We start from the raw sequence: 144,179 nt of genomic DNA on the forward strand, positions 1-144,179 counted from the left end.
ATTTCAAAATTTAATCTATGGATTCCTGTTGAAACTTTTTATTTCAAAAATTTCCAAGCAATAATTTCATAAATTGTTCCAGAAACATACTGGGTACACCGAAAGGGTTTTGCGTCTAAATTAAAATTTATTTTTGCTTGAACTAGAACTCGACCACAAACTTCACTCAAAATTATAATAGAATATTTTTATTTTTCAAGTAATTTCTTCCATAAATATCTTCTTTTAGTCCTTGTTGAATTCTTTCCATTTTTATCTTCGGTATGTCTCGAGATAAACTTCAAAATTTGCTCACGATATTCTCAGGAATTTCACCAAAATCATTTTGAAGCATTAAATCATCCCTTAGGTATAGGAATAATTTATGAGATTTATTCACAACTTCATGTTATGTAATTTATGAATACTTCTGCGCTAAAAACCCAGCAAAAAAAAATCCATGAAAACTAAAGAAAATTTCTTGGTTTTCATACAGTAAGAAATATTTTAACATACATTCCATTTCCAAACATTGAGTTTTAAAACAATGTTTAGGAAAAATTATGTGAAAACTCCGTATGAAAAATTCTTTGAACTATACTAAAATGAATTCCAAGATGAGCTTCGAGGCAATAATTTAAGCTTTTTCGAAGGAGTTTCTAAATCAAGAGGAATTTTAATATGAACCTCTTTAGGAATTTCTGTGTTCTGTGAGAAATTCTTAGATAATTCATCGATCATGTATAACTAGGAACTCAGGTTGATTCAATTTGTTTTACTGGACAAAGCAAAATTGCCGATCAAAGGGACCACAACGAATCGAATCTTTGGAATTTTTCCAATAGGTAAATCTGCAAGACTTTAAATAGACCCGTCACTCAACGCTGTAATAAGACGCGTTTAGGACTTTACTTAGCTTACTATGGAAAAATACGGTGGGTATCTTGTATAGTTTTATGTTTCATGCAAAAAGAGTGTAATGTATAATGATCGTTTTGTCGTGAAAAACATGAATGAAATGTTAAGAACCGATCTTCTCAACACCCCCCCCCCCCCTGATGAAAAAAACCTGGCTACGCCAATGGTCATCGACCCCTTAGGGACCGTTTAAATATTACGTAACGCAACAGGGAGGGGATCTTACATAGTGTTACGGTTCATACAAAAATTTAAAATTTTCTATACAAAAGTTGTTATGTGGAGGTGAAAGGGGGTCTAAAATAGACAAATTTTGTGAAACGTAATTTTTAAATGAACTCTTAAAAGTCCATGCAAGTACTTGACGCGGTTCACAAGCAATCATTAACACGTCGAAATTTGAAAAACAGGAACATAATAAATGATCCGATTTTATCAGGTTCCCCATTTTGTCAGCCCTAAATTCATCGAGGGGCTGACAAAATCGGGTCCTCACTGTATTATATTCCACAATGTTTTGAATTTTGTCTAAGTAAACAGGTTCGTAGAAAATGCCTTCTTCTTAATATTTGCTGAAGATACGAACATTCTAGGTGGTCAAGATCATGTGCTAGAGCCCGCGAAAATATAACCAAATCTACCTGCACATCTGAGAGAAAGGAGACAGATGGCTTAGATTACGAGCTCCCAAAAGACAAGGGAACCTGTCATAAACTGACACTGGAAAACCACACATTTGAAGAGCAAAGCGTAAAATATCGTCAAAATTTAAGTAAAGGTAATTAAACTTTCTAGGTGTTTTTCGATGACTGCACATTTTAAAAAGTTGAATACTTAAATATAGTCATGTGTTGGCAAACTGCTATTGATTTTTTTATTCATACCTTTTTCATAGTGAACAACAAGAATTGAATGATTTTGACCAAAATAAGATCATTAGACCGTTGTGCACAACCCAAAAACTAAAGAAAGAAGTCTAAGAAGGCAAGAAAACATGCCAACTGTCAGTGAGCTGTCTCCTCTTTCTGCTGTACACTAGCACCACATAGCGGCAAAATTGCTAACCAATCAGTGCTGCCTCACATTGCTTTTAAGCTTCTGAACAACTTAGCTGAAGACACGAACATTCCAAGTGGTCAGGTTCATGAGCTAGATCTCGCTAGAATATGATCAAATGACATGCACACTAGCGCCACGTAGCGGTAAAATTGCTAACCAATCAGTGCTGCCTCACATTGCTTTTAAGCTTCTGAACAACTTAGCTGAAGACACGAACATTCCAAGTGGTCAGGTTCATGTGCTAGATCTCGCTAGAATATGATCAAATGACATGCACACTAGCGCCACGTAGCGGTAAAATTGCTAACCAATCAGTGCTGCCTCAGATTTCTTTTAAGCTTCTGAACAACTTTGCTGAAGACACGAACATTCTAAGTAATCAGGTTCATCAGCTAGAGCCGTCTAAAATATGACCAAATTACATGCACACTAGCGCCACGTAGCGGCAAAATGGCGCATTAAAAATTTCAGCTGATGAACGCCGTAAGGCTTCTGAACAACTTTGCTGAAGACCGCAGCTTTCTAGAAAGTAAGGTTTCCAAGATATTGCGTTATTAGTGTTATAGTTTACGGGTGATGCTAAACTTTTCGGGGTGCTGCAATATTCAACTGGGGTGTTGCAATACTAAATTATGCGATTCCATACTTTTGGTGGGTAGTGTATATCGTTTGCAATACTTACGTGAGACATGAATCTTCGGTAGTGTCATACTTAACAATTAAAATCATCATTTCGAAAAGTTGACAAATTTACGAATAAGGTAAACGCAATTTTCGCAGAAATATTAGATTTTATTAGCTCATAAATATAAGAAAGAGAAACTCCAATCATGATTTGGAAATGTTTCATAAATAAATGATAATACAAACTTTTGATGACATGAGTCATTACGATCAATGTTACCCCGCTGATCAATGATACCCCGGATTACGGTACTAAAACTACCGAAAGCGATCTACTACTCTAAGTTCGCCGAAAAAGTACTGTGATGATTGTTGACCGGAACTATGGCCAGCCTACGACGACAGCCTTGGAGAATTTGTGCGATAACCATGGCGGACGAAGCGTGACATTCTTGCCACCGCAAGAATACCAAAGGAATGAGAGGTATGTACCGGTCTGTGAGATGATTGGTAACGGCGAAGCCTTCTGCTGATCAACGAGGGTATCAGTAGAAGCAAACCTCGTTTCCCTGGATAACAAGACGTGCGGTAAATACGGCATCTGCGTTCCGTGGTCAACAAGGTGACCATTCGAGAAAGTCCAACTAGTCAGTGAGCCAACTGACAGTGAGGAATCCCGGTCGATCTACGCCATGAACTACTACTCGCCAAGAGCTGTGACACCTCGCATGGATGAGATACAGAAACTTATCCATTTACGCGACCAGGTCACCCGCAAGGTTACGTACATCATCCGTAACCTGGAGGAGGCGAAGGAAGATATATCCAAGACAAGATCATCCCCGCTACGAGCGCACGAGAAGAAGCTGGATATGTACTATCAGAGTACACCAACATCCATCGGGAGATCCTGAAATGGGTTGCAATGACAAAGTTTGAAGAGCATGATGAGCAGCATCTAAGGTTCGACCAGCTTCACACCGAAGCGCTACTGAGGATCGAGCAGCTATCCGCGAGTTTGGCTGGTAAGTTGGTAATAGGTGAGAGTGACGCCTGGTTTTGGAAAGCTTCCAAAATAGGCAGCGGTCCAGCGTGAAAACGCCAAATCACGTTGCGACGACCAAAAATCAAATGGAGTCCAAGAACTCTCATCAATCCAGCAGGAAGCAACCGTACCGCACTGGAATTCCTAGCAAGCCACCAGCCGAATCGCGAGATAGACTGCTGTCAGAGTCCACTCAGGGAGAGGTTGCTGCGATCCTGTCGGAGTATAATCCACTAGCAACTCGTCAAGCCGTTCAGCACAGTGTTGTAAGCAATCACGGTAGTCGACACGTTTTCGCTGATATTCGGCAGCGCTTCCCTTTAACATGCCCATTAGACTGATGCAAATTTTGAAGTTTTTGCTCCCCTATGCTTAAACGATGTCAATTATGATGAAAATGATCCTCCCAAAATTTGAAGCGATTCGGAAGAAATTTGGTTGTGCACACGCTATTTGAAGTTTATATGGAAATTACTATGGGAAAGGCAAACCTTTTGAGTTCAGTCTTCTAACTGTTCGTCATAATAATCTCCACGGAGAAATATTTTTACCTAATTTTTGAGTTTACTTTACCCAAAATTAAGTATATCGATTATAGTTTAAATCTAAAATCTCTCGGTTTTCTCTTTCTCCCACACGAATTTTGTCAAAAATAGAGAAAGCTGCAACTAGCCAATGGGGGTACTTTGGCCCAATAAGCCAAATTTGGGTAAATGCAACTTTTCTTATGTTTGGGTCGAAAGAACTCAATTTTGCGTTAAATCAACCCAAAATTGAGTATATTTTTCTAATGGAATTAAAGCCAAACTACCTAGTGGGGACCTTGGAAATTTAGCCAAAATTGAGTTATTGGGCTCAACTACGGAATTGCGTTGAAACAACCCAAAATTGAGTTGAATTTCATCTCCGTGTATGGAAAAGTGAACACACTCATCTCATGTGAAAACTTCCCAGCTACAACTTTGCCGAAGACCACATTTCGATTAAACGTAAGGATAATTAGTTATTATTGATAACAAAGTCTAAATCATGCTGAGATGATCATTCAATTACATTCAGAGCAACACTGCTTTTTTGCGGTAGAACATAGTAGCCTGGATTACTTTGATCTATTCATCCCGCCAGGAGCACGGCATAAAAATTAACAAGGCAGGCTCTTCACTGATGTAAATATCAAGTTTGATTGTAAACATGTGACGTCACTCCTATCGTACCATATACCTTTCGGACCACTAGATTATTTTTTTCGCAAATTTGTTCGAGGTGGATAGGAATGACGTGGGACCCAGATATTAGCCGTAGCGGTAAACGCGCAGCTATTCAGCATGACCAAGCTGAGGGTCGTGGGTTCGAATCCCACCGGTCGAGGATCTTTTCGGGTTGGAAATTTTCTCGACTTCCCAGGGCATAGAGTATCTTCGTACCTGCCACACGATATACACATGCAAAAATGGTCATCGGCATAGTAAGCTCTCAGTGAATAACTGTGGAAGTGCTCATAAGAACACTAAGCTGAGAAGCAGGCTCTGTCCCAGTGGGGACGTAAACGCCAGAAAGAAGGAAGAAGGAAGAAGGAATGACGTCGTCAAGTAGCTGTCAAATTTCGGAATATATCACCTTCTTAATGTAGTACACCGTGGCCAGGAGTACCACTGTTGCCTGCTGAACAGTTGGTGAAGCATGCTACATGCAAACCAACTTTATGATGATGAATAACAATTTATCCTGACGTCCAATCAAAAACTGGTCTTCGGCAAACTTGTAGCTGGGAGGATTTCACATTAGAAGAATTTGTTCACTTTTCCATAAAATATTATGACGAAGAGATAGAGAGCCGAAAACAAAAGATTGGCGTTTTCCATAGTAATTTCCATATAAACTTCAAATGGCGTGTGCACAGTCAAATTTCTTCCGAATCACTTCAAACTTTGAGAGGATGCTATTTACCATAATTAAAATCGTTTAAGCATAGGGGAGCAAACATTTCAAAATTTGCATCACTCTAATGCCCATGCGCAACACGAGCGATCAAACGTATGTCAAAAAGAAAAATGCCAATTGAATGCCACTGACCACGATAGCATCGCTAGGAAACATCACGGTTTTATTTGTTTCTGTTATGCTTTCACTGTATGTATGTCACATTCGACATAACAGGCAAGATCAAACTATTCATGTTGTTTATGATCCGATGTCTCAATTCTATGCAAAACTTATGATTTATGCAAATGTCATCGTGTAAGACGACATTCAATTTATTCTTTTTTGTGTTTGTCGACTGACCATGGAAACGAACGTCGCGCAAAGTGTCGAATCTAAAACAAGCGAAGATCGATTTTCGGATAGGATCCGAAATTGTGACAAGGCGAACTCTGCTCGATAGTGCTCCAACACGTCTTGTGCAGATGTGCTGAGTGAAGCAGTGGCACCTGCTCGAGTAGTCAAGTCCCATCATCGTTCGCCAGTGCCCACCGAAGAAGAGGCCTCCGAGTCATGCAGGGCCGACTCACTCGAAAAAATCTCGACCGACATCTAACCGAAGAAAGCTCAAGAGGAGCAAGTATTCTCCGATTCACCCAGAGTAGAGTCACCGAAACGCACTGTGACGTCCAACATGCCAGCAATCAGGGTATATCAGAGAAGCGATCGCCTTGAACGCCATCCTGCAGGAGTCGACTCGAGAGGAGGCGTCCGAACAGCCAGATGTCGATTCATCGACCGGTGAAGTGACGTGCGGGAAAAAACGATCCACCAGACAGTTGCAGGTTCTACCGAACCACACTGGACGAAAGAATTGTAACAATTGAGTCCCTGAGGAAGGTCCCAAACGGACCGAAACGTTGGACAAAATAAAATAACAGTTTTTAATTTTGTCAAGACTGAAAAGCCAATATATCATCAACAAAGAACTACAGTCGAACTACCAACGGTAAAAAGCTTGCGCAAATTCTGACATAAACGACTGAAACGTAATGAAAGATGAATCCTACGAACTTTCAGCGATCCTTAGTACAGGTCGGACTCGATGACACAGCGTAACAAAAAATACATTTTTGCGTGTCTCAAGAATCAAATGATTTGTCTCTGGTAGATTTGGGTCTTCTGAATCTAATGACGTTCTCAGAAATGTTCCAGCACGTCACAATTTTTAGCTACAGGTCGCCAAAGTTGTATAAAACACTGGTTTCATTGATGTTTACATCAAATTTAAACAACGATTTATCAAAAAATATTATCATCCAATCTGCCAAATAGGACTTAAACTTTAATTTCAGATATAATTTGGTTGAAATTGCACGATTAAATTGAGGTTAAATAAATCGATTTTCTCAACATGCTTGCAGCTTCCATACGAAAATCTTCGTTTCTCTTATATGGCAAAAAACAATACATTTCTAAATCAACAAAAAATAAATTTTGAGCATCGGAATTATTAAAAACCTTGTTGATAAGTATTGTTATATACATAAAGTTTGAGTTCTGAAGCAAATTAAGCAAAGAAATTGCCATACAAGCTAGCAAACTTGCATGCAAGTTGGTTGGAATAGTCAAATTTAGCATTTTCAACAGCCAATACCTCAAAAACTAGACGTGCTATGATATTTCTGAAAATGGCAATGGATTCAGCAATCTTTAATTAAGTAAATAGGGGTATTTTGATGCTTGAGACAAAAACGTATTCCGCAGTGTTATCCGCAGACTCGATTATCCGGCGACTCGATTATCCGGGATTCGACTATCCGGAATTTTAGACTCGATAATCCGAAGTAAGTTTTTTGATATTCTTGTTTTTTAGTTTTTATGCATAAATTTGTGATAATTTAGTATTGCAAAATACAATACGAATGGTTTGGCAGTTTTGGGCATAGATAAGAAAAGGGGCTTCGAAAATGTTTTTTTTGTATGCTGATAATTGTTTTTTCATTTTCTCAAAGCCCCTAATGTTTCTAGGCATAATTTATGGCTACGCCACTGCATCATATGAAAATAAACAATGAAAAAAGAAAATATGTAGGGTCTTTTATTGCTGACTTCAATTTTTCTTTTAGTGATTCCATTATCTGGACGATTCGATTATCCGGAGTGAAAACAAAAATCGATACTCCGGATAATCGAGTCCGACCTGTATTCCTAAAATTCCATGGTTGAGGCCGTTAGAAAAATATTGAGCAATTAAGCAGCAGAAGAGGGATGGCTCTTTTTCAGTGGTAGTAAAAACAGGAATTTATCATAATTTGGTAATTAATGTACACTCAGTATTCCAATACAATTATATATTTTCCTCAATCTCTAAATTACTAGCCCAAGTGGCTTGATTTCCAAGGTAACTTTACTATAGTATTTACTAGATTTACGCACGTAGGCTCATCACAGAGACTATAGCATAATTTGCAAGTTATTTAAGCGTACATGGCTCTTCCAAACTGTCGTCAACATCTAAAAATTATAAAGCAAGGAACTTAGCCTTCCCAATTCATATAGCTAGTATTGGAAGTTGTCAGTTGACCGAAAATTAAGTTCATGTGCTTTTCTGAACACATTTGCTCCTTGTCCGCAAAGGCTAGTTCAATCTTATTGGGATAGGATTATTTTTTTCAAACAATATAGGGAGACAAAATTTACACGACAAAATTAACTAGTTAATCAATTCACTCATTACTTACATATCGGCTATCATTCAAGTTTAGAAATGGAAAAATTCTCAGCGAAATCATAAAAAAAAACATTGATAACATTGACTAAGAACGATTCCGTCAAAATTCAATCTCATAATTTATTTTGTGTCACTTTTTAAGTATTTTATACAGATGATTTATTTTTACACATCACTCACGAAGTAATGTGTTTTTAGTATATTTTCATAAGACTAAACTTCCCTATGCTTAGCGTTTCTGGCTTATTTTGTATCAGGGGCACCCGGTAAAAGATCTAAACCGAACCCCCCCGTAGTGCAAATCTGGCACTGCCTCTGCCCAACCGCAGCGTGCAATCCCCTATAGATCATGCTCACTTTGTGCTTTCAAAACAGTTGAACCGAGGGTTATTTTTAATAATCTGTTTATTTGTTGAAAATTCTTTCATTCTATTGGAATTGAATTAGATCCTTAAACATAAGGGTAAGGCTTATATTGATCGATTTTATTTTTATTGTGTAACATCTTTCATTGAAACAGTTTGTATCAGTGAATTGTGCTTCTCTCTTGACTTTGTTTGAAAGGTTTATAATTTCAAAGGGTGGTACAGTAAGGTCATCCAACGTCCCGCAAAAACGCTTCAAAAACCACGTCTAACGTGGTTATAATAACAACGTTAAAGCAATGCTTTATGTTTTTCATGACCGTACGAATTTTAATGTTCGAAATTTGTAATGTTTAATTTTCGAAATAACGCGTTTTTTATACGTGAAAAACTCGCAAAGCTAAATCACGTAAAAAAACTTCAGTGCATGAATGTATTATATTTTAAGATTAACCGATGAAATTCACCAATATGAAATATCCAATTGCAAAGTATATGTAATGTTTAGTTTTTCGGTAGTTGTCACAATTTTATGAGCTATCGCCAGATAGAATACTAATCACTTTTCTTATGTTCTCCAGCCTTTTGACAGCACTACTTCTCGCTGCTGCAGACGTCAGATTATCGAGTTTCATCTGCATAATGTCAGTTACACTACCTAGCTCTTTCACAAAGTTAAACTGAGAACAGACTTTTTTAATGTCGTTGCAACATGTTTTGATCTCTTCTTCTTTTGTGTTTAAAGCGTTATTAAGTAATGCGATGTCTTCATGCAGATCGCTGATTTTGCCTTCCACGTCGACATTTTGTTGCACATGGTGGTCATAAGCAGATTTTATCTCATCAAGGATTTTTTCAACAGTTTTCTTCTTTTTGATTGGCTTGATTGTATCGTCATTGCATGTCATAATGAATCGCGAACATTTACATTTGTCACATCTTTCTGCAGCAGCAAACCGCTGAAATGTGTATACAATAAGCTCAATAATTGAATTGAACGCTTTCCTATCTTCGTAGCAAACTTTTGAACAAGATGAGCAAATTGTGCTGTATAAATTAGATTTCACATATTCCGTATATTCAACTTCAACTGTTTGTTTATAATTGGAATATTTTTGAATGTCAGACGAAATGTTTTGTTGAGACAATTTTGCCTCTTCCAGTGCATTTTCAAACTTTTGAAGATTCTCTAGCTCTTGCAAAATTTTGTGGAGGTTTGACCTAATTTCATCCCGTTTCAGACGCATTTCTTTCAATACCGTTGTCGCCTTATGGCCAATATGTTTGATTCGATTGATCATTTGTGTGACAGTTTCCATTGATTCATTCCAATGGTCTTTAATATGCTTCTTAACTCTTTCGTCATTTTTCCATCATGTGTTTGGTTTACTAAAAGCAGAGTTATTCATATGAAACACGTTATCTTCGAGAACGTTCCATGGATTCAGTTGGGATAGATCGAAATTAGAAGTGCCCCGATTGCAGTTTGTGAGAACAACGACAATATTGTCCAGAAAGTGTGTTTCGTAGGGCCCAAGCAAGACGCTTTGTTTTCGGGACGCCGGGAGATTGTTTTTCGTTTCGCGAGTTTTGCTGGGCAGTGTTTCGGAGGGCCCAAGCAGGACGCTTTGTTTTCGGGACGCCGGGAGATTGTTTTTCGTTTCGCGAGTTTTGCTGGGCAGTGTTTCGTAGGGCCCAAGCAAGACGCTTTGTTTTCGGGACGCCGGGAGATTGTTTTTCGTTTCGCGAGTTTTGCTGGGCAGTGTTTCGGAGGGCCCAAGCAGGACGCTTTGTTTTCGGGACGCCGGGAGATTGTTTTTCGTTTCGCGAGTTTTGCTGGGCAGTGTTTCGGAGGGCCCAAGCAGGACGCTTTGTTTTCGGGACGCCGGGAGATTGTTTTTCGTTTCGCGAGTTTTGCTGGGCAGTGTTTCGTAGGGCCCAAGCAAGACGCTTTGTTTTCGGGACGCCGGGAGATTGTTTTTCGTTTCGCGAGTTTTGCTGGGCAGTGTTTCGTAGGGCCCAAGCAAGACGCTTTGTTTTCGGGACGCCGGGAGATTGTTTTTCGTTTCGCGAGTTTTGCTGGGCAGTGTTTCGGAGGGCCCAAGCAGGACGCTTTGTTTTCGGGACGCCGGGAGATTGTTTTTCGTTCCGCGAGTTTTGCTGGGCAGTGTTTCGGAGGGCCCAAGCAGGACGCTTTGTTTTCGGGACGCCGGGAGATTGTTTTTCGTTTCGCGAGTTTTGCTGGGCAGTGTTTCGTAGGGCCCAAGCAGGACGCTTTGTTTTCGGGACGCCGGGAGATTGTTTTTCGTTTCGCGAGTTTTGCTGGGCAGTGTTTCGTAGGGCCCAAGCAGAGTTCTGTTTGATCCTTCGACCTTGGGCAGTGCGTCAAGAAAGCCCGAACAGTTTTTTTTTTTTTTTATTCTTTTTGGGTCGCACGCTTATTTTTTTTTTCCTGAGTGCTTTTTTATAGCCGAGCAAACGAGTGAAGCCGAAAGTGGATTGTGGCTGCTCAGTCAAGGATAACGGATCAATTGGTGAGCTCGTTTCATGCTACTATTTCTAATCTATAAAATATGTATGACTGCACATTCAATCGTTACAATGGTGGGATGTAAATATGATTTTTCAACAAACTATGGATGGTTCGTCACTGTGAGTGTCGACACAAACTCTGATTCATGATTTATTTATGTTTAACATTTTTTTTCAGAACACCTCTTATATACCTTTATTTTTGTAATTAAAAAAAACTTTGAATGGTTCGACACTACAAGTGTAGACTTGCGAAAGGTTCACTTTATTCAACAACTTTGGATGGTTCGCCACTGTAAGTGTCGGCATAAGAATAAAAGTGTTCTATGATGTCCCAACCAATCGAGTTTTTTGTTTTTCTTTTCAAATGAGTAAAATATAATAACACATGCTTTCGTCCTGACAGCTGTAGGAATGTTACATTTAGGTATTTGTTCAACAAACTTTGAATGGTTCGTCACCTCAAGTGTCGGCATAATTTCCCTCTACATAGAAATTTTTCATATCAAATGAAAAGATTATATTTACGTATAAGCATGTATATATCTCACAAATCATTGTTTATCATGGTCTAATCACTTATCAAAGTGAATCCTATGACCCAACGATCCTCCCCATTAACAAACATCCCTCCCAGTAACCTTTGTGGAGATGCAGAGGCAAACACGGTCTCCAAAAAGCAAAGGTTACACACTAACATTCCTTCCCCCAATCCCACCTGACTGCAAGGACGTGGCCGGCGCCGTTATTGACCCTGTATAATTAGAGGCACTGAATTATGCACACTGAAGAAGATTATGGCCAATCCCAGCCGAACTTCTAGTTGATTCTTTGTGCATTTTCACTGACTTCGGTCAATCACGGAATAGCAACCATTGATATGTGTAGTCAGTCTAAGCTAAGAGAAGCTAAGACAACGACAATATTGTCCAGAAAACAATCTGGAACAAAATTCTTCATCTCAATCAATGTGTTACGCAGGTTTGATGTAGCTCTAGCTAGCGTTCCATTTATTACGATCAGTATTGCTGCCAAAGTTCCACTTTCTTCTGCTGCAGAAATAATTTTCAAGATGTTTTCTTCATCCTTGTGCGTGCCTTCAGTATCACTAAGTCCCGGGGTGTCAATGAAGCCAAACACAATTCCATCTTTGCTAAATTCGTATTCGTTGCATTTAGAGGTTTGGCTTTTTGATGAATCGGCTACATTTTTCTCAGAATGTTCAAAGCTCTCTGTCGCATTGTAGTGCTTCGAAGGAATAGCCAGTTTTGGGTGTTCCAGTTCGCCATAATGAAATCCATTCGTCAAATAATTAATTAACGTTGACTTTCCAGAACCTGTTTCTCCAATCATTAGAATATAATATTTGTTTCCATGAGTTTTTTCGTTTAAGCAGGACGCCGGCATGTTGGATAAGGAGGTTCCAATTTATCTGTAAATAAAAATAAGTCGCTAGAGTGATATTTCTTCTTCTTGGCATTAACGTCCTCACTGGGACATAACCTGCTTCTCGGCTAAATTTTCATTTGAGCACTATACTTGTGTTGACATTAAAAACGCCTTATTTGGCATCTTGTGCGATTCTGATTCTTGACGTACGAATATGTGATTTTGAATGCACATTCTGTTACGATACGTGGTTCACTGGGAAGTGACAAAAGAGTGATCAAAAAACAAACAAAAAAGTTGCGGTATCTATTGAAGCTATGGCTTAATCATACAATATATCATGATAACTCTATCATGAAAAATTCGGATATGGCCATCTGCAGTCCCATTGGTCATTCGCAGTTGTTTTATTACTATTATTGTTTAAATCATTGTTGAACATGCGCTTAGAGCTATAAATTTCATATGAGGCCGGGTCCATGTAATGAGTTAAATGTTTTTATATTCGGACTGAACACCCGACAATTCGGAAATCACTTGTGATATTTTAGCGATTTTCTCATTAGCATCATTTCGCGCTGGTATGGACCGGAGATTGTTGGCGTTTCTCTTCATAATTTCAATTATGCCGCCCAACTCTTTAACAAGATTAAACTGAGAGCAGACTTCTTTAAGTTCATTGCAACAGATTCCAACGGCAGCTTCTTTTTCGTGTAATTTATTTTTTATTGTTTCTATGTCGTCGCGAAATCCGCTTATTTTATTCTCCGCTTCAACTTTTCTCTGCATATGATGGTCGTGGGAGGCTTTTATCTCATCAACGATTTTTTCAATGGTTTTCATTTTTTTGACTGGTTTCATATTAGAATGATAATGCTCATGATCGGGACAATCACATTTGTGACAGTTGTTTTGTCCAAGTATTGAAAGATAACCTATTGCTATCCCTTTAACAAATATTAAGCAATCTTCCAATCTTTTAACTAATCTTCCACGCAGTGAAGATTGTGCTACCCAATCCTCGTAGCAAACTCGCGAGCATAATCTACAGATTTGGTTTAGAAATAGAGATTTCTCCACATCTGTGTATTCTACTTCATGCGATTGCTTGTAATTTGAATACTTTTTAATATCTTCCGAAATTTCCCGCTTATTAGATTCAGCATCACACAACACATTTTGTAATTTTTGAAGATTATCTAAATCACATAAGATTTGGCAAAGATTTGACCTGATTTGGTTCCTCTTATCGTGCAGTTTTTTGAACGCCGTTGTAGCTTGACAACCTAAATGTTTGAGCCTATAAATCATTTGTTGAATGGTTTTCATTGACTCATGCCAATCGTCTTCAATGTATTTTTTTAAACTTGAGTCATTTTTCCATGTTGCTTCTGGCTTGCTAAGAATAGAATTATTCATATGGAACAGGTTGTCTCCGAGTACTTTCCACGGTTTAAGCTGAGATACATCAAAATTTGCTGAAGCTCGATTGCAGTTTGTGAGAACAACAATGATGTTACCCAAACAACTATCTGGAATCATGTTCTTCATCTCATTTAACACATGACGTAGGATGGATGTTGCTCTCGATTGTGTTCCATTCATAACGATCACTATTGCCGCCAAAGTTCCGTGCTCTACTACAGCTTCCATTATTTTCAAAATGTTTTTCTCATCGTTAAGCGTCTCTTCAGTATCACAAAGTCCTGGGGTGTCAGTAAAGCCAAAATCAAATTCATCTTTGCGGAAAATGTATTGATTACATTGGCTAGTTTGGCTTTTTGAAGTATCTGCGACATTTTTTTCAGAATGATTCAAACCCTCCGTTGCTGGGTAATGCTTTGAAGGAATAGATAGTTTCAGTTGACCTGGGCTACCATCTTTGAAGAAGTTTGTCAAATAATTAATAAATGTTGACTTTCCAGCTCCTGTTTCACCAATTATTATAACATTGTACTCAGGTATATTCTTCGATGTTGAATCCATTTTGCATATAAAGTGGACTAGAATGGGATACAAACTGAAGAGATAAGAAAAAAAAAGTCATGTGGTCAATTTGAATTTTTCTTCATTACATCGAGCGAAAAGGCATAATGAACGTAATGTAACTTTTCAAAAAGATCTATCTAACATTGAGAGGCTGTCTTCGTCCACTTTCTCGTTAATCAATAACTGAGCCACTTAAACATCATATGTTGTGTCTAAATCTTTCGATCTACAGTGAAAACTTGCTCAAAACTTCACAATTCGAACGAAACGTGTAAATTTCTGATACACATGATGGACATAATTGGAGCAAGGAACATTATGGATATTTACATGATATGTCATATAAACTTCAATTATATGTCTTGTAATCCAGCGGGATCCAGTGTGATTACATGACATATAACACATTTTTACACAATTTCAGACTTAAATTTACATGATGTCATGTTTACATCGTATAAATGAAGTTCACATGACGTGTAATCATCATTATTTTTAACAGTGTTCAGTAATTGCACTTTTATAATCGAAAAAGCGCGTGAGAGGAAATAATCACTCATTGGTATGTAGGTCGTTTTTGAGTGGGGTGGGTGAGTGGGTTTCCGAATTCCGTGAAAATTTGCTATCTATTTTGTTCCTTATCCGAAATAAGGATACACATATTTTTGGATTTTTTGATTAGGGTGACCATTTCCGAAATAGAGTGACCAGAAAAATCGCTATTTTGCAAAATTTTTATTTTTGAAAAAATTATAACTTTTGAACCGTTCGACCGATTTTCAATCTTTTTGGACGAAATGAAGGATAAACATTTTGACTTTTCAGGAAAAATATAAAATTTTTTCTTGAAAATTCAGAAAATTTTACGTATACCGTCGTTGGGGGTGACAATGGGTCAAAAAAGGATATGTACGATATATTTATTAAATAACTATCGCAATTTAACTCCAATAAACTTCAAATTTGGTGTGTATGTATGTATTTGATGGTGCATTAACAACTGTTAAAAAAATTAAAGAAAAATATTTATTGACAGCGGCACCACGAGTGAATGAAAAATGACCCAATCTCACCCCATAGAGGGGGTGACATTGGGTCACTGTAATTAAAACAACTTGTTTTTGAGAGAATGATTGCAAAACCATTCACAGGTGAAAAATATTGATGAAATACGATGCAAACAAGACGGAAAGATATCTAAGATGATTCACAAGTATGATAAACCCACTTTAAAGAACGATTATACCGAAAAATTGAAGATCTATAAGGAAAAATATGTGAACCCAATACTTATCGTCAAGTTTACGTAAATTTTCTTGTGTTTTCCCTCAAACTATCCTCAAAGCCTCATCCCTATTGCCATAAAGCCTATTCAGTTTCCCCTACTGAAACAGTGATTATTTTGAACCTTCGCAAACAGTTAAATTTCGGTGCGACATTCCAAGATCAATACATTTCAGGCAGATGTTGACGTCATAATCTCGGCGATCCAACTCATTTGTACTTCCGTGAGATGTTTCTATAAAATGAAAACACTGATAAATAATTAAATTCAAAAAAAAAATCCATTCGATAAAATTTTACGATGTTGCTGCGCACAAAACGCAGTTGCTGGATTGAGAAGTTGTCAAAATACGTTGCATTGTTATTAATGTATGGAATACTCAAGTAGACTTGTTTGATATTTCAGAGATGCTGTATTTAGGAAGAATAAACACATCTTAATGCAAAAAGAGAACACCCGGCACCGTAAATCGTTAAAAAAGTGGACTTGCAATTTCATTTACTATCCTTCTTGCTTGACCCAATCTCACCCCCATTTTTGATGTTTTAGACACCGTGCAGAAAAAAATAAATTTTTTGGGGAAAAATTAAATAGATTCCAGAAAATACGTATGAAGTGTAATGGGAAGACTTTCAACCTTCTACTAATATAACGATAGAGGTTGAAGTACATGCGTGATACTTTGCATAGGAGAAATTTAATGTTGTTAATTTTATCTAGTTTCAACATACAAGTTTATCAATATAGTAAACAAAAACTACTATTTCTAAAAATGTATATTGTGATGAATTACGTGTAATTATATGTTCCATAGCATATGAATTATTAATTTTAGTAATATCAGCGTTATTGGCTGAAATATTTCATAAATCATATTTTTCCGTTTCCCCCCCTAGACCCATTGTCACCCCCATCGACGGTACTGTCAAATTTTCAGCGATGTATGTTTTTTAGTTTTTGAGATATATTTTTTTGAAAATAAAAAATCAGTCATTTTTTATCGGCACACACTGTAGGTCTCAGCGCATTAGATTTGTAATGTTTAAAAAAAATTATAACTTTTGAACAGCTTAACCGATTTCCAATTTTTTTGTATGGAATGAAAGCTGAAAGTTTCAACTATTCAGACAAAATTGAAAAATCTGATAAAAATATGTTTAAACGTGAAAAAATATAAAAATTTCTTTTATTTTTTTTTCATTTTTTCTGAAAAGTTGAGACCTCCTAAGAGGTTTTTTTTTCCCAAGACGGTGTCCAAGAAGGACTACCACCGCTAGCTTTCACTAACGGGTCCAACGAAAAGTCGAAGGCACGGGTCCAAACAAGGTTCGTAAAGGGATAATTAGTAGAAAAAATAGCACTGAAAAGTACCGTTTTTTATTTTAGCCCTGAAATAAAAGTTTAAGCAACAGGTTGCAGAATGACGATTTTTACAGCACGAGCCGTATATTTATGGATACGGATAATTACGATAAGTGCTGTAAAAATCGAGTTCTGCATCGAGTTGCGCACAACATGTTTTGCAATTTCGTAGAAGACCACTTGAGTGTATCAGAAGTCATATCGGAAAGCATTCACCATTCCATACAAATGGCAACACTGTTTTAGCATAACACGCAAGGGAGGAAAATGTACGGTTGGGCTAATGGATGAAAAGAAGAACAACTAAAAGAAGCCAGTTGTCCGATCTTATCTTAGGTGTAACGATTCATGACGCAACTCAAAACAGTTGCGTCATGGAAGAGCGTTTCGTAATGGATCATTACAGCGCTGGTTTCAGTTGCGTAATGACTATTACCGTACTGTATAATTCAGTGCAGGAAAGTAGGCCGTTTCGTGACAGATTGGTGGGATTAAAAACAGCCTATTACGATGAGAAATTGCAAAAAGTACTGTTTTTGTAGCACTGAGAAGTACTGTTTAATTGCTTTAGGTAGTTTAAAAAAAAACTTCCAAGAGCAAATAAAATTTGTGTACGAACAGCACGGAGATATGATGCGCAGTGAAATTTAATCGTTAATTCGAACCAAGCTATACCCTACATAAAAGGTGAAGTCCTTTTCTGCATGCTAGATAGATCAGATCAATATGAGTTTGTTTATTATATTAGTGCACTAAGCGTTCTTTTACTGATACTGAATGCATTGAACATGATGCAATAGTTCGATGAGAAAATGCAAGCTACTGAAATTGTACATACCTTGAGGTGAATCTTCTTGAAATATATATTGTATTTTAGAACTTTTTGTTACAATGGCCAAAATAAGACTGAAACATAAATGAGCAGCGATGTTTCAAATACGCGATTCGCTGTAACTTATCAACTCATTACTATCTGGCGGTTTCATAAAAATTTCACTTGGTCTAAGAGAAGAATTTTGCTATCTTAATTCATTGATAAGGATATATGATAAGGAGATCCCCCAGTACCGGACAGTACCAAATTTCGGATATCTATTAAAAATAAGAAATCATGGTCCAATCAAAAAGATTTATTGAAATAGAGAAAAGCTATCTCAGACAACATTTTAGTTGGTATAACTTTTGTAATACATCATTCTTTATGAGTCATTTCGTGCATTCTATACAAGTGAACTTAGAGAATGCACGAAATGGCTATATATGCGTACGTCAAAAATCAGAATCGCATAATATGCCAAATTAATTGTTATGATTGTCAACATAAGTTGTTAATTCATTAACGACAATCTGTCATGACAACAAAACTTGTCATAAATAGTGCAACATTGAATCGCGTCAAGTTGTATAAACCAGCATATCATAAACTTATCAAAACTTGCCACTTAAGCTCTGCTGTCCAAAAAAATAACAAAGCAAGTGTCGGATATTAGCAAATAATCACAACTGTGCCATGTAAATAGCTCATTTGTGGTAGGATTTTCAAAGGGGGTATTCCTCTTGAAAGTTGGAACCATAATAACAAGGAATGCATTACCCACAAAAATGCAGTTGTTTTTACTACCATGTTTACTGTGTATGAGTTGTACTTTCAGCGCCATTTTCAACTTGCATGGAAAATTGCGGTAGGTTTCATCTCTTGTGTTGTCTCGAAAAGCAATTATTGTGATAAATACCTAACAAAATTTCCCTAGGAAGCACAATTTTTTTAATATCAATGCAATAGTAATTAAAAGTTTTCAAATGTAAATCATAATAAGCAACGTTTATAAGTAAATACTTTGATCATCGCTTGCTCGTCTCAACGCTTTTCATAAAGTAAATTAATGAAATCTGTAAACTCTTCAAGGCCTCCCGTGTTTCCTTACCAAATGTGTGTGTGTTTTTTTTATTATTGAGCTCCGATAAGTTTATCAATGTTCGTAAAGTATTTCTAGGAAAAGCAGTTATGTAATCAAGGACGTGAAACGATATCACCCGATAAGATAATGGGTAGATTAGCAGGAAACTCTGTTCGCATAACCGTCGAAATAAGCCGAAGAGGAGAAATTTACTCGGAAGGCGTTGAAAATCCCCTATAACATGTCTATAACATTAGCAGTGGGCCTGTATTCGAAGTTTATCTCCTAGATAGCGTTATTTGATAGTACCTTATTGATAAGATACAAAGTCTCGTCTATTTATACTTCATTTGGCCGTTGTACCGGAAACTTCTAAAATACTGTATCTGGGATTAGTCAGTTGATCTCCAGCTGAAGCAGTAGAATCAAACACAACGCTGTGAACTTTGTTCAGTGCGCATCGTACCTTCGTGCTGTGCGTACACGAATTTTCTCTGCTCTTGGAAGTTTTCTTAAAAACTACCTAAAGCAATAAAACAGTACTTTTCAGTGCTACATAAACAGTACTGTTTGGTCCAAGGTGGAGCCCTACGTTGTGTGGAATGGTATGGAATGGAACGACGACGATGCAGAACAAACTCCTTTCGATACAACTAATCGAAACTTCATTGCCACCGAGAGGCAGCGTGCCTACTCGGTGGGGAACTAGAGAAACTATATTACATTGCATACAAATTACTGACGATGCGTTGAAGCTATTCATCATCGTCGGGAACCGAACAATTGGTAGTGCGTTAAATGGTTCAACTTCTACACACGATTGCAATGATGACGACTGCAGTGTGAGCGCAAACAAGTACTTTTCAGTGCTAAAATTAAAAACGGTACTTTTCAGTGCTACTAAAACAGTACTTTTCAGTACTATTTTTTCTACTATTGATCCCTTTACAATCCTTTTTTGGACCCGTGCCTTCGATTTTTCGTTGGACCCGTTGGCGAAAGCTAGCGGTGGTAATCCTTCTTGGACACCGTTTTGGAAAAAAAAAACCTCTCAAAGGTCACGTCTTCTTTCGTTTATTTTTTAAACATGGTATCAACAACAAACAAAAGGAAGGGTGAATCTCTGAATTCATTACTTCCTTCCAAAAAAGAGGGTTTTAAAACTGTCACTAAACGTGACAAGAATGGAAGAAAGGACGTTTCCCCGGAATGCGAACTTTCTTCCAAGGGTGAAATGAATAATTGTATCGAAATGAGCAATCAGTTCGATGCTCTAGACAAATTTTTCGAACACCAAATCGAAGCAGCCTCTAGCCCAGGCTCTTTTATTCAAGTGAGGAAGCAAAGAGTGCCGCCTATCATGGTCAGTTGTTCCGAATTTGCGGGATTTAGGCAGAAGATCTTGAACTCCATTAGGGGAATCAAGGTTTCCTCCCAAATCGCAAAGAAAGGAGACTGTCCCGTTTTGCCGGAAACTCTTAAAGATCGCGAACTTCTTCTCAAACATCTTGAAGAGAAGAAGCACAAATTTTTTACTTATGACGACAAAACTGAACGTCTGTTCAAAGTTGTCTTTAAAGGCCTCTTAAGTGACTATAAATCACCTGAAGAGATCAAAAATGGAATAAATGATTTACTTGGATTTTCCCCAGTCCAAGTAATCATTATGAAAAAGAGGAATTCTACTTGTTTCAAATCAAATGGAAAAAACCCTACCGCCACAGGTAACTCCGCTTCTTCGTCTACCGAAAATTCTAATGGGAATTCATCAGATAATGTACCCACTTCAAGTGATATGTATGCCTCTGATTTTAATTTTCTAACTGAACAATTGAATCTAATGATTGATGCAATGTTCAAAGCCACCAATATGACTGAAGCAGTCCAAGTAGGTGTAAAATTTTCAAATCAAATTGTTATTTGATTACGTTTTTCTAATGGATCCAAATAATAATTTAAATATTTAAAATTGGAATGCTCGTTCTCTAAATGGTAGAGAAGACGAGCTGTTTAATTTTCTTACGGCTAATAACGTGCATATAGCAGTTATTACCGAAACGTATTTAAAACCTGGATCAAAACTCAAAAGAGATCCTAACTTTTTTGTTTCGTCATTTGAAACTAAAGTTTTTGAAACTTTAGGTGTTTCTGTTGAAACACAGTTTGGTAAATATACTTTCATAGCTGCCTATTTGTCTTTTCAATGCTCTGGACAGCTAGTTAATTTGCTCCAAACTGACTTGCGAAAATTGATTCGCAATAAGTCAAATTTTTTTTGTCATGGATGACTTTAATGCCAAACATCGGTCATGGAATAATTCTCAAAGTAATTCCAACGGCAGAATTTTATTTGATGAGTGCTCTTCAGGATATTTCTCAATTCAATACCCTGATAGCCCTACATGTTTTTCCTCTTCTAGAAATCCATCCACGATTGACTTGGTCTTAACCGACTCTAGTCATCTTTGTAGCCAACTGATTACTCATGCTGATTTTGATTCTGATCATGTCCTTGTTACATTTCAAATATCCCATGAAGCGATTCTCAATCCTATCAGCTCCACTTTCAATTTTTTTCGAGCCGACTGGAATATATATGAAATGTATGTTGACTCTAATCTTAATATAACATTTCTTTAGAAACTAAAGAAATGTTGACAATGACAATGCAAAACTTTAACAAATTCCATTGTTGAAGCCAGGAGCATTGCAATTCCAAAATGCGAAGTAAAATTTGAATCCGTGATTATAGACGTTGATCTTAAACTTTTGATCCGTCTTAAAAACGTGAGGAGAAGGCAATTTCAACGTACTCGCGATCCTGCTATGAAAATTATATGGCAAGATTTGCAGAAAGAAACCGAGAAACGTTTTTCACAATTAAGAAATAAAAATTTTGAAAACAAGATTTCTAAATTGGATAAAAATAAAATCTCGAAAAAACCTCAGAAGCCAATACCGGCATTGAAAGAGGAAAACAAATTATTACTAACTAATTGCGAAAAATCTCAAAAACTTGCTATGCAGTTTGAAAGTGTGCACAATTTTAATTTAGTCCAATTGAAAATGAAGTTACTCAGAAGTTCGAAAATATTCTCAATCAAGAGAACGTTTTCGAAAATGCCTGGGAGACTGATTTGGAAGAAGTGAGAACTATTATTAAAAAATTCAAAAATATGAAAGCTCCTGGCGATGATGGAATTTTCTACATCCTCATCAAGAAACTTTCAGAAAGTAGCTTATCATTTTTAGTTGATATATTTAAAAAATGTTTTAAATTAGCATATTTTCCTGACAAATGGAAAAATGCTAAGGTTGTTCCAATTTTAAAACCAGACAAAAATCCTGCAGAAGCTTCTAGCTATCGTCCAATCAGTTTGCTTTCCTCCATCAGTAAACATTTTGAAAAGGTTATTTTGAACAGAATGATGGCCCACATCAACGAAAATTCAATTTTTGCCAATGAACAGTTCGGATTCCGCCATGGACATTCGACCACTCATCAACTTTTATGTGTAACAAATTTGATCCGTTCCAACAAATCTGAAGGCTTTTATTCTTCTAGACATAGAAAAAGCATTCGACAGTGTTTGGCATGAAGGTTTAATTGTAAAATTAAAAAACTTCAATTTTCCAACATACATTGTTAGAATAATTCAAAGTTATTCGTCAAATCGTACACTTCAGGTTAATTATCAGAACTCCAGGTCTGAAAGACTTCCTGTAAGAGCTGGTGTTCCTCAAGGCAGCATTTTGGGACCAATATTATACAATATTTTCACATCTGACTTACCTGAGTTACCTCAGGGATGTCAAAAATCCCTGTTTGCGGATGACACAGGCCTCTCCGCCAAAGGACGAAGCTTTCGTGTCATCTGTAGTCGATTGCAAAAAAGTTTGGATATTTTTTCTTCATACTTGCAAAAATGGAAGATTTCTCCTAATGCTTCCAAAACTCAATTAATAATATTCCCACATAAACCAAAAGCTCTTTGTTTGAAACCTTCAAGTAGACATGTTGTCACGATGAGAGGGGTTCCAATAAATTGGTCAGATGAAGTTAAGTATCTAGGGCTCATGCTAGATAAGAATTTAACTTTCAAAAATCACATTGAGGGCATTCAAGCCAAATGTAATAAATATGTAAAATGTCTCTATCCCCTTATTAATAGAAAATCAAAACTTTGTCTTAAGAACAAGCTTTCGATATTCAAACAAATTTTCAGGCCAGCCATGTTGTATGCTGTACCAATATGGACTAGCTGTTGTAATACCAGGAAGAAAGCTCTGCAGAGAATTCAAAATAAAATTTTGAAAATGATTCTGAAGCTTCCTCCCTGTTGAGTTACATAGAATATCCAATGTTGAAACATTGGAACAAATGTCAAATATAATAAATAATAATTTCAGGCAAAAATCGTCACAATCTTCTATTGCCACGATTAATGCGTTATATGTTTAGGTGAAGTTAGGTTAAGTATATTCAAAGCGTTTTTTTTTTCTCTTATAAGCAGGTGAAATCAACTCACCTGTAAAAAACCTGAACTGCTACGACAAATGAAATGTAATATGTTGTTAACAAAATGTTAATAAAATCTTAAATTTGTTTTACCAAATTAGGATGATAGTGCTGTCTAATAACACAGATCACTTTGATATAAGAAATGAATGTAATGTTTGGAATGATACTAATAAAAAAATTAAAAAAAAAGAAAAAAAAAAACTGTGAACTTTGTTGAACTGTATACGGTATCCAATATATTTTGGACCCCCTGGGCCATTTGCCTGCAATTTTTTCCAGTTTAGATCGAAAGACCAACTCAATTCGCATGCCATTTGGAAAGATAGAGCTGCTCCGCACTTGCATCAATCGTTTTTACATAGGATATGTGTTTATTTTATCTGACATTAATTTAATTCAATAGGTTCATCCATGCAACCGTTACACCACGTTACACACAGAAATTGAAGTCGTTAGAATTTTTTCAAATGTAAACAAAAACTTTTTCAAATTTCTGAACTAAAAGCGTAGAATTTCTTCGGTTTTCTATTGTCAATCGATTGATTAGACTATGGGCAAGCATATTATACAACCAGTGTCGTGGACAAAAGATAAAAAATGCCGGGTGTCCAAAATATATACTTTGGGGGTCCAAAATGTATAGGTGTGTACAAAATAATGAAAAACAGTGCATCACAATTCAATTATTTTCAACGTTTTTTTCGAAATTTGTATCTCCTAGAGGAAGTTTTTCTCTACATTTTGGCATGTTCTTTGACTGTGCAATTAATTAACAGGGACAAAAAACTAAAATCACTTCCTTAGGCGGTCCAAAATACGACCTTAACCCTAAGCGGTACGCACATTTTTGGTTGCCTGCATTAAATTATCGATTTATCAATACCAGTGAGGGAGACTTCAAAAAATTATCAATATACTAATAAAATCTTGGAGTCTTATGCAGAATTCAGTTCTAAAGTGTTTTCCATTATAGTTCTATTAAACGAAAAATTCATGAATACAACACAAGACATTCTCGATATGATCGAAGGTGTGGATGGATTCTGAACAGCTCAATCAACTGGATCATCAATCTAGAAGATGTTATGTGACAATTGACTAAATATCTACAATTCAATTCCAGAAACCAAATGTTCAGCTGTCACTTCAACAGACTGGGTATGAGTAAAATTTGAAAACATTTGTTAAATATATCAACTGAAATGATAAGCTACTTTCTGGAAGTTTCTTGATGAGGATGTAGAAAATTCCATCATCGCCAGGAGCTTTCATGTTTTTGATTTTTTTAATAATAGTTCTCACTTCTTCCAAATCAGTCTCCCAGGCATTTTCGAAAACGTTCTCTTGATTGAGAACCTTTTCGAAGTCCTGAGTAACTTGATTTTCAATTGGACTAGTAAGTCCTAAATTAAAATTGTGCGCACTTTCAAACTGCATAGCAAGTTTTTGAGCTTTTTCGCAATTAGTTAGTAATAATTTGTTTTCCTCTTTCAATGCCGGTATTGGCTTCTGAGGTTTTTTCAAGATTTTAGATAATTTCCAAAAGGGCTTAGAGCCAGAGTCCAATTGAGAAATTTTATTTTTTTTTTTTGTTTCTTAATTGAGCAAAACGTTTCTTGATTTCTTTCTGCAAATCCTGCCATATAATTTTCATAGCAGGATCGCGAGTGCGTTGAAATTGCCTTCTCCTCACGTTTTTAAGACGGATCAAGAGTTTTAGATCATCGTCTATAATCACGGATTCAAATTTGGAATTGCAATGCTCCTGGCTTCAACAACGGAATTTGTTAAAGTTTCAAGAGTATTGTCAATATCAAGTTTTGTTTGTAACGAAATGTTATCATCAAGATTAGAGTCAATATATGTTTCATATATATTCCAGTCGGCTCGTAAATAATTGAAAGTGGAGCTGATAGGATTGAGAATCGCTTCATGGGATATTTGAAATGTAACAGGGACATGATCAGAATCAAAATCAGCATGAGTAATCAGTTGGCTACAAAGATGACTAGAGTCAGTTAAGACCAAATCAATCGTAGATGGATTTCTAGAAGAGGAAAAACATGTGGGGCTATCAGGGTATTTAATTGAGAAATATCCTGAAGAGCACTCATCAAATAAAATTCTGCCGATGGAATTACTTTGAGAATTATTCCATGACCGATGTTTGGCATTAAAGTCACCAATGACAAAAAATTTTGACTTATTGCGAGTCAATTTACGCAAGTCAGTTTGGAGCAAATTAACTTGCTGTCCAGAGCATTGAAAAGGCAAATAGGCAGCTATGAAAGTATATTTACCAAACTGTGTTTCAACAGAAACACCTAAAGTTTCAAAAACTTTAGTTTCAAATGATGAAAACAGTTGATGTTTTATACGCCTATGAATGATGATTGCAACTCCCCCACATGCCCCATCAAGTCGATCATTACGATAAACCAAAAAATTAGGATCTCTTTTGAGTTTAGATCCAGGTTTCAAATACGTTTCGGTAATAACTGCTATATGCACGTTATTAACCGTAAGAAAATTAAACAGCTCGTCCTCTTTACCATTCAGAGAACAAGCATTCCAATTTTATAAAATTTAAATTATTATTTGGATCCATCAGAAAAACGTAATCCAATAACAATTTGATTTGTAAATTTTACACCTACTTGGACTGCTTCAGTCATAGTGGTGGCTTTGAACATTGCATCAATCATTAGATTCAATTGTTCAGTTAGAAAATTAAAATCAGAGGCAGACATGTCATGTGATTTCCCATTAGAATATCCGGTAGACGAAGATGCGGAGTTACCTGTGGCGGTAGGGTTTTTTCCATTTGATTTGAAACAAGTACAATGGGTACCCATGGATCAAGCAGGGGAGGAGTTCGAATTTCCTGCTACGATATCGGCAAAGGATTTAGCGTGGGTAGATACATTCGAAATTAAAAGATTCGAACGGCTACCCGACGGATTAAACTTAGTTTGTGAATGAGCATGATTATGATCTTCCTGATGGGTATGATTCATGATCAAGCGATCGTTAACTGAAAAATGAGCATTATTCGATAATCTACCAGGCAAATTCCGGAAACGATCGTTATCATAACGGATATTATCCTTCATCTGCCTGGCACGAGCCTCAATGACTCTCTTGCGTGAAGGGCATTCCCAAAAGTTAGCTTGATGGAGGCCCTAGCAATTGGCGCATTCAAACTTTATGGTATCTTCTTTCACAGGACAGACGTCCTTAGCGTGAAAATAACCTCCGCAAATCATGCATTTAGCATCCATGCGACAATTTTTTGTACCATGACCCCACTTTTGGCACCGACGGCACTGAGTGGGGTTTTGGTAATTTCCTCCAGGTTTCTGGAAATGTTCCCATGTCACACAGACATCAAACAAAAGTTTTGCATTTTCTAAAGCTTTAATATTATTTAGTTCTTTTTTGTTAAAGTGAACTAAATAAAATTCTTGAGAAAGCCCTTTCCGAACAATGCCAGATTGGGTTCTCTTTTTCATAATGATTACTTGAACAGGGAAAATCCAAGTAAATCATTTATTCCATTTTTGATCTCTTCAGGTGACTTATAGTCATTTGAGAGACCTTTCAAGACAACTTTGAACAAACGTTCAGTTTTGTCGTCATAAGTAAAAAAATTGTGCTTCTTCTCTTCAAGATGTTTGAGAAGAATTTCGCGATCTTTAAGAGTTTCTGGCAAAACGCGACAGTCTCCTTTCTTTGCGATTTGGGAGGAAACCTTGATTCCCTTAATGGAGTTCAAGATCTCCTGCCTAAATCCCGCAAATTCGGAACAACTGACCACGATAGGCGGCACTCTTTGCTTCCTCACTTGAATCAAAGAGCCTGGGCTAGAGGCTGCTTCGATTTGGTGTTCGGAAAATTTGTCTAGAGCATCGAACTGATTGCTCATTTCAATACAATTATTCATTTCACCCTTGGAAGAAAGTTCGCATTCCGGGGAAACGTCCTTTCTTCCATTCTTGCCACGTTTAGTGACAGTTTTAAATCCCACTTTTTTGGAAGGAAGTTGTGAATTCAGAGATTCACCCTTCCTTTTATTTGTTGTTGTTACCATGCTTAGTTAATAAACGGAAGAAGACGTGACCTTCGAGAGGTTTTTTCCCAAGACGGTGTCCAAGAAGGATTACCACCGCTAGCTTTCGCCAACGGGTCCAACGAAAAATCGAAGGCACGGGTCCAAACAAGGATCGTAAAGGGATCAATATTAGAAAAAAAAGTACTGAAAAGTACTGTTTTGAATTTTAGCACTGAAAAGTACTTTTTTTGTAGCACTGAAGAGTACTGTTTTATTGCTTTAGGTAGTTTTTAAGAAAACTTTCAAGAGCAGAGAGAATTCGTGTACGCACAGCACGAAGGTACGATGCGCACTGAATATTGAAAGACATTTAAATTGAATTGCAAATGACTATCATTTCCCGGTTATTTGGTGACATATTTCAACGAAACATTTCAATCAATCCGCCATACAAAAACCGAGTGTTCGGAATATGAGTCTGTTCGGAATTTGAGACAAAACGGTATTTTCTTTGGAATTTGGAATTACAATTGTGAATTCCTGTGCTATCGAGAAGCCTACAATGTTTAGGCCTCAACATAGTAAACAAAGTAAAACCAATTTCTACATTTTGGCATCTTTCGTCAAAAATCATGTACGCCTCTTTAAGAGACATCATCAATAGTCGCTCTTGAACTTGTTCTTTACTACCATTTCGGTACTCAGAAACGAAGTCATTGGCTTCTGACATAGGCCTACACAGAAAAAAATATTTAATTTTCAATGTGATGTAAACTGAAGTCTACTGTAAAAATAAATCAAATTCGTGTGTTATTACAGCATTATATAAATTTAAATGAATATCAATTTAATTTTCAACTAAAAATGATTGAGTATTACATGATCGTGTAAATTTAAAGTGAATTCGATTGAAAAATAATGGATTGGTCGTTGAAATTTAGGTTTATTTTGATGCTCCAAATATGTGCATGAAAATAAACTTAAATTTACAACATATTTTTAGCTGTGTACTAATATCATCACTATCAAAGAAATCAATAACAACCTGTTTATCTGTTTCACTAATTCCATGCCCACTTCGAGCTCTTGTGGTGCATAGAATGCCCTATTCATTCACAAGTTTTTTCACTAGTCTTACCATGTAAATTGGTGCCTCGAAAAAATTGCGTTGATCGACCACGACTTAGGAAGAACCGATAATATTTTCAACTGGTCATTTCTGGCAACACCACTGCCGTGAAACGCTAGGCAGTCCCATCTGTAAAAAGTAGGCTGAGAAGTTTTCAAACTCATTTTTCATACGAATATTCAAAAAATTCCAAAGGATTGTAACATGTTCCAATCTCAATGAAATTTTCACAACTTGCTTTTCACTACGATATCTTTCCGAGAAAAATATAAAGATGATCAAAACAAGTCACATTTTTGTGTTTCTCGGTGCGAAAGTCTATAGTGGGACTGATATGCGGTTACTTTTCATTATGGAACAATTTGACTTGCTGTTTTTTTATAATTTTTTCGAACAAATCATATTGTTTCATAGTGCAGCTGAAAGAGCATTGGAAGAGATGTTGAAAACTGAACTCAACTCAATTTTGACGAAAATGCAGATGTGACTGACTTGCGATTTACGGCAGACCAGGTGAGTTGAATTTTCCTTTCAATTGATTGATGATTTCCTCGAACACCTCCACCTTGACGACGTCCATTGCATCCATGCCAAGTATATTCTCAGAAAGCGAAGAAAATGATGCCCTTATTTCCCTGTTCTTCGTATGGCGTATGGCGAGTGCAATCAATGAAAACATCATTTTTGTACAACAAAGAAGCATGTTTTCAATCGGCAATGTTTTCTTCGAGTCGAGTGAAGAATAAGAGAATTAATAAAAGTGAATACATCAGGCGGCCATCTTGGATTTTAATTAGTATACACGGTAAAAAATCAGCACGTTCGATGGAATAGATTTATCACTTGACTCAATTCATAACACCAATCACCATGATTTGAAGAGTTTCAACTTTGGATTTGCTCTACTGGCTCTAGAACTAGACTCTGAAGTGAAAAGTCGTTGATTTTGAACATCATGTCTTTTGTATGAGAGCAATCATTGACAGCTCGTTGTAGAAAGTGATTGAGATCAATTCAATCCGTTTCAACAGATGCGAGTTAGTGTCGAGGTAAGACACTAGACTTGCACTCCGAAGGTTGGTGGTTCAAATCTGGGTCAGGCGGAAATGTTTATTTTAACTTTTTTTTTTATTTCAAATCAAAACATGCAACGTTGAATTCAAGTGATGTTACCTTGATTTTGTCAAGATTCAACAGTAGTGCAAATCCAAGTGCAGAACTATTGATAGCATGGTGCCTATTTTTTACCGTGTAGTATGAATTTTTCACCTTGTTAGCACTCAACATGTTGAATTTCGAGGCTACCAGTAAAACCGATTACGCATACTCTTATTCTTCTTATTCCTGGCGTTACGTCTCTACTGGAACCGATCCTGTTACTCAGCTTGATTAGCTATAAAAACAGGTTATTATATAGGAATTTTGTCCCACTGAGGCACTGCTGGAACCGATTTCGGGATTTTGGCATTATATATATGATGTTCAGGAGAAAAAAATATGAATTTTGAGTCGTCGCATGGTACTTTTCTTTAAGGTTCAGAAAATGTATTCTTTAGGTACATTTAGGAACCGGTGCCAGTTCACCGGGTACCAGAAATGATCAGAATCAATGAGAAACAATGTTATTCAAACTTCTGGCAGTTTTTACTTATAGAAAGTAGGTACACGATGAATAATTTTCTTACCGCTCTTTGAAAAATCTGCGTGAACCATCACTTCCGGAACGAGTATACCCAATTTAAATCCGGAATAACTCCGGAACCAAGTGGCCAATCTCATTTCTTCTGAAATTTAATAAATTTTGAAGAGTATGCGGTTTGTTTGAGACCAAAAAATTCAAAGCTATGATTTTTAAAGTTCATTTTTAATGGAAAGTCAGACGTTCGGGGGTTTGAGAGTTAATACAGTTTGATTCAATTAATATATTTGACAAAGCTGTGAATTTATTGCACCAAATTATTACAAATATGTTGAATTTATCTTATTTTCCGTTTTATTTTTTATTGTGATGGAGAGTGACAAAGGCTGTTTTAGATATGATTTGAGAATAAAACATATTGCGATAAATGATTAAATTAGAAACTCTATTATGATAAACTAAGAATTAATATCATACGGATAAAGCCATCTTCAGTCCAATTGGTCCTTCGTAGTTGTATTATTAAGATTGCTGATTAAGTCATTGTTGAATATGCGTTTGTAGATACATGTTTTATATGAGGCCGGGTCCATGTAATGAGTTAGATGGTTTTACGTTTGGACTGAACACTTGATAAGTCGTTAAACACTCGTGTTATGTTATTGATTCTATCATAAGCATCATTTCGTGCTGATGTATACCGGAGGCTGCTGGCTCTTTTCTTCAAAATCTCAATTATGCCGCTCAGCGCTTTTACAAAATTAAACTGAGAGCAGACTTCTTTTAGTTCTTCGCAACAGGTTAGGATGGCAGCTTCTTTAAGATGTAGAGCAATTTTTATTGCTGCCATATCATCATGCAATTCACTTATTTTATCATCCACTTCAACATTTCGCTGCATATAATGGTCATGCGAGGCTTTTATCTCATCAATGATATTTTCAATGGTTTTCATTTTTTTGACTGGTTTCATATGATCATGATAATGCTCATGATCAGGACAATGACATTTGTCACAGTAGTTTTCTCCAAGCACTGTGAGATAGCTCTTTGCTATTCCTTTAATATATTTTAACCAATCGTCCAATCTCTTAGTGAATCTTCCACGCAGTGAAGCTTTTGCTACCCAATCCTCGTAGCAAATTCGCGAGCATGATGCACAGATATGGCTTAGAAATTGCGATTCCTCTATTTCTGTATATGCTACTTCACGTGTTTGCTTGTAATTTGAATATTTTTTAATATCCTTCAAAATTCCCCGCTTACTTAATTCAGCATCGTCCAGCTCATTTTGTAGATTTTGTAAATTTCCTAAATGATTTAAGATATGATGGAGATTTGACATGATTTGATCCCTCTGCTGATGCATTTTTTCAAAAGCAGTCGTAGCTTGACAGCCTAAATGTTTGAGCCTATCAATCATTCGTCCAATGGTTTTCATTGATTCATTCCAATCCTCCTCTATATGTTTTTTCAAGTATGGGTCATTTATCCATGCTGACTCTGGCTTACTGAGAATGGAATTATTCATATGAAATTGGTTTTGTTGGATTACTTGCCAAGGTTTGAGCTGGGATATATCGAAATTTGCTGTAGCTCGATTGCAGTTTGTGAGTACAACAATGATGTTGCCCAAAAAACTATCTGGAATCATGTTTTTCATTTCATCTAACGCATGACGTAGGCAGGCTGTTGCTCTCGATTGTGTTCCATTCACCACGATCATTATTGCCACCAAAGTTCCTTTCTCTACTGCGGTTTGCATGATTTCCAGAATGTTTTTCTCATCGTTATTCGTCTCTTCAGTATCACAAAGTCCCGGGGTGTCAATGAAGCCAAACAATAGTTCATCTTTGTGAAAATTGTATTCAGTACATTTACTTGTTTGACTTTTTGAAGTATCGGCTACATTTTGTTCATAATGATTCAAACCTTCTGTTGCTTCGTAATGCTTTGAGGGAATAGAGAGTCTAAGTTGATTTAGGTTACCACCATGGAAAAAGTTTGTCAAATAATTGATCAACGTTGACTTTCCAGATCCTGTTTCACCTATTATTATAATATTGTACTCTTGTGTTTTTTCCTCCTGCCGTGAAAAATCCATTTTACATAAATAGTATATAAATATATTGGGATGCAAGCTGAAAATATAAGAAAAAAAAATGATAAAATAGTGATATCCTTTTGAAAATTTCATGTGGTAAATTTTAATTTGTCTTCATTACAACGAGCAAAAATGCATTTGGAGTGCGTCGGGGAAGTCAAAGCAGTCGTGTTTTTGTTTTGTCGTGGCGTCGATATTTTCTTTTCCGAATGCTCGCGTCCTGCTGGGTAGTGCGTCGTAGAAGCCAAAGCAATAGTGTTTTTGTCGTGGCATCGTGTGTGATTCATGTTGTGTGAGTGCGAGAAGATATACGTGTTCAGTCGAGGATAGATTACCAACTGGTGAGCTCGTTTCATGCTTATAAAAACGCATTATTTTTTTATCGTCACAACGTAACATTAGTGTAATTTTCAAACAAATTATTGACGGTTCGTCACTACAAGTGTCGGCATTAACTCTTATATTTGTTTTATATAGTTTTATTATACATAGCTTCTTTTCTCATTGATTACTAAAATAAACCTTTGAAGAGTTCGTGATGAATGTCGTATTTAAATGTATTTATTCAGACTTCTACTATTATATTTTCATCGCAAGACAAGACTGCAAAACTAGTTTTGAGTAAGAATCGTATTTTTCCTCCCTGTCCATGGACCGCATCACCGACCAAAGGTGACTCCCAGATCTTTTAGCTCTCTCACTAATAAACACCCTTCCCGTGGTGATTGTGGAGATGCAAAGGTATTCTCGGTCTCTAGAAGCAACAATCATTACACCCTAACATTCCTTCCCCATCCCAACTAACTGTAAGGACTTGGCCGGCGCCGTTATTGATCAATAATATAGGACCTGCTAAAATTGCGCTTCGAGAGTAAGCGGAAACTCCCATCCCTTATTCATTTGGATCCTAGTGCAATTCTTACCAGTTCCGATCAATCACGGAGTAGCAACCATTGACATGTACAGTCAGTCTATGCTATGCTATGCTATTACAACGAGCAAAAATGCATTTGGTACAAAATTTTGAACTTTCAGTACAGCAATTCCCCAAATTATTTTTATGATCCCTAATTTTCTGTTATATTGTTTCATCATGTTTCTTTTTCATATTTCATGATGTTACTCACAACTTTTAACTTATACAGAGAAGGTATTGACCGTGATTGTTTTTGTACAGCAAAAAAAAATCTTAAATGCACATGGCACGTAATGATTGTAATTAGTAATGATTGTCATGTAAAACGAATTATAACTGAACAGTGAATCAATTGTCAACCAACACGCAGCAACAAACAAAGACATTGTCCTCTCCTATTCTTGTTGCAGCAATTCCATTCCGCAATGACAGTTTATTACCTCTTGAACAGAGTATGTCAATGATCGGTCACCGCGGGCCTAGCAATTTTCTAAGCTTTGCATTGCAATTGTAGAGAACTTTCTCCGTGTTATCACATTATCAAACAGCATTTATAAAAAAAATCGAATTTATGTTTGAAACAACTGTGTAATCACGAGTTGAGAAGGTTGCAACAATGTTGCCTCCTTTAATTGTCATGGCAATTTTACTTATGATTGTATCATAATCCGTAAAAGTTGGGACAAACGGTTGCGAGCAAGCCTGCTTTGTTGTTCGTTTTTCGTCTGTTTTGATGACAATTTGATTCACTGTAACTAAATACTCTCGCGCATCGTACCTTCGTGCTGTTCTTCAACAAATTCTCTCTAAGTAGATGAAAAAACCGAATTTAGTACTATACCATTTAATTCCACTAGAGTTTGTATCCTTTGACAGATACGCGTATTTCGACCTCAACTGTAAGGCCATCTTCAGTGTCGTGTACTAGACTCGACAGACTCGAGTCGAGTCTAGTACACAACACTGAAGACGGCCTTACAGTTGAGGTCGAAATACGCGTATCTGTCAAAGGATACAAACTCTAGTGGAATTAAATGTTATAGTACTAAATTCGGGTTTTTCATCTACTTATAGGTATTCTACTAAACAGCTCGAAGATTTATTATCAAATTCTCTCTGCTCTTGGAAGTTTTTAAAAACTTAGAGACAGTTCTTGTCAACGCAAAAATAAAGAAACGGTACTCTTAAGTGCTAAAAAAATGTTTTCAGTACTATTTTTTCTACTATTGATCCCTTTACGATCCTTGTTTGGACCCATTCCTTCGATTTTTCTCGAAGGTCTCTTCTTCTTTCATATTTTGACTAAACATGGTTGCATCTACCAACGAAATGAAGAGTGAATCTCTGAAATTAAAACTTCCTTTAAAAAAGTAGGGTTCAAAACTGTCACTAAACGTGGCAAGAATGGAAGAAAGGACCTTTCTCCGGAATGCGAACTTTCTTCCAAAGGTGAAATGAATAATGTTGATAATTGCATCGAAATGAGCAATCAGTTCGATGCTCTAGACAAAATTCCCGACCACCTAATCGAAGCAGTCTCTCGCCTAGGCTCTTTGATTCAAGTGAGGAAGCAAAGAGTGCCGCCTATCGTGGTCAGTTGGTCCGAACTTGGGGTTTGAACTCCATTGGGGGAATAAAGGTTTCCTTCCAAATCGCAAAGAAAGGAGACTGTCGCGTATTACCAGAATTTCCGAAAGATCGCGAACTTCTTCTCAAACATCTTGAAGAGAAGAAGCACACAGTTTTTACTTATGACGACAAAACTGAACGTTTGTTCAAACTCTTGAAAGGTCTCTCAAAAGACTAAAAGTCACATGAAGAGATCAAAATGGAATTAAGGATTTACTTGGATTTTCCCCAGTACAAGTAATCTCTATGAAAAAGAAAACCCAATCTGGCATTCTTCGGAAAGAGATTTGTCAATAATATAACTAAGTTCACTTTAGCAAAAAAGGTGTAAATAATATTAAAGCTGTAGATAAAGCTAGACTTATGTTCGATGTCCGTGTGACATGGTAAAATTTCCAGAAACCTGGAGGAAATTACCAGAACCCACACTAAGTGCCGTCGGTGCCAAAAGTGAGGTCATGGTACAAAACATTGCCGCATGGATGCCAATTGCGGAGGTTCTTCTCACGCTAAGGACATCTGTCCTGGATGATATATTATACCACAATATTTGTGTGCGTGAATTGCGGGGGCCCTCATAAATCTAACTTTTGGGCTAGCCCTTCGCGTAGGCGAGTCGTCGAGGCTCATGCCAGACAGATGAACAGTAATATTCGTAACGATAACGGTCGTTTCCGGTATTTCGCTGGTAGACTATCGAACAATGCTCATTTTTCAGTTAACGATCGCTTGATTAGGGATCATACCCATCAGGAAGATAATAAACATGCTCATTCACAAACTAACTTTAATCCGTCGGGTAGCCGTTCGAATCTTTAAATTTTGAATAGATCTACCCAAGGAAAATCCTATGCCGGTATCCTAGCAGGTAATTTAAACTCCTCCCCTTTTCATACTACGTGTAACCGTTCTAATTGTTTCAAATCCAATGAAAAAAAATCCCTGCCGCCACAGGAAACTTCTATTCCGCCTCTTCGTCTACTGTCAATTATAACGGAAAATCATCAGATGATGTACCTACTTCAAGTAATATATCTCCCTCTAAATTTATTTTTCTATCTGAACAATTGAATCAAATCATTGATGCAATGTTCTAAACCACCACTATGACTGAAGCAGTCCAAGTTGGTGTGAAATTTACTATTCAAATTGTTATTGGATTACGTTTTTCTAATGGATCCAATAAATAATAATTTAAATATTTTAACTCGGAATGCTCGTTCTTTAAATGGTAAAGTACAGCTGTAAACATGTTGTAAATTTAAGTTAATTGTCATACACATTATTGGAGCATCAAAATAAACTTGAATTTCAACGATAAATGTCTTATTTTTCAATCGAATGCTCATTAAATTTACACGATCATGTAAAATTCAAGCATCTTTAGTTGAAAATTAAACATGATGCTGTAATAATAAATGAAATTTGTTTACTTTTGCCATATCCTCCAATTTACACTACAATGAAATATAAGTATTTTTATCCTTGAGGACGAGCTGTTTAATTTTCTATTGCAGTCATTACTGAAACTTATTTAAAACCTGGATCCAAACTAAAAAGTAAGAGGTTGATTCCGAGTACTACCGCCAAATTGACGTTGGATAACGTTAGCTTCTTTTATTTCTTGGTTTGAGACCGTCACGAACTTATGAAAGATTTGTACTGCTAAAAATGTAATCAATTTTCATACTATTTGTTGCATGTCAATTTTGACGTATCATAGAAGAGTGCATGGTGAAGTCACGATAAATTCTCCTTCTCTGTCCCTCTTCCATAACTGACTGTCCTGCTCTCTGCTGGAATTGTTAAGATTTTTCTATATGGAGTCGACATTCACTGCTGGAATTATTGACTTTTTTTATATAGAGTTTCAAGGTTAGGTCAGGCGTGCAACGATCTATGGACAGTATTGATAATACTCCTCAACATCATCAGAGCTCGGTGACATGCGCAGCAGAGACGCAACGAAAAATTGAGCGAGGAAGATGCAGCACAAAACACACCAGAGTAAAATTCCATCAAAAAAAGATTGCTATCGAAACTCCCCGAGGACTGTCTTGTTCGGGAGGGTCACTCAAGAGTTTTTTTGAAGCGTGAGTAAAGGTGAGCATCGCAACAAGAGAGAGAGAGAGTTCCAATTTAAATTCTGTATTGTAGATGCTACTGTAAACATCGAATTAATCAAAATCTTATCGTTAATTCGAATCGAAATATATCCTAAACAAAGATTCATGTCCTATTCTGCTTGCTAGATTGATAAGAACACTATAAAGACTTGTAAATCATAGTTCGAATTGCATGTAAGCATTAATAAAATCAACAAATTCAATGACTTGCATCTTAAAATTGAGACTTGCTGTAACATTACTGAAAGCGGTATCAGCTTCAAGAATTTACTACAAAACACAATTTTACTTTAAACTAGAAAACATAGAGCACATGATTTGATCCTTGAGACACGCAAACATTTTATTTTTGTTACGTTGTGTAGTTTATCATTATCTGCTGCACTAAAGGCTACCACATTGATACTGGTTGTATTGTAATGTAATAGTTGTATTGATGAGAATAAGTAAGTAATTTAAATTTTACATACCTACAGGTCAACAATATTTATAGTTAACTTCAACTTCTTCAAATGAACCTTTCTGGTTTATTCGAAATATTGTATTTTGGAAGTTTTCGGTACAACGGCCAGAATAAGACTGAGACATAAACAAGATGTTAGATGTATGCGATACGTTGCATCTTATCAACTAGCTACTATCAGCTTTAGATAGGGCAGCTGTTTTCATATCGTGCTCCGCGGATAGATATCGAGAGCGTATGATAAGTGCGAAATTTGATTTGGGTGTAGAGTGTTTTTTTTTTAAATTGTGTTACGGATTTGTCGTGCAATCAGTATACTTATGTGATACTCTATTGTGGTGGATGCAACACCATCCGAACACATTAATGAACGAGTGTTTTTTTATGTTACCGAACTTGAAAAAATGTGCAAAAATCGTACAATATTATGTCATCGTTTTTCCGTCGAACGGAGATGTTCTTCTAACCGGTAAGTCAATATGTTTATAAATATTATATTTCCAGTTTATGTGGCGGTCTCCCTTTGTATGATTTTACATCTACATTTGATGAACTCATATGAAATCTAACATCGATGATTATAATAGAGTCACTCCAAGTGAAGTAGATATCGTAATAGATCGTAGTAGATCGTAATAGCTGTTTGAAGTTACATATTTGGTCAGATTAAATTGGAATTCTATAAGAAGCAAATTCATTTCAGATAAAATTGATGTCTTCATTAACGATTTCAATCAATTGAATTTTCTAACGAAAATTTCACATTTATACAAATTGAAATAAACATCCTTATATGATCTCTGGTTTGCTGGGGAACCCAAACATTTGCACGGGAGTGTATATAGGGAAAGCAATTTATATCATCAGAATCATAAAACGAAAATGATTAGATAACGTATCGATTCGCAGAAAACTGTGTTCGCACAACTGCTGAATAAGAATGAACAGAAAAGATGTAGACTGTACGGGGATTCCCTATGATTTGAATTATTAGGGTACAAGAAAGCCCGTCTTAAAACTCAAATCATTTGAATCTCCGTAGGCGCATTCGGAAAATGAAGTATGATTTTGAAAAACTCGAATACTTATTGGAAAATTTTCTCATTGCCTGTAGAAACTGAATATTGTAGTATTATTTAGGACTCAAAAATCCGTCATTCAATAATCATCAATCATCATTATTTAAAAATCAGTTTTTTCGCTCACGAAATTTTATATCTGACGAGGAACCGAAGGCACGAAAAGGGCTTCCTTCTAATTCGTCGTATGCACTATTATTCGTCGTATCAAGCTTAAAATGTTCCACTGTGGCGGATATTCCAACTTACTTAATTTTGTGAAAGCTATTATGGTTCCTACACTTGTGCACCAAAAATGCAATACAACTATTGTATTTCGATAAATTACTTCAGTTCATTTTGCACATTTAGCAAGTTCATTTGCATATTTTTACCGAAATCGCATGGACGAACACGATTTCAAAGAAATGCTTAGCGATCGACATCAGTCACACCACTTTATGATACAAGTTTCTTTCCGCCCCACTGTGTGACTTCTTCACTGAAGCATTTAATTCCAACCGCACGCCGAAAAAGTTCTATAATTCTATAAATTTTATGAAATTTCCTCATCGACCGCGTAAATTTGAGAATATAAACAAAGTTCAATCCGCCGTAATGTGAAAAAAAAAGTTTGGCAAATCAATGTGAGCGCGATGCTCGGCGTAAAAAACGATTTTTTTGATTGTGTCGTTTTTCCTGCACTGGGAGCAAATATCATAATTGTTTGGTCAAAAGGAATTGGGTTCATATGTTTGGGCTGAATTTTGATGACGAGCAATGAATTTTAAAGGAAATTAATATATTTCATCATGCTGAAGGAATAGAGGGAGATACCCGTTGATCTATATATTCTAGTAAAACAGTTTAAAATAGCGCTTTTTTCTTGTACAATCACAACTGACCCTCAATTTTCTCCATTTTTTTAGAAGCCGCGAAAAGTAATTGTATCCAAGAAATTGTGTTCTGTCAACCATTTCAGGAACAGCAGGGCATTTTTTACAATTGCGGCAGAAATTGAAACTTTTTAAAGTAAATCATAATAAGCAACGTTTAAGTAGATACTTTGATCATCGCTTGCTCGTCTTAACGCTTTTCATAAAGCATATTTATGAAATCGGTGAACGCTTCAAGGCCTCCCGTGTTTCCTGAACCAAATGTGTTTTTTTTTATTGGGCTCCGATAAGTTTATCAATGTACGAAAAGTATTTCTAGGGAAAGCAGTTATGTTATCAAGGACGTGAAACGATAACAACCGATAAGATAATGGGTAGATTCGCAGAACACTCTGTCCGCATAACCGTCGAAATCAACCGAAAAGAAGAAAATTACTCAAAAGGCGCTGACAATCCCCTATAACATGCCTACTGAGCAGTGAACCTTATCTCCTAGATAGCGTTATTTGATAGTTCCTTGTTGGTAAGATACAAAGTCTCGTTTATTTATATTTCAGTCTTATTTTGGCCGTTGAACCGGAAACTTCAAAAATACTATATCTGGGATTAGTCAGCTGAAGCAGTAGAATCAAACACAACACTGTGAGCTTTTTTGAACTGTATAAGAGGTAGGTACAATTTTGATTGCTTGAATTTTATCATTGAAATATTATCAGTGCGCGTAGGGAAACTTTACTTTCAAAACATCAGTATCAGTGAAGAAGCATAGCAACATTATTATGATGATAAGTTCATCATTAGCAGGTTTCAGTGCTAAATTAGTATTTTCTATTATAATTCCATCAAACTCAATATAGATGAGTACATTTTTGATCAGAATAATGAATAAAAGGAAAGCAAGACGAAGTCGAGCTTTACTTTCTGGATAATTCCATACAATGTTTGTGTGCAAAGGCATTTTTGAATTTTCTTATAAATATTAGTTTGTCCAAGAGATTTTTTTTCGCAAGACGTTGTCCACGAAGTTTTATTTCCGCCAATGAGTCTAACCAGAAATCGAAAGCACGAATGTTAACAAGGTTCGAAAGTGGACCGAAAGGGATACATAAAAATAGTACTACAGCCAGGCTGTTAAATTTCATGAATATTACGTGACTTTGAAAATTAAATATTGCCAATATCATACTAATATATAATATGACATTTGAACGCACGAAGTTTGTTTTTGTTTTCCTCAACGAAACTTCCATTCCCTTTTCAGACTAATCAAAAATGCATATAAAAATATTACCCAATTTGAATTTTTTTACCCAGATTCTTGATGTTTTTGGAGACATAATTCATATTATTTTCCTCTGAGTATCACAAGTACATCTACACTAGGCCACCCGCGTCATTGAGCGTTATAACCACTATACATGGGGCTGTCATTTCCTTCGAAGAACTGTGTCAAAGTGCTTCAATATCAGTTTTTTTTTTAATTTTGAAACGTCTCGTGAAAAGGTCTATTGCATCAAATGAATTAGCAGTAATTTAGCAAAAATTGCGACACAAGCTTAGTATTTGCTGGCGATGGGTCTCCTTAAGTCCCCTGTTCGAGCCTGAGTGAAAACTTTTAGTATTTACATTAAACATCACAAATTTCTGATCCAGAAAGTCAGACTTTTTCTGACGGAGTGCGTCTACAAAGCAAAAAAAAAACATAGATTAATAGGTAACATAACTTAGCTTCAATCATGTACAGCCATTTCTAATATATTAAATAATGATAAAACTACAAACACTTCTATTGTATCCAACAATGCTAGCAAATTCCTTAATATTGAACGCGATTGTTCATTCAAAAACGATGCATATATATGGAACGGTGGCTCAAACATTACATTCTTTTCCTTATATCTAGGAGTTCTTATTAGACAACACTACCATCCTAATTTGGTAAAACAAATTTAAGATTGAATTAACATTTTGTTAACATCATATTACATTTCATTTACCGTAGCAGTTCAGATTTTTTACAGGTGAGTCGATTTCACCTGCTTATAAGAGAAAAAAACACGTTTTCTATTTACTTAACCTAACTTAACCTAAACATATAACGCATTAATCGTGGCAATAGAAGATTGCAACGATTTTTGCCTGAAGTTATTAATTATTTTATTTGACATTTGTTCCAATGTTTCAACATAGGATATTCTATGTAACTCATTGGTACTATACCAGGGAAGAAGCCTCAGAATCACTTTCAAAATTTTATTTTGAATTCATTGCGGAGCTTTCTACCTGGTATTACAACAGCTAGTCCATATTGGTACAGCATACAACATGGCTGGCCTGAAAATTTGTTTGAATATCAAAAGCTTGTTCTTAAGACAATGTTTTCATTTTCTATTAATAAGGGGATAGAGACATTTTACAAACTTGTTACATTTGGCTTGAATGCCCTCAATGTGATTTTTGAAAGTTAATTTCTTATCTAGCATGAGCAGGGTATATAGTCAATGACACTAGCCCTTCACAGCGCGACTGACAGTTTGTCAGTCGCGACCAGAGTTAAGAAGAAGAAGATCCAGCATGAGCCCTAGATACTCAACTTCATTTGACCAATTTATTGGAACCCCTCTCATCGTAACAACATGTCTACTTGAAGGTTTCAAATAAAGAGCTTTTGGTTTATGTGGGAATATTATTAGTTGAGTTTTGCAAACCTTAGGAGAAATCTTCTATTTAAGCAAGAATGAAGAAAAAATATCCAAACTTTTTTGCAATCGACTACAGATGACACGCAGGCTTCGTCCTTTGGCGGAGAGGCCTGTGTCATCCGCAAACAAGGATTTTTGACATCCCTGAGGTAGCTCAGGAAAGTCAGATGTGAAAATATTGTATAATATTGGTCGCAAAATGCTGCCTTGAGGAACACCAGCTCTTACAGGAAGTCTGTCAGACCTGGAGTTCTGATAATTAACCTGAAGTTTAAGATTGGACAGATAACTTTGAATTATTTTAACAATGTATGTTGGAAAATTAAAGTTTTTTCATTCCATACACTGTCGAATGCTTTTTCTATGTCTAGAAGAATAAAAGCCTTCAGATTTGTTGGAACGGATCAAATTTGTTACACATAAAAGTTGATGAGTGGTCGAATGTCCATGGCGGAATCCGAACTGTTCATTGGCAAAAATTGAATTTTCGTTGATGTGGGCCATCATTCTGTTCAAAATAACCTTTTCAAAAAGTTTACTGATGGAGGAAAGCAAACTGATTGGACGATAGCTAGAAGCTTCTGCAGGATTTTTGTCTGGTTTTAAAATTGGAACAACCTTAGCATTTTTCCATTTGTTAGGAAAATATGCTAATTGAAAACATTTGTTAAATATATCAACTAAACATGATAAGCTACTTTCTGGAAATTTTTTGATCAGGATGTAGAAAATTCCATCATTGCCAGGACCTTTCATATTTTTGAATTTCTTAATAATACTTCTCACTTCTTCCAAATCAGTCTCCCAGGCATTTTCGAAAACGTCCTCTTAGTTGAGAATATTTTCAATGTCCTGAGTAACTTGATTTTCAATTGGACTAGTAAGTCCTAAATTAAAATTGTGTGTGCTTTCAAACTGCACAGCAAATTTTTGAGCTTTATCGCAATTAGTTAGTAATAATTTGTTTTCCTCTTTCAATGCCGGTATTGGCTTCTGAGGGTTTTTTCAAAATTTTAGATAATTTCCAAAAGGGCTTAGAGCCAGGGTCCAATTGAGAAATCTTATGTTCAAAATTTTTGTTTCTGAAATATGCAAAACATTTCTTGATTTCTTTCTGCAAATCCTGCCATATAATTTTCATATCAGGATCGCGAGTGCGTCGAAATTGCCTTCTCCTTTAAGGCGGATCAAGAGTTTAAGATCATCGTCTATAATCACGGATTCAAAGTCGGCTCAAAAATAGTTGAAAGTGGAGCTGATAGGATTGAGAATCGCTTCATGGGATATTTGAAATGTAACAGGGACATGATCAGAATCAAAATCAGCATGAGTAATCCGTTGGCTACAAAGATGACTAGCGTCGGTTGAGACCAAATCAATCGTAGATGGATTTCTAGAAGAGGAAAAACATCTAGGGCTATGAGGGTATTGAAATGAAAAATATCCTGAAGAGTCAGTTTGGAGCAAATTAACTTGCTGTCCAGAGCATTGGAAAGGCAAATAGGCAGCTATGAAATTATATTAACCAAGCTGTGTTTTAACAGAATCACCTAAAGTTTCAAATGACGAAAACAGTTGATATTTTATACGCCTATGAATGATGATTGCAACTCCCCCACATGCCCCATCAAGTCGATCAGTACGATAAACAAAAAAAGTTATGATCATATTTTATTTTAGATCCAGGTTTTAAATATGCATCAATAATAACTGCTATATGCACTTTATTAGCTGCAAGAAAATGAAACAGCTTGTCCTCTTTACCATTCAAAGAACGAGCATTCCACACGCTCAAAAAAGAATTCTGAAAAACGTGAACTGTCAAAAATACACCGTGAACTACCACAAATGGTCACATAAACACGATCTAGTTCACGGTGTATTTTTGTTGTTGACGAGTTCACGTCTGCTGTTCACGGATACGAGAACGGATTTTTTTCTGTGCAATTTAAAATATTTTAATTATTATTTATTGGATCCATTAGAAAAACGTAATCATATTTTACACCGTCTTGGACTGCTTTAGCCATAGTGGTGGCTTTCACATTGCATCAATCATTAGATTCATTTGTTCAGTTAGAATATTAAAATTCGAGGCAGGCATATCACTTGATGTGGATACATTATCTGATGATTTCCCATTAGAATTTTCGGTAGACGAAGAGGCGGAGTAGAAGTTTCCTGCGGCGGCAAGGGTTTTTCCATTTGATTTGAAACAATTGGAATGGGTACTCATAGTATGAAAAAGGAGGAGTTCAAATTACCTGCTACGATATCGGCAAAGGATTTTCCTTGGGTAGATACATTCGTAATTAAAAGATTAGAACGGCTACCCAACGGATAAAAATTAGTTAGTGAATGGGCATGATCATAAACTTCCCGATGGGTATGATTCCTAATCAAGTGATCGTTAACTGAAAACTGAGAATTGTTCGAAAATCTACCAGGGAAATTCCGGAAACGACCTTTATCGTAACGAATATTATCTTTCATCTGCCTGGGACGAGCCTCGACGACTCGCCTACACGAAGGGCAAGCCCAAATATTTGACTTATGATTGCCCCCGCAATTCAAGCATATAAACTTGGTGGTATCTTCCTTCACTGGACAACTGTCCTTAGCGTGAAAAGAACCTCCGCAAATCATGCATTTAGCATCCATGCGGCATTGAAAACGTTTCAAAACATTTTTGTTAGAATTTTATGGGCACACAACATTGATCTTAAAAACTAAAAAACAATATTTAGTAAAATATGTGACTAACTTGGATGATAAGTGTTTCTAATTGGGATCATAATACAAACAAAAACTTTTGAAAATTCTATCTAGATTTTGATGTGTAATAATTTTTATGAAAAAGGCTCTTTTTGAAAATAAGTGGGGTGTTCAGGGATCGTATATTCCATTGTTACCATGTTACTAAATTTATCTGATGTGTGCCTGTTCCGTGAAGTAAAACTGCATTCTTAAGGTTAAAGGGTCTATTTTATTAGTCACAATATCAGCAAAAATTGCTTATCTCGTAATTTGGTAAAACTAATTGAAAAATCTTGTTTGGAAATAGGAATGATTGTTTTATTTGGAAATAGTGTTGAAACCATTAATCCTTTTAAGCACTAAATAGGTTAACATCAATAATATTATTATAAGGCTTACTGGTTAGGTGTTCAGTGTTGTCAGCAGTGAATAAATTGTCACCCAATCCGAAGCAACAAAGACATTGTCATCTCCTATTCTTGTTGCAACAATTTTATTCCACAACAAGAATTTATCACCACTTGAGCAGAATATGACAATCGAGATTTTCTACGTGCCCAGAGATTTTCTAGGCTTCGCATTTTCGTGTTGGTAAAAATTGGCACATTATGGAGCAGCATCTTTTTAACAAAATTGGTTTTGTGTTTAACATAACTGATTAATCGCGAGTTGAGAAGGTTGCAACAACAATGCGCTCTGTGATTGTCATGACAATTTTGTTTTTTATTGTATCCCAATCCGCACAAGTTAGGACAAACGGTTGTGATCGAGCTTGCTTTGTTGTTTGTTTTTCATTTGTTTTGATGTTAATTTGATTCACTGGTTGTCAGGCATCTAGCGAATTGTGCTATTCGTGATCAAACGTCAACATCCCACCGCAAAATCGCTAGTGTTTGGAGGTGATTTTAACCTCCAAATTGCGAAATGTGCGTTAGATTTCTGTGCCATACTAGAACACTTTTCGTTAAGATTTTTCCGACCATGTCACTGGGTGTTGCTGAGCATGCAATAAGTTGTTTAGTGTAGCACTTTATTTATAAGGCAAATTGGCTATTTCCCTTATTAAAACTTAAAGCTTGTTGAAGTTATCCTTACATATGACAGGTTATTCACAAGGTTGCTCTGCACACCTATTAAGATTCGTTAAATATATAGGTTATGATGTTTATACATATTAGTATAAAAATCATTGCGGAACAATTGTACAACGTATGATGGCTTCCAAATAAGATTAATAAGTATGAAAAATTTAGCAGGTAAAATAACACGGTTTGCGTTTGCAGCAGTATCAAATTGAATAATATTGATATGATATCAGCTTTAGATTACACAAAACCTATGGAATTGAATAAAAACATAAAAATTATTGACCAAAGAGATACATTTTTGTTGTTGGCAGAAAATGGTTTTATTTACCAAATTCAAATTCCGTATCACCCCATTCTGCATTTCCGTCAAAAATCACTCATTTCATGATTATCTAGGAAATCTATCATAGGATTCTCTTCATTACTATCGGCTTTTGATATACAGTCGAAGTTCGTTATAAAGATAACTTTTATTGCGACAAATCTCTCTATATCGACATTTCCAATAGTCTTTTCAAAATCCCATATTCAACTTTTATAGCGACATTTCTCTATTTCGACCGTTCTCTATTGCGACATTAGTGTTACATTCAATAGTCACTCAATATAACGACATTCGTTTAGCTGTTTTAGTACATATTATGATCGTTTTATTCCTCCATGCTCCATAACGACATCCAACCTCTTTATAACGACAATTTTATAGCGACATCTCCGTTTACCGACGGTCCATTGCGATGTCGCTATAACGAGCTTCGACTGTACATGACGGGAGAATTTTAGGGCTGTCTTTTGTTCATTCATTGGCATACTAGTAGTTGCTTGAAATTTGCGTTGATATTTGTTTCCATCCTTAACACCCCATTTTACGGTATTTAAATTTTGAGTTGCTCAATGTTTGCGTTTTATGAAGCTGGTCAAATGATAGGAGACCTGGGAGCAAAGTTTACCTCTTCAGTCATCGTTATCTGTTTTCGCGATGATGATGGTTGATGATCGTGCGCATTTCTAGCGTAGCTTTTACACAAGCGAAAACTTATATGGAGAATATTACGCGTTGCAAGAAAAATTTTGATTCCGGGAAAATCCACACTTGTTGATCGCTACTTATTTATGCTATTTTATTTATGTTGTTTCAGCTGTCAGAATAAATTTGATGGCTCGTTCATACATCATTTTCATGTGAGAATTGATTTTCACTGCGAAATAATTGAAAGTGTATCACTCTATACCCTAAAATCTCATAGGGTTGCCAACACAAATACACTCTATGAAAACCTCAGTTACCCATGATTTAGATGTCATGTCTTTGGACCCTACAGTCCATCGCCATCGGCTCAAAATAGAGTTGATGGAAAGGTTTGGGCCTGAAGATCAGAAGATTCATGGTTCAAGTACAAGGGATAATCTTTTTTTCTTTATTTTTACACCAAGCTAAGATTTGTAATTATTTGACCTGATTTGAAACATTTGCATGTTCAAATTTCACTCGCACGGGATGAAATCTTTTGTTCCTTAATACAGCACCATTCTTAAAAAGCACGTTACAGGAAGATCTACTTCTTAATATATAAAGGCAACTACAAGTGATGACTCAAGTTAAATCAGCGTAGCAACAGCCTTGAGAACTAGAGCTCTAATGAGTCTTCCAGTCTTTGAAGACTAAACCAACATCGTACTAAAAAACCTAAATAAAGCTAATAGTTATATTCTATCAAGCATCGCATCAATGATCGAATTGCACGGGCTTATTCACAAATTCCATGACGCTGAAAAGGGGGTCGTGGGTAACTTCTTGATATTACGGCTCATACAAAACTTGTAGAATATTCATACAAAAATCTTCACGATGGGAGGTGATGATAAGCTACGATTACTGTTGATTATGGAAAAAAGATTATTCCTTGCACTTGAACCGTGGATCTTCTGATCCTTAGACCCAAACCTTACCATCAACTCTATTTTGAGCCGATGGCGATAGACTGTAGGGTCCAAAGACATGACATCTAAATCATGGGTAACTGTGGTTTTCATAGAGTGTATTTGTGTTGACAACCCTATGGGATTTTAGGGTATAGAGTGATACACTTTCTGTTATTTCGAAGTGAAATTCAATTCTCACATGAAAATGATGTATGAACGATATGTTCGTACCACTTAGATCAAATAGATAGTCGAATTGGATACAAAATATAATAAGATTTTTTATCGGAATTTATATGGCAAACTGGAAAAATATATTGCTTTTCTCGAGATTTTTATACTAATTAAGTTAAAAGCATAATGAAGAAGCGGTCAAAACACCCTAGTGTCTTCGGCAAAGCGATAGACTATTGTGTTAGCAAAAGGCTAACGGTATTTTCGAATCATTTTCATTGATATTTCTGGGTTTCAGGAACGCATTTCGGAGAAAAAGTCCAAAAAACCACAAAATTGATTTGATACACCTCTAAAACTTTACCAAATCGGCTCATTTTTTGACAGATAACTTGTTTTGATAAATAAGTTCAGAATTTGATGTGGCAAGGGTACCTTAGAAAAAGTGAACAGGTCTAATGTATAATAAGGCGATTGCCAGTGAATCAAATTATCATCAAAGTAGACGAAAAACAAACAACAAAGCAAGCTTGCTCACAACCGTTTGTCACAACTGTTGCGGATAAGGACACAATTAAAAGCAGAATTGTCATGACAATCACAGAGCGCAATATTGTTGCAACCTTTTCAACTCGCGATTAATCAGTAATTTTAAACACAAAACCAAATTTGTTTTATGGATGCTGTTTGATAATGTGTCAATGTTTACCAACACGGAGAAAGTTCTCGAAAATTGCAAAGCGAAGCCCAGAAAATCGCCGCGCACGTGGTGATCGATCTTTGTCATATTCTGTTCAGGTGATGACAAACTCATGTTGCGGAATAAAATTGTTGCAACAAGAATAGGAGGTGACAATGTCTTTGTTGCTGCGTGTTGGGTGACAATTTATTCACTGGAGGTGACTGATACAATAACTGAGTAAAATGTTGCGAACATTTGTGGGTCTCTTTTTTGTCATATTCTCCATGTCCTCGTTTGGTAAGATGAGGCGTTGTTAAAAATCACGCTTGATTTTATCAAAACAAAATTTCAGGTCTCCTGTCAATTGACGCCGTTGTGACGATCAGCTGTTCCGAAACATCTCATAAAATGGCGTATTGCCTAGAACTTGACAATTATAATCAACAGTGCAAATTTTCGGGGAGATTTTGGGACATCCTAACCTTTCTGTACAAATCCTTGTCCTCTACTAAAACAATTTGAAATATTGGGATTCCAACATTCGATACAAAACGGATTGACTCATTGTATGTCGATTATCAAGTTTTTGAAATTATTTCGTAATAAATATGAAAAAGCCCTTTTATTGATTATTTTTACTTTTGCAGATCGAATATCATTCCAAACAACTTTCTACGCAACATGGATAAATCAATGTCAGCTGAAAATACCCCTGAGGGCAAATACAGCATTCTAGTAATTGGAGAAACCGGAACTGGAAAGTCAACTTTGATCAATTATTTGACCAATTTTTTCCATGGTGGAAAACCCGGTCAACTAAGACTCTCTATTCCTTCGAAGCATTACAATGCAACGGAGGGTTTAAACCATTCTGAAAAAAATGCAGCAGATACTTCGAAAAGCCAAACAAGTAAATGCATGGAATATGATTTCAAAAAGGATGGACTTGTGTTCAGCTTCATTGACACCCCGGGACTTTGTGATACTGAAGGCACACACAAGGATGAAGAGAACATCCTGAAAATTATGCAAGCTGCAGTAGACAAGGGGACTTTGGTGGCAATAATGATCGTAATAAATGGAACGCAACCGAGAGCTACAACGAACCTACAATACACTTTAAATCAGATGCACAATTTTGTACCAGATAGTTTTTTAGACAACATTGTAGTTGTTCTCACAAACTGCAATCGATTCAGTGCAAATTTCGATCTATCCCATCTGAAACCATGGAAAGTACTTGACAGTAACTCATTCTACATGGACAATTTTGCTCTCAGTAAGCCGGAGAAGGCATGGAAAAATGACAAAGAACATGAAAAATACGTTGAAAACGGTTGGAAAGATTCGATGGAAACTATCAGAAAAATGATTAATCAACTCAAAGAAATGGGTAGTCAAGCGACTAGGACGTTTAAAGAAATGTATAAGAAAAGGAACGATATCAATTCAAATATCAAAAATATCTTGATAGATCTAGAAAAACTTCAAAACTTACAAAATATACTTGAAGAAACCAAATCAAATCAGCAGGGGATTTCAGACGATATTGAAAAGTATTCCAATTACAAGCAAACACAGGAAGTAGAATGCAAGGAATATGTAAAATCTGATTTTATGAGTAGAATATGTGAGACTTGCTCCAATGTTTGCTATAAGGATTGGGTTCAATCCAGTTCAATACTTGGGATTTATACTAGTTCAATCTATAAAATTTATAAATGGACAACTGATCCTCTCCATAAAATTGTTGGCAGAGACTACTGTTACAAGTGTAATTGTTCGCTATCCGCACATTATGATACAGATGAGGTAGCAGTTATTAAAATGAAAACCGTTGAAAAAGTGCTGCATGAGATAAAAGCCTTACACGAGTACCATCTGCAAAGAAATGTCGATGTTGAAAACAAAATCAGCGGGTTGCATGATGACATCGCAACAGTGCAAGGTGCTTTAAGAGCGAAAGAACAGGCTATCCGCACGTGTTGCGAGGACCTCAAAAAGGTTTGCTCTCATTTCAATTTTGTGAATGAGTTGGGTAGTATCATTGATGTAATGCAGAAAACAGCCAGCAATTTGAGGTCAATTGAAGCGAAACGAAATGCTAATAAAATGATCGATGATTTGAGATATTTTGTCGACAAACTTACGGTTGGGCAAAAAACGGATGACTCTTGTTTTCTCGACTAACAAATAATATAAATTTACTAGGGTGGCTGCTCCAGTGACAGTGTGTGTCCAGTTAATGTTGGTGCATTTGAAGCATGGCACCTATAAAAATAAAATGTGTGTGTGAAAACATATTGATATTTGTTTGGAAAATAGTAGTAGACAATTAAAAACCTTCACTTTGTTAATCTTTTGCGCCAGTAATAATGGAGAACAGAAGTGAGCAAATACTACTATTACCAGAACATGGTCCAGTGAACCACGTATCGTATAAGAATGTGCATCCAAAATCACATATTCGTACATTAAGATCATAAATCAATCCGGAAAGCATCATGTGAAATCGCAATAACTTAGCGAAATTTGTCACCAAAACTTGGTATCTGCTGACCTGAGCAATATCATAACCAATATTATTTAATGTTAGTATCGTTTCCAATTAAAGACTGTTAGTCTCAATAGTAAAGGTTACGAATAAAGGACATACAAAACACCCAACAGACCAATGGAGAGTGCTCCAATTGACGAAAAGCTTCTTCTGAGTGGAAAGGGAAGGATGGTTTACTGCGTTACACTTACAATGCGTGTAAATAACTGCCGCCTCTGGCGCACGGTTATGAGGCCCACAGTAGAACACATTTTCCTATGGGAAGCGTGCGGGTGATCACCGGTTCTGTCTCCTAAACGGTAAAAGATACCACTTTGGCGTCCATGGACGAAAGTTAGAGTACGGATTGATGAAACAAAAAATATTTTTTTGAATACTTTTCATGATACAGACGATAGTTTTTCTGCTATTTTTCCGATAGCTTTCTCCACGACAAAACATTTTCCGGGAAATGTTTTTCTTTTTATATTTTAAATAGATTGCTGAGGAAATTTCCTTTCGATTTCTCTTAAAAACTTCTGCTCTACGATGCATAGTACAGGAGATATGAATTTTTAAAGTTTGAGGTATATAGGGAAATCGTGAAAATACAACTAGAGTTTTCCAGGAAAATAGGCCACTATAATTTGTTTGAATTTCAATTTTGGACATGTATCCACAAGCTCTACCTCTGGTGAAATTTCATACTAATCGGAGAAACTCCGGCCCAAATCTGTTCGATAATTTGAACAAATATCCAGTAGAGTAAAGTGGGGCAAAAGTTCGAGTGGGGTAGGAGTTTCTTTTTAAGATTTCTAGCTCAATTCAAAACAAATCTTATAAATGTCATGGTGGTTTGAATGCTATTCAAGTAAGAGACTTTCAATCCAAATATCATAAAAATCGATTGAGATTTGGAAAAGTTATGGCTATTTGTTGTTTTTCAACGTGAATATTGTAATTTTTGGTCAAACTTTCGTTGTATGGAACGAATTGAAGATAAAATCTTTTTCAATATTTTATGTAAGGGCGTTTCTAGGCCTATCATAAGGTTGCTTTGAAGTGTATGAGTTTTTGCATAAATGCTTGAAAACAATTTTTGGCTCATAGTGGGGCAAAAGTTCGAATCAGCGGGGCAAAAGTTCGACCCATGTATAAATTCACGGAAAAATTTGCAAATTGCCTTCAATCCCCATATTATCTTCAAATTTAGTTAAATTTGTTTGATCGTGTGAAAACTGTCACCAAAATTTTACATTTTCACTTTGTTTTGCGAAAAACTGCTATTTTTGAGTATATTACAATCAACCCGGTTTTGAGCAATTTTTTGATGAAAATTTAGTGTGTATTTTTCGTCAAACTTAAGTTTACGGCTGGTGTAAAGTATGTCTGTCATAAAAGGATCGATATTTTGTGTTTTAGTCAGTGAACTTTTGCCCCACACTAGATTCGAACTCTTGCCCCACCGGTGGGGCAAAAGTTCGAATAAGACAATCAATTTTGAAACTGTTATAACTAAAAATGGGTAAATATTTTGACACAAGTTTGTTCAGCAAAATTATAGCCAATATGTTGAAGGTTCACTGTATGGTATTTGTTTTGTTTTAACTGCTATTGTTTTCCTGGAAACTTTGATTATACCACTAAGGTCGAACTTTTGCCCCACCTTACTCTAAACGTAAAATTTTCTGAACTTTCAAGAAAAAATTAGAACAGCAATAGACTTTTTGTTCAAAACACGAAAATCCGGAAATTTTTGTTTTTGTTTTTCATGTTAAAAACAATTCTTGTGAAATTTCATATTTTTTCTGAAAAGTCAAAATCTTTTGCTTTCATTTCGTTCAAGAAAATTGAAAATCGGTCAAGCGGTTCCAAATTTAAGATTTTTTTAAAAATAAAAATTTTGTGAAGTCGCGATTTTTCTGGTCACCCTAGTTTGTAAATGGTCACCCTAATCAAAAAATCCAAAAACACGGGTATCCTTATTTCAGATAAGGAACAAACTAGTAACGCATTTTCACGGAATTCGGTGGTCCACTGGATCGGTCATATGTTATACGCTAATCCCTTTTCTAATTCCTTGCCCGCTTTTTTTTACCTCAGCAATATGTTCTTTGAATCTTATTTCTAGTGTTCGTTTTGTTTGTCCTATATAGATTTTATTACAATGTCAGCAGAGCAGTTTTTCCAAAGATGCTGATAAATCTAAACACAAGAGATTTACAATGTCTGCTATGTTTGCTGGTATGAAATTTCACTCAAAATGCCATTTATGCTTCGGTGTGATGCAAACGCAATAGTTTTTTGATGAGATGGTCATGTGAGAGCTTGAACGGCTTGCGCAAAATTGATGTACACATTGATTGGAATTAGAAAAAAACAACTCAGCAATCGCAGAAAAAGAAGTCCAGGGTTTTTCATGGAATGGCTCTATAATAATATTCTCAACCAAACCGACCGACTAGTGGTCTAAGATAAAGTTTCATTGTGGAAACATTTTGGAAAAAGTTGCGTGTTAATTAGTTCTAAGAATAAATATTGATCGGTTTGGAAAGTTTAGGATTTTTGCTAAAATAAATACGTTTCAATGGTAACGTTATAAAAATGCGTGTCTCAAGGATCATATTAAGTATCTTTAGTAAATTTGGGGTGGCTTTTTGTGACATGTTGAAACATTTTTGAGGTCGGCATTAAGACCTCAAAAATGTTTCAACATGTCACAATTTTGTGCAACTAGTCGTCAAAGTTGTATGAAACACTGTTTAATCAATGGTTATATGAAATTTAAACTATTTCAATAAATAGTTAACAGCCTCTCCATGAAAAACCAATCTAGTGGGTCACCGAATTTCGTGAAAATTTGCTATTCTATTCCTTATCCAAAATAAGGATACACGTGTTTTTGGACTTTTTGGATAGGGTGACCGTTTCCAAAATAGGGTGACCAGAAAAATCGCGGCTTTGCAAAATTTTTAATTTTTTGAAAATTATAACTTTTCGGTCAAGCGGTTGATTTTCAATTTCCTTGAATGGAATAAAAGCTTAAGATTTTGACTTTTCATAAAATATATAAAATTTTACAAAAAAATTCAATAATTTCCGTTTTTTTTGTATTTTGAAGACCAAAGAGGCTATTGCTGTTCTCATGTTTTCTTGGAAGTGCAGTAAATTTTACGTTTACAGTCAAATTTTCAGCGATGAATATGTTTTTTAGTTATTGAGATATATTTTTTTGAAAATAAAAAATCAGTCATTTTTCATCGGCACACACTGTAGGTCTCAGCGCATTAGATTTTTTTTTATTAAAAAAAAAGTCATAACTTTTGATAAGGTCAACCGATTTCCAATCTTTTTTATGAAATGAAAGCTTAAAATTTCAATTTTTAAGAAAAAAAAATGTAAAACTCTGAAATTTTTTAAAATATAAACGAAAAACCCTTGAAAAAATATAAAAATTTCCTTAAAAAAACAGTGCACCTTACACTGTTATTGAGATTCTCTTTATTAGCCGTTATAAGCATCCAAAGGTGCGGCGAATTTGCTTCCTGAAATGCTTCAGTGCTTCTTCTCTGGTCAGAAATGGATGTGAAATTGTGATTTAACTGATTCTTTCTGCTCCATGCCAACTTTGATGAACGCCGTTCGCATCGCAACCATTTCTTCTCTTAGCAACGCTAGTACTAAAAACCTTCGCTAGAAAAATAACTGCTTTCGATCTTTGCAAGCTTTGAATCTTTGAAAAAAAAAAAAAGTTCAGGCCGGCCAAGTTATGTGCCATATTGGTAGATGGACAAGCATTTTCTATACATTGGACTACAGATAATCGAAAATAGTATTAATACTTCTAAAATGTCATAGTAATTATGAGTTATACAGGATATCCATGGATCAACATCAACATTGCAATGTTGAAACACTGGAGCAAATATCTAAAAATTCTAGTTAGAAATCGTTGCAATCTTCTTTTGCCACAAAAGGTGTTCTATATATCTAGGTTAGGCTAGGGCTTACAATAATCATAATCAACGAGAGAATACGAACCGGGACAATCGGCCGAAGACCACAGCGACGTAAAGGGATTAGCGATTGGAAGCTCGGTACGTGGAACTGTAAATCTCTCAACTTCATCGAGAGCACACGCATACTCGCCGACGTGCTGAAGGACCGAGGATTCGGCATCGTAGCGTTGCAGGAAGTGTGTTGGAAGGGATCAATGGTGCGAACGTTTAGAGGTAACCATACCATCTACCAGAGCTCTGGCAATACACATGAGCTGGGAACAGCTTTTATAGTGATGGGTGATATGCAGAGGCGCGTGATCGGGTGGTGGCCGATCAACGAAAGAATGTGCAAGTTGAGGCTCAAAGGCCGGTTCTTCAACTTCAGCATAATAAGCCCTCACTCCGGAAGCACTGATGATGATAAAGACGCTTTTTACGCGCAGCTCGAACGCGAGTACGACAGCTGCCCATGCCACGACGTCAAAATCATCATAGGAGATCTAAACGCTCAGGTTGGCCAGGAGGAGGAATTCAGACCGACGATTGGAAAGTTCAGCGCCCACCGGCTGACGAACGAAAACGGCCTACGACTAATTGATTATGCCGCCTCCAAGAATATGGCCATTCGTAGCCCCTACTTCCAGCACAGCCTTCCGTACCGATACACCTGGAGATCACCACAGCAGACAGAATCGCAAATCGACCACGTTCTGATTGACGGTCAGCACTTGTCCAACATTATCGATGTCAGGACCAATCGTGGCGCTAACATCGACTCTGACCACTATCTGGTGATGGTCAAATTGCGCCCAAAACTCTCCGTCGTTAACAACGTACGGTACCGACGGCCGCCCCGGTATAACCTAGAGCGGCTTAAGCAACTGGATGTCGCAGCGGCATACGCACAGCACCTCGAGGCTGCATTACCGGAAGTGGGTGAGTTGGATGGAGCCCCTCTTGATGACTGCTGGAGAACAGTAAAAGCAGCCATCAACGATGTAGCTGAGAGCAACGTCGGGTACGTGGGTCGGAGTCTACGGAACGATTGGTTCGACGAGGAGTGCCAGGAGGTTTTGGAGAAGAACGCAGCGCGGGCGGTCATGCTGCAGCAAGGGACCCGGCAGAACGTGGAACGCTATAAACGGAAACGGCAACAGCAGACCCGCCTCTTTCGGGAGAAAAAACGCCGCCTGGAGGAGACGGAGTGCGAGGAGATGGAACAGCTGTGCCGGTTTCAAGAAACGCGTGAGTTCTATCAGAAGCTCAACGCATCCCGAAACGGCTTCATGCCGCGAGCCGAGATGTGCAGGGACCCAGTGAACCACGTATCGTATAAGGATGTGCATCAAAAATCACATATTCATGCATCCAAAATCAGAATCGCGCAAGATGCCAGACAAAGCGTTCTCAATGTTAATACAAGTTGTATATAAATCCCCAATACGATTAATAAACGACAATCTGTGTTGACAACAAAACATGTCGTAAATAGTGCAACATAGAATCGCGTTATGTTATATAAACTGACAGATCATATATCAATCCAGAAAGCATCGTATGAAATCGCAATAACTTAGCAAAAACTGCCACCCAAACTTTGTATCTGCTGACGATAGGCCTCAAAGAACAACAAAGTATGTGTCGCTGTTTCATGTACAGCGATTAATATTGGCAAATAATGACTTGTTCATCATGAAACCCTTGGTGGTACAGTGATAAGGTATTCGATTCCCAATGTAAAAGTCCCGCGTTCGAGGCTTGCTGGGAACTTTTTATTTATTTTCATCCAAATTTTGTGGCATCGTATATCTGATCGCAGAAAGTCTGAAAAAGTCGTGCCAAGTACGCATATAGCCTCCACTTTGGTAGGTATATAGCCTTTTCATGCATTCTATACGATTCAATTGGTTCATATAGCATGATGTATAACAAAAGTTATACCAACCAAAATGTTGACTGGGGATAAGCATGGGAGCATTCTGACGGACGAGCGTGAGGTGATCGAAAGGTGGAAGCAGCACATCGACGAGCACCTGAATGGCGCTGAGAGCACAGGCAATGAAGGACGGGACAACGGGGGAAATGCCTTCGTCAGTACTGCGGGCGATGGAAACCTACCAGCCCCCACTTTGAGGGAGGCTAAGGATGCCATTCACCAGCTCAAGAACAATAAAGCTGCTGGTAAGGATGGTATCGGAGCTAACAAGACAAATCTGTACTTTGAACCTGTAAATACATTTTATATTAGCATCTATGTATCTTCAAATGATCATATATTTCAATGACATTAACTAGTAATCACCCTTTGAGTCAATTTATACATTCTACTTTTATCAATTTAAAAAATTATGCTCATATTTCGAGCTTCAGTGCTCTACTGGTTTTGTTCTAAGCTCATTCTAATTATTCCAACTAATTGATAAGATTTCTTTATTTCAGACATCAAATACTGTTCCAATCGTCCATTTGCGCAAAATGGCGTCGTCGATGTCAGCTCAACACACACCCGAGGACAAGTATAACGTTCTGATGATTGGAGAAACCGGCGTTGGAAAGTCAACTTTGATCAATTATCTGACAAACTTTTTCCAAGGTGGAAAGCTTGGTCAACTAAGACTGTCTATTCCTTCGAAGCATTACAATGCAACAGAGGGCTTAGAACATTTTGAAACGAATGTATTGGATTTGTCAAAAAGTCAAACCAGTGAATGCATGGAGTACAATTTCAGCAAAGATGGACTTATTTTTGGTTTCATAGACACCCCAGGTCTTAACGATACTGAAGGGATGCTTGAGGACCAGAAACACATCTCGGAAATTATTTCTGCTACAGAAGAAAAGGGAACTTTGGCGGCAATAATGATCGTAGTAAATGGAACGCAATCGAGAGCTACAACGAACCTACGTTACACTTTAAATGAGATGAAAAATGTCATACCAGATCGCTTTATGGATAACATCATACTTGTTCTCACGAACTGCAATCGGGTTTCCGCAAATTTCGATACATCTCAACTAAAACCATGGAATATACTCGACGAGAACTTGTTTCATATGAACAATTCTGCTCTGAATAAACCCGAGAAAGCATGGAAGAACGAGGAAATATTGAAGAAATATGTTGAAAATGAATGGAATGAATCGATGGAAACCATCGCGAAAATGATTGATCGGCTAAAACAAATGGGTAGTCAGTCGACGATGGTATTTAAAGAAATGCGTCTGAAGAGAAACACAATCAAGTCGAACCTCTATCATATTATGCAAAACATAGATAACCTTCAAACCCTGCAAAACAAGCTAGAAGAGCTGACTTATCAGAAAATATCCGACGACCCTAAAAAGTATTCCGATTACAAGCAAACACAGGAAACAGAATATACGTTATATTTTAAATCTCAATTTTACAGCACAATCTGTTTATTATGCTCAAAGGTGTGCTATGAAGATAAGACAGCAGCTTCTTCAGTAGCTGGATATCCGGTGCCGAATTTTGTCTATAATGCTATAAACTTTGCCGTTAAGTGCGTCAAGGTAGCATTAGGCGGAAACAGCACCTGTGAAAAATGTAATTGCTCCCAATTTGCGCATTATGACGATACAATGAAGCCAATCAAAAAAATGGTAACTGTTGAAAAACTACTGAATGAGATTAAAAACTCTTACGATCATCGGAACGATCAGGTGGAGAATAAAATCAGCGGGTTGAAGGACGATATCGCAGCAATAAGTAATGCTCTAGACGCAAATGAATCGGCCATTCGAACGTGTTGCAAAGATCTTATGAAAATTTGTTCACAGCTTAATCTTGCAAGGGAGTTTGAGAGCTTTAGTGAGATAATTCAGAGGAAAGCTTGCGATCTACGTTCTAAATCATTGAAAAATAATGCTTATGACAGGATCGGCAGTATAACAGAAGTGATTGACGAGATATCGGGAGATCGCTCTTAGACATGGCATCGTTCTACACACCAGGAAATCATAGATTTATACGTAACATACTTTTAGCTTTCAGCATGTAAAGCCATTTCTAATGTACTATTCTATGATAAAATACAAACTAATGATACAAACATATCTATTATATCCATTAGGGTGCCAATGGAATGTATGGGAAAAATTTTGCCATCGAATTTCAAAAAATGGTAGTGCTCAAAAGTTTTGTCTCCTCGAAAAAAGTCCCCATGCAAAATTTGAGCTCAATCGGACTTCATTAAGTGGACCCCCAAAGCGGTCAAAGTTTGGCTTTTTTGACCCATGAAAAATTTCCGAAATCGAAATTTTTTTTTTTGATGCCAGATGTCTTAGAAATGCATGAAACGTCGAGATCTGGTGTTATTTAGAAAAATTTTTTTTTTGAAAAAATCGACCTTCTGGGACTTAGTAAATTTTTAAGTTGGGGGAGTGAATTGAATTTGAAATGAAAGATTTGAATTCAATTGCTGAGAAATTCAAGGCAATAGTATTGAAACATATCCTATATCATTGTTGGCCACTAAAAGCATATTATATGTGATATTTCATTAGGGTGGTTCATTTACTTTCCATTAGGGTGGTCCTTTTTGTTAAAAAAAAAAAATAGAATTTTAATTGAATATTGAAGACAATAGTATTGGAACATCTCTCACATTATCGTAAGCCATTTTCTACATTAAATATGTGGTATTTTATTAGGGTGGTTCACTTATTTTCCATTACGGTGGGCCTTTCCGTCGAAAAATCATAATTTGAATGGGATATTAAAAACAATAGTAAATTATCACCTCTTCCATCATCGTAGGCCATTTCCTTCATTAGATTCATGATATTTCATTGGGAAGGCTCACTTATATTCCATTACGGTGGTCCTTTAAAAAAAATGAGAATTTGAATGGAATAGAAAATATAAGAGTAATTAAACATCTCCTTTGTCATCGTAGGCCACTGTTAACATATAATATGTGATATTTCATTGGGGCTATTGTCCTCAGGTTTGCATAAGGGTGATCATTTAATTTGTAAATTAAAAAAAAAATATTCTCAACAGATCTAAAAAATCAACTTTGTTTGTATAGTTTTGAATCACGATTCTTCATTGGCATGCAACTCTTCGTTAAGATATTTTCATTAAGGTTTTCTTTTGAATAGTTAAAATAAAACGTTCCAATAACAATAATCAGTGAATTCAGTGATGCACAACTCTAACTGCCATAATCAAAATACAGATAAAAAAGGAATGAAATAATTTTTGACATATTCAAATTATGACAATAGCTTGATGGGCGACGATGAAGGGCAACAAAAGTGTTTAGTTTATATTTTCAAAAGAGATTCTCCGCCTTGGGCTCCTTCATTCCCGAAACAAAAGTACGTTGCCTTCTGCTTGCTATAGTACACGTGATTCGGTTGTGACAACGTAGGCAATTCCAGTTTTAGCAATCATTTCTCGTTTGTTCTTCAAAGATGTAACAAAGTTCCTTATAGAAATTTCGTTGGAATTTCATATGGATTTTTTCGTTGGAGTTTTTAACGGAATTTTCTTTGGAGTTTCCTTTGGAATTTTAATCGGAATTTCCTTCGAAATTCCTTTTAAAATTTTTTATTGGACTTTTCTACGAAATTTCCTTTGAAATTTTCTACGGAATTTTCATCAAAATTGGAAATTTATCCTGAATTTGCTTCGGAATATCCTGTGGAATTTTCTTCGGTATCTTTAGAAGTGCCCTTTTGAATTTTCTGTGGTATTTTCTTCGAAATTTCCTATGAAGTGTCCTTCGGAATTTCATTCTGAACTTTTCATTGGAATTTTATTCGGAGTTTCTTTTTGAGTTTCCATTGAAATTTGCTTTGGAATTTTCTTTGAAGTTTCCTTCCGAATTTCTTCTAGAGTTTGTTTCGGAATTTCCTGTGTAATTATCTTTGGAGCTTCCTTCAGAATTGTATTCGAAATATTATTTGGAATTTCTTTCGAAGCATTGGAATTTACTTTGGAATTTCCTTCGATATTTTCTTTGGAGCTTTCTTCGGAATTTCATTTGGGATTTCTTTTGGACCTTTGAAATTTTGTGCGGAATATTCTTAGAAATTTCCTTTAAAATTTTCTTTGGAAATCCTACAGAGTTTTCTTGAGAATTTCCTTACAAATTTGCTTTGGGTATTCCATAGAAAATTCCTTAGAAATTTTCTACGAAATTTCCTTTTAACTTCCTTTTTTCATTGCAATTTGCTTCGGGATTTGCTTTGGAATTTTGTTTGGAATTTCCTTAGAAATTCCCTTTTAGAATTGTCGTTGGAATGCCCTTTGGAATGTGCTTCAGAATTTCTTTTAGAATTTTATTCAGTTAGTTATTATTTTTATTTTTCGGGATTTTCCTTATATTTTGAAAGTTTCCATCGAAGTTTCCATTGGAATTTCTTTTGGAGCTGTGATTTTTTCTTCGAAATTTCCTTTTCGGAATTTGTTTTAAATTTTTTTATGAAATTTCCTATGGAGTTTTCGGAATTTCCTTTGGAATTTTCCACGGAATTTTCTTCGGAATTTCCATTGGATTTTTTTCGGAATTTTCTTTCGAATTTTCTACGCAATTTTCGTCAGAATTGCGAAATTTCTGAAATTTGCTTCGGAAATTTCGTTGGATTTTTTTTAGCTTCCTTCGGAATTAATTTTGGAATTTCCGTATCCTTTAAAATTCCTTTGCAGTTTTCTTTGAGGCTACTTATCAAATTTTCTTCAGAATTTCTTTTGGAATTCCTTCATTGCTTCCTTCAAAGTTCTCTTTGAAATTTCTTTTGAAGTTTACTTCCAAATTTGTTATAGAGTTTCCTCGGAATTTCCTTTGGAATAACCTTTGAAATTTCCTATGGAGATTTCGGAATTTTATTTAGAGGTTTTGATTGGAATTTTTTACGGAATTTTCCTTTGGACTGTTTTACGTAATTTTCATCGGAATTTCCGTTGAATTTTCTCGGAATTTACTTTGGAAATTCCTTCGAATCGCTTTTTCGGAATTTTCTTAGGAGTATCCTTTAAACTTCCTTTGTATTCTTCGGAACTTCATATCTCATTTACTTCAGAATTTCTTTCAGTAAGTTGCTTCAGGAAGTTATTTTGGATTTCTTTGGAATTACTTTCGGAATTTTCTTCTTCAGTTTTTCAAAATTTTCTTCGGCTTTTCCTTTGGAATTTCTTTTGCAATTTCTTCTGGAATTGCCTTCGGAATTTCCTTTGCAATTCGCTTCGGAAGTTCCTTTGAAATTTCTTATGGAATTTCCTTTGCAATTTCTTTTAGAGCTGGCTTCGGAATTATATTTGGAATTTTCTGCGCAATTTTCGTCCGAGTTTTCTTTGGAATTTGCTTCGGAACATCCTTCAAAATCCATTCGGATTTATTTTTATGGAATTTCCTTTTGAATTTGCTTTGGAATTTCTTTCGGGATTTGCTTTGGAATTTCTTTTGGAGCTACCTTCGGGATTGGATTTGGAACTTTCTACGTTATTTTCGTCGAAATTTACTTTGCTATTTGCTTCGGAATTCTTTCTGGAGTTTCCTTCGGAATTGCTTTTGGAGCTTCATGCTAAATTTGATTCGAAATTTCATTTGGAATTTCTTTTGAAGCTTTGAAATTATTTCGGAATTTTCTTCGGAAGTACCTCTATAATTTTTGTTTCCTCTGGAATTTCCTTCGGTATTTCCTTCGGAATTTTCTCTGGAATTTCCTTCGGAATTTTCTCTGGAATTTCCTTCGGAACTTCCTCTGGAATTTCATTCGGAATTTCCTTTGGAATTTCCTTCCGTATTTCCCCTAGAATTTTATTCGAAATTTCCTTTGGAATTTCCTCTGGAATTTCTTTCGGGATTTTCTCTGGAATCTCCTTCCGAATTTTCTCTGGAATTTCCTTCAGAATTTTCTCTAGAATTTCCTCTGGAATTTCCTTCGGAATTTCCTCTAGAATTTCCTGTGAAATTTCCTCTGGAATTTCCTGAGAAATTTCGTCTGGAATTTCCTTCGGAATTTTCTCTGGAATTTCTTTCGGAATTTCCACTGGAATTTCCACTGGAATTTCCTTCGTAATTCCCTCTGGAATTTCCTTTGGAATTTCCTTCGGTATTTCCTCTAGAATTTCCTTCAGAATTTTCTCTGCAATTTCCTTCGGAATTTGCAAAACTAAATTGGAAAGGTCACTGAGGCTCAATGCAAGATCTCTGAGATGAGTGCATCTGAAATCACGAAGTAGCAAGCGGATTTTGTATGAGACGAGGACTCCGAACTGGTTCAGCTTAGTGAAGTGAATTCCGAATGAAAATCACGCAAAACTTTTCAAAAGGACCTTTCTAACATTGAGAGGCTTTCTAGAAAACTCTTTTGTTGTTAACTAAGTTACCTTTACATTTTTCGTCGAACACCATAATCTTTCGGTCTGTAGATATTAAGGTTGAAATTTTTACAATGACACCATAATTAAGGAAAGTGGACGAGACTTTTGCGAGAAATCATGGTTTCAAACTATACAAAAAATGATGCACCCTCATGGAAAATGAGAGAAACTCCCTAATGAAATATGTTAACAGTGTTCAAATGGAACTAGAGGCGCATGAATTCGGAGGAATTTAAAGCCTCTCAAAACAAAAATGAAGACAATGGCCTACGATTATAAAAGAGGTGTTAAAATACTATTGTGCGAAAAATAAAGGATCAAATTCGAAATTTCTTGATTTTTTTTAATTTTCGGCAAACACCAATGAAAAATAAGTGAGCCACCCTAATAAAATAAATGTTATGAAGGAAATGCCCTACGATGATGAAAGAGGTGATAAAATACTATGATTTTGAATATCCCATTCAAATTATGATTTTTCGACAGAAAGGCCCACCGTAATGGAAAATAAGTGAACCACCCTAATAAAGTACCACATATTTAATGTAGAAAATGGCTAACGATAATGTGAGAGATGTTCCAATACTATTGTCTTCAATATTCAATTAAAATTCTATTTTTTATTTTTTAACAAAAAGGACCACCCTAATGGAAAGTAAATGAACCACCCTAATGAAATATCACATATAATATGCTTTCAGTGGCCAACAATGATATAGGATATGTTTCAATACTATTGCCTTGAATTTCTCAGCAATTGAATTCAAATCGTTCATTTCAAATTCAATTCACTCCCCCAACTCAAAAATCAAGTCCCAAAAGGTCGATTTTTTCAAAAAAAAAAAAAAATTCCAAATAACACCAGATCTCGACGTTTCATGCATTTCTAAGACATCTGGCATCAAAAAAAAAAAATTTCGATTTCGGAAATTTCATGTACACCCCCCCCCCCCACCATGGAGATTTTTCATGGGTCAAAAAAGCCAAACTTTGACCGCTTTGGGGGTCCACTTAATGAAGTCCGATTAAGCTCAAATTTTGCATGGGGACTTTTTTCGAGGAGACAAAACTTTTGAGCACTACCATTTTTTGAAATTCGAAAAATCGATTTTCATTGGCACCCTAATATCCATCATTGTTGGCATAATCATTAATATTCAACGTGAAACGTCTTCTCTCGAAGAATGTTGCAAGCAAAACGGTTCGGGATGCATGATTTTACTCTGAAAACTCAATCATAATTAATCCACATGAAATGACTGATACGTCAATTCCTTCATATGCATTATTTTTGACAAAATATGCAGCGTATAATCGTGTAAACCGAAGTAATTTCGCTTAAAAGATGCAAAAATGCATCCAATGTAGGATGCAAGATCGTGAAATGTTTCAGTTTCACTCAAGATAGCAAGCATTCCTGAATACAATTAGGCAGTTCACATTATTTACAAACTCCGAAAAAAACATGTGATTTTACGTCTCTTGGATGCACATGAAAAATGCTAGCCGTATGACGTGAATTTATGTCACATTTCAAATACCACAGCGTCTGATTCTCGGGAAATGCCGATCATAGTGACATCATTTTCGTGCCCTTAAACGTGTAAAATTACATTTTTTGTTCAATACATGTGCAAGGACACATTTTTGTGTCGTTTTATCATTTACATCATGTGTCATTCAGTCATACTATGAATTACGTCTACAGTAATTTCCATTATTTTTTAAAGTGTATTGTAGAATGTTTAGTTAAAACTTGTTTCACAAGAGAATCACAAAAGTTCATGTGCCATGTGAGTTTATGATTTTTTTGCTGTGTATAAATGGAAAACACTTTTTCTACCATACTGAAAAATTATGTAAAATTTAATCCAAAGAAGATTTCGACTCTTGTGTTCTGGATGTAATTTGTCTTGAGTGGATACTCAAACAAACAAAAAAGGGGAAAACAATAGTTCATTTATAACGCTAAGAGTTTTCTACATTTCCAAATCAATTGATGAGAAAAGAAATCCCACTTTGCTCTTCCATCATGTGTATCATTGATGGCCATAACCTATTGTGAAACGCAGGCAGAACAATAAATCAATGTCAATGGTGTCACACTTAAACCAAACATTGAAAAAAAAAAACTGTAAAAAAAAAATCCAAACCCAGTCCATCAAACCCGGAAGCCATAAAAGACAAACGCGAGTGCCACTTTCACACTTCGTTGCAGTTTGCTTCCCAGATCCGGAATGCAGGCTACGAGTACGTACGGTCGGTGTCACAAGCCATGCCTGCAGCAGGTATCGCACGGAAATCCCCATCCTCGACGACGGCCACTCGACGGAGAATCATCAACAATGATTGATATAACAAAATATTTAAATTTATATTTCACACCGAGTGAAATGCATATTTCACAGAATTTATTCTCCGCATTATGGGTTAGCTGAAGGCGGAGAGGGAGACACACTGTGCACACCTCGGCGAAAAAGTTGGACAACCAACTCGGCGATGCACAGTGGCACCGTTTTAATGCAAAGGTCGGACATAACCTCAAAAGTGATCTAACTCGATTACAAACGGTTTATTTGCTATATAATGTAAAGTGGCGTCAATCTCGGATCAACAGTTAAGTTAATAATAGAGTGATGTGCTAGTATCCATCGTATTAAGCTTTGATCAGAGAAAACCTAGTATTGCAGTGAATTATGCTGATACTAACCAATGCCAAACAATTCTTTCCCAAAACGGCCTTCGCATTGTGTGAAGGGATTTTGATAAATCATGAACGTTTATTGGAAATTATGCAATGAAATTATTATTTGCCGTTTTCTTTATTCGTCGAATTATTCTCATTCTGTCGCAATTAGTTTTCAGATTTGTCTCATAACAAACGACTCACAACATATCAATACTGTAATAAAATGTTTTACAATAATATCTCTCTCCATTCCTTCAGCATGATGGAATATATATTTTTTAAATTCATTGCTAACCATAAACATAGGGCGATATTCAATACTGAAAAGGTAATAGATGGCTCTATTTCAGTGGTAGTAAAAACGGAGTCCTGCAGCAAAGAAGGCACCAAGGAAAATGAACTAAACACAAAAAGCTATATTCACATTACGCTTCTAATCACTACTTTTTTTATCCCGTTCGTAATTGGAAGTAGTTCACGTTTTTCATTATTTTCCTTACGTTTTGGCAGTTCTCGACTACCATTCTTCCATGCGCTTGTGTTGGAAGTTTGAGATATTTGAGAATCCAGCGTAGCGCGATCAGTGAGTGGAATAGCAACATTAGTGTCGCAACTCGGAGGTCAGTGAGAGAAATGTTCGAAAGGTTGTTGCACAGAGGAAAATCCGTTCTCGTATCCGTGAACAGCAGTCATGAACTCGTGAACAAGCAAAAATACACCGTGAACTAGATCATGTTTATGTGAAGGCGTTGCCTAGTTCCGAGAACGTTCATGTGAACATGATGGTTGTTCACGGTGTATTTTTGACAGTTCACGTTTTCCAGAACTCTTTTTTGAGCGTGTGTGTACTTTTTTCCGCTGTTTCCAACTGTTAGCGTTTAAGGACGATGTGAACAGTCGTTACCCTATTCATAAACATATAAACACATTTTGAATTTGTTTACCGGCATATCGGTCTATTTTGCTCGAAGTAAGAGGGAGCATGGAGAAGAAACCAATGAATACTAGATGAATAGGTACCGTAAGGGAACGGCGAGAGAAATTGGATTAGATGTTGAAGAGGGGATGATGTTGTGATGAGGTGAGTGCCAAATGAGTGACCTTCAATGATCCATTCAATTCCATTTCCCCGAACACATGCGAATTTAAGGAACGGGCGGAGAGAAGGCAACCGTTATACGATGGTCTACAGGTTGAACTTTCTCGGGGATACGACAGTGATGATTATGTTTTAGATTATGGCCTTCAGTGTATAATGCTCAAAAACGGATTTTAAGTTTTCATCCGACGTTTCGGACACATTTATTGTGCCTTTTTCAAGGAATTAACTGTGTTTCGTTTTCTCGTTAACATGCCCACAGCATAGGCAGCATAAGTCAACATATAGAATTTTGCCCGTTCTGGTCTAAACCATTCGTGGATGAGACGTTGGACCGAACAGTCAAGTTTACCAATTGCTCTCGTTATTTTTTTGCTTTTCACGGCTTTGCCGTAGTAGTGTTAGTAATAGTTGTAGCGGAATCTATTGAACAATAAATAAAAATGGAATCGAGTGTACGAAAGAACACGCTGAAACTGTGCTTCGAATCGGGAGTTAAAGTGCCTTCCCACCTGGAAGTTCTCAGGTTTATCACTGGTAATCTGAAACTAAGCGCAGCAGACCTGCATTCAGTCTACAAAGATGAGAATGATGGACATTTCTACATCAAGTTCATGGACGAAGGTAGATTCAACGAGTTCTGCAACCACGTGGAAGAGGTTTATGCCTTCAAGTATGATGATGGATCAACGACACCAGTATGCCTGGACATGGCAAGCCGCATTTTTCGCTACGTGCGAATTTTCAACTTGCCCCCCGAAATCGAAGATAGGCTCATTGCGCAAGTGATGGGTCAGTTTGGAACCGTGAGACAACAGGTGAGAGAGCGCTACCCTGTTGAATACAACTTGAGTGTCTTCAGTGGCGTCCGTGGCGTTCATATGGAGATAGCCAAGGAAATCCCAGCAAACATTTTCATCGGACATTTCCGTGCTCGTATTTACTACGACGGTTTGAAAAACCGTTGTTTTTATTGTAAGGAGGAGGGTCACCAGAAAGCTAACTGTCCCAAGCTGGCTGCCGCATCAGCTTCAAACGGTGGAGGCGCGCGGTCGTACAGCACAGTGGCGGCCCATGGTAGACCAGTCATTGTGCCAAGCCTCACGGTTCCTGTAATGGCGCCCAACATGCAGATTCTGAGCAGAAAGAAGGACGAGAATTCAAACCAAGCAGAACCCAGCGAACAAGCAACAAGAGTCACGAAGGAGTCCAGCAAACCTGAACACAGCCGGCAAGAAACCAGCATAGATTCCGGCAGCGAATCGTTGGAATTAACTAACTTGAAGCGAGCGAAGACGGAAGAGAAAATGCAGCCTATGGATGCGGATTCGAAGCAAGGACAGAAACGCGTAGCAACATCCACACCATCATCGCAGCTGGTGGATTCATCACCATCGGAGGAAGGTGATGTGACCGATGCGGAAGGTTCCTTCCGTACCATGAAAAGTAAGCGAAACAAAGGACAGCAGAAGGTACAGTGGTCACACTTTTATGGGTCACCCACTATTATGGGTCATTTCCATTTGAATTGCATGCAAAACAGAGTGACTAATAATTGTGACAAGGTGACCCATAATACTGTGACCACTGTAATCGAAACAATAAGCAACCGTAAACAGTCGAAAAAGAATAAGTGATGAGTGAATGAGTGACTATATGTTTGTATGTATCAGTTTCAGAGAGTGAGTGATTCTGAGTATGGTTTTCTTGCGTACAGTATGCACTGTTAATATCAATGCTATCAACACACACGTGAAGAAATCTCTTCTGAGAGATTTCGTGTGGAATAACGACATAGATGTCGTTTTTCTCCAAGAAGTAGCATTTGAAGATTTTGGTTTTCTCTCTTCTCATGCTGCTATCGTCAATATTGGAACTGAGCATAAGAGCACAGCCATTCTAGTGAGAAAAACACTGAAATTCGATAACGTTATTATGAGTCCAAATGGACGTATAACATCGGTGTCAGTTGACCATATAAATTTTGTTACTATTTATGCAGCTTCAGGTTCAGGCCACAAAAATGAAAGAAACGTTATGTTTACCTCTGATATCGTTCCACATATATCAACTGTTCAACAAAATGTACTGGTAGGAGACTTCAATTGTGTGCTGCTGAAAACAGATTCAAACAGTAAAAGCACAAATGAGCAATTCTCGCTGAAACCAGGCCGCCATCGGCACCCATCGTTAAAATTCCAATTTTATGTCTCTCATCGCTAGCTTTCGATAAAACTTAAGGGTGGTCCTTTTTGTTTTCTCAAATTGGTGGACCCCTCGTACGCCAGCTAGCTAAACAGTTTGCAAAAAAGCCCATTTTTTGATAAATCTTGGGTATTTCTTCACGTGATATGTCTCATATTTCCCTTGGAACACATACCAAACTTAATGGCATCGTATAGAGAAAGGATATAGCTTTCATTTGAAGTTAAAAAAAATCCGGCGGCCATTTTGAATTTGGCCGCCATCTTGAATTTTGTTAGAAAAATCGTTTTTTCACCATTAGCGCACCGCTCGTTTTGAATTCTGAGATCACCATCAGAAAGCTGAGGAAAAATTGCGTAAGATAGGCTACAGAAACTAGGTGTGCAATGGTATTTACCCTATGAAATGAACGATTTTCTAAAACATGCTCCACGATTTTGACGTATATGGCGAGTGCAATCAATGCAAACATCATTTTTTGTGCAACAAAGATACAAGTTTTCAATAGTTGGTGTATTTTTCGAGTCAGATGAAGAATAGGAGTATTATTTTGAGTGAAAAATCTGGCGGCCATCTTGGATTTTGACGCCATCTTGGTTTTAAGTAGTAGAATGAGTTTTCACCTTGATAACACTCAACATGTTGAATTTTAATGCCACCGTTACACTTACTATTCTTCTTGTTCTTCTTTTTCCTGACGTTACGTCCCTACTGGAATAGAGCCAGCCCCTAAGCTTCAAAAATAAATTAACAAGTAGAATTTTTTAACGCTTATTTGCCACCTGAATGATTGTTCTGCATATCTGCGAGTTGAAAAATAGCATTAATTCTTTCATTTATTTGGTCTTAAACCATTGATAGAAATGAACAATCTGTTGAACAGCTAAAATAAGATAAGAAATAAAGAATCTGTTTGTTTTTTAACGGAGATCTTTAATTAATTAAACATGAAGAGCGCTGAGATGGTAAAAAATCATTCTACTGCTAAAAACTAAGATGGCGTCGAAATCCAAGATGGCCACCAGATTTTCCAAACTCAAAATGATTCACCTGAGTTTCGGCATTACGTCCACATTAGAACAAAGCCTGCTTCTCACCTTTCAATTTCGCTATTTTTCACATGCATGTTGGGTGTTAGTAAAAATAATACTTTATGATTCAGAAAATCAAGGATTTTTTTGCTTAAAAATTTAAGATTTCCATTCTAAATTAATGCACTTTTGGAAATGTTTTACGTTAAAACTACAGATATTACCACAAAACTTACTAATGTCCCAACGCACAATTTATAAACTTCATTCGATAACAAAAAAAGCATATGGTAAAAAAAAAATTTGTTTATTTCAATCAATGTTTTTGGACGGTTTTTATTCATTAAATTTATTTATTCATAATAACTGAATTCAAAGATATGTCGAAGAAATATTCTGTTATTAAAAATCGTATTATAAAAGAAAATTCCTATTTAATAACCTGTATTTATAACTAATAAAGCTGAGTATCAGGCTCGGTTCCACTAGGGACGTAAGGTCAGGAAAATGAAGCATTATAAGAAGAAGAGTATACGAAACCTTGTTTTTAATGGTAACCTCTAAATTCGACATGCTGAGTGCTATCAAGGTGAAAAATTCATTCTACTAGTCAAAATCAAGATGGCGTCAAAATCCAAGATGGCCGCCAGATTTTATCACTCTAAATAATACTCCTATTCTTCATCTGACTCGAAAAATACACCAACTATTGGAAACTTGTATCTTTGTTGTACAAAAAATGATGTTTGCATTGATTGCACTCGCCATATACGTCAAAATCGTGGAGCATGTTTTAGAAAATCGTTCATTTCATAGGGTAAATACCATTGCACACCTAGTTTCTGTAGCCTATCTTACGCAATTTTTCCTCAGCTTTCTGATGGTGATCTCAGAATTCAAAACGAGCGGTGCGCTAATGGTGAAAAAACGATTTTTCCAACAAAATTCAAGATGGCGGCCAAATTCAAAATGGCCGCCGGATTTTTTTTAACTTCAAATGAAAGCTATATCCTTTCTCTATACGATGCGATTAAGTTTGGTATGTGTTCCAAGGGAAATATGAGACATATCACGTGAAGAAATACCCAAGATTTATCAAAAAATGGGCTTTTTTGCAAACTGTTTAGCTAGCTGGCGTACGAGGGGTCCACCAATTTGAGAAAACAAAAGGGACCACCCTTAAGTTTTATCGAAAGCTAGCGATCAGTGACATAAAATTGGAATTCTAACGATGGGTGCCGATGGCGGCCTGGTTTCAGCGAGAATTGCTCAAATAATTGCGTTGGCCTGGAAACGTTGGTGAACACACTTCAGCTCTGTGATATAGAAAAGAAGAAAAATGTTCGAACGAATTTCACGTTCAGAGACGAACCAGCCTCGGGCTGAAAGTCTCTCTAATAAAGAAAAAAAAAAAATCACGTTTATTCGTGGCGACTCAAAATCACGTTTACATCGCTACTATGCATCATTGCACTATGGGCCAGGGATGCAATCTGGCGGGACATAATTAATAACTCGGTAACGAAACGTTTCCGGTATTTGGTGTCTTCGGCAAAGTTTTTTGTAACAATGAGGACCATCTACTGACATAAATGGATAGTTCGTAAATCGTCCGCATAGGTGGCGCTAACTTTTTACTGTGACGTTCTAGAGACTTGACATGTTCGGCAGAGTTCTTCATTTTAATAGAATAAACAACTCTCTCGAAGACGTCAAAATTCCACAGCCTACTGTTTTTGAGTTATTGGCAAAATTAGAGAAAATTAGTGAAAAAACGATTTTTTTCACAGAATTTGACATTTTTCCTAAGAATCATGTCATATAATATTTTTTGCTGATAAATATACAACAAACGCAATCTTTGGTGGAAAAATTTAAAAAATACGACGCATAAAACTTAGGAAATCATGGAAAAACTTGAAAAATAGAGCAATTTTTGAACCATCTCCAAAAGCGCAAAAAAACGCAAGCTCAAATTTTCAGGTAACATAGAGCAATACTTGATGAAACCGATGTCAAAATTCCAGAGAGGTATATTTTGGTGTTTTCGAGATTTTTGATTTTTTTTACGGTTTTCTTTTCATTATGCGATTAATATTTTTGTGGCAAATATTTAAGTGTAATTTAAAATTAGCGGAAAAATATGTTTTATTATTTCATGAAATTATGATATCTGCTCATAGTTCAAGCTGGCTTTGGATTTCATCTCGAATTCGTTGTTACAATTTTTCGGAAGCTCAAAATTTAAGCAAATGCGTTGATTAAACACATATTTAAGGTTAAACAACCTAACAGTTCTCAAAATCGAAGGAATCTCCAAATTAATACCTTTGATCTGTATTCTCTGTTTCGAAACATCCAAGGAACAACGCTCTTTCCGCTTTGAAACAAATATACAAGCTCCGGAAAAGAGATCGTGCGCTCTAAAATTTTAGTATTTAGAGATATCGACATGAATATGCTTTAAAATTTGATTTTCCGTGTTAAAAGTAACACATTCACAAAATAAATTACTCACCTCGAACCATGATGACAACAATTAACTGATACATGATCAAGTTTATCATGGCATACTATACCATTTGAATTATTGAAGAAGAAAAAATATGTACCCAGTTTTAATCTACACTTTCATCTACATTACTCGATATCAACTCAAGGAACTGCTCTTAAACTGAATTTCATGGCTACTATGATGGCTTGCTTTTTTAAACAGTTTTTCGAAAGTTTTTGTTCCACGACTCGTCTCTTCAGATTCCTCATGGAAACTAACTGTATTGGAGTAATATAATCATTGTAAAAAAACGAAATATCTCAAAAACACCAAAATATACCTCTCTGGAATTTTGACATCCGTTTCATCAAGTATTGCTCTATGTTGCCTGAAAATTTGAGCTTGCGATTTTTTGCGCTTTTGGAGATATTAATGTTAAAAAATTGCTCTATTTTTAAAGTTTTTTCATAGTTTCTAAATTTTTGTGCGTCGTATTATTAAAATTTTTCCACCAGAGCTTGCGTTTGTTATATATTCATCAGCAAAAAATATTATATGACATGTTTCTTAGGAAAAATGTCAAATTCGGTGAAAAAAATCGTTTTTTCACTAATTTTCTCTAATTTTTCCAATAACTCGAAAACAGTAGGCTGTGGAATTTTGACGTCTTCGAGAGAGTTGTTTATTTTATCAAAATGAACAACTTTGCCGAACATGCCAAGTCTCTAGAACGTCACAGTAAAAAGTTAGATTGTGGCGCCACCTATGCGGACGATTTACGAACTATCCATTTATGTCAGTAGATGGTCCTCGTTATTACAAAAAACTTTGCCGAAGACACCAAATACCGGAAACGCTTCGTTACCGAGTTATTAATTTTGTCCCGCCAGATTGCGTCCCTGGCCCATAGTGCATTGAAGTTCATTGGCACAGTTCAAACGATTACAACTAAAGCTGTTGCTTTTTCCGATCATCACGCTGTAGAGTTGAAATATCAAGTCCCTGAAAATGTGGTGAACCAAGTCCGCGGACGAGGTTATTGGAAAATCAATCCAAGTATCCTTTTGAATGAAAATGTTTGCGATTCATTGGTACAAACCTACCAAGATTGTAAAGCCAACATGATGTATCGTAATGACATCAATGTATGGTGGAATGATTTCGTTAAGAACAGAATCTCCAAGTTTTTCAAAAGGCAAAGTTTCCTTCTCAACCAGCAAAATCATCGAGAAAAAAATTTCTTTTATGCGTGTCTGAATGAAATAATTGAAAAACAAGCGAATGGTGAAAACATTTACAATGAAATGTGTTTCGTTAAGTCCAAACTAATGGAAATTGAACATAGTAGGTAATTTGATATTAGGAATGAAAATCCACTCAAACTCACTTTTACAAGATGAAAAACTTAGTTTATTTCAATTGTCCTCCAGAATCAAAAGACAAACAGAGAATTCAGGATTTAGTTTGAATATTGAAGGCGTGGCAACCACTGAGAATGCTAAACTGAAAAAAATCTTGTTTGACCATTTTAGTAAGGTTTTCAAAAAAGAATGCAATGAAAACAATTCTGGACCATCTTCATGCAAGACTTTCAGCTGAAGATGGAGTTTCTCTAATTAGACCTATCGAAAGAGAAGAACTGGAATCCGTTTTGAAAGAGGCAGCCAAAAAAAAAAGACCCCCGGTCCAGACGGTCTAACTTACGAGTTTTATTTACGTTTTTCCGATCTCTGTATCGATGATTTGCTCAAGCTTTTCAACAAATATCTGATTGACGGCGTGCGCCCGTCAAAAAATTTTGCAAAAGGAATTATATGCCTAATTCCTAAAAAGGGTGATCCACATGACATAGCCAACAAACGACCAATCAGTATGTTAAATGCAGATTATAAACTGTTTACCAAAGTTTTAGCAAACCGGTTGCATCCATTACTTGAAAAATTAATAGGAACTGGACAAACAGCGTGTAATATGAAATACTCCTGTGTTGATAATTTGAAGGCTTTGCGGAATATAACTATTCGCGCGAGACAAACGAAAAGACTAAAAGGACTTCTCCTGAGTTTAGACTTGGAAAAAGCCTTTGACAAGGTTGATCATTCATTTCTTTGGGCTGTGCTAGAAAAGTTTTCATTTCCAGCTCAGTTCATCAGCTGTTTGAAAAACATGTACCATGGTGCCAGTTCAAAAGTTATCTTCAATGGATTTCTCACGAATGATATTCCTATCCATTCTTCAGTACGTCAGGGATGTCCGATCAGCATGGCACTGTTTGTCCTGTACATAGAACCGCTCATACGAATGATTAGTGATAATATTCGGGGTTGTTTTATAGCTAACACTTTCATAAAGGTATTAGCCTATGCAGACGATCTCTATATTTTTATCCTCAATGATCATGAGTTCAACACGGTTCTGGAGATCATCAACTATTTTAGTATATATTCTAAAATAAAATTGAATTTCCATAAATCGCATTATAGGCGGTTTAACAACTGCAAATCCAGGCCGCAACAAATTCAAGAAAAGGAACATCTGAAAATATTGGGAGTTATCTTTAATGCAAAGTTCCAAGCAACAGTTTCAAAAAATTATGATGCAGTAATTCAAGCAATGAAGCACTGTCTAAAGACCCATTCTGATAGAAATTTGAATTTGGTGCAGAAAGTCTGGATTTTGAATACCTTTGTTTTATCAAAGATATGGTATTTGGCACAGGTGTTTCCACCTAATAAAAGCCACTTTGCACAAATAAATGCAAGTTGTTGGATGTTTTTATGGAACCGACAGATCTTTAAGGTTTCCCGTAATCAATTGTACCTGGATGAGAGTAAAGGAGGACTCTCTCTCATTGACCCTGTCCTCAAATGCAAAGCATTATTCGTAAAAAACGTTCTGTTTTCTGTCCGTGATGAGGATCCAATCGATCATTTCATGAAATCATCAGAATCACAACAATTCTTTAACGGCCAACGCAAGAGAATGGTTATCTTACGCATTAGAGATAACCTCAAATCCTTTATTGACTTCCACAAAGTCCATTTATAATGCTCTACTTGCAGAGCAAAGTTGCATTGTAAAGATAGAGAAGGAAATGCCTGACCTTCAATGGGATATAGTCTGGGAAAACTTTAGCAAATCGTTCCTATCATCTAACGCTAAAGAAGGACTTTTCATGTGTTTGAATGATATTGTTAGTACTAAAGTTAAGCAGTTTAGAAACCAGCTAAGAGGAATAAGTTCTGATAGTTTTGAGTTTTGTGGACAGCTAGACACAACAGAGCACCGTGTTAAACAATGCATAGGATCAGAAGAAATATGGAGTTGGATACATGAATTGATTGTGAAGAGACTAAAATTAAGTTTTGATGATCCTGAAGAAATTATTGGTGTTTCTATGAATACGACAGCCTGCCAAGAAAAAGCAGCACTCTGGTTTGTTTGTGAAGCAATTGCGTTCAACTTGAAAAATTTTGGAAGGAATAATAGAATGCATAAGTTTCAACAATATCTTCGACAACAATGTATGTATTTTAAAAGATGTGTTAAATAAATAGTGGTTGCGTGCCACAAAAAAAAACACGGGCGAAGAATCCGAAAAACGATTCGAACGAAACGAAAACAAACACCACTCTCATGGCGTAGTGGTAACGCGCCCTAACTAGAGATCAGGGAGTCGTGAGTTCGATTCTCACTGAGAAGACTTTTTAACTTTTTCGCAAAACTTGACATCAATTTGTCTATTTAATCCAATTGCAGAGTATATGTAATATTTAGCTTTCGGTAGTTGTTAAACTTCCACTCGGCTGGTTAGCCGTAAACCACGATTCACAATTAAAAACAAGTAACTCGCACTAAACCTGAGTGGATGTGTTGCCAGATTGGCTTATTATTTAATAAATAATTGGCGTTATCGAATACATTTAAAAATAACAAGAGCTCCTAATTTATTTCAGGCTAGTTCAACTATAATAGGTTATCTGGCAACACTGTTGTGTTTTTTAATTATTACTTTTATTGCTTCTTAATCAGCCCAAAACGCCTTAATTACCCGACTGTATATCAGCGTATGTTATTATGATATGAAGATTTTATCAAACATAGATTGTTACAATTTTTATGCAGGATGTTGTTAAAATAACTAAATTTATAACAAAAAGTTCTATGAATTGTAACATAAAAATAATAAAATGTGTTTTTAATCAATCAAAAACCTATCAAGTCCAGTTATAATGTTTGATACAAAGTATCAAAATTATAATACTATTCAATATACGAGGTAAATCATTAAGTTACGAGCTTTTTGATCAATTATGTGAAAATTCTAACAAAACATGATATTCCGTGCAAGAGACAGAATCATATATGGTTATAACCATACATTTTATAGTTTGAAATAAAATAAGGAATTTGAAGTCGCAAAAAATCACTTTTTAATTACTTGCAATAAGTCAATAATTAAATTAAGATCATAACATTTTGTTACCGTTTGGCAGGTTTTACAAACCTAAGAGACTTTTATTTCATTTTTCTCAAATAAAAAATAGATGTTTCACTTGAATCAAAAACTCAATTTGATTAAAATGCACAGATGAGTATTCAATTTTATTATAAAATTGTTAAAAATAAACAAAATGAAATAAATTCAAAATAAATACAACACAATATGATATATTTTTGTTTCAATATTTTCTGTAGATAACGGTGTGTAACAAAATTATATCATAATAAGATATGCATATCATATTCTGATAAAATTTTATTATATTTTTGTTATGTACCTCTAATCGGGTATGCATTGAGCAATTTATTTTGTGTCGAAATCGAAGATTGCTTGGAATTTATATGGAAAATTAAGACTTTTTAATTTACTGGCACAATTTCTCAAGATTGGCTCAAAACCAGGGAAGACAATCTTCACCAAGGATGGAAATCTAGTGATCATGACAAAATCCATGATGCATCGCGATTGTTCTTTATCCTGCGAACATAGCAACAACGATTAACCTTTTGTCGTCAAGTTATCATAACAAACTACGCTCCGCAAATAATGCATCATCCTGCATGTGTGCTAACGTTGTTCGCAATGTGTGTTAATGTGTGTTCGCAAGCCAAAGTCATAATTTTTTTTATGGATTTTTAAGCTTTTGCTCCGAGGTTCGGCTCCTGGTATACAATTCTTGATCCGGAAGTTTATCTGGCATGGTTTGGGCAAAAATTAATGCCGTGGATGTGTTTCGATTTAAATTAATCGCAACATGTTACATTATCCGACAATCGGTTTGTCCCGCGACAAACAGTGCATCAGATGTTCCATATATTTGAACAAAGCGCGCGTAATGAGGTGTTGCAATCATGCTTTTGCAAGAACAACGGCCCTCTTAGACCGTTCAAATACGGTGTTGATAGTTGCTAGAGACGATTTTTTTTCCATCCATGATCTTCACTGACAAACAGAAAAAGTCGACGATGAAACTGAAATGATAATCGTATTCGTCACTCAACCAGCGTCCGATGACTATTTGTTGCAGTGATCCGTCACATCGGCTTTCCTTCGTTATGGTCGAATCGGAGCTCTGAGTCCTCTAAAAATATTGATGACATATTATGAGCTTTTTTTTCAAACAAAACGGGTCCGGTATCGAACAAACGATCTCTCAATCGTCAGCTCCACGCGCTTTCTCAGAGAGCTATTATACAGTTAACTGTCCCTTACTCGATATTCCGTATCTCGATATCGAGTTAGAGAACCATAATAAAAGTTATTTTCATGGCTACCTCGATGGTCCCTTGGAACGCATTTGCACTGGTTTTGTGTTCTATAACTCGATACCTCTCTAACTCGATGGTCCCTTCAATATCGAGTAAGGGAGAGTTGACTGTATAACAATAAGGAGAGCGGCTTCAATTGCCAATTCAAGCAATTCTGTAATGGAATTCGTCGTTTTGTGCGTAGCAAGCGAATATGGACCAATGCAAGGGTTCATCCGTTGACGTTTGAACGGTGCCGTGTTATTTACGTGACCATGGAAACTAGTGAATTCAGCACCGCTCAAACGTCAAATTAGTGAACTCGTGCATTGGTTCATTCACGTAACCATGGCATCGAGTGAATTCGGCACCGCTCAAACGTCAAATTAGTGAACTCGTGCGTTGGTTCATTGGTGACAAAATGAACAGGGGTAATAAAATGAACACCGTGCCTTTTATCGAGAAAAAACAAATTTGATAGAATTTTTTTCACGCATGGGCGATTTAGAGCATAAATCAGAGTGTTCAGATTGATACGGAGGTGAATTGAAGTGAAAATGTCAACAAAAACTAAGAAACCACGTTTGAAAATTAGAACTGGCGTAACTTTTAGCTCGGGAGTATTGAGGTTTTTCAGTGAGGTCCATATCGTTATGATATGATGTCAAATCTGATACATTTAGATTTCTTTTTGAATGGGTTACAATCATCAATGGATATATTTTCAGGAATGCAATGAAATTTTCGAAAATATTTGTTTTGCTCAAGTTTTCTGCATGATGTTCATTTTACCCACATAGTGCAGGTAAAATGAACATTTTCATCGTTTTTTTCTAGCGATAAATATATGTAAAATTTTAACTATTTCAGTCTGAATTTGTGTCGCTGCTATAGATAACATCCCTATTTTTGATATTGTGCGATAGAACTATTTAATTTCCATGTTTTTCTATCAGAAACAGCATGATATCTTTAAAGGGTTAATTTTTCCACCCTTTCCCCTGGAACAAACGCCTTCTTCTCCAGAAAAGGGGAGCAAAGGGAAAGACGAAAAAAAGTCGTTGACTTTTTAGCAAAGTTGCTTGAAATTCAATGGTCTACAACTTTGCCAAAGCACGTATACTGTAATTTATACAAATAAAAAAATTGACTTCTTCATTTCTATGAAAATGTGGACCATCCTTATTTCGAATTCCACCAAACAGAAGACTTTACCAATATGAACAATTTTGTTGAAGATCGTCTTAAGTTTCACTCTTCCCGCATAAATCTGCTTTTTGGACCACTGTGAGACGGTTACTGGAATGGCGAACTAGGTGAGGCTAGGACGGGACAGGACCCAGCTGTTCTCCGATGCGAGCAACTTACACTAACTCGGTGAAAGCCGAAGAAAGCCAGGAAATGGCTGCAGCCAAAGTCTCCGGAAATATGGTTCCCTCAGTGTGCCACCGAACCCAAACTGGCAGAAAGTGAAACGCAAACTCTGTGGGCAGGAAAAGTGCAGCAGCGCCATTGGTCGGTTGGCGGTTGCGAAAAAAAAATGGAAAGTTGCACTAGCTACTATCCCGCAGTATGACGACAACGGTTCTGAACCAACCACCCACCAGAAAGGCACGATATGATTCTATATGACAGGACAACGCGGGAAAATAACTTCTAACTTTTCACATTGCTCAAGTGCTAAATTATTCATCAGCGAAAGTTTAATAACTCATCTGGTATGTTTGCTCAATTTATTATGCGCTGGGTTTTTCGAGCCACTCGTCAGCTTACTAGCTCGCGATGACTTTTCCGTGTTGCCCGGCTAGCTTATCACATTGTTAGGGGAGGATTTTTTTTGTTCGGATGTTGCACTGTGTTTCGACTGTAACTAATATTTATTCACTTTTTAAGATACTTATATACAATCATATATCGCACTTTCATCCTAACAATCTTTCCATTGGAACTCAATTATTGAGTATCAGAAGGCCGCCTGCTCTTTCTTTGAATGGTAAAGAAGACGAGTTGTTTAATTTTCTAACAGCTAATAACTATAATAGTAATAAACAGTTCGTACTAAAACTTATTTAAAACCTGGATAAAAACTCAAAAGAGATCCAAACTTTTTTGTTAATCGCATGTGGTGGAGTTGCTATCATCATTTATAGGCATATAAAACATCAACACTTTTCGTGTTTTGAGACCGAAGCTTTTGAAACTTTGGGTGTTTCCGTTGAAACACAGATTGGTAAATATACTATCATAGCTGCCTTTTTGCCTTTCCAATGCACTGGGCAGCAAGTAAATTTGCTTCATAGTGATTTGCGGAAATTAAATCGAAATAAGCCAATTTTTTGTCATTGGTGACTTTAATGCCAAGCATCGTACGTAGAACTATTTTCAAAGCAATTAAATTGGCAGGATTGTAAAAAAATGGTATCTGATCAATTGTGATAGTTTTCATAAAATATATATACAAGGAAATTAACGCATTTGGAGTACGTGTGCTTCTTATATATTTAAAAAATATGTTCTCTTAGGCTGGTGAAAATCGGTGCTTCTATCCTAATAAAGAAAAAGAAGATTGTAGAAGATTACAATATTTATTTATTTTCAAGAAAGCTTATCTAGAATAATATCTCGCACTTTCCTCCTAACAACCTTTCCATTGGACGTCATTGGGAGTTGTTCCACGAAAAAGACACCTCCTCGCAAATGCTTGGGATCACTTAAATTCTTCGCTACATGTTGCATCACTTCCTCTGCTGTTAACTGGTAACTCGAATCTTTCACAATAACTGCCGTCACCAAATCGGACGTTCCGGTTGTATTTGGAACTCCCGTCACGCAAACCAGTTGTACTCCCGCCATTTGTTGAATTACTGCTTCGACCTCAGATGGAGACACCTGGTTGCCCATGTACTTCAGAATGTCTTTCTTCCGATCAACCAAATAGAGATAACCTTCCTCGTCGAAGTATCCAATATCGCCAGTGCGGAACCACCCTTCCTTGTCTAGGGCTTCTCGGGACGCTTCTTCATTTTTGTAGTAACCCTACGAAAGATTCGTTCATTCACTCATGTCTTTGAACAACTTCACCCAACTCACCAAAAATGGAATACCAATCGACTTTATCACCAGTTCCCCGATCTCGCCCACCTGAAGCGGTTGCCCATCCTCGTCAACTATTCGCACCTGCATGTTGGTTGCCACTTGTCCGACAGCATTTGCTTTCCGTCTCATGAAATCGGCTGCCAGAAATCCACTCTCGGACGTCCCGTAGAAATTGTAGGATCGCCCACCCGACGGTTTCAACAGCTCATCCACCGCGTCGCGAATACTCTCGGAAACATTCGAAGCTCCCAGAGCCCAAACTTTAATACTGGAAAGATTCGACTGTTTGGCCCGTGGATCACTCGTTATGCCCAATGCGTACGAGGCCGGAGTGTAAAGGAATTTGATGGGATACTTTGCGATCAGTTCGTAGAATAAATCCACCGAAAACGGTCGTCGCGTTATGAGCCGGGTGGTGTTGTTCATGACCGACATGTTCAGCACGTAGACTCCGGTGCCCCAGTAGAGGGTGCTGAAGTTCAGGCATATTTCGTCGGAAAGGTTACTGCAATGAAATAGGCGATGACTACAGATTGCTGGGAATACGAATCGTAGTTCGAAAACTTACACAACTTTGCAAAAACAGGATATCGTTTGAGCATGAGAGTTGCAGACGCCCTTCGGAAGACCGGTTGTTCCCGATGAACACGTAATGTTAGCGATCAATTTGTACGAATCTCCAAGATATCGAGGGCTGGAATGAGATAATAAGAATAAACCGGGTAAAACCGTTGTGTTTCCCTAAGCTTTTCCCTAAGATTAGGAAATATATGTTGAAATGAAGACCAAACAATTAGTATGAAGTGTTTCAATACACAAAGTATTTGTGTTCACCTTACAATGGGAAAATGTTCCATGTACACCTAATGGGCCGCATAAAGTGTATAGATCATCGCGATAAATTTCAAGCAATAGTTAGAAATGTATTTTCTCTATATTCTACAGTTTTGTGAATAAACTATAGTTCCTTAAATGGCTAATAATCAAAAACTAAATGCTAATTGTTTGATTATATCCATACGAATATCATACTAGTAAAAAATCTATAGGTTATCGCAATAAACTTCAAGTTGTGTGCGTAAAATCGCTAAACTTCATTTATTAGGTTTTGTTCCGGTGTTTTCAGTACTACAAATCAAACAAAATATTCTAAAATAATTTCGAATATTTCACATGAATTTGGAAGTCTATTAATGCCTATTATATACATTTGTGTAGGTGCCAAAATTTTGTAAATCGGGTTTAGGGTAGCTGCGATATTGTGGGTTGAATTAACCGTTCCAACTGTTTTTGAGGCTCAGTCCTCGGTGTGTTAAAAAAACATTATGTATTAACGCCTAAACCAAAACATGTACATTAACGCCTTAACCGTCCTAGATCATTGTGGTCAGTTTTGGGCAGTTTCATATATGATAGGAATTATGGGCGATATTTTTCCCACGCACTTGAAGGGCGAATCACATCTTCTGCAGGAATCCTAGAAACAGTTCAGAAGGGATAGGGGCAATGGGGGCAATATGAACATACGGGGCAATATGAGTCACCCCGGTTTTGACCTTAAAAACAGTGTTTTAATGTCTAGTGTCATTATGATCTGCTAAAGGATGCCGCAAATAGCCACCACAATAAAAACCGTAAGAATATTCGTTTGAACACTCAAGATATTTACAAAAATGTACAAATTTGTCCTTCGTCATGAAAAGCTTATAATTTTGGCAGTTTTTAGTTAAGCCTATAAGACAATTATATTTATAATTCTGATAAATTTTACCAATCCATTGATACTTCTGATCATAATGAACAGTTCGTGAGCAAAATTAGATTTGTTCGTAAACAAAATTATTGAAAAACAATATATTATTTTTAAGATTTAGGGGCGGGGCAAAATGAGCCACCTAGATTTAAGAAAAACAAACGATGTTTTGAACATAAAAATGCATTACCTAAATATACCAGATTATTTTTTTACTGCATAGTCATCTTTATGCACCATTACAAGTGGAATACTTTGCTAGAAAATACGTTGAACCAAGTATAGCAATTTAGTACTAGTATAACATGGTCTATTTACTGTGTATTATGTATCCTTGAAAATAAGCCGCTATAATCAATTATTTCAAGCAAAGCTAATACAATTTCCTTTGCAATAATGTACTCTTTACCACTAACTCTTCTCTATACTGTTTTAAATAAAAACCATTCGATTGAATGAGGTGGCTCATACTGCCCCGTAGGGTGGCTCATAATGCCCCTAATGGTTGATGACCACGTAGAAAAACATTGTTTTCCAAAAAGTTCCTGAAATAATTTGCAAGTTGATGGTAATATTAATTATCGACGTAACATGGAAGATAACATTTTATAGTACAAGTCACTTGCATTTAAATCATAATTTTTGCTGTTTTTCCATGCATTCCATGCCGTTTTCCTTAGGCGGCCGATATTGTCCCGATCACCCCTACTAGAAAAACAGCTCCTAGAATAATTCAGAGTAAATTTCTTTAAAGTGATTTTCTAAAAGTTTCTTGGAATAAGTCCTGTAGAGTACTCAGAAGTATCTCCATAAGATTAACCCAAGTAACCAAAAGTTTAAATATAAGGGCATGTTTTGGCTTAGGCAGCTCACTTTTTAAGTGATAAACCGAACATCATTTCACATAAAGTTCATTTGAGTTGGTGATATAGAATAATGTCTATCATAGAAATGTTCGATACGAACTTGTTCTGAACTTTTTAGTCGTTTATAAGTATATGAGTTGGTTGGTAAATGGCTGGGCATGGCGTACCATTGGTACCTCGCGTACCTGAAGGAATAAAATAGACCCCTTTGTGCGGTCCTTAGCCTCTTGCCCAGCAACTCCTATCCCTACCTCCTCGCGGTACTGGCCGGGGTACGAGTAACCTTAGGGAAGATCGGGTAACCAACCCCCGGTGGGAACTTTGGTCGTATGCTGACAGGGAAGGGGGGGTTTGCTTTTGCTTCTGCAAACCTTGAGCGTCTGTACTCCATGTTAGGAGCGGCTCACAACAGCGTCTGTTCCCCATGTCAGGGGCGGCTGATCATCGTCCGAGTGCCAGAGAAGGACTCTAAGCTAAACTGCGCACTATGGTCCTCCGAACATTTAGGGGGAATGGTCCTCCGGAAATCTAGGGGGTTGGTGTCAGGCCCTGCAAGCCAGCCGTAAAAAAATCAAGCAACGAATAATCAACGAGAGAATACGAACCGGGACAATCGGCGAAGACCACAGCGACGTAAAGGGACTAGCGATTGGAAGCTCGGTACGTGGAACTGTAAATCTCTCAACTTCATCGGGAGCACACGCATACTCGCCGACGTGCTGAAAGACCGTGGATTCGGCATCGTAGCGTTGCAGGAAGTGTGTTGGAAGGGATCAATGGTGCGAACGTTTAGAGGTAACCATACCATCTACCAGAGCTGCGGCAATACACATGAGCTGGGAACAGCTTTTATAGTGATGGGTGATATGCAGAGGCGCGTGATCGGGTGGTGGCCGATCAATGAGAGAATGTGCAAGTTGAGGATCAAAGGCCGGTTCTTCAACTTCAGCATAATAAACGTGCACAGCCCTCACTCCGGAAGCACTGATGATGATAAAGACGCTTTTTACGCGCAGTTCGAACGCGAGTACGACAGCTGCCCAAGCGACGACGTCAAAATCATCATAGGAGATCTAAACGCTCAGGTTGGCCAGGAGGAGGAATTCAGACCGACGATTGGAAAGTTCAGCGCCCACCGGCTGACGAACGAAAACGGCCTACGACTAGTTGATTTTGCCGCCTCCAAAAATATGGCCATTCGTAGCACCTACTTCCAGCACAGCCTTCCGTACCGATACACCTGGAGATCACCACAGCAGACAGAATCGCAAATCGACCACGTTCTGATTGATGGTCGGCACTTCTCCGACATTATCGACGTCAGGACCTATCGTGGCGCTAACATCGACTCTGACCACTATCTGGTGATGGTCAAACTGCGCCCAAAACTCTCCGTCGTTAACAACGTACGGTACCGACGGCCGCCCCGGTATGACCTAGAGCGGCTCAAGCAACCGGATGTCGCAGCGGCATACGCGCAGCAACTCGAGGCTGCATTACCGGAAGAGGGTGAGCTGGACAAAGCCCCTCTTGAGGACTGCTGGAGAACAGTAAAAGCAGCCATCAACGATGCAGCTGAGAGCAACGTCGGGTACGTAGGACGGAGTCGACGGAACGATTGGTTCGACGAGGAGTGCCAGGAGGTTTTGAAGGAGAAGAATGCAGCGCGGGCGGTCATGCTGCAGCAAGGGACCCGGCAGAACGTGGAACGCTATAAACGGAAACGGCAACAGCAGACCCGCCTCTTTCGGGAGAAAAAACGCCGCCTGGAGGAGACGGAGTGCGAGGAGATGGAACAGCTGTTCCGGTCTCAGGAAACGCGTAGGTTCTATCAGAAGCTCAACGCATCCCGCAACGGCTTCGTGCCGCGAGCCGAGATGTGCAGGGATAAGGATGGGAGCATTCTGACGGACGAGCGTGAGGTGATCGAAAGGTGGAAGCAGCACTTCGACGAGCATCTGAATGGTGCTGAGAGCACAGGCAATGAAGGACGGGACAACGGAGGAAATGCCTTCGTCAGTACTGCGGAAGATGGAAACCAACCAGCCCCCACTTTGAGGGAGGTTAAGGATGCCATTCACCAGCTCAAGAACAATAAAGCTGCTGGTAAGGATGGTATCGGAGCTGAACTCATAAAGATGGGCCCGGAGAGGCTGGCCATTTGTTTGCACCGGATGATAGGCACAATTTGGGAAACAGAACAGCTACCGGAGGAGTGGAAGGAAGGGGTAATCTGCCCTATCTACAAGAAAGGCGACAAGTTAGATTGTGAGAACTTTCGAGCGATCACCATTCTAAATGCGGCCTACAAAGTATTATCCCAGATCATCTTCCGTCGTCTGTCACCTGTAGTAAACGAGTTCGTGGGAAGTTATCAAGCCGGCTTCGTTGACGGCCGATCGACAACGGACCAGATCTTTACTGTACGGCAAATCCTCCAAAAATGTCGTGAATACCAGGTCCCAACGCATCACCTTTTCATCGATTTCAAGGCGGCATACGACAGTATCGACCGCGTAGAGCTATGGAAAATCATGGACGAGAACAGCTTTTCCGGGAAGCTCACGAGACTGATAAGAGCGACGATGGAAGGTGTGCAAAATTATGTGAAGGTTTCAGGCGAACACTCTAGTTTGTTTGGATCCCACCGGGGACTACGGCAAGGTGATGGACTTTCGTGCCCGTTTTTCAATATTGCGCTAGAAGGTGTTATGCGGAGAGCCGGGCTTAACAGCCGGGGTACGATTTTTACGAGATCCAGTCAATTTGTTTGCTTCGCGGATGATATGGACATCGTCGGCCGAACATTTGAAAAGGTGGCAGACCTGTACACCCGCCTGAAACGCGAGGCAGCAAAAGTTGGACTGGTGGTGAATGCGGCCAAGACAAAGTACATGCTAGCTGGTGGGGCCGAGCGCGAAAGGGCTCGCCTAGGTAGCAGTGTTACGATAGACGGGGATACGTTCGAGGTGGTCGACGAGTTCGTCTACCTTGGATCCTTGCTGACGGCTGACAATAACGTTAGCCGTGAAATACGGAGGCGCATCATCAGTGGAAGTCGGGCCTACTATGGCCTCCAGAAGAAGCTGCGGTCAAAAAAGATTCACGCCCGCACCAAATGTACCATGTACAAAACGCTCATAAGGCCGATAGTCCTCTACGGGCATGAAACGTGGACGATGCTCGAGGAGGACCTGCAAGCACTTGGAGTCTTCGAACGTCGGGTGCTTAGGACGATCTTCGGCGGTGTGCAGGAGAACGGTGTGTGGCGGCGAAGGATGACCCGACTAAGGGTACATAACAAAATTATATCAGCATATGTTATTATGTTATAAGTTTTTTTCGAACATAGGTTGTTACAAACTTGATGCAGGATGTTGTAAAAAAAAAAATTATAACAAAAAGTGTATGAATAGTAACATAAATATAACAAAATATGTTTTAATTCTATCAAAAACATATCAAACCAAGTTATAATGTTTGATACAAAGTATCAAAATTATAATACTGTTCGATATACGATAATATTGTATATTATTGAAATGCATAACTATCTATTTATTTTGTTATAAAGTTGTTAAAAATGAATAAAAAAAATATCTTAAAGGGAAATAAAACACATTATGTTATATTTCTGTTTTATTATGTTCTATGGAGAACGGAGCCTAACAAAATTATATCATAATATGATATGCATATCATATTCTGATAAAATTTTATTATATTTTTGTTATAAGCCTCTAGTCGGGAATGGACTTATTAATAAAAATCCTTAGCTTAAGCACGGTGCCTTTGTAAAAACATTCACAAAAGGAATATGTAGATCATAGTTTCCCAAACTGTGGGTCGCTACACCCCCCGGGGGTTGTTAGCTGGCCTCTGGTTGGTCGTTAAAAAAAATTAGTTTTAAATTATTTTTAACGTTCAACGAAAGTCTACCATATCAAACTGTTCTTAGTTATTATTTTCATGAATTTATTCTGGTGAACAAGCCTTGGATCAGTCTTGGCTTTAATGATTGATACTTTTAAATTGTTAATTTTAAAGTTGCTTGAAATTATCTAAATCTAAAACATCCGAAAGAATATTATGAAAAATGGTCAATTATTGGACCAATAACTGCCAAAGACAATTGTTAGAAACTAATCACACTTATGAAATCCAAATTGAATTGCTATAATATGATCAATTATTTCACGTTGATGCTACTGCAGATGGAATATTAAAGTAAAAATAAATTCCTGTTTCAAATACCGCTAATTTTTACTGAAATTTTGGAGATTATTTCAATGATATTTTACAAAAAGCATTATGTTTAGTGGATTTTTACTAACTGACACTTTTTTGCTAAAATTTGAAACATGGCAAAATATAATTTATTGTTTTTGACGAAAAAATCTAACTGCGTTAATTTCTAACAAAAGTTGTGGTATGAAGAGATTTATTTTTATATTTAGAAACCTAGGCAGTTCGATTTTGTTTGTAGTATAAAAATATTTGCCTTAGGTTCAAATAGTTATGGTTTTTATCTAAAATCCATTTACCGTCATTTCAAAAATAGTTTATTCTGATTTCACCCTCAGAATGATTATTTTGACGTTTATAATATTCAGAAAAATAAAAACTAATGACTTTGAACTGTTAAAATTTTCGCGAATTTTGTCGTTTCAAACAAATTTGGGGCACGTGTTTCAAAATATCGGACAACATTCTCGTACAGTAACGAATTGCCACTAAAATTTTAATGAAAAATTCATAACTCACATTTTCCCTGGTAGGTCGCAAGGAATATTTCTGATCGCTAGGTGTATTGTGTATCCGAAAAAGTTTGGGAAACTATGATGTAGATTATGTCAACTGGTACCTAGTTAAAATAGTAGCATTTAACATAATTGTGAAATGGAACTCGGAACATAATTCAAAAGAAGTGGGCAGACTAATAATGCATAACTCATATCATATAAGAGTACTAGGCGTGTCCCGGACAGAGTTCAGCTCAGATTTGCAATCTTAACGAAATTTTTGATTCAAACCAGCGCGCAATTATCACAGAATCCGGACAAGGATTATCAGAAAATTTGTATAATATTGAAATTAAAGCAAGAGTGGGAAACAATGGAATATTTTTTGTAACAACAGAAAAATTGTTTTGTTTCTCCAAAACAATTATCTGAACTGACCGATAAAGTTTAAATCCGTACAGAACTTTTCGTAACATTGATTGTATTGACTGACAATATATGCTATTTAATTCTTTTTTTGTCGTTTATTTACCCGTAAAGGCCTGAGTTAAAGTCAAGCTTAAGCTAAGTATGCTATTTTGCCCAAGAAAAGCTAAACTTTTTTTGAAAGAAATGGTCAAGAAGTTTTCTACAAATGACATTTATTTTTAACTGCATATTGCAATAAAAGAAAATTAATTTTCTTGACCATTTCTTGCAAGCAATTTCCAACGCATCGAGATAGGCGATTACTTTTCTTTTCAGATATATACGTATTCTCCTTTATAGAGAAATGATGAAATCAACAATGTCTACAATTAACTTTACAGGAGTATGAATGTTACTGAATTTTCAACAAATGCACATTCTAGACCAGTAGTTTCTTCAAATTAGTCTCTGGCCATATAAGCAGTAAATTCATTTGTTTTTTTTTTTTATCTCCAAGGACCTCCGGCAATTCAGACAGTTTACATCTAAAAGAGTTTTGAAACATTTTGTATGGTAATTTGTAGCTAATGTTTTAGTATTACTTGTGCTTTATCATGGCACTTTTTTATTTTGAAGGATAATTCTTACAGAAATTCCTGAACTCTTGAAAATTTCATGACATTTCACGTAAACCTGAAAAACAAAAGCTTTGAATAAGGGGCGCTCAAAGGGCAGTTCGCCAAGGGCGCCAGGAGGCCACGCTACGGCTCTGCATGTCAGAAATTGCGCCATTTGGCAGCAGCTCTAAATGCAGGGGAATGAGGAATGTCGTATTTCCGATGATTTTATACAATTTATCTGTAATTCGGATACAAATATGATGTACTACAATAATGTTCAGAAATGACAAAGGAATAATACTACGGTTGAATTTTTATGATTAGGTATGAGGTTAAGAATCTCGTAGAACAAAAACTGTAGAGAAATGTATGTTTTACAGGTACTTTAATGAAAAGAAATCAATTTAATGAGGTCAAAACCATCTCTAATCGGCATACAGTGTTCTCAAAAGTTGTAAAGTAGTAATAATACGTTCAACTAGTTGTATTTATTTTGATTTTCGTTTTGACGTTGGATAACGTCTTACGGCAACATACTGGGGTACAATTTCGAAAAACGAAAAATCGCTCGCGTCACGAAAAGTGGTTAGATTTTGACTGTTAATAACTTACTAACGCCCGCATTAATTTTCAAGATTCTTGCACCAATAGATTGGAAATTTTTCTACGAATCTACTCAAATAATGAAAACTATTGATTTTCATGATTAAACTATTGAAAAATTGGTAAATATCGAGGCATGTCTTATTTTTCATATAAAAGCACATTTTTCTTGCTGTTATAAGGTTTTGACGTTTTGAAGTTTACATGTACCGTAAAACGGGGTAACTTTGATAGTTTTTTCGAAGAAAACTTGAATATTTATGCATGCTGTTTCAAAGAATTATAATTTATATTTTTAAAACAAGTACTGGCATCCTAGCTATCGATTGCAGTCGATAGATTGCCGAAAGATTTATTCTGAATGGATATATAATTTTTCATATAATCGAAAGTCGGTTTTCTGTTTTGGGGTAACTTTGATAATGGAGTATGAATCGAACAAAATTGAATGATTTACGAACATTTGTAGGGCATTGCATACATATAGGCGTTTAACGTTATATGGAAATTTCTGACTTAGATTACAAAAATGGTCCCAGTTTGTGAAAATGCTTTTCGCTAAGAGATTTGAGACCGTATTCAAGTTCTATGATAACTAGGCTGCCAAATATGAGTGGCCAACTATTCAAAACTACATCAAATAGTGATCGTAGAACAGATTGTTTGTAAGCCCTTCGAAAATGCGAAAATTGTGTCAATTTTTAATATTCGTATAAAAAGCTTCAAATGTTTTTGATTCAAATGAAAACCGCTCGTACATGAAGTGTCATACCAATATTCTTTAGTTTTGCATTCGTTTTGCTTAACTGATTAACAGAAATTATGATATTTCGTTTAGTATGTGGTGGGTTACGCACTATCAAAGTTACCCGCATTATCAAAGATACCCCGTTTTACGGTACCGTAATGTCGGGTGAAATTGATAATTTTTCATGTTTTTTCTTGTCTGTTTTCAACCATGTTGAAAATGCCAAACAACTGAATACAAGTACGACGGTCAGCCTCTTTGGCTCATGTGCCAAAATTTTATAACAAATGTGGCTTTAGTGCTAAAAATCATCCAGTAAACAGAAAATCGGGGAATCCCATTTCGGGGTGAAATCGATCACTTGTCAATGCGATTATTGTTATTTTTTTAAACAACTCTACATAATGAATATGAGCTCCCTGAATCCGAATATGCTGGCAAAATTCTTAATAATGCAATATGTAAAGAAATAATGAATAGTTAATTTCAAGAATTGTGATAAAAACGCCTAAATGTAGGCAATTTTTTAAGGAAATACCTGATATCTAACAGAAATTTAATTATTTCAACCGTATGAGCTAATTGGTACGAGTTTAGAAGATGAAATCGGGATCGGGGATATATTTTAAGCATCCTTTCAAACTTTCCTTACTTTGAATAATTCCGTTGTCGTCGTCGCTACCTACATGCAAATGCATGCTAGAGCGATCAGAGTATCAATTTGTCAAACAAAGAGCTAAAACTAATCAGCAACAGCTAACTAGAAAACTAATCAACCAAAACTATTATTGATAAACATTTTAATTTATCAATTATTAGCTATAGATGAAGTGTCTCTGGTTGTAACTCTTTTACATCGAATGCATAGTTGTGACCCGTTTTGTTTGAAATTGTGCTGCAATTCAATTTAAGCGCGTTCTCCACGGATACGACGAGTCAGTTGGATGTCCTTCGGTATGATGCTGACACGCTTGGCGTGGATCGCGCACAGGTTGGTATCCTTAAACAAACCGATCAGATATGCCACTCGCTTCCTGCAGGACCATGACGGCTGAGCTCTGGAATCGCAGATTTGCCTCTACATTTCCCCGGATACCACGACGAAGCAGATGAAGTTCTTCATGGTGTGGAACTTCTTCGAGTATCAAAAGGAGATCATGTCAATCATCGTGACTGGCAACTTTAACATCGATTTGAGCAAAAAGGAGAACATGGAGCTCGCGAACTTCATGGAGAAGTACCTCAACCTCAAACCGGATTCGGAACCTACTAAAGCAACCAATCTTAGTGGATCATGCGTGGACCTAACGTTCGACCGGAATATTTGTTTGGGAAGCAAGAGTTACCGCTTATGCTTCTTCTTCCATCTACCGAGTGTATCGGTTTTGAAGTGTTAACCGAACCAAACTTACACCACAGATTTTGTGTGCTAACACACAATGTCCATAATAGGTCATAATTGACATGCAACAAATAATATGAACATTGATTGGATTTTTATCAGTAGAAATATTTCATGAGTTTATGCCGGTCTCAAGCCAGGAAATAGATGAAGCTTACGTTATACAACGTCAACTTGGCGGTTGTATCTCGGAAAAAACATGTACCGTAAAACGGGGTAACTTTTTCAAAATTCTTGTAAGAATTTTTTGAATGTTAAAAATAGCCAATAAACACAAATTCGATTTGAGGCACCTCCAAATCTTCTCCAAATTGGATGAAAATTTGCCTGGTAGTTTGTTTTAGTATTGCAACTAGGACTAGGGGGTGACTGGTTGAATCCCAGACATTTTGATTTTTGTGAAACTGTCCAATGCAGAATGATTTATTTGATATGCTTTGATGAGTAATGCTTCACTGAGGCCTTAAGGCCTGTGTCCGTAAAATGAATCAAAACGGTAGTTCTGTTCTGTGTTGAAATCGTAATCTTGGAGAAGAATTTATAAGCCTTAATTCCAATTGCTATGAAAAATACTTTTCTCTTTTGAATGAATAGCCTACGATCAAAAGAAGCAAAAATCTTATGAAAATTTAGCAAATGTAATGCATATAATCATTAGTTTATCAGTACAACTACAAAGAACTGCCGATGATTTAAAGAAGGTAAAATTCCCATTTAAATATAAGCTAAAGTGTTGCCGATAATAATGAAACCAGTATAACTCGAAAAACTAGCTTATGTTTGAAAGAAGAAAAAAATTCTGATGAAATCACAATCGTTGGTAACCCAGAGACGAACCAATCATCAGATTAGAGACTTGACGCGATGTGTGGAGTTCACAAATTCGTCCTGAATTAACGGGTCTATTTTATCATTTTTTCATCATCAGCTCTTATATAGTGACAAACATTACGTACCGTCACATCATTAAAATCAACCAATTGATTAGCCGATCAACATTGGGCCACATTTATGAATCCTACACATTAGCGTTGTAGCTATTTTTTTTTTGTTCGTAGTTCGACTACATGGCATTCAGCCAAACGACCCGTTCGGCCAGATGGCATTCGGTCAAATGGCGTTCGGCCAAATGGCCGGACATCATCTTCTAAGTATGAATAAACTTGATTTTAATAGTCGTTAAAACGGGTTTAAGTACAATCAACTTTTTTATGTTTATTAACGAGATTTTTAGCTCAGGGCTAGTTCATCTCGGGACTAACGGCTTTATTTCCCTTTCGAAGGAAGTCTTCTCTATAACCTTTTTGTCATAAGTAACTATCTCGGGAATTGGATTGAATCCGAGGTCCTCGCCATGTGTTTTAACCGCTATACCAGGTCCATCCGCTTCTAACTTTTTCTTCAGGATTTTCTTCTAGCTTAGCTTAGCTTAGCTTAGACTGACTACACATATCAATGGTTGCTATTCCGTGATTGACCGAAGTCAGTGAAAATGCACAAAGAATCAACTAGAAGTTCGGCTGGGATTGGCCATAATCTTCTTCAGTGTGCATAATTCAGTGCCTCTATTTATACAGGGTCAATAACGGCGCCGGCCACGTCCTTGCAGTCAGGTGGGATTGGGGGAAGGAATGTTAGTGTGTAACCTTTGCTTTTTGGAGACCGTGTTTGCCTCTGCATCTCCACAAAGGTTACTGGGAGGGATGTTTGTTAATGGGGAGGATCGTTGGGTCATAGGATTCACTTTGATAAGCGATTAGACCATGATAAACAATGATTTGTGAGATATATACATGCTTATACGTAAATATAATATTTTCATTTGATATGAACAATTTCTATGTAAAGGAAAATTATGCCGACACTTGAGGTGACGAACCATTCAAAGTTTGTTGAACAAATACCTAAATGTAACATTCTCACAGCTGTCAGGACGAAAGCATTTATTATATTTTACTCATTTGAAAAGAAACAAAAAACTCGATTGGTTGGGACATCATAGAACACTCTTATGCCGACACTTACAGTGGCGAACCATCCAAAGTTTGTTGAATAAAGTGAACCTTTCGCAAGTCTACACTTGTAGTGTCGAACCATTCAAAGTTTTTTTAATTACAAAAATAAAGGTATATAAGAGGTGTTCTGAAAAAAAAAGTTAAACATAAATAAATCATGAATCAGAGTCTGTGTCGACACTCACAGTGACGAACCATCCATAGTTTATTGAAAAATCATATTTACATCCCACCAATGTAACGATTGAATGTGCAGTCATACATAGTTTATAGATTAGAAATAGTAGCATGAAACGAGCTCACCAATTGATCCGTTATCCTTGACTGAGCAGCCACAATCCACTTTCGGCTTCACTCGTTTGCTCGGCTATAAAAAAGCACTCAGGAAAAAAAAAAAATAAGCGCGCGACCCAAAAAGAATTAAAAAAAAACTGTTCAGGCTTTCTTGACGCACTGCCCAGGAGCAAGCGTCAAGGTCGAAGGATCAAACAGAACTAACCGATCGCGGCACTTTTTCACTTACTAGACCAACGCGCGACATGTTTGATCCTGCCCTCGTCGCTCGCCACGGCAAAAGCAAGTGTCAAGGTCGAAAGATCAAACAGAACTAACCGATCGCGGCACTTTTTCACTTTCTTCAACCGAACTCACCGATCACGCCACTTTTTCATTTACGAGACCGACGCGCGACATGTTTGATCCCGCCCTCGTTGCTCGCCCCGGCAAAAGCAAGTGTCAAGGTCGAAAGATCAAACAGAACTCTTTTTCTTCAGGATTTTCTTCTAAGTACTTACTCTGAGTTTCGTTCTCTGATAAACCTGTTCTGTGAATATATTCCTGGATTTTCTGAGAATCCACCCTGGGATTCAGTGAGATTGTGCTTGAAAAAAATATCTGTTACACAATAACTTTCGCTGATGCTCAATGATGTAAAACTATAATCCTCATAAGTTTATACAGTTTATATAAAACTTGTATAAGCATAACCAGTTTTACCAGCTATTGAAAATACAAGAAAGATTACTTACTTAAAGATTTAGTATGTAACTATACAAACTCTGAAGTTAAATTTTGAAATTAATCTATGGAAATCATCCAAAATATAAAATAATCTTAGGAATTGTTTTGATTATTACAATAAAGAATTTCTGTCGAAAATATTAAAAAGAGTAAGTGATCCAATTGTTGAAGGTGTTCCTAGGTGTTCACAATTTGACGTTTGAGCGGTGCCGTGTTATTTATGGAACCATGGCAACCAGTGAATTCGGCACCGCTCAAACGTCATATTAATGAACTCGTGCATTGGTCCATAGTTGCGGTAATGACTTTTATGCTGGTTTCATTGAATTTGATACAGAACCGGCGCTGCATGGGCACTGTCAATCGATATGTTAGCTTGTTGATACCTGAAACAGTTTGAAAATCTCGTTGATATTCCTTCGAAATTAATGAAATACCAGCAAAAGTGCTTACCCTTTTCTTCGCTTGTACCAATAGTTGCGGCAAAGTGTTCCTATAATGGAGGATCCCGTAAGAAAACAACGAATACCGCAACTATAGGAACACAAATTAAAAATATACCGCAACTAAAAGAACAGTGAACCAAAGATGGAGGCATCATTTTTCACCAAAATGCCTTTGTTTACTAAGATGAAATGATTTTTCTCGTTAAGCAAATGTCCTTTACTTCCCGTTACAACAAAAATATATGCATTCATTGAGCTTCTTGGGTTGTAAGCGGTTAAACGAAGTTGAATCGTGCTTAGTACCTCCACTATTGGAACATCTACCCTACGAGACGTCCTTATTTATTTATGTTTTTAAATTTACCAAATGCGAAATGCATTTTGGCGCCCTTGGCAAGTGCCAACATGGCCAACCGCACGCTACGGCTCTGGATATCATTACCAACTACAATGATTATGTTCCCATTTTTGAAAAGCAATATAGAGGAAATTTGTGCATTTTTACGATTTATTAACTCCATATACGACTGTTTCCATCCTGTTCTCGTATATACGAGTTCCGTTGATAGGTTTGATATATATACACCACTCTTAACTTTATATACGATTAGTTTGATTTCAATTGCAATAAAAATCATAATCAATCATATCATAATAGAACATCGAATAATAGAATAAAACTTTTTTTTCTTATGTTGAAGTAGTCCCCTGATGAAACCTTATTCTACCTATGATCCTACCGATATGATCAAGTGCGAGTTATGTTAACAGTACCATAGGTCTTGTACTTTTAACACAATCCGCACTTGATCATATCGTTGACCCTGTTGTTTTTCCTTGTTTGCTTTGGGCTCAGAATATATCACATTGAGGCCCAAGTAAAAATGGAACAAATTTCAAGAGTGAAAAAGCAGTTTTCGCCATTAAAATCGTCAAATCGAAGAAAAACACAGCTGTTTTATTTGTAAAATTAAAAGGCTGTATGTGTTTATTATTTTCGATTTGTCGATTTTGACGACGAAAACTGCTTTTGACATTTGCTCTATTTTTACTTGGGCCTTAACTCGAACACGAAAAGAAATGAAAAACGAACATTATAACTCCACCCGTCGCTACCTCAAACTCACTAGAACATGCGCTCCGTTCCCGTCGGTTGAAACAGCTGATCGACCGCCAGCGTAGCTTCCCGAGCGCCTTCCATCACGTAGATCCGATAATCGCCTTGGAGCGCCTTGCTGGCGGCGACCTTCACCGTGTCGTAATTATCGGCGTCACAAAACACCAATTTGCTCTGGGTTTGCCGCATCATGTGTGCCATTTCTTCTGCGTCGAAAGTCGGTGCCAGAGCGTTGAAACCCACGCCGATGACTTGCAGCGCTAGGACCAGGGGCGCCAAATTTTCACTGTTCACCGCCACTACCGAAGCAATATCCCCAACTCCGTAGCCTAACTTCTGTAGATGCTGGGCAGCCCGCACAACCCGTAGGCGCATCTCGGCCCGGGTCATCTCCCGACCCGTATCGGCATCGATCTGGATCACTTTATCGGACGATCGATCCAACAGATTCAACACTATCTGGCCAAAGTTACACTCCGGGTTGAAAATGCACGGTTGACGCGAACCGCTCCAAATACGTCGAACGGAATCGTATGAAGCCATCGTGAAGACTGACCGACCGACTGATAGCGAGAGCGATGCAAGACAACAACTTGAGCGACGACGACGACGACGACGACGACGAGGAAAGCGACGTCATCCACGCTCGTCAATCACTTAGCGGAATTTGGGGCAAGTGTGCCACCAAGCAACGAATTATTCGTTCACTAAATTTGTCCAAAGCTTATCACACCCATAAATTTAGTTATTTTGGAGAATTTGTTGAAAAATTTCCAAAAAAAATTATCATTTACTTTCCAGCAAATGGTGTTCAATAATTGCAATTTGATTCTTTGGTTCGACGTCAGTGAAACTAACTCCATCAAATCTCGCATAACTTATGATCTCGCCCTAAAAGCCATTGGTAACCATGTGTGTAGCTCATTGTTTCTGAGCATTTGAATGGATTTACACGTTGTTTAACAACTCTATGGTGAAGAAAAGATCATTATCTACCTACCAGTGATGTTGGTTTGGATGTTTATTCCTTCACTTGCTCAGAAACAACGAGCTACACACATGGTTACCAATGGCTTTTAGGGCGTTATCTCAGAGTATGCGAGAAATGTATTTACGGAATTATTCATTTGAATAATAATAATTCATGCTGCTTGGAATATGAATCAAGGTATTTGTAGATCCCACCAGAACCTGCATTTTGGTAGCATTTAAGGCGCATACACGGCTTGTTAGCATTCAATTACCTGCAGTAAAGGTGCATATATTGCTAAATAAATGCTTTTTTACATGCTTTCTAGTTACCTTACTCCAAACTCCACTATTCGTCGTTCGGAACAAGTTTGCGGCACAACAGTTCAGTTCGACGTGTCTGAGTTAGGTAGTATAGTAATTTATTTTGAATAGGTACACAAAAGCCGCGTGTGGACGACAGTTTCGAAGGCCTGCGGGTGGACGACATGCGGAATACAAATGACTGGCGAAAAAACGATCGCGCCGTCGTTCGTTGGTCGTGGAGAGACGCGCGCGCAGCTCAATGCGACGACGACGGAGATATGATGATTGTTTACTTTCGGTAATCGAACTTGCTGCGGTGCGGTAACAGAGCGAGAGAGGTTCCCAAACGCATTGAGGCTTTATGGTTAAGTCGGATTGAACACGCACACGATGTTTTTGACGTATTGTATAATTCAGACATTCATGAATCAGATTTGGAATGATTTTGATTTTTTCTTACGAATAAGAGTGCAAATCAGTTTGAGGGGAGTTCCATAAATTTCTTATGGTTTAAATTTAGGTGTTCCTATTTTCATCCATTTAAGTATTACACTCCCGTGCAAAAATTTGGGTTGATCCCCTAAAGGCATACAAAAGTGATTTGTCCTTATCGCTATGACTACAAGTCTAATAAACACTCTCAATGGCGCTTGTTTCGCAATAAGTTAATTTACTTTCATAGGTAACACTGAGGAACACGTTTTTGTCTCAAGCATCAAAATACCGCTATTTACTAAATTAAGGGCTGCGTAATCCATTGCCGTTTTCAAAATTATCATAGCACGTCCAGTTTTTGAGATATTGAATGTTGAAAATGCAAAATTTGACTATTTCAGCAAACTTGCATGCAAGGCTTGTATGGTAATTTGTTCGCTCAATTTGCCACAGAACCCAAACTTCATGTAAATGACAATTATTATCAGCAAAGTTCATAATACTTCCGATGCTTAAAAATTATTTTATGATGGTTTCGAAAACTTTTGTATTTTGCCATATAAGAGAAACGATGAATTTTGTATGGAGAATGCAAGCATGTTGGAAAAATCGATTTAATCTAAATCAAAGTCATATATTGCATGCTTGGTGGATTAGATCACAAAAAGTTTGATAAATCATTCTTAAAAGTGCATATAGTGCGACCTGTATAAAAATTATGACGTGCTGTAACATTTCGGAGAACGCCATCAGATACAGCAACCCCAAATTTTCTGGAGACACATAATTTGATTCTTGAGACACGCAAAAATGTCATTTTTGTAAAGCTGTATAATTTGACAAAAACATGTTTTCAGTTCTTCAGTTTTTACTACTTCGAAGAGCACTTACGAAATTTTTGGCGGGAAATCTAAAACCTCTTTAATTATAATAAAATAGTAGTTCAAGTCATCGTGCAAAAGTTTGGGGTCACTAGAACTCTGTAAAAAAAAAGCAAAGTCTGTAAAAATCATTTACGTCTTATTATTTACATTTCAATGTTCCATACACTATTGAAATTGGTCAAAACACGGCAGAGATAGTAGCAAAAATGATTTGCATGCGTCGTACGTGAACCCAAATTGATGCACGATAACTGGAATGACTGTTTTATAAATATTAACCCTCTAATACCCAATTTTTTTTTCGATTTAAGTATTATTTTTCGTTATCTAAAATCGTTCTAAACACGTTTTGGGCATTTATTTATTTTTATTCGCTAATTTTTAAATTTTGGTTTTTGATTTTATAATTTTTATTTCTGAACATTCCTAGCTTTTTTCATTTTTTCTTGAAGCCTTTTCTAGTTGTTGTTTTTTGGCAATAATAAAAATTCAAATTGTTACGGCATTTTTAAAAATATTAAATTTTAATTTTTTTTTTCGGAGCTTATTTCATTTTCCGTGTAATTAACGGAAAAACAGGTTTGAAATGATTTTAATACCACCAGGCTCTTCTTTTGTGATAGGTTAATCGTAGAAATATATAAAAGGTACGATTTTTTATATTACACGTTAAATGAAGCCCAGGCATTTGTAGGTTATATAAGAATGCAATTTTTCAAACAATTTCTAAAAATACAAAAAAGTTTCAAAAGTCATAAAAAACTTCTCTTATATGCGTGTTATGAGTCAAGGTATAAGCCAAAAATAAAATCATTTTGATTTCCGAGCTACGAAAAAATACACAAAATTCCAAAGTGTACCCCGTCTAAAGGCGGGGTTGGGTATCAGGGGTTAAAAAATAATTTTCAGATTTTTCTGCCAAAACTATGCATATGTTCCAACGGTTCTAATGACGCAATAATTTTAAATTTTGATCGATCCAATGCAGAAAAAAATAGCCAGGTTTTAAAGAAATGTCACAACTCACAACAATTAAAAAAAATGTTCATGTCAAAATACCTACGCATAATTAACTTAAATTAACCTAAAAATAATTAAAAAAATAATTAACTAATTGTCTTACGCCATAGAGAGTTTCAATTAAAAATGCAATCACAGAACCCAAAATTTGTATCGGATTACTATATCTGATATACGTAAACATTTCAGATATACAGTCATCTCTCCCTTACTCGATATTGAAGGGACCATCGAGTTAGGGAGGTATCGAGATACAGAACACAATTTTTTCAATTTATGAAATTTTGATTATTTCGACAAAGTACATTCAAAATAGTAAATTCAATGTGAAAAATAGTAAATTTTAACTACATTTAGCAACGTGACACTTTTAGCATAGTCTTCAAAAAATCAATTTTTGATCACCCTGAAATGACATGCCAACCTTCATTTTACTGTCACTATTACCATAATTATCAAATTTATGAAATTTATTAACATTTGGAGAATGTTTGGGAGTGTTCCAAGCTACTGCAGCAGTTGTCCTATCGTAATAAGGTTAATCTATATTGGGTTCCTGGCCATTGCGGAATAGAAGGAAATGAAAAAGCTGATCAGTTAGCAAAACAAGGTTCTTCCATGCAATTTATAGGGCCTCAACCGTTCTTCGGAATGGCCTCTTGTGCTCTGAAAATGCAATTAAAGAGCTGGATGAAGGCAAAAATTAAACTAAACTGGAAGAACGCAATGGACTCTCGTCAGTCCAAACGATTCATTGAACCAGATGCCTATCAAACACAGAGGTTGTTAAACCTCAATAAACACGATCTAAGTACTTATACTGGCTTATTAACAGGCCACTGCCCCAGCAAACGTTACCTTAAAATTATAGGTAAATTACCAGAAGATATGTGTCGTTTCTGTAAATTAGAAAGCGAAAGCACTGAACATTTGTTGTGCAAGTGTGTTGCACTATACCACAAGCGTTGTAGATATTTAGATAAAGGCTTGCTAGAGCCTAATGAAATTCAGTTCTATCATCCAAAACAGGTACTACATTTTATCCGAAACGTAGTACCTGATTGGGATGCACGCCAATAGCTGTGGAGATAGTTACTTCATATAGAAACATATTTCTACAGTACGGCAAAAACAAAGAGGATAACACTACAATAGATCAACTTAATGGTCGCAGTGGTATCATGTCCCCACAGAGGAAAAAAAAAAAAAAACATTTGGAGAATATTTGAAAATTTTCTTGGAAATATCGAGTTAGAGAGGTAAACTTGTATAGGAAACTGAAACAGATCGCATCGAGTTAGGGAACATCGAGTTAGAGAGGTATTGACTTACAAAGGAATCAAAGTATGCTATATTGCGCATTCCATCGAGTTAGGGGAAATATCGAGATACAGAATATCGAGTAAGGGAGAGTTAACTGTATTGATTTTCGGTAAAAAAAAACAAACGGATTTTTCGAGCATTTTGAAAAAAGTTAGTTAAACATGATTTTCCAAAATGTAATCAACAAAATAATGTTGCTCTCTTACAAAATTGGTCCCTTTGACATCGAGTTATGGAGAGTCGACTGTAATCAACTTGAAACCCTGTCGGAAAATAGTACTGGGTGAATCCTCCAAATAAAGCCGACTTTTTGCTTAATGATAGCGGACTTTGGGGCAAGTGTGCCATAGGGGCAAGTATGCCACCCCTGCATTTTATAAAAACTACAATATATTTTTTTTCTTTGAGTTTAACAATATGTTCCTTCATAGTTCACAATATAATAATCAATATATGATGAACATTGCTCTATTTTACACGTATTTACATCGATTTTTGCAAAGACAACCAAATTTGAGTGGATTTTTATAAGATTTCGTTGTTTCCAAATAGCATGGTAAAAGGTAAATTATTAACAGATTTTTCTAACGTACTGTACATCGTGAAACTATTCAAATGTTTAAGTTATTGTGGCATTTGAACGAAAAAAGTATTTAGTTTTATATACAAAATCCAGTTTGGTTGAAATGTATAGTTATCTGAGCAAGTGTGCCACCTATTTGATAAACAAAAATTGTTGAAATTAAATTTATAAAAATGTAAACATCATCAACAAAATCATAATAATAAACTAAAATGAGGCACCGGTAGTGGTTTCTGAAGTATAGTAGGGGAATTACTAACATGTTTGCCCCCCAAAGTGATTTTATCTCAAAATATTCAATAATAACATGTTTTTCGGCTTATTAAGTACCGTTTTACATATGTACATCAATATTTTACCGTTATTTAGTGCTGACCTAGTGTAATATTATACATATTTGCCGTAATAGAAGGGTACTACTTATATTGTATTGAATGGAGACAAAAATAACCATTTTAGTTATTCGAATGAGCAGCCCTGTCGTCGTAAAATTTGAGCTTCTTAGCCATCCCCTTTTGAGGAGGGCGTTGCTATAGCCCAGAGGGCAGTTGTACTCACAGGTGAGACTCCCTCATTAACAGTTTCACAAGAAAATTGTATCAAATTAATATATATTCCAAACTCATGAGAACTAATATGCATTTGCACGTGTTAAGTTAATCAAATTAAAATGTGAAACGGAGAAACACCTATAAATTAAAAAAAAATATATATGTATAATGTCGAGCCCTTTAGATACATCGGAATATCTTCAAAACCAGGGACAAACGATCAAAATTCACACAGATTAACAAAATGGAAAGTATTTGCTTAAACTCAATGTTTATTTCATTTCAACATGATAAATATCAGGGCCCAGATAGCCGTAGCGGTAAACGCGCAGCTATTCAGGAAAACCAAGCTGAGGGTCGTGGGTTCAAATCCCACCGGTCGAGGATCTTTTCGGGTTGAAAATTTTCTCGACTTCATAGGGCATAGAGTATCTACGTACCTGCCACACGATATCAAATTTCGGGACATCCAACCCCCCTTTGTCATGCTTTTTCCAATACCTAATACATGTACTGTCACACTTTCGTAGACCACCCCCCTTCCTCAAATGATGAGTGTCATTTTTAGGTGACCCCTTAGTTAGCTTTTTGATGGTGACCACAAAATTTAAAACGAATGGTGCACTTATGGTGTAATTCGAGATTTTTCTGATAAAATTCAAGATGACCAAATATATTGCATATGAAAACTACATACCGTCGATGGGGGTGACAATGGGTCTGGGGGGTGAGATTGGGTCAAAACGGAAAAATATGATTTATGAAATATTTTAGCTAATAATGCTGATATTACCAAAATTAATAATTCATATGTTAGGGAACATATTATTACACGTAATTTATCACAATATACATTTTTAGAAATAATAGTTTTTGTTTACTATATCAATAAAATTGTATGTTGAAACTAGATAAAATTTACAACATTAAATTTCTCCTGTGCAAAGTATCACGCATGTACTTTAACCTCTATCGTTATATTGGTAGAAGGTTGATAGTCTTTTCATTACACTTCACATGTATTTTCCGTAATCTATTTGATTTTTCCACAAAAATTTCATTTTTTCCGGTACGGTGTCTAAAACTTCAAAAATGGGGGTGAGATTGGGTCAAGCAAGAACGATAGTAAATGAAATTGCAAGTCCACGTTTTTGATATTTTACGGTGCCGGATGTTCTCTTTTTCATTAATATGTGTTTATTCTTTCTAAATACAGCATCTGTGAAACATCAAACAAGTCTACTTGAGTATTTCATGCATTGAATAACAATACAACGCATTTTGACAACTTCTCAAGCCAGAAACTGTGTTTCGTGCGCAGCAACATCGTAAAATTTTATCAAGTGTTTTTTTTTAAATTTAATTATTTATCAGTGTTTTCATAGTATAGAAACATCTCACGGAAGTACAAAAGAGTTGGATCGCTGAAATACTGGGATTATGAAGTCAACATTTGCCTGAAATGTATTGATCGTGGAATGTCGCATCGAAATTTTACTATTTGCGAAGGTTTAAAATAAAAATAATCACTGTTTCAGTGCACCTTTAGGGAAACTGAATAGGCTTTATGGTAATGGGGATGAGACTTTGAAGACAATTTGAGGGGAAAACAAGAAAATGTATGTAAACTTAATGATAAATGTTGGGTTTACATATTTTTCTCATAGTTCTTCAATTTTTCGGTATATTCGTTCTTTTAAGTGGGTTTATCATACTTGTGAAAGTTCTTAGATGTTTTTTAGTCTTGTTTGCATCGTATTTCATCAATATTTTTCAGCTATGAATGGTTTTGCAATCATATTCTCAAAAACAAGTTATTTCAATTACAGTGACCCAATGTCACCCCCTCTATGGGGTGAGATTGGGCCATTTTTCATTCACTTATAGCGCCGCAGTGAATAAATATTTTTCTATAATATTTTGGACAGTTGTTAAAGTACCATCAAAGTACATATACACCATATTTGAAGTTTATTGGAGTTAAATTGCGATAGTTATTCAATAAACAAATCGTACATATCCCTTTTTGACCCATTGTCACCCCCAACGACGGTACTTTCTTAGTTTGATTTGTGTTTAAGGATATATGAAAAGAAAGATACGTGAAGAAATACCTGAAATGTATCCAAAAATGAGCTGCTCTTCAAACTGCTAGCTAGCATTAGAGGGATCCACTAATATGCTTGCTTCCCCCTGACGAGATTTCCGAACAAACAATTTCGCCAGAGATGTCATTGGTTGAAATAAATATGCCTCAAAATGCGGCTTATGTGAAATTGCCGAACAGATTCACGAATAAATGCTCAAGGTTTATTAAAGCAGGACGTCTAGAAAGTTTGAACCTTATTTTTGGCTTAAACATGAGGTTCGAACTTCAACCAAATATATCACTTAATTTTAAAATAAAATGTCGCTTTAAAGTGATATCAAAGTGCAAAAAATTGACAATTGCCCTGGATTTCAAAATATTACGCTATTGTTTATTATAGTAGTTTGGCGTTGGATTTATAAGTATATTTGAGAATTGTTGATTATTCATTACATCAGTTTTTCAAACTCATTTCAGCAAATACCGTTTTTGATGCGTACTTGATCATGTATTTTCAACACTATTACTTTAAAACTATTGGCCCAAAATGATCAAGAATACGAACTGATTGTCTTTAGATATGACAAGTTTTTTTTTCTGCTTCAAAATTTCATGTATCTCATAAAACTTCAAAAGTAACTTGAGTTGATTCGATCGTTATTGTTTTATGCTGAAGTTATGTTGCAATTTCAACATAATTTTTCTTTTCACACAAAAAAGTGATTTATATACCAAAGGAATATCAGAATTTCAGAATTCAGTGGTGACAAGAGGTCGCACAGCTCGGACATTTCAATTGATTTTCTACAGGATGTTAATTTCGATTGGTGTCCTACAGAGCGTAGAGATGTATCTGATCTATGTGGATTAAGTTCAAATTTCTGCAGGGCGTTGATAAAGCTTTGAATTTTAAATTATTTTTCTACAAAGAATTAAGATGAGACAATATTAAATTAATCAAATAACAGCTTAACAATTTTCATTAATACTATACAGAGCGTTGATGTGCATATGATCTACGTGGAATCAGGTCAATATACTTCAGGGCGTTGATCAAGTTTGAAATTTTTAATTGATACCCAACAGGACGATGAGATGCAGCCGATCTACATAGAATAAAGTCAAAATACTCCAGAACGTTGATACTGCTTGGAATTTTCAGCTTATGTCCTACAGGTCTGACCTTAATGAGACATGGTCAAACTCCATGATGTTAATGAAGCTTAACCAATTTGATTGATGCCATAAAGGGCGTTAATATGCAGCTGATCTATGTACGATAAGATCACATTACTCCAGGGCCTTGATACAGCTTGAAATTTTCAAATGATACAGAGTGTTAAGATGCAAATGATCTACATAAGACAATGTCAGATCACTCAAAAACGCATGAGCGTTTTAGAAGCTTGTATTTTACAATTGATATCGTTCAGGGCGTTAAGATGCACCTTATCTTCTTGAAATAAGGTCAAATTACTCCAGGGCGTCGATACAGCTTGGATTTTCAATTCATTTGAGGCATTAAGGCGCACTTTATCTACATAGGATAAGCTCAATTTTTTCGTAGGTACCGCTTAGAATTTGCAATTGATCTCAATCAGGGCATTAAGATGCAGCTGGTCCACATAACACAAGGTCAAATAATTTCAGTGTGTTGAAGCAGCATGTAAATTTCAATTGATTTTCCATAGGGGTTTTAAGATCCTTCAGATCTTGCAAAGATATAGGTGAAATAAAGTCAAATTACTCCAGGGCGTTGATATAGCTTACTAATTTTAATTGATGTAGAATTTTAATTTGATACAGAACGTTCAAAGACACCTGATCTATTTGGAATACATTCAAATTTCTCCTGGGTGTTGATACATCCTGTAATTTACAATTGACGTTCTACAGGCCATTCAGATGCACCTAATCGACTAAGGATAAGAACAAATTACTCCAGGGCGTTGATACAGCAATGAATTTATTAAATGATGTCCTACAGGGCGTTAAGATACAGGTCATCTATTTGAGAAGAAATCAAATTACTCCAGAGCGTTGTTACAGCTTGACAATCTCGATTGATGTTATACAGGGCTATAAGGAGCGCATGATTTACATAGGATAGTCAAATGACTGTAGGGGTTTGATACAGCAAGAAAAATCGATTGATTTGCTATAGGGCGTAAAGATGTTTCAGATTTCGCCATGATTTTTGTGGACTCTTACTCCAGGGCGTTGATACAACTTAGAATTATCAAATTAAGTCCTAAACGGCAATCACATGCACCTGATCTACATGGAAAAAGGTCAATTTATGCCAGGGCGTTGATCCAGCTTAGAGTATACAATTAATGTCTTACAGTTGTATCTGATACATGGAATAAGCTCAAATTACTCTAAGGTGTATCAACGATTGATTTTCTACAAAGCGTTCAGATGCTTTAGATCTCGCAAAGATCTGTGTGGAATAAAGCATTTTTTTCCAGGGCGTTGACAAAGCTAGGAATTTTTAATTGATGTCCTACAGAGCGTCAAAATGCACCTGATCTACATGGAATAAAGTCATTTTACTCTAGGACGTTAATAGAGCATGGAAATTTCGATTGATTTTCTTCAGGGCGTTGAGATGTTCCAGATCTCGCAAAGATCTATGTGGAATAAAGCCAAGTCATTCCAGAGCGTCGACACAGATGGATCGATTTATGTCATACAGGGAGTTACGATGCATCTGATCTACGTGAAGCAATATCAAATTACTGCACAGCATTGATAAAGCTTAAAATTTTCAATTGATGTTCTACAGAGAGTTGAGATGAATCTGATCTACATTGAGCAAAGTCAAAACACTCCAAGGCGTTTATACAGCTCGGGAATGTTGATGGATTTTCTACAAGGCGTAAAGATGCTCCAGATCTCGCAAAGATATGTGTGGAATGTAGTCAAATTTGTCTAGGGCGTTGAAACAATTTGAAAATTTCGATTGATGTCCTACAGAGCGTCTATATGTGCCGGATACTCATAATAAGGTCAAATAACTACAGGGCGTTGATACAGATAAGAAATTTTGATTGATTTTCTACAGGGCATAAAGATGCTCCCGATCTCGCAAAGATCTGTGTGGAATAACGTCAAACTATTCCAGGGCGTTGATACAGCTTGATCGATTGATGTCATACAGGGCGTTGAGTTACACCTGATCTACATAGAGAAAAGTCTTAATACTCCAGGACGTTGATAAAACTAGGAATTGATGTCTTCGGACCATTAATATATACTCGATCTACATAGAATAAAGTCAAACTACTCCAGGGCGCTAATATAGCTTGAAATTATTAAATGATATCCTACAGGGCGTTAAATGCAACTGATCCAATTAAGACAAGGTCAAATTACTCCAGGGCGTTGATACAGCTTGACAATTTCGATTGATGTTACACAGGGCGTTTAGTTGCACTTGATATACATGCAACAAAGCTAAATTAATTCAGGTAGATGATACACAGCTTGAATTTTCAACTGATTTCCCAAAAAGCGTTAGAAAAATATCTGAGCAAAGCTTCTTAGTCGTCGACTAAGCGCGACTAAGCAGGACGACATGGCTGCGAATGAGTAATAGAGAGTTACGCATGTTTTGAACCTTGTTATAAAGCACCACCTTATTACGGTAAACTTAAAATTATTTTTTAAACTATCGATTAGCGTCTGCTTTTTAAGTAATATTAATATGAAATAAAGAAAATTTCATTACAAGTAGAATTACATGCGATGTTCATTCGGTGGCTGTCTTGCCCCATATGGGTGGCACACTTGCCCCATAGTGTCGAAAAATGGGTTATTTTGGATGATATTTTAGAAGCTCCAAAACTAATACTTTTTGAAATTATTTTCATTTAAAATAGCACAGTGGTTATGAAAAGATGTGAAACTATCATCATGAGGCTAAATTGGTAGTTTTTATAAGCCTTGGGCAAAGTTAGAGAACAGTTTGCTTAAGGTGGCACACTTGCCCCAAATTCCGCTATGTTATGTGGTGAAATACTTCCAGGCAATGCACAAACTCCACTGGAAGTGTAAATCAATTCCCCTGAGAAGGATGAGGAATGTGGAGTAAGGAATAAGGAGTGAGGAATGAGAACTGAGAAATGGGAGTAAGCACTGAGAGTGAGGAGTGAGGAATGAGGAATAAGAACCAAGGAATTAGGAATGAGGGGTGAGGATTGAGATATGAGGAATTAGGAACGAGGAATGAGTAGTGATAAGTGAGAAATGATGAGTGAGGAATGAGGAGCGACAAATGAAAAGTGAGGAATGAGGAGTAAAGAATGAGAGATGAGAAATGAGGAGCGACAAATGAGAGAAGAGGATTGCGAAATGAGGAACGCGGAATGAGAAATAAGGAGTGAGAAGTAAGGAATGAGAAATAAAGAATAAGAAGTAAGGAATGAATAATGGCGAACGATAAATGAGGAATGAGGAGTGAGAAATGGGAGTTAAGGAATGAGGAATGAGAAGTGATGGGTGAGAAGGCAGAAATGAAGAGTAAAGAATGAGGAATGAGGAATGAGATATTAGGAATGAGAAGTGAGGAATGGGTAATGAGGAGTGATAAATGAGGAGTGTGACATAAGGAGTGAGAAATGAGAAGTAAGGATGAGGAATGATAAGTGAAAAATGAGGAATAAGGAGCGATATATGAAGAATGAGGAGTGATGAATGAGAAGTGAGGAGTGAGATGTGAACGAGTGAGGAATACGGAGTAATGAAAAAGGACTGAGGAACGAGGAGTGAGGAATGAGGAATGAAGAGTACGAAGAGAAGATTTAGGAGTGAGGAAAGAGGAACAAAGAGTGAGGAATGAAGAGTGATGAGAAAGAGTGAGAAGTGAGGGATGAGGAATGAGGTATGATGATGATGTTGAGGAGTGAGGAACGAGGAATGAAGAGCGAGGAATGATATATGACAAGTAAGGAGATAGTAGTGAGGAATGTGGAATGAGGAATGGAGAGTGAGGGATGGTGATGATGGTCATGATGTTGGAACTACGGACGTTCCGATATTTCCAATTTATCGCAATATCGATATTTTGCGTCCGATGTTTGATATATGTGTATCGATATTTTCTATTGGACATATCGGTGATATCGATATTTCTCTCTGACAAGTATATCGCACAGTGGCCAGTTTTTTGGGTTTTCTCCAATAATAACCTATTATTTCTTATAACACATTTTCTCTACCATGCTTTATATATGACGTGGAACCTAAATAAGTAATTCCATGAAGGCGTACGTTATTTTCCATATAAAGACTGTATCAGTAATTCCATCAAGATGTTCTTTAAACCTGGAAATTTCATTCTTTTCAGTCCCCTTCAAATTTAAAATATTTTTCTTCAAAAAAATCCATTCAAATTTATTTATGATATCTGGAAAATTGTTGCTCTAAAAATAAGTTAACTTATTCATAATACCCTGTTTGAAAATAAAAAATGTAGATTGTCAATTTTTTTCAATCTGTTTTGATAACCTTCAAAAAGCGACAGTTCTAAACGTTTTTATCTGCCATTGATAAAATAAAAATATAGCAAGCACAAAGCGTACACTTTATAAAATTAACATAGGCATTTTGCTCAATTAAATTATTTGTATATAGGGAGACTAACAGCTTCGGCACTATTCGACTATTATCGGCAAACGCCAAGTACCCAGTATTTTTCTATCGAAACACACCAATGAAAATATTCAGATGATACTTTGCTCTGCCAGCTTCCCGCTGTCGAGATTTCCGAGACGGAACAAACAATATTGCTAGAGATGTATTCAATTCAGATGAACAAGCCTCAAAATGCGACTTTATTGGAGCTGCCGAACAAATTCACCTGCAGCGCTTATGGGATAATTGCCGAAGAGAATGAAGCTGCCGACAATAGTCACACTGACAAGAGATGTTCGCAGCGTTGAAAAGCGATTCCAGAGAGATTTCAACAAATCTGTCGGTGTGAATCGATAGATGATTGAGCAGCGCATGAATGTAAACAAACAAACACGTAATTTGGCTGCTGATGTCCGAGAAAATTACAAAAAAAACACGACATCGGCTTAGACTGCCGAGAATACGTAAGTTCCTCTATATATATTTTTGTTTATTGACGCTTGCACGTCAAAAAACCTAGTAGACGGTTTGGCTTGTGAAGGAAGCACAACATAATACAACGAAGTATAGCATGTAACGTCCAGTGGCACAGTCGAAATACGTTCCTGACGAAAAAATAAATCCGCACTGAAACGGGAATCGAGCCCACACTCCTTGATTCGATGCGGCTAAGTGCTTGGACACACTAACCGCATGGCTACGTAGCCCACATTCGTCTTCTTCTTTTTGACTTTTACGTCCCCGTTGGGACAGAGGCTGCCCCTCATCCTGTCCCTTCTTATGAATACTTCCATTGATGTAGCTACACTGAAGCAAAAATACTTAGGTTTTCCATAAATCAAGACTTATGAACCAACCAAATTATGGTTTCATTACACGCTTAAACATTTCGAAAATGGGATCATAAGTTTCATAAGTGAGAGCTTTGAATTCTTTAACAACAATTACTTGAAATAATTATCATAGCAATCGCTAGAAGAACAACTTCGCTTTCGATGTTGGCTACAAGTTAATCGAAAACAGATCACACGCTTTCAAAACATTTCAATTTTTGAGCACGCCTGAAGTAAAAGGCGAATAATATCATCGATTAATAATTCGAATTAAGTTATTATCATTGCGTTTATTACCGAATTTCATTGATTGACTTATGAAATTTATTACTGGAATTCTTCACCAAAATCATAAGTAAAACTTAAAAATTTCAACAATAATCGTTGTGGCGCCAAATCATAATTATTCCTTAAGAAATTATTAAGTTTTTTTGCCTCAGTGTAGGATTTTTTTCTGGAGGGGACCTAGAAGAGCCTACCCGAGCAGGTGGAAAAAGCTGACCAAGATCATAATTTGTTGTTCTAAAGTATTTACTGACAACCATAATCAGCTATTGGTTTTTTGGAGGTAAGAGATAAAAGATCAAACATAATATCAGAACAATATCTGGCAAGTTTATTGAAAAAAAAGGCCGGCATTCAGGATCAAACCCTCGACCTTCAGATCTATACTCAGATGTGCTACTCATTCGGATATGTCTATCATTTTTTCGCTTTCTGAGACTACTTTTAGCTCCAAGAGGTTGTCCTGACGTCACACTGTTCAATCCCGCCATTTTGCTGTTGAATGTGTTTTGTTTCATGTCAAAGAACTAATTTTGATCTTGTTTATATATTTTCAGATGTTGAGCTCTAGCGCTGAGATTTATAAAATTTTCGAACATCTTTTCAATATCAAATTGAGATATGCGATCATGAATTGTTCGTTTCGAGATATGATTTTTATTTTTCCGATTGCCCGGGAAGATCCGTCATTGATTTGAGAATTTTCAAAACAGTTTTTCGTACAAAATCAAAAAACTTTTCATGAAAATTTGTTCACTGTATTCTATTTTTAAGCTAAATTACAGTGAACACATTTTCATAGCACAATTTTTAGTTTTGAAGAAAAAACTGTTTTTAAAGTTTCGATGGCGGATGACGTGTTCTTGAACGTTAATGATAGTCCAGATAAATTTTGAAAGAAAACTGAATATGCAAAGTGGATCATTTCATCAAAGTCTATAGGGAATCGATGCCGATTATGGACCCTTTGCGTATTATGGACCCCTACAGAAAAACATAAAATTAACACTCAAAGCAACTTTATTCCTATGAAAATCCACCGGGGGAACTTCGATTACATTGTTAGTCAGCAGTTTCAGGCAAACTATTTGGTTTGAGACGCATAAATACAGATATTTGAACAGTTTTGTAAATGAAATCACACAAGAGGGTCCATAATACGCATTTTCAGGTGGGTCCATAATAGGCTCGTCGGCAGCGAGCCGGATTACATGGGAATCAAATGGAGGGTCCATAATACGCAACGTCAAATTTGTAAACAATCCTATTATGGACCCCGGGAGGGTCCATAATAGGCATTCGGACAACAGATTTTCAATTGCATATTTCGCTGAAAAAACGAATGATTTTGTATGTTTCATAGACGTACTATGAAGTAAAGACATTGAATTTGTTGTTAGACTCCACAAAACGTATATGCGCCTGAGATATCATTGCGGAAAAGCGTCTAGTATGAATTTCAGCTACTAAGGGGTCCTTACTAGCATTGAAACCCTACATCCAGAAAATTTCATTGCAAGCTGATAGGGTGCTGCCAACATCTATTTGATTTGGCACGCAATTCGCGCCTTGTTTACCTTGTTTTGAAAAATATTTTTGATTAAAAAAGGACAAACACAAACCTTCGGTTTGAACAAAACAACCCTCAACTGATTCACACCCATTGATTTAAGTTTGAGAGAATGTAATTTACGATTTACGTTATTTCAAATACTTCTTTCCACTCGAAGTATATGAAGTTCAAATAAAGAATGAATGTAATATCGGTTTCTGTCCATTATACAATTCATATCGTCGTTAATTGAGCATGAGTGAAAATTTGGAAAATATGTTAAAATATGATAATAAACGGTAAGAAAAAGTGTTTAAGTTTATTAAGAAAATTGAATCGTAGTATAAGATTTTGCTGTCAATAGAAAGGTAATTAATCTCATAACGAACAATTCAGTACCATTTATATAATTTTTTTTTATTTATATAAAAGAAATACAAATGTTGTAGGGTGCTAGCGTCTCTAGAAACAAAACAAAAAACGTTGGCGAATCACAATTCTGAGGTTAGGGACAGAGCACCACCAACAAACTTTTTCATCCAAACACTAATAATATTACGGTCGATGTACCAATAGCCGCATAGCTTAGAATAAATATTCGTATAAAATCGAAAAATAACGCTAGCGTCATTATTCTTACATCATCTGAAAGCTTTTTATCTTGGTTTTGTGGGAAAAATATGAAAACTACGAAAACTCATATGATTGTATTTTTATCGCTTGTGCCACCATAGGAACACATGTGCATATAGAAGCACTATTTCTAATTTCTGTCCCTATAGTAGCATTAGCATCATATTTTTTCTTCAAAGTGTGGATCAAAAGCTTTCGTTTGATGTAAACAAAGTACTTAATTCACTATTTTTTTCGAATAATAAAAAATAATTTCTCTCAGTAGTGGTACTATATAGGAACAATATGTTTACTATAGGCGCAAGGGAGCTCAAGTTTTAAGCAAAACTAATTATTTCGATCATTTTTTGAACAAATTCAAGCTGTGTGTCAATGGTACTTAGATAAATAGCTCCTGACATTCATGTCAAAAATAAATTTGAAAAGATTCATAGCGAAACGGCCGTTAAAAGCCACTAGTGCGATTGTCCATTACGGGAACACTGACCCTATATTTCTTTTCCAGAATGATTCACTCATTAGTCAACAGCAAAAAATGCATTAATGGTAGATTAGGTACGTTTGTATAATTATCAGCTTAAGTTGTTTCTTTTTACAGCTCTCGATATCGCAACGTAATCATGATACATTTTTATATTTGGCCAAAATGCGAAAAGTCACGATAAAAAAACAGAAAGATACGCCGTCCACAGTTGTGACTGCATTTATAGAACTGATATCTGGTCCTCAATAAAGTTCGCTCATGTCACGCTTGGCAAATTCCTGGGAGAGTGAGCCTTATATTGCGTGCTATGGTAGAGGCGGAGGCGCATTTGACTAAAGTGCACCAATAACCGCCAAGATAAGATTGGAACAATTGCAGTGGTGCCGGGAAAGATCGGTATGATGGAAATCGATCAGCACGAGAGAAAGTTTGAATGATAAGTAAACAATGGTGTTGGGGGTTTTTATCAATTTTATCTTACTGTAATGAGGCATAAGCTTAGCTCAGTTGTTGATTAGATTTGTTTGTGATTGTTTTATGAATCAAGAGCATGCATTCCAACGAACCACTATCAGTAGGTTTGAGTTTAGCGAGAGGCGATAAGTTCAGGGTTGTCAACGTAAAACAAACGATGAACGTTATTTTTTTTAACTATCAGGCTCAATGAGATTGTGATTAAGTATTCATAATGCAGTTTACTGAAAACGTGCTAGTAATATTGCACTCGATATTATTCTGAATAAATCGTTCTTAAGGTGCTACGTATGTGAATCCGAAAAACTGATAAGAGATAACCCGAGCAAAGTTTAGTTAAAATAAGCTTCACGTCTAGTTATCAAATCGCAAATTGCAAATAAATGAATTCATGATTAAACTTGTTATTGCTATGTTATGCGGTTGTTATTCCACTTTTCTCGGGAATCTCGTTGCAGATTAGGATGTTAACCAGTTCCCAACTCCGTTTCGTAAATCAAATGCTCTCAAAACGATTTTCAATGTTTATTCAAATTATACATCTAATCCAAAACATTTCCAACGTTATTAGTAGGTTACTTGCTCATCTGAGCTGCGTCCTTCTTGTAGCTTTGTATTCGCTGTACAAGACGAATGGATGGTTGGATACCATTTCCCACAAGGACGCAGAACACAACTGGTCCATACAGTGAAACTATCGTATGCACTTCTGTGGCGTTGATTTCATTAACATGACTTAATTCGTGTTCGCTTATCTACGGATGGCTAAGTGCTGGAAGCGCCTTGTTTATATGATATACCACCGTCTCGAGAGGGATCGATCGGCATTCCTTCACTCGCTGTCGCCGTCACAGCCGATGAAAGCTGATTATAATTCCACAGCGGGAATGACGAGCGTCACTATACATTCCATCTACTCAATCGGAACGTACGGAAGCAGTGCTTTTATGGTGAGCAGTGTGGTGGGTATATTGTTCGGATTGACGTAATTGTTTCTTAAGAGGTTGTTAACTGCTTCGGGAACGATGGTCGACAACGAGTGTATGAAAAATTCAAGAATTCAATGTTTCAAGTATTTGGGATAGGACATATCTGAATGAGGAAAGTTAATCACCTGACAGTTTAAGCATTCCAATGTAGCGGCACCAATTGGGGCTATCTATAAATAACGTGACACCAATTTCAGGGTATTCAATCGTCCCTCTCCCTCATGGTAAGATATTTTCATCATCATCATCATCATCATCATTATCATCGTCATGATTTTTTATTATATTGAGGTATCAAAAAGTTTTAAAAACCTGGCCTGTAGATAATTTGCAATGTGTGGGATTCAATTGCGTGCCTATCCACTAAACACTAGTCCTCACTTTCGGTGGTAACCTGGATCCCCCCGGAATCCACTAGATGCAACTTCTTCGGAGGTCTGTACATCTGCACATCTATTACCAACGCTCTTGACGTGTTCCCGCTCTGTGCTCTTGCACTCTACGCAGTCTGCCAGTGGTTTGCTCTTGCATGTTGAGCAGACTGCCTTTTCATCTTCCTCCGCTTCTATGTCTCCTCGTCGTTCATCCTCTTCTTCCATTCTCACTTCCTTCTCCTGGTGCCCCAACCATCGACGGCTATCGCGGAGGACATCTTCGTTTTCTTTCTTCGTCAGGCTGACTCGGTCATATGATTCCGGTTGGGAGATGACTTCCGGTTCATTAGCGCCTCGTCGACTCGATGTCAGGCACTGCTCTCTGCCTCTTGTTTACCTGCTCTCCCCAACAGTTTCTCTGCACGCTGGACGTTATCTCCACAACCATATTGTTCGCCAGATTCCAAAGGTTATAGGATCGATCACCATTGTGCTTACCATTTTGTCTGCATTGAAGTCCTGTCCAAAAGCAGCCTCCACCGCGCTTTGTTCCATCTTCCATCAATCGTAGACAACATGTTCCGGCAATGAGAATATATACCAAGGTGTGGAAGAAGAAGCAATCGTTATGTATTAGTGAAGTAAAAAACGTAAACAAAAATAACTACGTCACCAATTTACATGGCTTCTTATGGGAGCTCACTCGCTTGTAGTTGTGAAACATTTTGCACCGTACACGGATGTCACGCACACTAAATGTCTTTTCCACACCTCGGCATATATTCTCATTGATGTTCCGGCGTTTCATCTCTTTCACTACACACGGGACAGAACGGTGACAGCACGTGGCCGAACCGATGCAAATACTGTTTGAAGCAACCGTGGCCTGACAGGAACTGTTTCAGGTGGAAGTTCACTGCACCGTGCTCCCTGTTTACCCAAGTCGACACATTCGGGATGAGTCTGTGGGTGCACCTACCTTTTTCAGAGGTATTCCATTCTTGCTGCCACTTGATCAGCGATCCTCGCCACTTTCCTCACCTGCCTAGTGCCGCTCCGCTGATAGCACTCGGTGTCTTCTTCCAGGGTGATGCAAATCGGAATCATCCCGGTGTTCACACATACTGCAGGCATGTCTCCGACGATATTGTTCTCTATGCGCTTGCTACTGTCATGACCATGAGTCGAAACGTGCTGTTAAGCTTGACCCGATTGCGCTTGGTTTGCAGTGCTGCACCCCAGGCCAGAACTCTGTATCTCAGTATTGACGATGACGCTAACCTGAAGACGCCTCCTACTGCTTCTCGGACCATAAGCGTTCGGCACGATCCTTGTAAGTGCGTTGGTAGCCAATCGATGCTATGACATGTCCCCCCACGGCAATCTCAGCGTGTTGAACCGCTTTCAATTGCTGACTAGTAGCACCTCCGTTTTGGGGTGGGCTATCTTCAGCATGACTCCATTCATCCAGTTCTCTCATCCAGTTCTCGACCGTGCCCGTCGTTTCCGTGGCAAGCACTTCCACTTCCTCCAGCATTCTCCTATTAATGTTACGACGACGTCATCAGCAAAGCCGACAATTTCGACACCCATGGGTAACTCCAGTGATAGGACCCCGTCGTACATCCCATTCCACAGTGTCGGACCCAGTATGGACCCTTGCGGAACTCCCACAGCTACTCTTAACTCCTTTCGGCCGGTATCGGTTGCTAACATCAACACCCGATTCTCAAAGTAGCTCTGCAGATTCCAGCAGAAACCCGCATTATATACAGTGCTGTGGTGATGCCATGGCCTCCCAACTGGTGCGTTTTTAACGTCTATCGAAACTACGGTCAGTAGCGATTTCCTCTTCGTTTTAGCTTCGATGCCTTCTCGGCCTTCTCCAGTACCGTCCGAATTGCGTCTACCGTCGACTGTCCCTCCCAGAAACCAAAATTCCTTTCTGGTAATCCGTTCTCTCTCTCTCCGTACATTTAGCCACCCTGTTTAGGATGACCCGTTCCAAGAGTTTGACCAGTGTATCCAGCAAGCATTTAGGCCTGTATGATGATGGATTTTTCTGTCTTCGGTAGCAGCACCAGCCGAATCGTCGTCATGTCCGCCTCGTTCGTCAAAGATTTTGCGACTAACTCCTGATAGGCCGAGCTCTTGATCACTGGGTCACTCTTCAGCTCAAACAGCATCTCCCCTTTCTGAGTGCGCCGCGTTCTAACCACGTTTTCTCCCAGATCCTTCAGGTTCGGATAGTTCTTAACTTTTCAAATGATATCTGCGTGCGTTGTTTGGTCGTTTGCCTTGACAAGTATGACATCTGCTTTCGGCCGCTCACGCTGCGGGCGTCCCTTCGATGTCTTCTTCCCGCCATTTTTCTTCTTCACCTTCTCTTTATGTTCCTTTTTTATATTGCGCGTTGACGACGGTTTGCGATTATCTTGGTGACTCTCTGTATTGCTTCTTCGTAGATTTGTCACTTCGTACCTTCGGGGTCCTAAGCTTGTCGGCTACTGCTTGCTCCGTAACCTTCTTCAGTGCCTTTTGGGCAAGTTCTGCTCTCATCCAGAGCGCTATCTACTCGTCCATGCAGTGTTACTAGACTCACACTCAAATCTCAATCAATACGCTCTCCCGTGAGAGCAAACTCATTAGAGATCTGCTTCGCAAATCTCACGCTTGAGATGTTGATGCAAAATCACTCAATCAGCTCAAACCGTAAAAAATGATTGTTGTGGCCAACAACAAGCCACCGGGGTGCATCATGCCGCACCACACCGGTGGACGAACATGCCTCATGTTGAGGCCACAAACACTTTATAAATTCCCTGCCATTCTGGCAACACTCTACTCACCTGTACCGATGTATACACGCATAGAATATACCTGAAACAAAACAAACCATTAGAAGACAATCAATATTAATTAGAACATTTACTCACCATCCAGATCATTCCAGATCCAAACATTGAATTTGCATTGTTATTGTTTATCTATCTTGCATTGTGTCATTGTCTGACAGTTCGAGAATATTCAATCCGTCAATAGGGTCCTAAAGCCCTGTCCCAATTTTAGTGCCAAACGCTTAAGTTTAGGCCAAAAACACATGTTTACTCAATTTTCTAATGTTTTCCGTTGGTTTAAGCCCAAAAAAATTTTTTTTAGATTTTGTCACATCCTTTGGCTTAAACTCAAATTTTGGGTGTATTTTGTTTTCCGTGTCCCTTACGAAATGTCAGATAGGAACAACCCCAGTGGTCGAACTAAAACCCCTGTGGTGTTTTTGTCGACTAAGCGAACGTCAAACATGATCAAAAGTGTCAAGGTTCATTTATGGACCAAATTTTTAAATTAAAGTTTAAACATGATATAGCCATTATTTGAGCGGGAAAAATTGCTAAAGTAGTTACAGTAACATGCTTTTTCGTGTTATTAAATAAAAACAAGATTTCATTAAAAATTTTAGGACCCAATTGTATAACAGTTTAGACCAGGCATTGCATTTAATCTCATCTTTCGATCTTCTGAGCAAGATATGGATCAAATATTAGGATATTATCTTGGAGCTCTTTGATCGAATTTTTAACTTCATCTTTGATTCTCTTGTTTCAAGATGAACTCTTATCATCTGAGCAATCCGTACATCAGAAAGCCATAACAGAAAAGTTCGAAAAAGACCGGCTGTCACGTCCGGGTTTTTTCTGACCTAAGTAATAGAAATAGAAGTAAATATTATCTGATGATATCAACCTACGGAAGTAAGTAGATAGATAATTCCTTCCTTGAGGAAATCAAGTTCCATTTTTTATATTTTTATAGGATGGATTCTATTGAGACCACGCACATAATGTGCTCGTGTTTTCTTCGAAGACCACAAAGGCAACTTCAAGCATTAGGGTCAGGGAATGGAGTGCTTGGGCTGAAATCTTTCTGGAGTAATGAAGAAAATAGTATAGGATGAGTCTGGATTGCGAAAATTAAAATCATTCATATAAAATGAAATAAAAGTTCGTGATACATTCATAATAAAATGAATTTCTCATTGCTTTGCCCTTCATACTTGCACCTTAGCAGATAAACTTTATCATTAAATCACGCCACAAGTTATAAAATTTTAAATATAAAACTGATATTTTCCACAGCAACTGCACGCATTTCTTGTTCAAGAGGAATTTAGGAATTTCTTATGAATCTTCTGGCCCAAGCAATAGCAGATACGGTGGTGGCGGGAGAAGGTTTAATTTCATTTGGCATAAGTTTCCGAGTTACTAATTGTTCTGTAATACAATTTTCCACCAGGGACTTGTTTTTGTAATACTATTTTGTTCCAACCACACCTTGTAGGTAGAAAAATCCCGACTTTGCAAAATGCAAGGGCTCATTAGAATTATTTATAATCAGAATTCAATCAAAGTTCAGTCAGTTTCAGCACTATTTTTCGTACTTTTTCACTTCCAAACTCAGCGGTTCATCAACGGATCTAACTTATTCAGCATGTAGCATTGAAAACAAAAGGAAATGCTCACCATGTAGAATCCACTAATACCAGACATCTCAACTGAGTAAAATATCCGTACAATAGCCATAACAGTATAGTAGTATAATGAAATTTAAAACAGAAATATACCCATATGTCACCGAACAAGCTTCAAGATCATCATCTGATAGAGAGATGGAATCATATCAAAGCGCTCTTGGATTTGCTGATAATATCTTTCACCATCCGAAGATGATCAAAGTGATCAGATGAGATTGTAATGCCTGGTTTAGACACAGCTCATTATTGTATACAACAATACACATCGAGAATATTCTATGCAAGTACAATAGGGTAGAGGACTATATATAGGGCAAAATTCTATGTATCAAGTTAGTCTGAAATAAATCGTGAACTAGATCGTATCTCTTTCGTAGTAATTATTCCCTACCGGATCGTATCAGCGGGAACAATGATTTAGTCGCAAAACCCGTCAAAAACTCGTAAAACCCGAATGTTGTTGTTTACGTTAGAAAGGATTACTATATTTTTACCAGACTAACAAGAAATTATTGCCGTGTTTGATTAAACTGTGGAAATACGAGACAATGGGTCAAAAAGGTGAGCCAACTCATCCATGATTTTTTGACTGCTGAGTTGCGTGATTGACAACTCACGCATGAAAAATCTCAAGCGTGAGTTATGAGAAATTGAGTTTTTCACAACACTGCGTCCATGGCAGCGTTGGCATAGGATTTGATGCTCGTCAGCTTGCTCTTGATCGCGGTATGCACATTGTGCCGATCCTTGACGAACTGGATGAGTACGCCGACTTAGTTATTCACCTCCGTCAACCTCGAGTTTTCAGGTTGTGGCCCTCCTTGAGCAGCATTGTTGCACAATTTCGGTGTGTACACTGGACACTGAATCCCTAATCCTCCTTGTAGTCTTTGTGTCTCACATTGGTTCGAGCTACTGTTATACGTCGGTAGATTCTCCGTGGTTTGGACCGTCGATCGTGCCACCGCTTTTCTTGAACGCGCTCGCGTTCTCGACATATGTTTTGTTGAACTCCATCACGCTAAGCCTGCTCCACGCAGCGCATGTGTTAAAACTACCCAAGTAACCATCAAGCATTTAAAACTGCATATTTTCAGCATTATATTCGCTTCAACGGCAAGGCAATAAAAGCTTATAATGCTGTCGCAATGCAGGTTTTGGCGAAATAACGGGCTATCTTAGTGCTATACCTTCAGGAACGTTACCCTAGCTGTCATAGGTAACGTTCCGTAACGCTCAGTACTGAACAAACCAAAATAAATATATTGTCTTCATACTCTCTTTTTCTCTCACTACCGCTTCTCGTCCTTCTCCTTTTTTCTCGTCTGGTTGTGATTTTTTTGCCTCATACTCCATAATTGCGACTCGTACCTGCACAGCCTGACGATGTCATGACTTTGCTCTGTCGCGCTCCAGAATGTGCTAAAGGTGATTTGGTAAGCAGCACTGATTATTTGCTGTATTTAAACCACTGTTCATACACAGTCAACGCGGTAGGTCCTGTTATAAACATCATAATAACATAATAACATAGCTTGCCAGCCATTTCTAGTTCCCTTCTAGATTTCTCTAGATTGACCCTGCAATAAGGGTTATTTTTGACAATTAAACGGGGCTCATTTAGAAGTCGGAACGAAAAAAAAACATTGTTTGCCTGCATCCCAGCATTTCTCTGCGACATTCTTGAGGGTGGTGAAAAGAGAATGGCATAGGGAAGAGAGAAGGGTATAGCAAGTACGATACCACGAGGACGCGGACAATGTGTTCGATAGAGAAAGAAGATGTCAAATTTATAACGTATCACCTGCGCTCTTCTCTCCTGCTGCTTAGGAGCAGTAGAAAAGCATTTGAATTGCTTCTAAACAAATACTGCTCGTGCAGGAGAAGTGCTGGTTAGTAGCCAACAGATATTGAACAGCAGTGCAGATTCTGCTTCAAGACAGCTAAGCAATCAATTTTCTTCTATAAGACATGAAGCATATCAAATGTTGTATACAGTCCGTTCTGCGGCTTATTTAAATGCTTCTTGGTTACCTGGGTACACAGAATGAGGCAACCAATGCAGAACTGGCTGGCTGAGTGAAAATTCTGTGTAGGTCGCACTCATTCTGTGAGTAGCCAACGTGTTGGCCTTCGGCTGTGCGGGGATCGATGGAAACGGAACTGTCAATCATCTCCCGCGCGGCAGCAAACAGCTGGCCGTTGGTAAGATGGGGAGTTTTCTGGGATTTTTTAAGCGAAAAGCTGGAAGGTGGTCGCAAATGCGGAAGTATTTTTCCGCATTTGCTTCCGCTTCGGCTATTCGAATGAAAAAATCTCTGAAAACTTTAAAATTTGAATGTTTTTTCAATGTTTTCAGAAGCAAAACAAAAATGGAAGCGAATTCCGCATTCCAAGCGTTCCTCCTCTGTGCGCATTTCACTCATTCGGTTTGTTTATCACCGTTTGCACAAAACTTGCCATACAAAACTGCCATACTTGCTGATGATGCTTGATGCTGATGCTTATGATGATGAATCCCGAACATCCTATAGCAGTACAGTAATGAACCGATTCTGTCAGCCCCTGATTTTGTCACCATTTTTGAACCCCGATTTTAGCACCCTTTTTGCCTATCCCAATTTTGCCTACGCCAGATCATCCTTTTTTACCCGATTTTGTCTGCCTAAAATTCATATATATTTCAATTATACTAAACACGTCTATATTGGCAATATTAGGTGTATGAGGTCAAATATGACCTTGGCCACGTCTATACAATCATCTAAAGATCGAAATTTTGAAATTTGAAATTCTTAATAATTATCCAAGAAACCTATCAATGTTTGCTTGGATTACGGTACATAGAAAATGAAAGTAAAAAAAAAAACGTTTATATGTATTTACAACATCATAAAACTAATCAGTGCTGTAGCAGTAGGCGACAAACAGACTCTGATGATATGTTGCGGATTATGATTGTTACAGAGAGCGATAAGGACTGTTCGTTTTATAAAGTGGACACCTTGTGCATGCTGTATCTTTTAAATTTGTCATTGACATTTCGATCGGTTTTCTAGTTCGACTAGTATTGTACAATGTTGTTATAATAAAATATTCTCCAAAATAATTTAATTGCACACGAATATGGAACAATGTTTAGTACGGTAAATTTTTTGAAGTTATCAAAATCAATGATTGTTAGAAATTGGCTGGAAAATTCGACAATCTATATTTTTGATTTTCGAAAAAGGCTTATTCTTCGAAAGTAACATCAATCAGAAGCCTGATGGAAAAAATCAAGTTATTTTTGGAGCAACAATTTACCAGATATAATAAAATAATTTTTCCCCGATATTTTTGGACAAAAATATTTTAAATTTGAAAGGAACTGATATGAGTAGATTTTTTTGGTTTAAAGTACGTTCTGACGGAAGTGCTAATATAGTATTAATATTAAAAATCACTTACGCCTTCAAAGAGTCTCTTAATTAGTCCCCACCTCACATTGAAAGAACAATAGAAAAACAATTACTTTATTTTTAGAAGACGCTTCAAAACACAATGACATTCATCAAAATTGGCAACACTGCAGTAATAAAATCGATTTTATTTTTCACATATTATTTTCATAATATGGTATTCTCAGATTACCAATTGAAATATTCGGAGAAAAACGTTTACAATTTGCTGTAGATCGATAAATATACGTACATGATTTTAAAAGTATGAGGTTTTTTAGTTTAACGACCATAAAGAATACAATTTATACTTAAGACTGCGGTTTAAACTCGCGATTTAGCTCTCGTTTATACAAATATAGTTTGTTGAGTAATCTAAACTAGTTTTGAACATGTTTTTTTCTTTTCTCTTTTACTGGGAGTGAAAGGATGGTCTATCAACAAATTTGGGCATAAATGGATAAATCACTAATGTTAACTAATGTCAGTGAATGGTGGAATATAATTTTTTTTTTTCAAAGCTACACCATTAGTAGAATAGTAAAGGATACAAACATACAATTTGTTCACAAAAAAGAGGTTTTTTGTTTTGCGAAAAATAATGTTAAACTTTGACAATCAACTTTTCTTAGGAGTTTTTGGAAAAACCATTTAGCTCTTCAACCAAAAGTATTTTCTAATATCTTATATTTTCATAGCATTGTAGAATAATAGTTGAATGATGCACAGAAAACCGATTACGATGTTATCAATAAATAAAAAAGATATAGCATGAGCATGAGCATTGATGACCGTACAATTCGTAGTTGCTACTCCGTGATTGACAAGAATCATCGAAATTGTACAGGGAACCAACAGATGTAGCTTGGGAGTAGCATACCATCTTCAATGTACATTTTCGAGGACTCTGAAATTAGTAATGTCAATGACGGCGCCGGCCACGTCCTTACGGTCATCGGGGAAGGGAAGGAATGTTAGTGTGACATCCATTGTTACTAAAAACCGAGTATACCTCTGCATCTTCATGGTTGCCACGAGAAGGAGTTTTGTTAGTGGGAGGGCTTCAAGCCTACATGATCAGGATTCACCTCGGTAAGTGATGCGATTCATGTAACCTCTGTTTAACCTCTATCAATGCGTCGACATCTTGACATCGAACTATTTTAAGGTTTGAATCTCGAAATTTTATAAAACATGAATAAGCGCTTATGTCAACACTTAAAGTGACGAACTATTCATAGTTTGTTCAACAAATTCATAAAAATTTTATGTTATGATACAAATGTGTTATTACAAGCATGAAACGAGCTCACCAATTGGTAATCCATCCTCGACTGAACAGTTACAATCGTAGCGTCAACACGTATAAGCAGGAATATAAAATAATTCCGATGGCGCGCGAATGAAGTGCTAACTGAAAAAAAAACACTCCGAGCGAGCAAAAAATGAATCGGACAGCTTGGGTCTTCGCAAAGTACTGGGCAGACGAACGAAGCCAGCCAAAAAACACTCCGAGCGCGCGAAAATGAATTGGACTGCATGAGGCTTCGCAAAGCACTCAATAAATAAAAAAGATATAGCATAAACAAAGTGTCCACTTTATAAAATGAACAGTCCTTAAGTGAGTGGTATTCTCAATTTTCTCACAATTCATCACCTGATAGCAATTGCACTGGTTTTCGTGTTCTGCACGCTGTGAACTAGACTATCGAAATTCATACATTTTGCCTTATGAAAGGTGGAACGATTATTGCAATACGAACGCATTATGTATCGTTTAAGCATCACCTCACATCAATGCGTTAATAGGCGCGTGGTGAACGCACGATTCCAGTTTGTTTTAAAATTTTGGTTTCATAAGGCAAAGCTATGAATTTCAACCCGATTTATTGAGGCGAATTTTCATAAGTGGTTCCTATGTATTTCGATAGTTCATTTGCCTGAGTGTATAACTCGATACCTCTCTACCTGGCCCTTTTATATCAACTGTATATCGTGGTGAAAAACATTCAGAAACATTTCGTTTTAAACTTGGAACACATGGTGTCAGACTAAAAGCTTGAAAAGATGTCTGAAATAGCTTATGAAAGTGGACTCCAACGTCGATTATAGTATAAATTTGTTTATTTTGTTGAAATATGTGATTTTTTATGAAAGTTTTGAAAATTGTATACAAAAAAGCCTACATTTAGACGTTTTATTCTTAAACTCTAATCCCTAAATATTGAAATAAGGTAATCAATTGTCAACGAACACGCAACAACAAATTTATTGTCCTCGCATATTCTTGTTGCAACAATTATATTCCGCAACAACAGTTTATCATCACCTAAACAGAATATGACAATGATCGCTCACCGCGTGTTCAACGCGATTTTAAGGGCTTTCCATTACAATTTTCAAGAACTTTCTACGTGTTGGTAAACATTGCCACATTATCGAATTTTTCGTCTGTTTTGATGACAATTTGATTTATTGAAAAAAAAAAATGAATCGACAAGCATCGGATTCAGGAATTCCAGGGAGCTAACAGATTTGGATTCACAAACAGATGGTTGAATTCACCGGAATATGAGTTTTTTTTAATAGTAGGTATATTTGTGTATACCGGCTTGCCGGCCTGTCAAGTTGATAGATGTACTTATTCTTCTGCATTTGATTTGTTGAAATTGATTGTTGAGAGATGCAAACCATGCCTGCAGGCGAGAAATGTTGAAAAACTGTTTCATTGTTCTACTGTTGAATTTAATTACACTTTCTACTCACTAGCAGATGGAAAACATGATCGAAAAAAGAAACCATTTTCGTCACTATGTTTTTTTACGTCTTCCAATCTGCCTACTATATCAGGCATTTCTTTCAATTGGAGAATGAAATTTACTCGTCCATCTTTCGGTGGTGAAGTGCCTGGAACTATGATTCCATTTTGCAATTTTTTTTCCCATTTCCTGACGGTGGACGAACACCAACGCTCTGGATATTCCAATTTATTTAATGAATCACTTTCCTCGGATGGGACGAAGGGAAGAGATTCCGTGGCGAATTGTGAATAGTTTCCGTTTCGGCAAATAGTCAGTTGGTTCGGTTTGACGCTGGGAGTTATAGGAGAGATGCGGGCGGAATAATGTTTTCCTGGCCATTCATGGGGAACAAACTGAAAAAATCTGTTCATAATTTATGGACCGGGTTCATGACGGGGAAGTGAAATGGAAATTATGTTCTCCGCCCGCGGCTATGAGTTGATTAGTGTTAAGATCCATTACATTCAATGAAATGATAAAAAAAGAGTAATTAGAGAGCTCTCAATTGTTTCCACGGAAATATGGAAACATAGTTGGTCGTTAGGAAACTTGATGGAAAAATATCTAGATTGAAATTGAAGCAGAAAAATTTCTCACATTAGCATTGTCAACGTGCATTCAAGCAAATAGGGTCGAGTTCAGCTTTGAATCAATCAATCTTCACACTTTTTCAGACTTGAAACGAAAGGGGTGTGTATCGAACTGAAATAGCTTCACATGAACCAGTCGCACTCTCGTTATCGGTGCAATTTTTTGTATACATCCTGTATGGATTGTTTGCAGTTTTGATTTGAGCTCGATTCGTGTGTAGCTGATAATCGCTTATCAATCAACAGATGATTTCGGGGAATTCCTTCGAGTTTACGGTGTCATTTTATGTAGAACATGTGTTATGAATAGCATGCTATGGATGTTCGAGGAAAGTAATAACGATTTTCTATAGACATTTATTAGCAATGACACAAATATATTTGAGACGTATGAAGTTGACCAAAACAAACCACACAGATATTTTTTATGAAGCAATTGATGCCAGTTCGACTAATCGGTGTGATGACTTCTTTCTGTCTTTTCTTACATACAGTTCAGAATAATAGCAGTGAAAGCCGTTTTCATACATAATGAACAACTTTAGCATGCTTTAACTTTATTTCTACCGTTTTGATTCATATTACGGACAGCTTCAAATTCCGGACACTCTACTTTGTATGGGAAACATTTCACACGAAATGTGGGGTAGTGCTTTGTGAAGCCCAAGCAGGACAGTTCGGTTTTGCGTCGTCCGATTGATTTAGCTGACGGATTCGCGCGTTTTCGTTGCCGGAGAATTTTTTTCCCCCTGTTTTGGAGCGTCTTGCTGGGTAGTGCTTTGTGAAGCCCAAGCAGGACAGTTCGGTTTTGCGTCGTCCGATTGATTTAGCTGACGGATTCGCGCGTTTTCGTTGCCGGAGAATTTTTTCCCCCTGTTTTGGAGCGTCTTGCTGGGTAGTGCTTCGAGAAGCCCAAGCAGGACGGTTCGGTTTTGCGTCGTCCGATAGAGTTTGTTGACGGTTTCGCGCGTGTTTTCGTCGCCGGAGATTTTTTTTTTTTTTTTTCCCTTTGTTTTGGAGCGTCTTGCTGGGTACGTATTTGGGAAGGCCCAAGCAAGACGGTTTATTTTCGGGACGCCAAGAAGTTTTGCTGTCAGTGTCAGTTTTGTGTTCAGTCGAGAATGGATGGCCAACTGGTGAGTTCGTTTCATGCTTGTGATAACACATATTTTCTTGAAAGCGTAACTTTTATGTAATATTAAAACAAACTTTGTATGGTTTGTCACTATAGGTGTCGGCATTATGCTTTTTTCTTATACAATTTGAATATACATATATTTTTCTCTTTTTGACATTATTAAAAATTATCCTTTGAATTGTTCGACATTGTGAATGTTGACGTATTTTCTAAAACTTCTACCATATCGAGACAAAATGCACAGTAATACTCATATGTAATTTTCAAACAAACTATGTATGGTTCGTCACTACAAGTGTCGGCATTATTCCTGTTTCATATAAGTTAAAATATATACATGTAATTTTCAGTTTTCGTCATTAATAAAAACGTCTTTTGAATTGTTCGACATTATAGATGTTGACGTAATTTTTCCAAAAACTTCTCGAGACAAAAATACAAAACTAGCTTTAAATACAAGTCGTATATTTCCCCCTTGTCCATGGATCGCATCACCGACCAGAGGTGACTCCCAGATCTTTTCCTTCCTCACTAATAAACACCCTTCCCGTGGTGATTGTGGAGATGCAGAGGTATTCTCGGTCTCTAGAAGCAACAATCATTACACCCTAACATTCCTTCCCCATCCCAACTGACTGTAAGGACTTGGCCGGCGCCGTTATTGATCAATAATATTAGATCTGCTAAAATTGCACTTCGAGAGTAAGCGGAAACTCCCATCCCTTATTCATTTGGATCGTAGTGTAATTCTTACCAGTTCCGATCAATCACGGAGTAGCAACCATTGACATGTACAGTCAGTTTATGCTATGCTATGCTATGCTATGCAAAACACCCCTTTCTTTTTACCTTTATTTTTGTAATAAAAAAAACTTTGAATGGTTGGACACTACAAGTGTAGACTTCCGAAAGGTTCACTTTATTCAACAAACTTTGGATGGTTCGTCACTGTAAGTGTCGGCATAAGAATAGGAGTGTTAGGAATGTTTCATTTAGGTATTTGTTCAACAAACTTTGAATGGTTCGTCACCCCAAGTGTCGGCATAATCATGTTTATATCTCACAAATAATTATTTATCATGGTCTAATTGCTTATCAAAGTGAATCCTGTGACCCAACGATCCTCCCCATTAACAAACATCCCTCCCAGTAACCTTTGTGGAGATGCAGAGGCAAACACGGTCTCCAAATAGCAAAGGTTACACACTAACATTCCTTCCCTCAATCCCACCTGACTGCAAGGACGTGGCCGGCGCCGTTATTGACCCTGTATAAATAGAGGCACTGAATTATGCACACTGAAGAAGATTATGGCCAATCCCAGTCAAACTTCTAGTTGATTCTTTGTGCATTTTCACTGACTTCGGTCAATCACGGAATAGCAACCATTGATATGTGTAGTCAGTCTAAGCTAAGCTAAGCTAAGAAACATTTCACACGAAATGTTTCAATTTTTGCCGCTCAAAAGTTCTCTATTTCAAGACTTGTTTTAGTAAGCTTTTTCAATAAATATCTTTGAAAATTTATAATGTCCAACTACCTTAGATGTCTCTTCAGTGGTTTGACGATTCCAATTGATGATTTGACTTTTCCATTAATGATTATCATGAGCAGTCCGGAATTCGAATCAAAGTGTCCGGAATATAAGGCAAAAGTGAGTAAGCGTCCGGAATAAGAATCATGAAAAGGCCACACATTTTGATTTATTTAAAATTATTCATGTTGCGGAAGTGTATTCTTTACCCACCATTCGAAAGTTAAGGGTTTCTGACGCTTGATAATGCTAAAGAATCATACAGAATGATTTATTTTGTATGCTCTTTGCTGGGTTATACTTCACTGAGGCCTTAAGTGTCCGTAATATGAATCAAAACGGTACATGAAAAGTCGATTCTAGTGCACGACACTGAAAACGGCCTTACAGTTGAGGTCGTAATATGCGTATCTGTCAAAGGATACAAACTTTAGCGGAAATAAATGGTATAATACTAAATTCGGTTTTTCGTTTATTTGATTATTACAAGTTCTTCATGAGCTCTGGTTCGGGAACGAACAAATACTTCTTCTATTGAATACACACTCTTCTTACTAGCACATCATTCAATCATTGAAAACTCCTCTTGCACTTAAGAAAAATTGCAGTTTCCGGGAAATGGATTATTCGGAGAAAATTAACATTCGGGGTACTGGCATTCAATGAAATGACATTTAAGGAAACGAATTTCGTAGAAAATTTGCAGAGTCGTTTCTGAAATAGCATAAACTTGCACAATGGCCGTCAGTGACTAATCACAAACCACAGAATGTTCGGAAATCAGCGAAACACCACAGTTGTACCGAAATATAATGAATCATTCATGTTGAACAAGATTAAATGGAACTGTGCTTTCCCGAAAATGTTCTATTGCAATGCATTTGTTTATCGCTTCGTTCTAAATTCGGATGCCTCACGTAGGCTGAATTCTGATATGGCAGCAAATGAACGATTGCCGTGCACTTTTGCTTTATGAATCTAAAACTCGCCCAGCGAGGCGTATAATTGATTTTGCCATTAATTTATAGGTGCGAAATATCTATTTTGCATTTGCATTGGGTGTTTGGCGCTCTGAGCTTTGCATTCGAAGCATTCGGATCTCGCAGAGGTCGCACAAACGTTAATACAATTTTCGCAAATGAACTACGCTTTAAATCCTTCTTTGGTAGCATTAAAACCGATGACATGGGAGGCTCTGCGATGGCGCTCGAAACACGCATTTAGCAACCATGTCGTCCGATTAGGGAAATCACGTACCTTTTGGGAAAATGCGACTATTGGCTGGGCTTCGCGCAGAGGCACCGAACTAGAAGCCCATTAGCGTTGATGATCATTGTCCATCGACAGCCACTCATTATCTTGGTCGCGGCGGTGTGTGGTGGTTCAACCTCATCATGTTTCAAGCGATATCGGAGTGAAATGACCATCGAAGCGACATTCCCGCTATGCGCTGACTAAATTGTCATCGCACTCAATTAGAGAGCAAGCTCTCTCTGGCACAGGGTTTCCCAAACGGTGGTCCGCGGGCCTCTACCCAGTGAACCACGTATCGTATAAGAGTGTGGGTCCAAAATCTAATATTCGTACGTCAAAAATCAGAATCGCGCAATATGGCAAATTAAACGCAATGATTCTCAAGACAACTTGTATATAATTCCCCACTACGATTCATTAAGGTGAAGATTAGGGCGGTTCAGAATTTAAAAATGTTTGAGAATCCAATCTCCCATATGTTTCTTACAATCCTTACCATAAAAATAGTGTTCTGTCATATTTTCAGCTTTCTAGGTGGTGATTTAAAGGTGGCCCAAAGACAATGTAGGTTTATATGGAAATTATTATGGAGAAATTTTGAGATATGTTCCAAACACGCTAGTACTGTAATGTAAGTGCAAACTTATTATCCCATAGTAAAAACCCATTCTTCAAACCATAATAAAGAAATTTGCTGAAGAGAGAAATTCAATCCGACGGATAGCAGAAGAGATATTCATGATTTTGTTTGCTATTTTTTAGCTTAATATGTGATTATAGCCCTGCAAATATGTTCAAAAAACCCAAACAAAATGAGCTCAAAAAGGATTTGTTTCTTCAGCAACATCCTTCATTAAGGTTTGAAGAATGAGTTTTCAATATGGGATGATAAGTTTCCACTTACATTACAGTACTAGCGTGTTTGGAACCTATTTCAAAACTTCTCCATAGTAATTTTCATATAAACCTACATTGTATTTCGGCCACCTTTAAATCACCACCTAGTAAGCTGAACATTTCACAGAACACTATTTTTATGGTAAGGATTTTAAGAAACATATGGGATCATCCATTCGGATTGTAGCCCATCAAGTAAGTAACGTAAGAAACACATGGGAGATTGGATTTTCAAACATAATTAAAATTTGAATTGCCCTAGTGAAGATGCATCGAAACCAAATGTCAAATTTTCAAGAGCCCAAATCTAGAGATGCAGATAACTATTCGCGCTAATAATTTGATCGATTTGTCATTCGCTGGTGGGGTCCAATCGATCAAATTTTTGATGTTGGACGGTGTTTGATTCTTCAGTTTGGTATGTGCTCTTAAAAATTTGCGTTGTGACTTCGACTCATCTTCACCTTAAAGGCAATCTTTGTTGACAACAAAACATGACGAAAATAGTGCAATCTAAAATCACCTCAAGTTGTATAAACTGACAGATCACGATAAAAAGAAACAAGGTTTTGTATTCCGAAAATGACATTTGGTAGTGACGTCATTCCTATCGCAATCTATAACGAGTACAAGAGAAAGCAAAGCCTGCTCTCTTTTACTATCCTTCTAGCCCCATGCTAGGCGATAGGAATGACGACACATGTTTTTATTGAAAATCGTTGTTTACACGTGGGAATAGCTTAGGGTAAAAGCACTATATTTCGACCCATGAAACCAGCATATGAGTGGAAAACTCCTAAAAACCATACAAAAAAGCATAAACTAATATTCAAATTTGGCAATGGAATAAAAAACATATTATTCATCCATGTAGAACTTCTATCAGATGATATTTCATTGTATTTTTTGTATTTTTATAGATAAATGACTTTACCTTTTTGTGCTATTTTTCGACCCACTGTTTTATTTTTTGACCCATACATGTGCTAATTTTCGATCTGTACCAAATTGAAACAATATAATCGGTATGAGGAAAACACTATATTACTGAATCAAGTGTGTGCTTATCTGAAGGGATTGAGCTTTTTTTTTCATTTTGAGAGCGTAAAGGGAACGTGGGAAGTTTTAAGCATTAATATGTGTGTGAAAATTATCAATTTATTATCGAATTTTCTTCGATTATTTTTGCTTTTTAGAATTATATTTCAATGGGAACAATGTCCCATTTCAGTAACGAACTTTATGACAAGCAGTTCAACAGTTGATAGATATAAGGAAGACTCCTGAACAGTGTTGTAAGCAAACACGGTTGTCGACGCGTTTTCGGTGATATTCGGCAGCGCTTCGCTTAAACATGCACAACAAGAGCGATCAAACGAATGTCGAAAAGAAAAATGTCAATTGAATGCCACTGACTACGAAAGCTTCACTAGGAAACATTACGGTTTTGTTTGTTTCTGTTCTGCTTTCACTGTATGTGTGCCACATTCGACATAACAGGCAAGATCAAACTATTCATGTTGTTTATGATCCGATGTCTGAATTATTTGCAAAACGTTTGATTTATACAAAAGTCATCGTGTCAGACGACATTCAATTGACACTTTTTGTGTATGTTGACGTTCATTCTAAAGCTCGTGCTGTGACTGCTGACCATGGCAACGAAACGAACGTCGCGAAAAGTGTCGAATGTTTACAGCACTGCTCCTGAATACCATAAATACTGCTTTTGTATCCCTGTCACATCCTTTGAAGATCTTAATGAGGGTTACATGATAAATTTTACAATTCGTTTATTGCGAAACATATTCAATGTAAAACGTTTCGTCATTCATCTCATTTTTTGTGGAATCTTTGAATTTGAACGAAACAACTGGTTTTTCTTTTTTGATGATTGCTGATGATTGAATGATGGATTCTTGAGCCTTAAGTACAACTTGTGTGACCAAGAGAAAGCGACATTCATGAACACTAATCGATTTTTGTACCAATGAAACGGTTTTACGTGGAACAAACTACATTACATTCTACTGTTGCGATAGAATGTAGTACAGCAATGGGATATTTTCATTTAAACATGTAACACCATTTTGTTTAAAACATTTATTTCATTTCATTATTTAGAAGTTCAAGTAAAAAACTATTATTCTTCGTTTAGCTCTCGCTTTTGAATGCTTTTTAGGCTTCGACTTTTATTTTATGAGCTATTTTGGTACAGTTCTTCTTTTCATTTCGGATTTTTTCTTCCGCTCCGTTCTAAGAATATCGCGATTTTATTTATTTTACTCTATCAATTCACCTGGATTGTTGTCTTTAAAATAGTTGGACCTTTTCAGTAGCATCTAGAAACACTTCAACAGACTCCGACATTAAGTCACGTTGCACTTGCCATCCCCGTCGCTGACTGCCGAATATCACCACTTCAAATTCTGTCATCTCCTCAATTGTGGTCGGTCCAGGACAAATAACGGACTGATAGGTATTGTTTCGCCAATCTTGAAATGAATACATGAAACTTCAAAATTCTATTATCAAGTTCTTATTGACTACTTTTGATGCTATTTGCTGGATGTTTCTGCGAAGACTTGTCTGTACTTTTCTTTGCGCTATATCCATATAATTTTGATGAAATTGAAGCAAGATCAGTATATTTCTCACCGTGTTGGTTAAAAACAGTTGAAGCAAGAAATTTAACTCCACGAAAGAGGCACCAATTATGAACAATGTTTACTTTTGATGAAGGGTCGAAAACTAAAACACATCACCTTCTGGAATCATGGCATGCTTTTTCGACCGGTCGAAACCAGGTTTCAATGGTGTTTCAATTTTCGAACAATTTCAAACGCGTAATTAAATTTATTTTCGCTTATAGATGCATATAATTCAATATAATATGCTTAAATTTTTTCTGTTTTCATCGAACTTTATCGATTAGGTACCACTTCAATCAGTTTTTATACTGATTTGAGCCTTTTTCATATGTGATTATTCATTATTCATCAATGGAAGAAGAAAGGACTGATTCAGACACCGAAAAATCAAGATCAACCAATTTAGGATTAAAACTCCGTTATGTAAAGGCTATTTTTATTGAATCATGACAGGTATAACAGCAATGACATATTCTAGTGATTTATAAATGTTTCAGAATTTCAAATAGTAGTTTAAATAACGTTTGTTCTACCAATGGGTCGAAAATAAGCACTGGGTCGAAAATTAGATCCCTTACCCTACCTTGTTGTGTATACCGTGCTGACAGATCATGTATGGACCAATGCACGAGTTCATTATTTGACGTTTTAGCGGTGCCGTGTTGTTTATGTGGCCATGGAAACCAGTGAATTCGGCATTGGTCCATTAATCCAGAATGGATCAATGCACGAGTTCATTAATTTGACGTTTGAGCGGTGCTGAATTCACTCGTTTCCATGGTCACGTAAATAACACGGCACGCTCAAACGTCATCGAGTGAACGCGTGCATTGGTCCATAGATCGATGCACAAGTTCACTAACTTGACGTTTGAGCGGTGCCGAATTCACTGGTTTCCATAGTCACATAAATAAGCAGCTGTACATCGGGTCAAAACCTGCATTTTGGTAGCATTTGAGGCAAATATACGGATTGCTAGCATTAAATGTCCTGCAGTAAAGGCGCCTATACTGCTAAATAAATTCTTTTTAAGTGCTTATTGGTCATCTGGGTATACACGTCATCGTGCCACACTACTGACCCCACGTGCTAGCATTAAAGGTCCCAACTGCCAGCCGGGTTGGAAGGGAGTTGCTCCGTCAACATAACACTCCGGAGAGAGCTAGATTTCCGCCAACTTTATCCAAATTTTTTAACGCTGACGGCGGATTCGCCAATCGTTCATGGGTGATACCTTTGTTCACTGGGGTGAACCAGCATTGCCTGAGCGACGCGACGATGGAGACGAAGAAGAGTCGGTAAAGCAGTAAAACCGTGAGTAGAAACCTGACAAATGCGATTGCCATGCATGCGAAAGCTTTTTGGAAGTTCGGAAGTTTGGTAGCACAAGACTAGGAGAGGTAAAGAAAAAATCCGCACAGTTAGAATTAGGCACTTCACAGTGAAATTCTCTCTCTTTCGCTCTTTACACGCAAAGCCTGCTGAACGCAGCGCATGTGTTGAAACTACACAGAATGAGGCAACCAATGCAGGACTCTCTGGCTAAGTGAAAATTCTGTGTAAGTCGCACTCATGCTATGTGTAACCGATGTGTTGGCCATTGGCTGTGCGCGGATCGATGGAAATGCAACTGTCAGTCATCTCCCGCGCGGCAGCAAACAGTTGGCCATTGGTAGGATGCGAAGTTTTCCTGGATTTTTTCAGGCGAAAAATCGAAAAATGGTCGCAAATGTGAAAGTTTTTTCCCCATTTGCTTCCGCTTCGGCTATTCGCATAGCATAGCATAGCATAGCATAGCATAGACTGACTGTACATGTCAATGGTTGCTACTCCGTGATTGATCAGAACTGGTAATAATTGCACTGCGATCCAAATGAATAAGGGATGGGAGTTTCCGCTTATTCTCGGAGTGCAATTTTAGCAGATCTAATATTATTGATAAATAACGGCGCCGGCCAAGTCCTTACAGTCAGTTGGGATAGGAAAGGAATGTTAAGGTGTAATGATTGTTGCTTCTAGAGACCGAGAATACCTCTGCATCTCCACAATCACCACGGGAAGGGTGTTTATTAGTGGAAATGGAAAAATCTGGGAGTCACCTTTGGTCGGTGATGCGATCCATGGATAAGGAGGAAAAATACGATTTATACTTTAAGCTAGTTGTTAGTTTTGTCTCAAAAAGTTTTTGGTAGAAGATTTAAAATGAACGTCAACATCTATAATGTCGAACCATTCAAAAGAAGTTTTTATTAATGGCGAAAAGAGAAAAATATATGCGTTTATTTTAAATTATATGAAACAGGAATAATGCCGACACTTGAAATGACGAACCATACACAATACGCAATGTGTCAAAAATCTTGTAGTATAATGATAAAATTAATAATAAGTGCATTCTATTTATACGAAGAGATGGATATTTTGTATTTGAATATCTCAAATATTTCAAAATATACATCTGGAAAACATTGACATTTTGTAGATAAAATATAGCGTATTTAGGAACATTGATAAGTTTTTGCAAAAACTTGCAACTTTTTGAGTAAGATTATGTTAAAAATTATGATATTTTTACAATAATTTGTTCAAAAATTCAAATATTTCTATAAAACTTAGATTTTTTTTCATACAGTACATACATGTGATCGAAATTAAGTGACGCATGCTTTTTAAAATGAAACATTTTACGATTTTGACGTAAAAAGTAGAAAAAACGTAAAATTTAAGTGATTTACACATTTTTTACCATAACTTTGTTATTTAAAGTCCTAGAACTTCGGTGTCTTCGACAACTTCTCGTATTTTTACACGTTCTAAAACATTGCCGAAGACGCGAAAGCTCTAGGACGCAAAACAAAAAAGTTTGCATCGCAGCGCCACCTATGCGGCGAAATTTCCAACTAACTGTTATCATCAAATTGAAGAGCAAACAAATTCAAGATAAGTCTCCTTTGACACCAACCCGAAAAAATGCACCCCTAAAGCGCTAGAGGTTTTGTCTGGCTAAATTCTGCTCCTGGCCCAGTGTGCATTGATGGCAGCACAGTTGGCTTCATTTTCAGCATCATCCAGGTCAGGCAGTAATGTTTGTATACAAAACGGCCAACAAGTTAAAGATGGCTTCCCAGCCACTTTCGCCAAGTAATTTCACCTTACTCTTGCTACAGCTTACACACTTAAATTATTTCACCGACCGCAGTAAAACTTTTCGCCGAGAACCCAACAGCTGAGAATTCGGTAATTTTCAACGCCGAATCTCGGTACTTATTTCACCGAGATTTCGGCAATCCGATTTTTTTGCCGAGATCTCGGCGATCGTTACCGAGATTCGGTAAGCGTTTACCGAGATCTCGGTAAAAGTTTTACCGATAATCGTCAAATTATTACCGAGATATCAGCTGTTGGGTTCTCGGCGAAACCGTTTAAGTGTGTACGATGCCCACACCTTGGTTGAGAGGAGAGATAAATGGCATAGGAAAGGAAATAGGGTACCCGATTAAAGAAATGTTCGAATATATGTTGAAATTTGAATGAACTGTGTTAGTTGTTTAATTACATCAAAGATGTCCCGATAAGTTCTCCCATTCATTGTTGCACTGGTTTGAAAAGTCTTCTTACGTTTCGGTCGTTTGTTGTTGTTGTACTCCAAGTGTGGACTGCTTGAGAATATCTATTTTCATCCAAATTTTGTGGCATCGTATATCTGATCACAGAAAGTCTGAAAAACTCGTGCCAAGTACCCATATAGTCTCCACTTTTGTAGGTATATAGCCTTTTCATGCATTCTATACGATTGAATTGATTCATATAGATTGATGTATAATAAAAGTTATACCAACCAAAATGTTGACTGGGAGATAGGTCTATACGCCGACGGGTCACCTCGCCTTTGGTAGCAGCTCCAATTTCTGTCGCTTCCATATATCCGGGAAGATTCCTTGATCTATGCAGCGTTAAGGGGACACGGGAGACCGTGTTATTTTCCCTATCTTTTGTCTCGCTCTAACAATTATCATCAAAACTTTGCCGAAGCAAATCTCGAGTTTTAGTGAACCGATGAAGCTGAAAATTTAATCGATTGTGCACCACATATATAGAATATAGTGATAAATTTTTCATATCCATATATGGAGTGGTACTTGAGATCTGCTTCTTCAAATGGATAGGATGATTATAATGACGTCCCGTGCGGCCTTAACTGCCCTTTTAAGGCAATATTCGGGATACGTACCATCGGGTCCCGGAGCCTTTTTTGATGCGAAAGATTTCACGACTTCTGCCAGCGCTTCGTTCGTCACCCTCGCCACTTCTTCTCCATCATCTGGCGCATACGGCGCTGGGGCCATGGACTTGTGGGATGATGCGAGAAGTGTACATCAATTACACAGCGTTACAAAAACGACATTTTTGCGTGTCGCAAGGATCAAATTATGTGTCTCTAGTAGATATGGGATTGCTGAATCTGGTGCCATTCTCAGAAATGTTCCAGCACATCACAATTTTTAGCTACAGGTCGCCAAAGTTGTATAAAACACTGGTTTTATTAATGTTTACATGAAATTTAAAGTACAATTTATCAAACTTTTTTGTAATCTAATCCTCTAAACATGCAAAATAGAACTTGAACTTTCATTTCAGACATAATTTGATTGAAATTGCGCGATTAAATTTCGATTAAACCGATTTTTTCAACATGCTTGCAGTCTCCATACAAAATTCTTCGTTTTGTCTATATGGCAAAATACAACAATTCTATAAACCATAACAAAATAACTTTTCCGCATCGAAAGTATTACAAACTTTGATGATGAGTATTGTTATACACATAAAGTTTGGATTCTGTGGCAAATTAAGCCAATATATTACCTTACAAGCTGGCAAACTTGCATACAAGTTGGCTGAAATAGTCATTTTTTGCATTTTCAACAGCCAATATCTCAAAAACTAGACTTGCTATGATATTTATGAAAACGCAACCCTTAATAAGGTGAATAGCAGTATTTTGGTGCTGGAGACAAAAACGTGTTCCGCAGTGTTATCGATCGCAGCAACTCGGGCGACTTCTTTTGGGGCGAACCTTTGGTCTTAGCCATTACCACTCTGTAGGCGTCACCCCAATATGTTATCCTACAATTAGTCGGATGACTAGTCAAAAGTATGATTGGTTGAATGGACATTTTATCGAAGAGACATTTTTTTTTCGAATGGACATTAAATTGAGAATAAATTAAACCAGAATTAAATGTGGAATTCGGTCTAACTACATCGAGACGAAAATGGTTTTCCATCGAAAGTTCAATGGATGTATATAAAATAGACCTGTTGACTTAATGAAAAAAGTTTCCTGACTCTCTGTGCCACAGCAAATCCTGAACTTCAATGAAGTTTCAGAGGTGTATCAAATCGATTACCTTGTTATGTTGAAATTTATTCCAAAATACCACTAGCCTTTTGCTGACACAATGGCATAGCACTCTTCCGAAGACACTAGGGTGTTTTGACCGCATCTTCATTACGTTTCTAACGTAATTAGTCAAAAATACTTGAAAAAGTTTGCCATACAAATTCCGATAAAAATCTTAGTATTTTTTGTATACAATTCAACCATCTATTTCATCTGAATGTTACAAACATATATATATATATATGTATCATGTTCATGTGAGAATTGATTTTCACTGTGAAATAATTGAAAGTGTATCATTCTATACCCTAAAATCTTATAGGTTTGCTAACACGAATAATAATAATAATAATAAGATTTTTATCGGAATTTATATGGCAAATTGGAAATATATATTGCTTTTTTTATTGATTTTTTGACTAATTACTAGTGGTATTTTCGAATCATATTCAATGATATTTTGGGTTTCAAGAACGCATTTCGGTGAAAAACTCCAAAACACCACAAAATTGATTTGATACACCTCCAAAACTTAACCAAATTAGTTCATTTTTAGACAGATAACTTGTTATGATAAATGAGTTCGAAATTTGATGTGGCAAGGGTACCTTAGTAAACGTGAACAGGTCTATATTATAGAACTACAATTGTGGTCGCAGTTTTGAAACGTTTGGGCATCACTGCTCTGGCTGATATCATATGCTGTGTGAGGCATGTCACCGATGGAGTTCCTAACAAATTTGGATAATTAAGAGTATATTGCTGAGTGCCATATAGGTTGCCGAAGCCCCCTGCCTTAGATGGACTATACGAAAACAGATTATGTTGGTTCCATATAGGTCGCGCGTTCGAAAAATGTGACCACTTCCTGAAGCTCGTTACCCGGCAATGGTCACCACTACCACTAATGACCGAACCGCGCGGACAGGGATATCGATGTTAATCAAATTCTAAAATGACTCCACTAAGCATACATTAAGTTAATGATTGATACGAGTGATTAGCCCGATCTGATGACGCGCCAGGACAGAGCGAGAATCCTATGGTGATGCTGTCGTCCGATGGACATTCATGCGAAGGCCCCCATAAGACATAGTGGTTCGATCTAGAACAAATGGTGTCAAAAAGACCATTTGAATGGCAAATAATATTTGCTTTATTTGAATGGCAAATTTATTGTTGTATTTTTGCTTAACTTGTGCATTGGATGTGTTTTTAGCATTTATTTTCAAACGTTTCTTATATTGAACTGATAATTAGGATGTACAAAGTGTATTACACATAGTAGACCAGTTCAAAGGTACCCTTGCCACATCAAACTTCGAGCTTATTGATCAAAACAAGTTATCTGTCCAAAAATAAGCCAATTTGGTAAAGTTTCAGAGGTGTTCAAAAACGATTTTGTGGTTTTTTGGACCATTTCACCGAAATACGTACCTGAAACCCAAAAATAACCTGTCGTGAATTCGGCTTCCGGGATAACTTTGCAACAATTATCGAACAAAACATTTTAGTATGCTATGACATACTGAAAAACCTTTTGTTTATCTTTGTCAGAAATTTTAGAGTTAACCGAGTTGACAGTGTTTTATAATCTTCATAAAATACAAATATTCACAATTATCTGCAATAATTTTATTTTTGTCATTGAAATATATTCTCAAATAGCTCCTCGCAGAAAGGTCATACCAAAGACAAATTAAAGACCTCCATGTCTCCTGCAGTTGCCCAAAATTTTATTACTCACAGGGTAATCTAGAATGCCGTGAAAAGTGTACTGCGATCTGTCAAAGTTGGGTACCTTTTGCACTACCGAGGGACCAAATGCAGTACTAGAAGTGGTACCCAATCTGAGTCCGAGTGGGACGGACCTGGTCATACCGTACTGAATTAAGTGCAATAAACGCAAGCCATCCTATTAGCAGTAACATCAAAAAATTCTCTAAATTTTCCTCAAATCATTTCAAATAATATAATCCAATAAACTACAAATCGATCACTCTGATTTTAGTCATGCTATTCTGGATCAAGCTTACCAGGCTCGAAGCATCTTATTAGCAGTAAAATCAGAAAATGTTTAACAATTTCTTCAAATCATCTCAATTTACATGTTCTAAAACATTCAAACTAGCTCACTGGATGATTTTAGTCATAGTCTTACCGATAGAGCTTACCAGGCTCAAAGCAGTTCATTAGCCACAAATCAGAAAATGGTCAGAAATTTCCTCAAATTTTCTAAATTTACATATTCTAATACATTTAAAAAAAAAAAGCTCACTCTGATTTTAGTCATGCTATTACGGATTGAGCTTACCAGGCTCGAAGCATCCCATTAGCAGCAAAATCATAAAATGTCTATTATGGATAGCTCACTCTGATTCTAGTCATGCTATTCTGAATTGAGCTTACAAGGCTCGAAGCATCCCTTTAGCAGCAAAATCAGAAAATGTCCAACAATTTCCTCAAATCATCTAATTTTACATCTCTTTAATGAATGTTCGAACCCTCTGAGCAGAATCTCAAATAGAGAAACTTAAAAGTACACACCAAAAAAATCTTAGA

At 36.9% G+C, this 144,179-nt stretch overlaps 5 protein-coding genes across 7 annotated transcripts; 2 read left to right on the plus strand and 3 right to left on the minus strand.

The window, feature by feature from the left end:
- Positions 1-12,158: 12,158 nt before the first annotated feature.
- On the minus strand, positions 12,159-18,175 carry LOC110677110. Of its 2 annotated transcripts, none has more exons than XM_021847798.1 (3): positions 18,040-18,175; positions 12,680-14,585; positions 12,159-12,608 (listed from the first exon to the last, which is right to left on the minus strand). In XM_021847798.1, exon 2 carries the CDS (start codon positions 14,549-14,551, stop codon positions 13,055-13,057), a length of 1,497 nt encoding a protein of 498 aa, XP_021703490.1. In that variant the 5' UTR covers positions 14,552-14,585; positions 18,040-18,175; the 3' UTR covers positions 12,159-12,608; positions 12,680-13,054. The 2 variants fall into 2 exon arrangements, with proteins under 2 accessions (XP_021703490.1, XP_021703489.1); XM_021847797.1 differs by having other exon boundaries at positions 12,669-14,585.
- Positions 18,176-30,864: 12,689 nt separating this feature from the next.
- On the minus strand, positions 30,865-37,840 carry LOC110677112. Its single transcript, XM_021847801.1, has 2 exons — positions 37,686-37,840; positions 30,865-32,581 (listed from the first exon to the last, which is right to left on the minus strand). Exon 2 carries the CDS (start codon positions 32,542-32,544, stop codon positions 31,042-31,044), a length of 1,503 nt encoding a protein of 500 aa, XP_021703493.1. The 5' UTR covers positions 32,545-32,581; positions 37,686-37,840; the 3' UTR covers positions 30,865-31,041.
- Positions 37,841-37,959: 119 nt separating this feature from the next.
- LOC110677111 lies at positions 37,960-51,620 on the plus strand. 2 transcript variants are annotated; one of them, XM_021847799.1, is made up of 2 exons: positions 37,960-38,147; positions 49,606-51,620. In XM_021847799.1, the coding sequence occupies exons 1-2, from the start codon at positions 38,083-38,085 to the stop codon at positions 51,146-51,148; spliced, it is 1,608 nt and encodes a 535-aa protein (XP_021703491.1). In that variant the 5' UTR covers positions 37,960-38,082; the 3' UTR covers positions 51,149-51,620. The 2 variants fall into 2 exon arrangements, with proteins under 2 accessions (XP_021703491.1, XP_021703492.1); XM_021847800.1 differs by lacking the exon at positions 37,960-38,147 and adding an exon at positions 40,080-40,300.
- Positions 51,621-57,642: 6,022 nt separating this feature from the next.
- On the plus strand, positions 57,643-59,572 carry LOC5575579. The gene is made up of 2 exons (XM_001662011.2): positions 57,643-57,676; positions 57,935-59,572. The coding sequence occupies exon 2, from the start codon at positions 57,971-57,973 to the stop codon at positions 59,444-59,446; it is 1,476 nt and encodes a 491-aa protein (XP_001662061.1). The 5' UTR covers positions 57,643-57,676; positions 57,935-57,970; the 3' UTR covers positions 59,447-59,572.
- A 22,114-nt stretch (positions 59,573-81,686) lies between these two features.
- Positions 81,687-98,549, minus strand: LOC5575578 (probable 4-coumarate--CoA ligase 1). Its single transcript, XM_001662012.2, has 4 exons — positions 97,967-98,549; positions 82,785-82,910; positions 82,211-82,721; positions 81,687-82,156 (listed from the first exon to the last, which is right to left on the minus strand). Exons 1-4 carry the CDS (start codon positions 98,497-98,499, stop codon positions 81,716-81,718), a joined length of 1,611 nt encoding a protein of 536 aa, XP_001662062.1. The 5' UTR covers positions 98,500-98,549; the 3' UTR covers positions 81,687-81,715.
- Positions 98,550-144,179: the final 45,630 nt, after the last annotated feature.

The sequence above is a fragment of the Aedes aegypti genome, chromosome 2, assembly GCF_002204515.2.
Source record: "Aedes aegypti strain LVP_AGWG chromosome 2, AaegL5.0 Primary Assembly, whole genome shotgun sequence".
In the NCBI taxonomy this organism is placed as follows: Eukaryota; Metazoa; Arthropoda; class Insecta; order Diptera; family Culicidae; genus Aedes; species Aedes aegypti.

What these genes read in the sequence shown, in the direction of transcription:
- LOC110677112 (XM_021847801.1), bottom strand. Translation starts at nt 32,544, where the DNA reads ATGGATTTTTCACGGCAGGAGGAAAAAACACAAGAGTACAATATTATA.
- LOC110677110 (XM_021847798.1), bottom strand. Translation starts at nt 14,551, where the DNA reads ATGGATTCAACATCGAAGAATATACCTGAGTACAATGTTATAATAATT.
- LOC5575579 (XM_001662011.2), top strand. Translation starts at nt 57,971, where the DNA reads ATGGCGTCGTCGATGTCAGCTCAACACACACCCGAGGACAAGTATAAC.
- LOC110677111 (XM_021847799.1), top strand. Translation starts at nt 38,083, where the DNA reads ATGTGCAAAAATCGTACAATATTATGTCATCGTTTTTCCGTCGAACGG. An exon ending in CGGAGATGTTCTTCTAACCG is followed by an intron (nt 38,148 to 49,605) that starts GTAAGTCAATAT and finishes TTACTTTTGCAG; the next exon opens with ATCGAATATCATTCCAAACA.
- LOC5575578 (XM_001662012.2), bottom strand. Translation starts at nt 98,499, where the DNA reads ATGGCTTCATACGATTCCGTTCGACGTATTTGGAGCGGTTCGCGTCAA. An exon ending in TCCTGTTTTTGCAAAGTTGT is followed by an intron (nt 82,722 to 82,784) that starts GTAAGTTTTCGA and finishes ATTTCATTGCAG; the next exon opens with TAACCTTTCCGACGAAATAT. An exon ending in CGATTGGTATTCCATTTTTG is followed by an intron (nt 82,157 to 82,210) that starts GTGAGTTGGGTG and finishes AATCTTTCGTAG; the next exon opens with GGTTACTACAAAAATGAAGA.